This window comes from Culex quinquefasciatus, chromosome 1, assembly GCF_015732765.1.
Source record: "Culex quinquefasciatus strain JHB chromosome 1, VPISU_Cqui_1.0_pri_paternal, whole genome shotgun sequence".
In the NCBI taxonomy this organism is placed as follows: Eukaryota; Metazoa; Arthropoda; class Insecta; order Diptera; family Culicidae; genus Culex; species Culex quinquefasciatus.
Genome location: NC_051861.1, coordinates 105,849,183 through 105,993,361, shown reverse-complemented (window position 1 = coordinate 105,993,361; position 144,179 = coordinate 105,849,183). Strand labels below are relative to the sequence as shown.

The 144,179-nt window shown below is 35.1% G+C and overlaps 1 protein-coding gene across 1 annotated transcript; it reads right to left on the bottom strand.

Moving 5' to 3' along the window:
• Window positions 1–40,609: 40,609 nt before the first annotated feature.
• Window positions 40,610–101,796, bottom strand: LOC6052944 (transmembrane protein fend). The gene is made up of 3 exons (XM_038266473.1): window positions 101,728–101,796; window positions 52,353–52,646; window positions 40,610–40,975 (listed from the first exon to the last, which is right to left on the bottom strand). Exons 1-3 carry the CDS (start codon window positions 101,794–101,796, stop codon window positions 40,610–40,612), a joined length of 729 nt encoding a protein of 242 aa, XP_038122401.1.
• Window positions 101,797–144,179: the final 42,383 nt, after the last annotated feature.

Genomic DNA, 144,179 nt, shown 5'->3' with positions numbered 1-144,179 from the left:
CACGGAGCCGGTATAACATAAACTGTTATTAAACCCTTATGCAAAAATATATTTTTTGCAATTCCGCTGTGAAACTGTCAACTTTTCCTGTCCTTCTGAAGAAATGGTGGTGGTGGTTAATTTATTTCAGGCAGCTTTAACAATATTTGTCATTCGCTGCCTTCTGAAGAAATGAAACGGCCTACTTTTTCCTACCAAACATAACAGAATCGAATAGCAACACTTTTCAAAATAAATGCTGAAAAGTTCTACTTTTCAGCACTGAAATGAGTGCTGAAAAGTTGAACTTTTCAGCACTTGTTTCGAAAAGTAAAACTTTTCAACATTTTTATTATTTAAATGATTTATTAGAAAAATACATGAAAATTTTACTTAAAATTTCACTCAATGGGTGTTTTTCGGAATTGCAAAAAATATTGTATGGAACTCGTTGCAAAACTTGATTTTTTCAACACTCGTCGTATTTATCCAACTCGGTGAACCTCGTTGGATAAATGTACGACTCGTGCTGTAAAAATCCTATTTTTGCACCTTGTTGCATAAACTACTTTTTCAAGAAGATTCCATAACACTTTCTGTTATTTTAACAGTAGTTTTTATTATAATGGCATGAATTTTGTTATAACCGTCTGCCCAGGTTTGTACAAACTTTATACACGAAAAACTTCAGAAAGAAGCACCGTCACCTTTCCTATACTGCCAGCGGCCTAACATGGAAAGTGAAATTAGTGCAACACTAGACACCAAACCACCACACCGGAGTACGGCGAATATCTTCGCTGGCCGATCGTTGAAGAGCTCACCCCTCCAGGGTCCACTGCACCTCACTCGCCAGAAGAACTATCATCATCATCAGAACCATATCAGAGCAGCGTCGTCGTCGAAGGTGCAGTCTGGTCTGAAAAGTTGAAAAAAAAACCGAAGCAAAAATCCGTCACATTGAAGCCCAAATAGAGGCAAAAGTGAGCCCCCTGAAATTAAATCATAATTTATAACTGACTCGGCGGAATTTCTGCGGAACGACACGACGACGACGGCCAGACTGTGATGGCCATCGGACGCGGATTGTTCTTGGGGCCAGGGTGGCAAAAAGTGATTATAAAATCGCTACGCCAATCGAAAATTGAGGATAATTGATGGCAGTTGCGAGCCCTCTCTCTCTCTCTCTCTCTCTCTCTCTCTCTCTCAAGGGTCGCTAGCCTTGGCGAATTATTGGAGCAGTTTGAAGGCTTAACCCTCAAGTGTCACTTTTTTTCAAAAGATTTTTGATTTTTTGTCGTTTTTATGTGAATAAATTGAATCTAGTTTTAATGTTTACTCAAGTTCTCTTGTTTAATTTTTTTTTCAAAATTTATTTTTCTTATGGAGACTAATACGTAACTATTTAACAGCGTTAATTTTAAAATTTTGTTTGACATGTTTCTTTACACAAAGGAAATCCTTAAACTTATAGGACCACAAAAAAACTAGAATTGAAAGCCTTCTTTAGATATGTTTTAATTTAGAGGGTTTATTAATAAAAACGTTTCTTAATCCACCATTAGGTGGGTGGTGCCTTCCTCTTATTTACAAAGTAATCATGAAAATAAGTTTATGAAAAAAATATAAACCTGATACAGACTTTTCCAGAAAACATGCAGGCAAAAATCACCCTTTTTGTATCCACAAAAATCTTTTTCTTGGCATCCCGAGCAGACGGAAATAACTTGGGAAGGTCAGTTTTTGATATTGTGAGAAGATCGAAATATGTTATTGGGATGATCGGATTAGTTGTTAAAATAACAAAAATCAATAACAAAGATTTGTTCGAAGAATAACTTAAACTGTTATTATGTTGTTATTGCAATAACAAACCAATAACACAAAAAAAATCATGAAGGAATAACAAGATTTGTTATTTTGTGCGGAGAGGTGGAGCAGCATAATAACCAAAAATGTTATTGAACTGGTATGTCTCCAATACAAAAAAAGTTATTGTTATGGTTTATTTGTAATTTGCAAATAAACCTGCAGTTGCCATAACTCCTCTGTACTAGTCAGGGCTGCAGAGTCGGGTACCTCCAAGCGACTTTGAATCCATACTTTGAAGACAACTCCGACTCTGGATGCAGGTTATGACGTCAACGACGACTTCAGCTCTCTAAAAATACCCCGAGCAGACGGAAATAACGTGGGAATAACATTTTTTGATATTTGAAAATACTAGGCCAATAACATTTCGTGTTATTTATAACATGATTTGTTATTCGCCGTTATGATTTTTTTGTTATTGGATTGTTATTGTAATAACAGACTTATAACATTTTTAGTTATTCTACGAGCAAATCATTGTTATTATTTTTTGTTATTTTAACAACTAATCCGATCATCCCAATAACAGTTGGAGGTATTCTTTTATAACAAAAAATGTTATTTCAAAGATGTTTTGGCTTTTAACCAATAACAAATTTTGTTATGATAACATAAACTGTTATTCAACTCTTATGCTAAAATGGATTTTGTAAGAAGATTTCATAACACTTTCTGTTATTTTAACAGTATTTGTTATTGAAATGGCATGAATTTAGTTATTACCGTCTGTTCGGGACCCGACTTCACGGATTCCGACTCAAAGTAAAAGTTGCTGAAAATTTGCTGAATCCGATGCAGTCTCCGAGGTCTCACTCCAACTTCAACGTCAGCTCCTTTCTGGCTCTGTGAAAATAATAACAGTTTTTGTTATTCACACATCAAAAATTCTCATTAAATAAATCAATTCCGTTAGGAAATAAAACAAAATTTAAAAAAAAAATGAACTCTAAAAAGTTAATTTAACGGATTAATTTTAGCTTGAAACCCCATTTCATGGTGAAATAAATGACCCCGATAAAATTGGTCAAAATTATTTCATAGTTCAGTAAAATCCCATAGGGGGTATATCAAATAATTAAAAAAATCAACTTTCAAAATTTCAACTTTTTAGATTAATTTTAGCTTAAGGACCCCATTTCATGGCCAAAATAATGACCCTGACGAAATTGGTCAAAACTATCCCATAGTTCTAACCATTTTAAACAAAGTCCTTTAGGGGGTATGTCAAATAATAAAAAAAAATCAACTTTCAAAATTTCAACTTTTTAGAATAATTTTAGCTTAAGGACCCCATTTCATGGCCAAAATAATGACCCTGACGAAATTGGTCAAAACTATCCCATAGTTCTAACCATTTTAAAGAAAGTCCTTTAGGGGGTTTATCAAATAATTAAAAAAAAAATCTACTTTCAAAATTTCAACTTTTTTGAATAATTTTAGCCTAAGGACCCCATTTTATGGCCAAAATAATGACCCCGACGAAATTGGTCAAAATTATCCCATAGTTCTAGCCAATTTTAGCAAAGTCCCTTAGGGGGTATATCAAATAATTAAAAAAAATCAACTTTCAAAATTTCAACTTTTTAGAATAATTTTAGCTTAAGTACCCCATTTCATGGCCAAAATAATGATCCCGACGAAATTGGTCAAAATTATTTCATAGTTCTAGCCAATTTTAGTAAAAAAAAAAAAAATCAACTTTTTAGAATAATTTTAGCTTAAGGACCCCATTTCATGGCCAAAATAATGACCCTGACGAAATTGGTCAAAACTATCCCATAGTTCTAACCATTTTAAACAAAGTCCTTTAGGGGGTATGTCAAATAATAAAAAAAAATCAACTTTCAAAATTTCAACTTTTTAGAATAATTTTAGCTTAAGGACTCCATTTCATGGCCAAAATAATGACCCTGACGAAATTGGTCAAATCTATCCCATAGTTCTAACCATTTTATAGAAAGTCCTTTAGGGGGTATATCAAATAATTAAAAAAATCTACTTTCAAAATTTCAACTTTTTAGAATAATTTTAGCTTAAGGACCCCATTTTATGGCCAAAATAATGACCCCAACGAAATTGGTCAAAATTATCCCATAGTTCAAACAATTTTAGCAAAGTCCCTTAGGGGGTATATCAAATAATTAAAAAAATCAACTTTCAAAATTTCAATTTTTCAGAATAATTTTAGCTTAAGGACCCCAGTTCATGGCCAAAATAATGATCCCGACGAAATTGGTCAAAATTATCCCATAGTTCTAGCCAATTTTAGCAAAGTCTCTTAGGGGGTATATCAAATAATTAAAAAAATCAACTTTCAAAATTTCAACTCTTTAGAATAATTTTAGCTTAAGGACTCCATTTCATGGCCAAAATAATGACCCTGACGAAATTGGTCAAAACTATCCCATAGTTCTAACCATTTTAAACAAAGTCCTTTAGGTGGTATATCAAATAATTTAAAAAAATCAATTTTCAAAATTTCAACTTTTTAGAATAATTTTAGCTTAAGGACCCCATTTCATGGCCAAAATAATGACCCCGACGAAGTTAGACAAAATTATCCCAAAGATCAAAACATATTTAACAAAAGAAAAAATAATAACAGATTGTGTTATGGACACTTAGAAACTTTCCCATTTGTGCGATTTATGGTAATTTTATTTCTAAGTCAGTATACCGAACGAATAACAAATTTTGTTATTAGGAGAGTTTTTGAAATGTATAACATTTCCTCTTATTAGCGTGTTATTAAACATTTTCAATATAATATCACTTCAATACCAAGTTTTGTTATTTTATCAGAAACTGTTATTATTTTTTCTTCTTGAAGTCGAACTTCAGGATAAAATAATAACACTTTTTGTTATTTTAACAGGATTTGTTATTGAAATATTATTAATTTTGTTATTACCGTCTGCCCGGGATAACTTTTTAAATACTTAACTAAACAGAATAAAATTTAATAGGGTCTTAGGGGACCCCAAAACGAACAGAATAAGGCGGATCCGGCCAAAATCGGTTCAGTCAGTTCTGAGATAATCGTGTGGAAAAAAATCATGTCTACACACATCCTCACAGACATTTGTTCAGAATTTGATTCTGAGTCGATAGGTATACGTGAAGGTATATATAGGAGTCGAATTTAAGAAGTTCATTTTTCGAGTGATTTTATAGCCTTGCCTCAGTGAGGTGAGGAAGGCAAAAACTTAGAAAATCTAACTTCAAACTGCTTCAAATTTTTCAAAAAAAAAAAGTCCCGCTTTGGACTTTTGGGCAGTTTTGTCCTCTCAAAAGTCCTTTTGTCTAAATCATTTGTATATTCGAGATGCTGAGGGTTAAAAGCTCAATCAGAACCCATAACGCACCGACCCACTTATAACTCATAATGTTCGTCAAATTCTTCGGACCGGCTGAGGAGAGTTTTTGATTCGGGTTGTTTTCGTCTCGGGGATTTTTTTTTTGTAAATCACCAGACATCATTAAAAGTGAAATTGGACACGGCCCCGGGATCGGACTGAATGCAACCGCTAACCTCGGCAGGAATTCATAATCGCATTGCGTCCTTTCGGGGTGTTCTGAGAATTTCGATTCTCGGTTTTTGATGTGCTTCTAATTACTTTTGAAAATATTCTGAAATCTGGCAACCCTTTTGCTTCAGTAAGCACATTCAAAGTTTAATGCAAATCAGACTTTTCTATAATTTCGCTGCCGGCCAGATTTCTATTTTTTTTAATTTAATGTTTTAGATAAAATTTTGAACATTGATTCCTTATGTCGATAACGGACGATAACTCATTTTTAAAATTTTCCTTAAATTGACTCAATCCATCATTATCATGTTAAATTTTTAATGCATTCGCATAGAACAGGCCTGCCCCACGTCCAGCCCGCGGGCCAGATCCGGCCCGTGAAGCAATTTCATCTGACCCACGACGTCTTTTCAAAATAGTTCTATGACTGGCCCTTAAAGTTGTTCATGAAATATTGAATAAACAAGTATAGTGTCCAAATAAAAAAAAGGTTGAGATCAAATTTCAATTGGAACATTAAGTTTTATTTAAGCTTTTGTAGTTTTAAAAATGTTTCTTTTTCCAACTCAAACATTCTTTATGAATCAACTAGTACACTGAAAAATGGCGCAAGAAAACATATATTAAATTGTGAAATATCTATATGAAACATTCAATTTAAATTTTAATCAGCTTCTACTGTTTTTACTTGAGGAACTTGATTAATATTGATTTTTTTGAAATAAATGAGTGAGCAAGCAATTTTGTATTTTTTCGAAACAATTTTTCAATTATATAGTTTCGTTTGAAAAAAAAGGTTAAAAAAGCAGATTGATCATACTTAAAAAAAGACTGTTGCAAATATTTTTTCAACATTAAAAATAATTCCAAAATGATTCAAAAAATTAGGGGGCAACACTGTATTTTTTCATAAACTTTGAAATTCACAGAATAACGAATTGAAAACTAAACAATACATATTTCTCTGCACTGTTTATAGTTTTTTTGTTTTCAAAATATCTTTAAAATATGTGTAAAATATCTGTTAAATAGATGCACAACAACGCAAAAGTGTTTTTTTTAAAGAAGATTTGCACCCAATTTTGGTTTCAATAATTTTTTTCATGACTCATTGATACAAATTTTTTAATTTCCTCTATAAAAAATTTGTAGAGGAAATTAAACTTTAAGAAACTTGCAACGCCCAATCATTTTTTTTATAAGGTTTATGATATCAGGATATTTAATTTAATTTTAAACAAATAAATAATAAATGAAAAATAATTAAATAATTTTATGAGAAAAAAATTGCTTACTTAAGAAATTCTCTACCAAAACCGGAAATGGATTTTATTTGTATTTTTTGATTTGGCTCAAACTTTGTGGGGCCTTCCCTATGACCAAATAAACTATTTTGCGTGATTGGTTCATCCATATAAGTCTCCATACAATTTTGGCTGCTGTCCATACAAAAATGGTATGTAAATATTCAAACAGCTGTAATTTTTGAGTGAATTTTCTTATCAATTTTGTGTCTTGGGCAAAGTTGTAGGTATTGTTGAGGACTTTTGAGAAAAAATAGGTACACGGAAAAAAATTGCAGATTTTTGAATCAACTTTTTTTTTCACTAAAACTCAGTTTCCCAAAATACATATTTTTTGATTTTCGAGACTTTTTGATATGCTTTAGGGAACAAAAATCCGCAACTTTTGAGCCATAGAGAAACATGGTCAAAAAATCTGCCGCCGAGTTATAAATTTTTGAAAAAATAGTGGTTTTTGGAAAAAATCGAAGTTTTATGCAAAAACAAGTTTAACATTACTTTTAATGCAAAATTGAATCTGCAATCGAAAAGTACTTTACAGATTTTTTGATAAAGGGCTCCGTTTTCAAGATACAGCCACCGAAAGTTTGATTTTAGCGAAATATTTGCAGTTTTTCAATTTTTAAAAATAGTGACCATGAGTGACCATTTCTAAAAATATTTTTTTTGAAAAGTTCAGAAAATTTGCTATAAAATTGTCTGAAAGACATTGAAGATTGGACCTCGGGTTGCTGAGATAGAGCCGCTTTAAGAAAAAGAAACACGAAAATTGAAGTTTTCCCACCATTTTCTAATGACCATATCTCAGCAAATAATGGTCCGATTATCAATGTTAACACATGAAAATTTCGTGAAATTTTTCGATCTTTTTAAAAAAAATATTTTGAAATTTTTTAAATTAAGCCTAGCATTTTAAATGGGCGTAATATTCAATGTTTGACCATTTTAAATTGTTGATAGTGTAGTATAACTTACTAAGCATAAATTTCAAAATAATTAGACATTACCGTATTTTTTCAAAGTACTCAAATTTACATAATTTGCAGAATGGCTATAAAACGCAGCGAAATTTTGTATGCTTTTTCACTATTCTAGTGTTTTTGGAATTAAATGCTCTTGCTATACAAAATACCGTATTTTCGAAAGTACTAAAATTTTCATAAAATACCGTTATTTTTCGAAAATACTTAGATTTTCATAATATGGGTATCAAACAGAGCGAAGTTTAGTAGATTTTTTTTGAAGAAAAACGTATTTTTTGAAAATACTCAAATTGGCATAGTTTCAAATATGGGTATCACACGATTTGAAATTTTGCATGCATTTTCACCGTCATTACTTAAAATTTTCATAAAATACCGTTTTATAAAGTACTATTTTTTTCATAATTTGCAATATAGGAATACAACAATTCTGGGAAAAGTGAAAAAGTATATCAAATTTTGTTTTGTTTGATATCTTGGTTACAAATTATAAAAATTAAATTACTTTAAAAAATACGATATTTTAAGAAAATTTTACTATTTTATTATAAAAAGCTTTAAAACCGTGAAAAATCACGCAAAATTTCTAATCATTGTGTTTCCATATTACAAATTAAGAAAATTGGATTTTTTTAAAATACGTTTTTTTTTTAATTTTTAGTATTTCATTGAAAAATCATCAAAATAGTATAAATGCATGCAAAATTCAAATCGTTTTGTAAATTATGAAAATTTGAGTATTTTCCAAAAAATGAGTATTTTGTGAAAATTTTAGTATGTCATTCAAAAAAATCTAAAACAATAAAAATCCAAACCAAATTTCGCTTTACTGCAAATTATAAAAATTTGAGTATTATCAAAAAGTTACGGTATTTTGTGACATTTTTTGTATTTTGTGAAACAAGAGCATTTCAAAAGTACTAAAACATTGATAAAGCAAACCAAATTCCGCTTCGTTTGATATCCATATTGCGAATTATGTAAATTTGAGTTCTTAAAAATAGGGTTCATTTTGATTTTTTAGAATTTATACCTTGAAACTAACCATATTATAACAGTAGTCTATGCAACAAGTTGCAAAAAGAGGATTTTTTCAGCACGAGTCGTGCATTTATCGAACGAGGTTCACCGAGTTTGATAAACACGACGAGTGATGAAAAAATCAAGTTTTGCAACGAGTTCCATACAACATTTTTTGCAATTCCGAAAAACACCATTTAAACAGAATTATATGACAAATTTCCATGCATTGAGTCAATGAATCGTTTGCATCAAAAAAAAAAAAAAAAAATGTTGAAAAGTACAACTTTTTCTAACAAGTGCTGAAAAGTTCTACTATTCAGCATTTATTTCAGTGCTGAAAAGTAGAAGTTTTCAGCATTTGTTTGGAAAAGGGTTACTATTCTATTCTGTTATTTTTGGTAGAGAAAAGTAGGCTGTTTCGTCTTTCGAGAATGACAGGAAAAGTAAATAGTTGCACGCAGAATTGCAAAAAATAAATAATGACACTCTAAAACAGTGAAAATGCATGCATAATTTCGAATCGTTTGATTCCCATATTGCGAATAAAAAAAAATTTCAGTATTGTCGATAAAATACGGTATTTTGTTGGGTTGGGTTAAGTCAATTTGAGAAATATATTTAAAATAAGTCATCGTCCGTTATTATCGATAAAATTATCGCCGATACAATAATAGGAATAACTATAACGATAAAATCACTGTTATCGTTATTGAACCTCGACAATTTTATCGTTAATAACCTTGCGCCATACAATTTTAGGGGTGTCCTTACAAAAGTGCAATGAAAAAAAAATAGAATATCTATTTCTTTAAAAGGAATTTTCAAATTTGACCAATTTCTCTACAGCCAGCAAAAGGCAGGTGTGCAGCCCGCAAAACCCGAAAGAACATGCACGTTGTGTGTGCAATCCATCCTCGTAGATTTATTCCCTCGTGGTGTGTGTTTTTTTTTATTTCGAAAGAACGAACGAATGCCAGCAAAGATGATGCATCTCCGGATTGCATTTGCGAAATTAGTTTTCCACCGTTGCAAGAAAACACGAGGGAAAACAAACCCCAAAAAATGTGCATTTTCCGAGCCCTCGCGAAAAAACAACGAAAAAAAAAACCGGGGAGTAACTCAAACAAACGGGATCTCATCCCGTACTCAGGAAAAACAATATGGCGGATTCATTCGTTTTGTTTATTTTTTTTTTTGCAAGACGGTTTTATGATTATTGTTTTGTTGAGTTTCCCCTGCCCTGTCGATGGTTTCAAATAAAACCCTTCTGTCACTCACTGGAAATGAAATCATTTTTTTTCGGGGATATTTTTTAAAGCAGGATTCTTTGAAATAAAAACAGATGTCACAGCGTTGATGAATTTCAGTTCAAAATTTGAGAAACTATTATTAACTGTCTTGATGTAGGTTTTGCTCAAGACGTAATTACCCAAATTCGTTTCTATCCAATTAAACCCTCGACTTTAACCCGTTACTCTCAAATTTTGATGACAAACGACCAAAAAATATAATTAAAGCTGCGTGTTGTGTGACGTTTCGTTTCATTGCCCTCATTAGCTCAGGAATCACGAGCCCTATAGCTATCTCGTGATCTTGGCCCAGATCTTGATTGCTCCTATCCGGCTGTAAACCTATGTTTGCGGAAGTTTTAATTGAACAGCGGTTGGAGACAAACTGGAACGGTCTGTTTGTATCTTTTTTATTTGACATGTTTTGAAACGTTTGAACAAATAGCACGAGAGGTGATACAAATATTTGTTTAGGGTTGAAAGAACACCTTCCTTTTTACTTTTCATTTGTACTCACATGCAATGTATAAGCAGTTGATAAATTTTTGGCATAGCTTGTTGACGGAAATTTAATTAAAGAAAGATCTTTGATGGTGTAGCAACCCTGTCAAAAGTTATGAGCCCTCAGTTAGAATATATTACAATTTCACTAGATCCCTTTGTACTTTCGAACAAACCCGACGCCCACGCCTCAACCGCTTTAACCTGACCTTAAAATTTCCACAATCAGTTCACAGTCCTTCCTCTTTCAGCTTCTACCAACTACCTGTTCCAGCCCTTAACCAACGATATAAAAACATTTCGGCACCGTTTCATCTTATCTCGATGTTTGATGGATTAGTTTCATTTTTTCGTCTGCTGTCTTGGGCCTGGTCCGACCCATCCCGTCCCAACCTGGAACTACACACCCATTCATTAATTACCTGTTTTTTTTCTCCTTCCTCAGCGCTGTCGACCAACCGTCGTCGGTTATTGCGGGAGTTCTACATGGATGAGTCGCTTCTGGTGCCGCCGCCACCGCAGCCACTGGTCGCCGTCGGTCGTCAGGCTTCTGGTTTGGGTCACTTGGGAATTTAATGTCCCGATTCCTCGATCCCCGTACCGCGTCCCTTGGATAGTTGGGACAATCTCTGGGAATTCTTAAAAATAAAATCTTGGTGAAATCTTTTATGCAACTGGATGAAAATGCACTGGATTTTTTAAATTTTTAGGATTTTTTTTAAATAATTTAAGAAATTTTATTTTTTAATGTTGAAATTCAAATTGTATAAATTTTAAGAATTTTAAAAAATTCTAGAATTTTGGGATTTTAAATTTTTTTAAAAAATTTAAAAACCTCAAGAATTTCAAGAATTTCAAGAATTTCAAAAAATTCAAAAATTTGAAGAATTTTAAGAATTTCAAGAATTTCAAGAATTTCAAGAATTTCAAGAATTTCAAGAATTTCAAGAATTTCAAGAATTTCAAAAAAATTAAGAATTTCAAGAATTTCAAGAATTTCAAGAATTTCAAAAAATTCAAAAATTTGAAGAATTTTAAGAATTTCAAGAATTTCAAGAATTTCAAGAATTTCAAAAAAATTAAGAATTTCAAGAATTTCAAGAATTTCAAGAATTTGAAGTATTTTAAGAATTTCAAGAATTTCAAGAATTTCAAGAATTTTAAGAATTTTAAGAATTTCAAGAATTTCAAGAATTTCAAGAATTTCAAGAATTTCAAGAATTTCAAGAATTTCAAGAATTTCAAGAATTTCAAGAATTTCAAGAATTTCAAGAATTTCAAGAATTTCAAGAATTTCAAGAATTTCAAGAATTTCAAGAATTTTAAGAGTTTCAAGAATTACAAGAATTTTAAAATTTTAAGAATTTCAAGAATTTTAAGAATTTCAAGAATTTCAAGAATTTCAAGAATTTCAAGAATTTCAAGAATTTCAAGAATTTCAAGAATTTCAAGAAGTTCAAGAATTTCATAAATTTCAAGAATTTCAAGAATTTCAAAAAATTCAAAAATTTCAAAGATTTCAAGAATTTTAAGAATTTCAAGAATTTCAAGCATTTCGAGAATTTCAAGAATTTCAAGAATTTCAAGAATTTCAAGAATTTCAAGAATTTCAAGAATTTCAAGAATTTCAAGAATTTCAAGAAGTTTAAGAGTTTCAAGAATTACAAGAATTTTAAAATTTTAAGAATTTCAAGAATTTCAAGAATTTCAAGAATTTCAAGAATTTCAAGAATTTCAAGAATTTCAAGAATTTCAAGAATTTCAAGAATTTCAAGAATTTCAAGAATTTCAAGAATTTCAAGAATTTCAAGAATTTCAAGAATTTCAAGAATTTCAAGAATTTCAAGAATTTCAAGAATTTCAAGAATTTCAAGAATTTCATGGATTTCATGGATTTTATGAATTTAAAGAATTTCAAGAATTTCAAGAATTTCAAGAATTTCAAGGATTTCAAGAATTTCAAGAATTTCAAGAATTTCAAGAATTTCAAGAATTTTAAGAGTTTCAAGAATTACAAGAATTTTAAAATTTTAAGAATTTCAAGAATTTTAAGAATTTCAAGAATTTCAAGAATTTCAAGAATTTCAAGAATTTCAAGAATTTCATAAATTTCAAGAAGTTCAAGAAGTTCAAGAATTTCATAAATTTCAAGAATTTCAAGAATTTCAAAAAATTCAAAAATTTCAAAGATTTCAAGAATTTTAAGAATTTCAAGAATTTCAAGCATTTTGAGAATTTCAAGAATTTCAAGAATTTCAAGAATTTCAAGAATTTCAAGAATTTCAAGAATTTCAAGAATTTTAAGAGTTTCAAGAATTACAAGAATTTTAAAATTTTAAGAATTTCAAGAATTTCAAGAATTTCAAGAATTTCAAGAATTTCAAGAATTTCAAGAATTTCAAGAATTTCAAGAATTTCAAGAATTTCAAGAATTTCAAGAATTTCAAGAATTTAGTGAATTTCAAGAATTTCAAGAATTTCAAGAATTTCAAGAATTTCAAGAATTTCAAGAAGTTCAAGAATTTCAAGAATTTCAAGAATTTCAGGAATTTCAAAAATTTCAAAAATTTCAAGGATTTCAAGAATTTTAAGAATTTCAAGAATTTCAAGCATTTCGAGAACTTCAAGAATTTCAAGAATTTCAAGAATTTCAAGAATTTCAAGAATTTCAAGAATTTCAAGAATTTTAAGAATTTCAAGAATTTCAAGAATTTCAAGAATTTCAAGAATTTCATGGATTTCATGGATTTTATGAATTTAAAGAATTTCAAGAATTTGAAGAATTTGAAGAATTTCAAGAATTTCAATAATTTCAAGAATTTCAAGAATTTAAAGAATTTCAAGAATTTCAAGAATTTCAAGAATTTCAAGAATTTCAAAAATTTCAAGAATTTCAAGAATTTCAAGAATTTCAAGAATTTCAAGAATTTCAAGAATTTCAAGAATTTCAAGAATTTCAAGAATTTCAAGAATTTCAAGAATTTCAAGAATTTCAAGAATTTCAAGAATTTCAAGAATTTCAAGAATTTCAAGAATTTCAAGAATTTCAAGAATTTCAAGAATTTCAAGAATTCCAAGAATTTCAAGAATTTCAAGAATTTCAAGAATTTCAAGAATTTCAAGAATTTAGTGAATTTCAAGAATTTGAAGAATTTGAAGAATTTCAAGAATTTCAAGAATTTCAAGAATTTCAAGAATTTCAAGAATTTCAAGAATTTCAAGGATTTCAAGAATTTCAAAAATTTCAAGAATTTCAAGAATTTAGTGAATTTCAAGAATTTCAAGAATTTCAAGAATTTTAAGAATTTCAAGAATTTCAAGAATTTCAAGAATTTTAAGAATTTTAAGAATTTCAAGAATTTCAAGAATTTCAAGAATTTCAAGAATTTCAAGAATTTCAAGAATTTCAAGAATTTCAAGAATTTCATGGATTTCAAGAATTTCAAGAATTTCAAGGATTTCAAAAATTTCAAAAATTTCAAGGATTTCAAGAATTTCAAGAATTTCAAGAATTTCAAGAATTTCAAGAATTTCAAGAATTTCAAGAATTTCAAGAATTTCAAGAATTTCAAGAATTTCAAGAATTTCAAGAATTTCAAGAATTTCAAGAATTTCAAGAATTTCAAGAATTTCAAGAATTTCAAGAATTTCAAGAATTTAAAGAATTTAAAGAATTTAAAGAATTTCAATAATTTTAAGAATTTCATGAATTTAAAGTGGTTCAAAAAATTCAAGAATGTATGAATTTTTGTATTTTTGTTTTTTTTTGTTTATTTTTGGTTTTTTATGTATTTTTGTTTTTTTATGTATTTTTGTATATTTGTATTTTTGTATTTTTGTATTTTTGTATATTTGTATTTTTGTATTTTTGTATTTTTGTATTTTTGTATTTTTGTATTTTTGTATTTTTGTATTTTTGTATTTTTGTATTTTTGTATTTTTGTATTTTTGTATTTTTGTATTTTTGTATTTTTGTATTTTTGTATTTTTGTATTTTTGTATTTTTGTATTTTTGTATTTTTGTATTTTTGAATTTTGTATTTTTGTATTTTGTATTTTTTTTTTGTATTTTTGTATTTTTGTTTTTTTATTTTTGTATTTTGTATTTTTGTATTTTTGTATTTTTGTATTTTTGTATTTTTGTATTTTTGTATTTGTATTTTGTATTTTTGTATTTTTGTATTTTTGTATTTTTGTATTTTTGTATTTTTGTATTTTTGTATTTTTGTATTTTTGTTTTGTATTTTTGTATTTTTGTATTTTGTATTTTTGTATTTTTGTATTTTTGTATTTTTGTATTTTTGTATTTTTGTATTTTGTATTTTGTATTTTTGTATTTTTGTATTTTTATTTTTGTATTTTGTATTTTTGTATTTTTGTATTTTTGTATTTTTGTATTTTTGTATTTTTGTATTTTGTATTTTTGTATTTTTGTTTTTGTATTTTGTATTTTTGTATTTTTGTATTTTTGTATTTTTGTATTTTTGTATTTTTGTATTTTTGTATTTTGTATTTTGTATTTTTGTATTTTTGTATTTTGTATTTTTATTTTTGTATTTTTGTATTTTTGTATTTTTGTATTTTTGTATTTTTGTATTTTTGTATTTTTGTATTTTTGTATTTTTGTATTTTTGTATTTTAGTATTTCAGTATTTTTGTATTTTTGTATTTTTGTATTTTTGTATTTTTTTTGGAGGTGTGTGTGCGCATTTTGGCATCGGTTGCGTCTATTTGTTGCCGCTAATAAATCGTTCGTTTTTGTAGTGATGTTCATTGTTTTTAATATTGAAATGTGTTAAATATCGTGGATAATTTGGTGGTCCATTGAGAGACAGTGAAATATTACGGGAATTTTCGGTTTTAGGGTGTTTTTGGGCAATTTTACTTCGGCCACGCAGTACAGAATTTCCAAGAGGCGTCGTGTTTTCTCTTTTATTTCGATGCGGGCGTTTGTGTGTGTTGGTGCCCGGCAGTGAATTTGGTCGAATAGGAGAAAGAGAGCTGAGAACAAATTTGGCAGCATCCGTCGTTGTGTATATTTCTATCGGTGTGTTAGTGTCGTTGGACGGTCTGTGCTTTCAGACACACACTAGTTGGGTGTGTAGATGATGCCACATGAGAGGGGGCGGCTGGACGGAGGCCGGATGTTGGACACACGGACGTCTACAAACCGTGAGGTCGGCGACAGGTGGGGTGGTGTGGTCGGTTACACCCCACTTTGGTGCTGCGGAGGCGGATGCGGAGCCACGAGCGGTCCTAGGAGTCTTCAAGAACCCGGGTGAGCGCGTTTCTTGTTAGCTTCTCAAGTATGTTGGTGTGTGTGAGGAGGAATGAATGATGAGTGAGAGCCACTTGCGGGTGAAGACTGTTTAAACATGTGAGTTCCATCCACTGAGTGGTGAACGAGGTGGTGAATTTTGACGATATGCACGCTTGTCCTGAATTATAAATTTGCTAATATTACTGAAAATTTAACCTAATTTTGGGTACGCAATTGTTTTGGAGTTTTGATTTGTTGAAGTTTGGGCTCATTTCAATTTTGATCTGGCTGCATTAGGGGTTCGTGCATAAACCACGCGGCCTTCAAATTTGAAATTTTCAACATCCCCCACGCCAACGTGGCTTTTTCTTCAAACAAAATTTCAACTTTTTGTATGGAGCGTGCTTTTTCGTCAGACCTCTCACCTACTTCCCCCATGTGGTGTATGCACCAGCCCTAGTGGTACAGTCTAAAATGTCTATGGTTTATGTATGTATGAGAGTGTGGCTGAGCTTATTTGTACTTTATTTTCATAATTAAGCCGCGTAAAATCTAAAAATCGGTCTACAAATCATACCAAATAGACACATAATCGTCGGTTATATGGTGCATTGTTCAATAATTACTTAGGCATAATGCTTTGTTTTGATTTAGCGGATTCAGTTCGATTTGCAACATTCTTGATTATTTTTCTGTCGTTCGTTTGTTTGTCAACTGTGCCGGTAGATTGATTCATCGGATTTTTTCGTTAAAATTTGTTGATCGTAATAGTTTATTCCAACTAGCAGTTTTAGTATTAACTCATCAAACTATCCATTTTTTCAAGAGTAAAGCGTCTTTTATTACTGTTTTTGATATTTACTCGCGTTATCATATAAACATTAAAATATACTGATAAGTCCAGCCCATAGCACTTCTGCTCGGTTGGCACGCGTTCGATTAAAAAAACTTTTTAAATAATCAATTATTTATCTTTCCGCAGCCGGCTGCCTAAGATTTAAAATTTTCAACCGATAAACAAAATGCTCATGGTCACATCACTGCCACTCGTGAATCCTGACCTCATACCCATCTACTAACCCCCTCAAAACTCATGTGATACTTTGTCGGAGAAGCAGTCGATTGGGCGGTCTCTATCACTCAAGTATCGAACTAACATTCCCATCCACTTCCCCGTGACTCTACCACTGGTCGTGGCCGGCGCCGGTATTGATCAGCGTGATAGGGGCCTTTGAGAAGTTGCGAAGCGAGGAAAGATAGCTCCCACTTATCTTCCACGGCTCGTGGATGTAACTTCTGGAGGTCCTGGTCAATAACGGAGTAGCAACTGCGGGTGGGCACCTATGCTTATGCTTATGCTTATTTTTGTATTTTTGTATTTTTGTATTTTTGTATTTTTGTATTTTTGTATTTTTGTATTTTTGTATTTTTGTATTTTTGTATTTTTGTATTTTTGTATTTTTGTATTTCCGTATTTTTGTAAATTTTGACTTCCCAGAGAACTCCTCACCTTTTCCACGTGTTGAGACAAGGGTTTGCCCCGGCCAACCAGTATTAGGTAGGGGTTAATCAGAAGACGCAAACGACCCTCCTTGGCAGCGATTAAAAAAGTTTATGGGAACTTTTGTTCTTGCGCGGGGGTTATGTCTTCCGAGCTAGACACTAGACCCGGCGAGGTAGAAAAGGGGGTATTCTCACCGACCGAAAAAAAACACCGCTTCTGAATTGTCTGGGCTCGGAACCCGGAGGCAAATATCTTATCGGAGGTTTGGAATTCCCGCTCCTCGAAATGCCAACAACCACTTGGACGCCAAAGGCATGGGCGGTCACTATTTTCGGGGCCGTTTTCACCCAAAACGGTTCAACGGAAGCGCGCCCTGGGTCAAGCTGGGTGGGCCTCGGCGGACACGAAACGAGCGGGCATTTTTTAATTGATTTCCAGAAGCTCGCGACCTCCTGGCGCGTACAAATGTCCAGCGACGGGGAGTTGGACGGTCTCATGGGAGCGAGAGCGACATGACCCTGGTCGCGGGAATGAGCGATGTGACAGATGTTCTTTTTTTGGGATTGGGATTGGGTTGCAGGATCAGTGGCCGATAATAATCGAGGGGAATCTGTGGGAGAGCGCACCGGATGAATTTTATTGGCCGAATTAATTGCTATGGGAAATACAAGAAGATGCTGTGGGGAGAGAAAATTTGTCACACAGTAGCTGCAAACAGGTTGATTTTTTTTATCACTAACGATTACAGAGATAATTCACTGATTCGAATGAAAATGTTTTTAATTAATTTTTATTAAAATTATAACTAATTTTGTTTTACAACCTCACTATTTAATTCTGCCAATTTCGAATTTATAAAATTTGAATTATTATCTAAATTTTTTAAATATTATTTGGTCACATCAATAAAAACGATGGTAAAATATGACATTTCCGAACCACCTTTCCAACCCCCAATCAAATCCACACTGTCAGCCTGGTACCAGTCCCACAAGAAGATCTTCATTATTCAATTAATCACGATTAAGATCGGAACCGAAGCCGGTGTGTGGCTTTCCCCCTTTCCCTTCATGTTTGGTTCAATTGATGTGCTAGAAGCTCACCAATCCAACCCACCTTGCAATGAAGTAATCTCGAGCAATTGAGTAAAACGTTCGACGTTCGAAAAAAAAAGAAGCTGAAAAAATGAGCGGAAACCAGCCTCATTGACCGAAAAGTGCGCGTAACTCTTCTCGATCCCGAACCGGTCCAGTTGGAGATTGGAGATCGGGAGGGGTTCCAGGCCCGGGCAAGACGTGATAATTGAGTAATTAGATTATCATCTTGTTTTGCTTGTTTAAGTTAACTTCTTCCTCTCAACGGCAGCCGGAGCTAAGCTCTGGGTATGGAGCGTATAGTTAGTACCACCAGACACGAACGGTTCATCTCTCCCAAATCAGTGTCCAATCTGCACTTTTTCGGCAGAGGTGTCGGAGGGTTGAACATTAAATAAATAAATAAACATTGCCTTGGCGTTCTCGATTGCGAGATTCCTGCTCGAAACTAGGTGTCCGAAGGCTTGATTGTTGAGGCAATTGCAAACATCTTTTTACACCTTAGCTTCCATCCACCCCGGGATTCGAACTGACGACCTTTGGATAGTGAGTCCAACTGCCTACACGGAGAAAAAAGAGTTCCCAAAATCGTGATCATGCGTTCATGAAAATGGGAACCACGAACAAAGTGTTCAAATCCCATGCAATTTGAACACTTTGTTCGTGGTTTCCATTTTCATGAACGCATGTTCACGATTTTGGGAACTCTTTTTTCTCCGTGTACAAGCGACTCCACCGAGACAGGACCCAGGGAGACGACTCCTACAACTGGACTGGGTTAACGACCTAACCTCTAGGTTATACCGAGGCAAAACATCTACTTCCCCGTCCGACTGAGGGCGTGATTGGACAAAATCTCGGCCCGAAAAATGCCACCGGGACCTTCTGGGATCGAACCCAGGCCGACTGGGTGAGTGGCAACCCCCTACACCACCGGTCCCAGGGTTAAACATTGTTTTTGTTAAAATTTGACGATTAACAGTTTTTACACCACTTTGTTTGGCTTGTTGGAGGTCACGTTTTTTTTACCTCCCTTAAAAACATCATCTCTTCCGGGATAAGAAGCGCCGCCTGGAAGAGTTGGAGTTCCAGGATATGGAGCAGCTGTATCGCTCCAACGAAACGCGTAAGTTCTACAAGAAACTCAGTCAATCCCGGACTGGCTTCATGCCGCGAGCCGAAATGTGCCGGGATAAAGACGGAGGAATCTTGACGGACGAGCGTGAGGTGATCGAAAGGTGGAAGCAGCATTTCGACGAGCACCTGAACGGCCCAGAGGCGGAGTACCAGGACGACGGGGGAAACGACGTCAGCGGTATGGTGGACGGCGAGGACGAGCCAGCACCCACGATGAAGGAGGTTAAGGATGCCATCAAGAAGCTGAAGAACAACAAAGCAGCGGGTAAGGATGGTATCGGTGCTGAACTCATCAAGATGGGCCCGGACAAGCTGGCGGCCTGTCTACACCGGCTGATTGTCAAGGTCTGGGACACAGAACAGCTACCGGAGGAGTGGAAAGAGGGAGTAATATGCCCGATCTACAAGAAGGGGGACAAGTTGGAATGTGAGAACTATCGAGCCATCACTATTCTCAACGCGGCCTACAAAGTGCTGTCTCAGATCATCTTCTGTCGTCTGTCGGAGCGAGCAAAGGATTTCGTTGGGCCGTACCAAGCCGGTTTTGTGGAGGGAAATCGACGACGGACCAAATCTTTTGCTACGCCAAATCCTCCAAAAATGTCGCGAGTACCAGATCCCGACGCACCACCTGTTCATCGATTTCAAAGCCGCGTACGACTCGGTCGATCGCGAAGAGCTATGGAAGATCATGTACGAGAACGGCTTTCCGGGAAGCTGATCAGACTGGTGAAATCGACGATGGACGGGGCACGGTGCAGCGTGAAGATTTCGGGGCGATGTCCGACCCGATCGAATCGCGCAAGGGACTGCGACAAGGCGACGGTATCTCCGGCCTCTGTTTCAACATTGGGCTTGAAGGTGTAATGAGGCGGGCGGGCTTCAACATGCGGGGCACGATTATCAACCGATCCAGCCAATTCATCTGCTATGCCGACGACATGGACATTGTCGGCAGGACGTTCGAGGAGGTGGCCAGGCGGTACACCGAATTGAAGCGGGAAGCAGAAAAGGTTGGATTGAAGGTGAATGTGGCGAAGACGAAATATCTGCTGGCAGGAGGAACCGAGTCCCTTAGGGCTCGCATAGGACCGAGCGTGACGATCGACGGCGACGAGTTCGAGGTCGTGGAGGAGTTTGTGTACCTCGGTTCGTTGGTAACGTCTGACAACAACTGCAGCAGAGAAATTCGGAGGCGCATCATCACCGGTAGTCGTGCCTACTATGGACTCCACAAGACCCTACGGTCTGGTCATCTTTCCCGGCGTACAAAGTGCACCATGTACGAAACGCTGATAAGACCGGTCGTTCTCTACGGGCACGAGACGTGGACGATGCTCGAGGAGGACCTGCAAGCACTTGAAGTTTTCGAACGGCGAGTGCTTAGGACGATCTTTGGCGGCATGCGTGAGAACACTGTGTGGCGGAGAAGGATGAACCACGAGCTGGCGCAACTCTACGGCAAGCCAAGCATTCGGAAAGTCGCCAAGGCTGGCCGGATCAGGTGGGCCGGACACGTCGCGAGAATGCCGGACGCGCTGGATGCGCGCCAACCGAACCAGACTATCAATCCGGTGAAGTTGGTGTTCAATTCGGAGCCGTCTGGAACGCGGCGGAGGGGGGCGCAACGTGCAAGGTGGTTAGACCAAGTGGAGGAAGATCTTCGAAGTGTGGGAGTTCCGAGTCGGAATTGGAGAGTAGCAGCCCAAGACCGAGTTCAGTGGCAGCGCATCTGGAGACAGCTCATGACCCGGGGGTTGTCTGAGCAGTAAAAGTAAGTAAAGTAAAAGTAAGTAAAAACATCAGATTTCCTAAAAAAAACTCCAACTCTCGACACCCCTGAACTGCCCGTCTCATCCGGTTGGGGCCCAATGAATGAATGAGATAATCGAATCAATCAACAGACACACATTCGCCCAATTCATCTAGCCCCACTTGCCCCTAGCTCCTTCCAGGTTGCACCAAAAATCCCGGCGAAAAGTGAATGGTGGCCAATTTTTTCGAAAACAGAAGTGCCTGCCCATTACCTGCCGGGCTCTGTCTGGTTGAGGGGTAATTTCAACCCCGGAGGAGGGAAACTGGAAAATTAGGCTCGCCACGCTGTGACTCCACGAGCCGACGACATGGTTTGGCCACCACACACATTTTGTGAATTACTGTTATTTCCCTGCCCAATTGGTGGTCATTTTGGAGGGGGCCAGCAGCGCGCGCGAATTGGCCAAATCGCAAAACAGCCGTTTTGCGGGGGGCTCTGTAGGCCTGTCACCCGGACCTGGCTGTTACTTTCGGTTTGTAAACAGAACCATTTTCACACACAAACGGTTTCGCCACACCGGTGAACAGATTTGGCCTGGTGTGCTCCACGGTGATTGGTGATTTGGGCATTTGTGGGATTTTATCATTGATTAGTACCAGGTGCCAGGGGTAGTTGGATTTTTAACTACACGGAGAAAAAAGAGTTCCCAAAATTGTAAACAAGCGTTCATGAATTTGGGAACCACGTGGTTCCCATTTTCATGAACGGTTGTTCACGATTTTCGGAACTCTTTTTTCTCCGTGTAGACTCGTGGGATTGGTTTTGGAAAGTCTTATCGACTAGTTTTGAATGAACTTGTGAGTGTTAGTGGAAGAGGTGGACATGGTAGAGATATCCGGGTATCGATTCCTTTTGTGGATTTGTGTGTTGCTGATCTGCTGCATGTCCGAGAAGACGTCGCTTAGCTGAGTAAGAGCCTAAATCGCGCAGATGCCGAGGAAATCTTGGCTGATTTAATGCGGCCGTTGAAAAGGATAAGGATCTAGGAGCTGGCGATTGGGACACAATCTGGCTGTGTCTTTTGAAGACAGCAGATTCTTGGTGAGATCTTTCCATCATTATTTGCTACATGATTATATTCTCCTATATTATTATAAAATAAAATAAATAACCCTCCAACCCATTCCCCATTCTCCCGTTCCTCAATCCCAAATTGCCCTATTCCACTTCCACCCTAAAAATATAATATCTGCCAAATTTACACTAACACACCACACCTAACTGATTCGGAGCGTTTGGTACGGTATGTCCACGCATCCTTCCTCCCCTGCACGGAAAGGGGATCGATCGCCAAACCAGCGACCGATTTTTGCTGGGTTGGTTTTGCTGATATCAGCGAAATTTTTCTCTAAACCAGCGAAATTTTTCGCTGAAAAAGGTGGATGCGCGAAATCAAATCCAGCAACTTGGTTTCGCTAGTTTGTTATTTCCGAAACGGTTTCTTTTCCAGCGAAAGTTTTCGCTGGTTTGATACACATCCTTCCGACAGCCGTCATAAATGTTTGTTATTGTTCACGTTTGGAAGCGATTTGTGGCAATCGAATTGCTTTAGGGGTTTTTTCAAAACAAAAAAGCATGAAAAAGTTCTGCATCAAGTGTTCAGCATTAAAATACATACTCAACAGGTGATGGCTCTTTTCAATGAAAAGAAGCACGTTTCCATAAAGTTCTCGCAGCAGAAAAATACGGAAGCAGTTTACTGTAAAGTTATACATCTGAAGGGCATGTTTAGATGCAAATTAGTAACATTTTGAACATTGACAAATAAATCGCTATAATTAAAGGTAAGTTGTCAACTAAAAGTTGATTTGTTGCATAATAATATATTGTTAAATAGCTATTCGAAGGTGTGCCAGGTTTAACGTCCAAAAGTTTTTTGCTAGCTGATATCTGTGCTGGTGTTTTCCTTGGCCAGATTTTGAATCCTTTTTCCCGTTTCCGGCGGTTCTTGCAAAATTGCATCGAGTTGTTGGCATTAGGATGGAGAAAGATTCGTTTAACCGGAACCGACGAGGTCAACTTACCACAGCACGATTTGCTGAGAGAGGGATGAGGCGGCTAATTTTCGTCAAATCCTTCTCCGGGGACGTATTTGATTCGTCAGATCAACATCCATTTCCATAGTCGATGTAGAAGCGATTTACGTCAATTTCTCGAAATAAGATAGTTGCTGAATAAAAAAGTTTGAGGTCAAGTTTATGCGTTAAGGAATATTTTTCTTTTTGGTTCACTTTTTACATACTTTTTAAGCTCAAAAATGCGAAAAAGAAACACAAATTAAAATATACCTAGATTGCAGAAGGAACTTTTTTGTTTACAACGTTTCAAACGCAAAATTCGTAATCAGAACGTCAAATCATTAGGAGTGTTGTCACACGAATATCTTCAAATACTGAGAATTCGGGTTTATTACAACAGCGATAAGCAGAGTACTCTAATTTACGTTAACTATAGCTTTATGTAAAAGTGTGTATAAGGCTTTCTAGGCCCAGTGAAAAAAATATATTTTAACCCAAAAATGACGAACTTCTCGTCACAGTGTCCTGATGCAAACATTGATCGAGCTCGAGCTGTCACTGCCCTGTGAAGTATGTTTTCTGACATATCGGGCGGCCAGTCAAAAAACCAGCTAGAAGTCGCCTGACAAAAAACTTTTGCTAGAAAGAGATAGGAAACCTGATGCAAACAAACGTCCAGCTTATGGAACGGATAATTACCATTGTTATCATTACAGATTGTCAAGGGAAACAAATTGGTCGATGCAAAATAAATCGGCACTGGCAACGTATGTTTTTCGCTTGCAACACTGCCAGTTTTGCTGGACGTAAAAGGCGGTTGGTGACTAGCGCGTTTCAACTATCAATTATTGGTCAATCTGTTTCCCTTGACAATCTGGAGTTATCATTACTTTTAAAATTACACTGACGTCATCCGTAACCACGATTTTTTTTTTAATTTAAGGCTCACACAAAATCCAAAGTGTAGAACAGTAGCTGGGCTCCCCTTTCAAAATTTTCAGGTATTGTAAAATAGTTACCTATTGACTTTTAAAAGCACGATTGAAGTTTAAAACCATAAAGCAAAAAAAAGCAAAAATTAAAAAAAATCCATTAAGAAGAAACAAAACTGCATTTTGCACTTATTAAAGTGACCAGTCTGCATTTGATTATTTTGAAGTTTTCTTTAACTTCACGTCAATCAGCAGTTGGCATCGAATTGGGTCCTATAATTAAGCTTAAATTGCTGATATTATTGTTAATAAGGATAAAGTTTATTTTTATCATTTGAATGACATTTTGAAAGATGACATTATACCCTATGTGATTTAAGTGGAGCACCGGATTCGAGTGGCAGAAATGACTGTTCTCCCATAAGGAATAAATTGTAAAAAACAAAAAACTTTTCGAATGGAAGTGTTCCATAAGTAATTTTTTTTTTGCTTTTTGGGTGGTTGATAGTGCCTTGAGTCAGGGGTTTTTAAATACACCCGAGAAGCAAAATAAGTTAAATTTTGTTTATTTGATCTTAAAAAAGACTTTTGTTGTTTTATAATTTGTGCGTTTATTTATGACGAAAACCTGTTAGTTTACAACTTTTTTATCAAGTCAAGGAAAGTTGCTTTGACTTTTAGCGTTGATTAAAAAAAATTCATGGTTTTCAAATGAAGAAAACGTTTTGTTGATTCAAATATGCCTTAACTTTCTACGTGAACGAACTTTTGGACCATATTCAGCGTGTTAGGTTTTATACCATTTTCAATAAGGTAATATTGTTTAACAGTGTAAGATTTTAGCCGATTTTAGCTCAAACCCTCGCATCGTGTATATATTTATGTATTTGTTTTGATTTTGTTCGCCTGCTGCGATCGCGCAATTTTTTCGTCTTTCAACAACAAAATAGTTTGCCTGAAGTGAGCCACGTCTTTTTAGTTGCCAGCAAGATAATTTCATGCCGGATGTCGTCATCGGATGCAGATGCTGGTTAGCAAGAGAACCGGCTTTCACCTTGTCGGAATTATTGCCGTAGCTGGTGCTGTCGTTATTGGTAAGCAGAAATTAAATCGTATTAATTTCTTATTTAGCATTCATAACAGTTAGCTGAATTCAATTTCTAGGATTTAAAGCACCACGCGCTGTTCGGCTGGAGCCCTAATTCCATCTGTTTTATCGCACGCCACGGGCCATTCTGACCAGGCCTTGAGCCGCAACCAGCGAGAGTCCTAAGCTTAGCTTCAAGTACCGAAGCTGAAATGGCAGCCGGAAGAAAATACCATGAAACGAGGATTTCCGCTAGTGATAACCTGGATTGGGAAATTGACGTTGGTGCGAGGGAAATGTTATTGTTGCAGTTCTCTTGTGGGTTACGTTCGCTGTATTTCCCGGCAGTGTGTCCAGGAATAGCACCGCCAATTTGTCGCAAAAAAGTAAACGCCGCAAGCCAGAGTTTTTGTTCGACGGTTCTGCGCCTTCACCGTTGGTGACTAAAATTGGTACGATTTCGGAACATTTGTTTTGCCGTAATGCTTCAAAAATATAATTCCTTTACAGTTTGCTGCCAAGACCAACCGAATGCAGCAGAATCGACAAACAGCCAAGAAAAGACATCAAACAAACGGGACCTTCGACTGTGACCTGCAGCCTGCACGAAGCTGTAGCAGTTTAGCAGTTCGATAGCAAAGCGGACTTCATCTTGGTGACCACGAGCGAGTGCGTGATTCCCGAGATGATCAACGCGAGCGGTAGGTTCGCGTGAGGATGTTTTCAAGCAATCATAATTGACCATACAGGTGAGCTCCCAAAATGTAGGCAACTTCCTCTGGTCAGCGACAAGATCACCGTCAAGCTGATCTTCGCTCATTTTCACTCGGTCAGTCGATGACGTATTAAGTCAAAATGTTCAGCATTTTTGTATTACCCAATCTCACCCCAGACCTAATGTCACCCCTGATGACGGTATACAAAACCTATTCACAATTGACTCTATAAATATATTAAACAGGAAAGGTTTCGCGCTGTTTTCGCAAATTTGCAGTTACCAACTAGATTTCGAGTGGAAACATTCGCTGAACCAGCGGATTTTTCGCCGAAACCAGTAGAATAATCTCCTGGTTGATTTTGGTACGAGCTGCTGCCGCCGGAAAAAAACCCGGACGTCAGCGATAGAAAACGTTGATCCAGCGTAAAAGAACACTGGTCCAGTGAAGAAAACCGCAGGACCAGCGAATTGTTTCCCAAAACCAGTACAATAATCTCCTGGTTGATTTTGGTGCCCTGCCGCTTTTTCCAAACCAGCGAGAAAATTTTCTGATTCTAGCAAAACTGATCCCCCAAACAGCGACATTTTTCACCAAACCAGTGTTTTTTTTCACTGGTTTGGTAGAATTTCATCGGTTTCCAAACCAGCGAAAAAAATTAGCGATTCTAGGTAATTTTTGTGCAGGCTGAGAAATTAGCGACATTTTTCGCTAGTTTTAGCGAACTTTATCGCGATTTGGCGATGGATCCCCTTTCCGTGTGTAGATTCTGTGAAAAGTGATCCGTTCACAGAATCCTCTCTGCGGTAAACACAACGCAGTAGGGCTGGCCGCTTCGATTTTTGTATTACATTTTCGGGTATTCTCGGATGTACTGCAATTATTAATATTGACAAGAAAAGTGCTTGGGGCGTAATCTAATCACAAGACTTTCCAGCATGCTTTCATCGGACTGGCTGGGTTTGTGTTAGATTAGATTAGATTAGATTAGATTAGTGTAGACTCGTGGGATTGGTTTTGAGGGAGTTAGATTTTGAACTATTCAAATTGGAATACACATTGACGAGCTCGAGCTATTTTGTCGCACGTCGCGTTTTGACATTCCGAGATAAACGCATTTTAATGCTTGACCTTGAATAATGAAAAACAAAAGCACGTAATGTAAACAATAACGAACACGTTTTGCTTGGCTGACCATTCTGCGCATTGTCCCGAAGTTTGGTTGAATTTGGCTGCCGGAGTCCCGAGTTATAATTAAAAATGTTTACAGTAGTTGGGCATGTACGTGTGGCAAAAAGTTTTCTGACGTAATTCCCTTTGGTCAGCTGTCGTAATGTTAGTACGAGAAGATCGAAACTTCTTTCATTTAAAGAGCGTCAACAACAGGTTTTGTTGAATATCTGAGGATCTGAAAAGGTCAAAAGGTAAAGCCTTGAAAACTGCACAAAATGGCGACCTTAACTCAATTTAGCCCAAAACTAAAAAAAATTGGCGCTATTGCCGATTTCGAATGCTAATTCAATCCCGTCTTCAGAGCGCAAAAAGCAGCGAGGGCGTGTTCACCGAGCATAAAGATCACTCCTCCTTGCATTTCGACATCTGAAAGGGAAAGGAACTTGATGAATGGCAAACCTGTGAAAAACATCTCAACTTGACGGATGGAAGAACACTAGCGAGCGAGTGCAGCATGAACCAAAACAGTTGCGCACACAACATGGACGGCCTCACATGAATGAAAAGAGGAGTGTGCCATGCTGCACTGATGAATGCACCATTTTTTCTTCATTCGAGTGCACTTAGGGGACATCCATACCGAGTGCAACACGAGCAGAAGAAGAAAGGGTTGGGTGTAGAATTTCATGAAACGCACCCCGTGAAATATTGTGAACAGGAATTATGCATGTAAAGAGAAGAGCTCTTTTTCTCTATTTTTTTTTTTTGCAAAATGGGGGAAGAATCTTCACAAAAGGCGACAAAAAAAAATCATGGTTCCCCTTGTCATTAGCCTGATTGGCTTCCCCCCGTGCTCATTCACGCTCAAGTTGGGGTTGAGTCAAGAAGAAGAACACGAAGAAGGTGCTCTCTCTTCAAGATGCAAATGTGTGCAAGCTGCAACGGGGGTAAAAAGAGGGCCATTGTCTTAACCCTGGGTGTGTGCAATGTGCATCCGATCCGGCCGGGACAGTTTTTGCATGGCCTGCCATGATGTTTGCTCAAATGTCAAGTGGCTGTGTGCGCGCTTGTCATATTTGGGCTCGGATTAATGTCTCAAGAGTGTGGCATTACGATGCGCAACCATGCCCACGCAGATCCCCCATGATGATGATGACGCTCCACACCACACAGCAGGCGATTGCATCAGGTGTATGGAGGTATTTTTTTTTTTCGCTAATTTATTTTTATTAGGTCTTCTTCGGTACCGAGACCTGGTTAGGACCGGGGATCAAATACATAAAAAAAAATGAATACACTACGGCAGGAACTTGCGGGACATGGTGCCGACCACCCTTGCCTGGTCCGAGCGGGTCTTGCAACTCCTCAGCCGCGCGGTGAACTCGTAGAACATCTTCCACAGCTCCTCCGTGCTGTAAAGCACCTCGTCTCCTTTCGCCTTGTGTTGGCCACCGGCACCAGGGCCAGTGTTTCCTTGATTGGAACCGGCAGCGGAGGGAAATCCGCCGCGGAGAACGACGGTACCACCGGACTCTGTTTGTCCTTCTTCCATGCTGGCGGCTTCGGCTTGGACGCCTGCTGCCTCGACTGGATGAACTGCGCACGTTTGGGGCAACTACTGTCCAGACCCTCGTAAGATCCAGAGCAGTTAGCACACTTTTTGGGTTGAGTTACTTCGACTTTCCACTGTTCCGTTTTGTAAAATCGCCCACAGTTGTTGCATCAGCTTTTGAGATAACAATTCTTGGCTCCGTGTCCCAGGCGGAGGCAGTTCCTGCACTGGGTCACGATGGGTTGCTTATTCCGGTAGGCCTCCCATCGGACGATGACTGGTCCCATTTTCTTCATCGCACTCAGCTTCTTGGGGTTCGTGTGTCCCTTGGGAAAGAAGACAATGTAAGGGGTTTCACCCACGGTGGACTTTTCCTTCCGCTTGATGGCCTTCACATCCAAAACATCAAGGTTATGGTCCTCCTTCAGTTGATTCTTTATAATTTCCACATCCAGGCCGGGGCCAACATTTACTTCCCCGTCCTACGGAAGGCGTGGTCAGACAAATCTCGTCTCGAAAAATGCCACCGGGACCGTCTGGGATCGAACTCAAGCCTACTGGGTGAGAGGCAACCACGCTTACCCCTACACCACGGTCCCGGCTGTCAAATACACTTGAAGAAAATTAATAAAAGGTAAAAACTAAAGTTTCTATAAATGGATAGAGCAAAAAAAAAATGCTTAATTTTTGACGTCGCAAAAATATGTATGTTACAAAAACACGAGGAAAAAAAGATTGAGCAGAGAAAAGGTTGAGTTAGTTGGTTTGATAAAATACGATGAAGTTGCGAGTAAAAAATAAGTAAAATAAAATAAACCAAAGTAATTTTTGTGTCCTCGGCTTGGGTGAACGAGGTGGTGATGGTCGAGGCACAAAGACAATATTTACACATTAAAACTACATTTATTTCACTAATTACAAGACGAAACAACAAGTTAAAATGGGCCGAGCCAAACGCGCTGGCTGCGCGCGATGGCGGCTGAGCTAGTTCTCGTTGATGTTCAGCTCTAGTGACATCGACTGCGTGGTAGCTTCACTACCACCAGTGAGTCGAGCTGACGAGGGACGTCCATATCTTGCGTATGCAACATCTCCCCCCTTAAGTTCCTGTTCCGGCGTCACCATCCAGACGATCTGCGTTGAGACGTTGAGGGAGCCGAACAGCAGGAACTACTGTTGATGGTCGACTGCTTGGGCACGTTGGTTCTGCTTCACCGCCACTGTCCGAGTCAAACCGGTTCGCCTTTTTGTCTGAACTCGGCGGTCTTCCAGACATCCAACCGACTGGGTGCGATGCAGTCGACAAACAGTTGTTTTTGTTTATCACGCGGTGGTGACCGTTTTCTGTTGCCGTGACCCGTGAACGGCGCCGGGTCATCTTCTGGACCAAAATTCTGCGGATGGATGAACACTGGCCGTGCGACTCGGTCTGGTGCAGGTACAGGTGGTTCCAGCGGCTTGCCTTCAGGACGTTGATGCAGAGCTCTTCGTTGCTGAACCATGGCCTGTGTGCTGCAAGAACTGCGATCAGTGAGGAGTCGCAACGTGTGTTGGTGTGTGTGCGAGCTGATGCTGGACCCGTGATGACGGTCGTTGATGCTCGCGTTGTGCAGCAGGCGAGGTATGCTGCTGATAGCGTCGCTGGCCTGCTTATGCTGCTGCTGCCACCGGGACGTTGCTGCTGAGGAGGGATTGTGCTCCAGGCCGCGATCGACCTCTCCAAACCAGCCGTGATGGCCCACCTTGAACTGCTCCTGCTGACAGTCGTGGCGCCATTGCTGTTTGCTGAGCTCCTGCTGGCTCCCGGTGCAGATGGTGGAGGAACGAAAATCAGCTGCTACCGGCGACTCCATGCCGACGACAGGCAACCACAGCTGACGATCCGATGGTTCCTGACGACGATGTCCCGGTTTGTCAGTGATCTCTCTGCTTCCTCCCCGCGCAAGTTCCGGACGTCGGCGAAACATGCCATTCGGCAACGTCCGATAATCCTCGTCGCCACTTTTGTGTCCTCGGCTTGGGTGAACGAGGTGGTGATGGTCGAGGCACAAAGACAATATTTACACATTAAAACTACATTTATTTCACTAATTACAAGACGAAACAACAAGTTAAAATGGGCCGAGCCAAACGCGCTGGCTGCGCGCGATGGCGGCTGAGCTAGTTCTCGTTGATATTCAGCTCTAGTGACATCGACTGCGTGGTAGCTTCACTACCACCAGTGAGTCGAGCTGACGAGGGACGTCCATATCTTGCGTATGCAACAGTAATAATGCACCTCGTGTGCTATGAAAAGGGTCAGCAACGCATGTATGGATGTTTGAGTGCGAGTGATTCGTCTAGGTTGAGTATGTCTGCGCAACGTTAAGCGTTGGAAAAGAAAGAGAGAGAAATTGAAGAGAGCGATAACGACCGATGGTTGCAAAGCTGGTGAAAGTCGGTTCGGAAACGCGCGGCTCATGAGCGTGTGTGTGTGTGCTTGAACCGATCGTGTGGTATGACTTTCATCGGGGACGACAGGTCTTCAGTCTGGTTTGTAAATTTGCAGAGAATGGTCGTTTGACGACAATTCAAGTTTACCAGTTTTAGTTTACTACATGCAGTTGCTTGTCTGCTAGCTCTTTAACTAGCCAGAACTTCTCGATGGCGTTGTTCAGCTGATCCTCGGCGTGATGTTCGAGTGGACGACTTGGCAACTCAGCTGCTGGAACGGGTCGTACACGCCGGTCACGATCCAGCCCAGATCGGTTTCATGCAGAGTCACGGTGCCGTTCGCCAGTTTCACTCGATCCGTTCGCAGCAAGTCCCACACGTAGTTCGACGCCATGACCAGGTCAATCTCGTGCGGCTCGCTGAACTTCGGGTCTGCCAGGAACACGTCGCTCGGGATGTGCCAAGCAGCTGTCTCGATTCTTGCCCGAAATCAGGCACGAAATGTTGTCTTGGAACTGACAGTACCTCGACGAGAAGGTAAGGTTGACTCCCTTCTTTGCTTGCGTCTTAACTGCGTTGGCTCCAATGACCGTCACGTTGCATTTTTCGAAGGTTAGGCCGAGGGTTCGCGTGAGACCCGTCACACAGATCGCACTCCACCTCGTTGGAAGTCGCGGCTGCCGAGGTGATCTTCGCCGCTGGTTTCGAGGACTGCACTGCCTTGGGAACTGCCGACCGGACAGCAGACGACGCAGGAGCAGCTAGCTCGCACCGTTCCAAGATGGCGCACCGTTAATTCAGGTATTCGATCGTCTGCGCATACTTCGGGAGTTCACCCTTCTTGACGGTAGCTTCCCACAACTCATGTGTCTCATGATCCAAGGCAGACTTGCTCTCCGCGTGCCATTGCTTCGGAGTCAGCGGAAGTTGAACCACCACGGGCTTACGGTCTTCCGGTTCCGGTTTCTTCTGAACACATTCTTCCTGCCCAGTTTCCTCACCTTCTTCCGGTTCTACTTTTGGCTCGGTGTTCAACCCCAGGAAACTACGCCATATCCGCCGGGATGCAGCTCACTTTTCACTTTCACTTTTCGGGTTCCAAGATGGCGGCGCACGTTCTCTTCTCGCCGAACACTCTCTAGCTGGCGTTTTCAAGATGGCGGCCAACGCTCTCATCACCGAACACTTTTTTCACTTTTGCTCGGATGGTCTTTCCGGACCACCTTGCACGCACTTTTGTGCACGAGTAGCAACGCTACCGTCCACGCAATGTTCTGCTTCGGTGGCCAATCGCGACCACTGTTCACACTTCGCACTACCGGCGGCCAATCCGACCTCTTCCGGTGCTGGAACCTCCACACAACCGCGTCACTTTCACGCTGTTCTGGGCCACGTGAAACGCCCTCCGGGATTAGCGACTTCCGGACACTTCACTCCTCGCGACACTGCGGAATTTTCCGATTCCGACGAACTTACCGACCGGATCGTAAGGGCCAAATGTTGGAGCCAATCTCCCAACTAGATCTTCGGGTGGACTGTAGAAGGATGATTTTTCTCCGGGTGATCGAACACACTTTTGGAATTCACATTTTCTACCAAAAACTTTTTATTCCGATCAGAATTTACAAGAACACGTCTTTACTTGAACGCGTCGCGAACTGGAGTGAAAATCTCCACTTCTCTCTCTCTCTCTCCTTCTGCCTCGTTTTTGTGCGCATCCGTTGCGCGCCACTTCCCACCTTCTCGATCGTTCCTTGCGTCGTCGCAGGCGGCGACGAGGGGTGTCGTGTTGGGGTTGTCGATCGCAGCAACCAGCGCTGCCGACCGAGCTGGTTTTTTTCATTTCACGTCAAGATTTTGCGGAGGACGGAAGTTGGCCGACAGCTCCAAAACGACGAACCTCACCAGCGGCGGCTATTGACCCTGTCGAAGATTTCGAAGATTCCGAGACGCAGAACGAAGAAGGCGAAAGTTCCCGACGATTGTCACCCGCGTCGGACTTTGGCTTCGAGCGAAGTTCTCCGGCAAGCGGGCGAGCGTCCAGTACGTCAAACCGGAAGCACCGCCGCTGGCAGTCAAGATGGCCCGGCCGGCATCGACCGTCGGTCCCGCGGCAATGGAGATTCAAGTTACGCTCGCGTCGTCGTGCCCCTGCTGCCGGGACTATCAGCAGATCGTGGCCAGTCAGAAGCGGATCATCGACAGCCAGTGGAAGATTATGCAGAACCAGCAGCGCAAGCAGCTACTGCTGATGGAGACTGTGTCCCGGTCGGTTCCGGAAGCAGCGCGGGATGTAAGCGCGCCGTACCCGCCAGCCACGGCGAAGGTCGCGGCAAAGGAGGCCGTTGCGGTGCCGAGGTCGGCACCCGTAGAGGCGCCGCAGACGAAAGAAGCGACGTTGGTCATAGCAGGGACTCCTCCAAGCAACAGATTCTTCCAGCCGAGGCCGGATTTGTTCGAAAACGTTAACATTCTGGTAAGTTTATTGTCGTTTCTTGGACTTCAATAAACCAGCGTTATATTTTACTAGACCCACAGTTTGGAGGCACTTCTAGGCGGCCAGTTGTGCGGTGATTTGGCCAACGAAGAAGTCGTATTTGAAGAACTTTTGCCACGGGTTTTGTTCATCATTGAGAGCAAATTCGGGTAAGTCTCCAAACAACTCAATCCGCAATCTTACCCTAATTTCTCACCCTATCCTTTCAGCACCTTCCACCCCACACCGAAATAAGCAGCTTCGTTAAACGATTGGAGCAAGCTTATCCTTTCCTCGTGGAACACGAGCTCTATTGCTACAACAGAAAGCACAACAAGAAGCTTGGAATCCTGTTTCAAAAGCAATCCCGAGATCCCCCGATTTTATTTTGTGGTATTATTTTACCTTTGGAATAACATGGTATGGTATTGTTGTGCCCTTCCACATACAAGCTTTTGGTATGATTTCATGGTATTTTACCATCTATTACTGGGCAACCAAGGGCACATTTTGGTCGCTGTTATTTGCCCAAGTAATACCAAAATTTGGTATTCCCGTGTTATTTACCCCTGCTCGGGTCATGAGCCCGCACCGGAGGAGGTCATCGAGGCCCTGACCGGAAGTATGGGCAGCGGAAGCACCAGCAAGGAGAAGGTAGCTTAGCCACTGAAATGATCATGAGCTGAAGAAGCATTGTTGAGCAGAAGTATTTGAAACCTATAGAATTATCGACTAGGAGAAATGCTCGTATGTTTGGCAGGTTTGTCGAACATCTCACACATTTGTTCAAATAGAAAACATATTCTGTAAGATCGACGATACAAATTAGGATCAGTAGGTATAAACATTGACTCGCCTTTCAGCTGGCAACATTTGTGCCCGCTCTCTCACTCTCCAACATTCTTTTGTTTGACGGTATCTAATTTTGGCCTGCTGCGGTTAGGTTTGAAGTGTCAAAGTCATTTTTTTAAGTTTAGAAGTTGCCCTTGCTAAACTGAAGCAATTGTGGAACTTTTTGATGTAGTAAGTAGTTAACAGACCCTTTAAAGAAGATTGGAAGCTGACTTTAATTTAGTGGTCAATTGAGCACAGGAGACCGAAGCAAACCTGGTAAGAAAATTGCCGTTTTCGTTAGTGCAACTGAGCCGCCTGGGGTGCGTCGTTAGAAATCAATCAAGGTGGACAAACATCGTCGCGATTTTTTTAGATTTGGCATATTACTGCTTTAATTTACAAGTATTCGCTCCAAAAATGTTTTAAATCAGTGTGCTTACTAAAGATGTTAGACTTGGTGATAAGTTTGTAGTCGGAAAAACTATTCTGGAGCTGTAATTGAACGTCAAAGTGCTGATAAGGCAACATTAGAGGCACGCTGGAATTAGATGTTGTTCCCCTAACAACGTTGCAGATTTGTCTCCTAAAATGATTTAAAGTGATATGAGAATATGTAATCCAAGATGGCGGACAATACGACGGCGATGTTGAGAAATAGACAAAAAGAAATAGACACATTTTGGATCAATTAACTGAACGTGGAGACATTTGAAATTAAAAAATTAAGTACACAAAAAAATTAAAAACATCATCATTGTTCAAACTAAAAGGAGCGCGTTGACAATCGGTGTCAAACCATCATGTTTTTAGTGTACACAATCCCACCCATCTACACTTAGCCTAATTGAAATCTTTAATAAAACTTTGCCACAAAAGAAACCACAAGCTCCACGCATTCGACACGCACAAATACACTCACACACACCCATACAAGCACTCATTCTCACACCACTCCCGTTACGGAAATCACTGTTTGCGCAGTCGGCCTATTGTTCTTCGGCGTCAAATTTGGATCTTTACCACCGACGCCAGGCCCATAAAACTTCTAATTACCCTCAATCGTAGTAGGCCACGTTAGAACAACGACCGCTTGACGTGGATGGTGTGGGTGGCCAAGTGTGGGATCGTTAATGAATAAAACAACTTGCAACGCTTGTTGCCACGGTAGTTCCTTTTTTCGGGATTGAATTAACGACCCACACACACTTTTCTTTCGACGGCTTCTGGAAGGTGTTTGGTCGTGGAATTTGACGCGTTATGTTGCAGTCGATTTACATACAATAGTGCGTTTTGCCGAAATTTTTACTGGGTAGAATTCCGTCACGGAAGTTGTTTTTTTTTTGTATAGTGTGCTACTGGAAGAAGAATTTCATCCTTTTTGAACAAGGTTTTTGAAACACATTGCCACACTTTTGGCTCCTTCTTCTCATATTATTAAATACGCGCTGATCCCTGATTTGCCTGAGGGGATTGGAAGTCTAAATATAGATCGAGTTTCCTTCAGATGCTTGCTTCTATGTTTAGGCGGGGCCAAACAATGCCCAGCGACCTCGGAATTGGACCGCAAGGAGCTCTGTCATTCTGAAATGGGTCGTTGGAAGCAGCGCGAGGGCTATCACCACCTAATACCCGGGACTGAGATAAGTTGTATCAGCATTCGGCATATACAACGTCTGATACAAACTATACTTTCCCATAATTTCGCTACCGGTTAGCGGGTATTGGATTGGACCACACACACACACACACATTGCCACACTTTTGGCTCCCTAATGATTATAGTTACCTTAAGTCAAGTCACATTTGGAGGATAATTCAATCTGAAAAATGCCAGCCTGGAAAGTTCGGATGAACACAAAACACACTTTCTTTTTTTAATCTGTTTATTTGAAAGATAATTAAGTCAAAAGTTTCAGTCTTTATACAATGTACAACTAGAATTAGTTGGGACAGAACATTTAATTAATTTCAATGGAACTTGTTTGTTGCAGTAGTTTGAGTCTTAATTTAACTTATCTAATTTTAGAAGCATTCAAGCGTTTTTTTTATTACTATGTTGCAGATGAATGATTGATATTCAAAATTTACTGGAGCGTTTTATTGAAGCAGATTTGTAATGACAAACATGAATTTGGCTTCTTTTGTATTGAGAATATATCTGAAATTGATCATTGTTTCTCCTCTATCCTCTGCCTACCGTCAGACTTTAAAAAATATTAATCAATTGATTGTAATGTTTATACCTCCCCAAATTAAGGTACCAATAAGTTACAAATAAAACAAAAAAAAATATTAGAATTCTGAGCATTTATGGTAGTGTACTGCACCCAAGATGGTGTAGCGGTTTCGACAATTGAAATTTTTTTAATGGAAATTTCAACTGATAATTTGTTAATAAATAAACGCTTCATGTATGAGAAATATTTGAAACTAAATCGCCTTTAAGTAAATGACAGGTAACAATTCGTAAAAAAAAGGTTTTTACATTTTAATAAAAAAAAGTTCATTGAAATGGATTTAACAAGAGTCCAGTTGGGTCGTTACAAAGTTTTGCCCCCCCCCCCCCCGAAAAAATCTGGAGACAAATATATTAAAAAAAAATTAAATGAAAGTAAAAGTCTAATTAACCGAAAACTATTTGAAAAACATTTTCCTGCGTTTTCAATAATATTTAGCATGTTTGAGTTGGATTAAAAAATTAATTAAGTTTTTGTGAAATTTCACAGCCAGGCAAAAAACTAAACATCCGCGATTTTTTTTGTCATTTCTTAGATATTTTGAAATCTTTTGATTGTAATACAGCTGGTCAGGTATAAAATGCATTTTAAAACACTTTTTTCATGTAAATGTTAAAATCGTGGCTTTTAATTTTCATTTTTATTTTGCTTTTGTATTTTTTCAAACAATCCAAATAAGCTAAATTGGATTATCAATTCATTTTTCAAAATAAAAAAAACCTTAATTTTAAAAGTTAAAAAATAACATGTATTTTGCTGATGAAGTATGATTAAAAGAATAACTACTCATAAATGTTAATGAATGACTTTTTTTCTATAAATAGGTACTGCAATTATCATAAATTGGAATATGGGTATCAAATATCGTTTTGGTGTAGATATTAACTGTATTGCAACTTTTATACAAAATACTAAAATTTTCCCAATTACCGTATTTTTAATAAACATAAGGCCGATGCAAAATATAAAAAAATAAATAACAAGCCATTATCTTCACATTTAAATGAAAAAAGTGTTTTAAAATGCATTTTACACTAGTTCAGTTGTTTTGCAATCATTAGTTTTCAAAAAATCTAAGATCTGACAAAAACAAAAATTGTATCGAAAAAAAAGGTTTTGCATCGAAAATTTTCAAAAAACTTAAGATTTTTTGTGAATACAAAGCATTCTGCTAAAACGCTCAACCAAACCACAATTAAGATTTTTTAATTAACCCAAACATGCTAAAAATGATTTTAAACGCAGGAGAATGTATTTTAATTTGATTTCAGCTAGTTGCCCTTGAATTTTCATTGAAATTTTGAAGTTTATTGTAAAAATATATTTTTAGCCCCCTGATTTTTTGGGCCAATTTTGGGGGGGTGACAAAAACTTTAAAAAATATTTGTACCAGCCTAATCAAATTTTCATTATTTGCAATTGGGGTAGCAATCATAAGGTTCCAAAATACCTAAGTATTGATTATTTTTTATAAAATTTCGCGACGTACTACAAACTATGAAAACATTGGAAAAAAAATCAAATATCGCAATTTTGACATTTGCTTATATTTAGCATTTTTTTCAAATATATTTTCATTTCACTTTTACAATGTTAAACAAAATATCGTTTTTTCTGAAAATTATTGCATTTCATACAAAAAAAAAATATCTTGAAAAATTTCAAAACATACAAAAATGTTGTTTTTTAGAAAAAAAAAAGAAAAAATGCGATTTATTGTGCAAATTTGACTTTATTCCATCAAAATATATGATCACTGAAATTTTAAACTAAGTTTTGCGTGGTATAACAAATTATGAAAATGTTGGTATTTTTAATAAAACATTTGGTATTTTGTGTAAATTTTAGGAATGTTTAATAGGACCGTTGCAAATATTTTTCTGAAGATAGTGGCGAAAAAAATTGGTAAAATTCAGTGCCACAGTGGGCAAAAACGGATGAAAAAACGGATCTTTTAATGCCGTCAGTTTCTGCCTATCAAAAGTATCTTTTTTAATGTTAAAAATTACGAAAAATCGATTGGTGATACTCTTTTTGGCGGCAAATAGCGGGAAGCGGTCCATTTACCCTTTTTAGGGTGTTTTCTCGAATATCTTCAACTGTTATTTTAAATAAAAATATCACGAGAAATCGATTGGTGACAGTCTCAATGGCGGCATACATCAGCAAAGGCTCATTTTGCCCCATTTACCCATTTTTTATGTTATCATAAAAATTGGTGTAGTTTCCATAAGTTTTTAAAATAGGTTATTTTATATGGAAAATCGCGAGAAATCAATTTGTGACATTTCCATTGGCGGCAAAGGACAGCAAGGGCCAATTTTGCCCCAATTACCCCATTTGATGTGTTTTCCTTCAATATCTTTAACTGTCGTAGTTTTTACAACTTCAAAGTAGATATTTTATGCAAAAAATTACGAAAAATCTTTTGATGACATTTTCATTGGCAGCAAGGGCCCATTTCACCCAATTTACCCCTTTTTTGTGTTTTTCTTTAAAATCTTGGATTAAATCGATTCATTTTTAGTACCACTTTTAAAATATTTTGAAATTTTGTGAAATTTGAATCAACAGTACCGCAAGCAATTGTTAAGAACTAGGATTTTTTTTAAACTAGGAGAGAGAGCAGATGAAACATGGTGGAGAAAATCTCTCCTCGAACTCTCAAAAGAATATCGTTTTGTTGACAAATAATTCCTTTGCCTTTGTGCTCTCTTGTTCTGACTGTCATCAACATTGAGCCAGGCAACATTGACAATCATAAAATTTTTAAATCGAATTTCGTGCATTTAAGAGGAAAGACTACCTCTTTCTATTTTTTTTGTAATGGTGCAAATAACCAATTCCAAAAATGCTACTTAAATTGTAGTAAAATTTTCTGAGATAAAATTTAATGCTCAACAAATTCTGAAACAAAAAAAGGGTGCAAGACTAACCCACCATACTTGCTGAGAACTAACACAAAAACGATAGTTTAAATCTGGTCGAAAATTACCAATTTCATCCGAAACGCAATAATCGGAGAAAAATGTGTAAATTCCGATAATTGTGTTAAACCACAAGCAAACACACTGGAAAGCCCTTCGTTCTTTCGATTCTCTTCAATTAGAGGTCGAAATCACCAAATTATGATAAAATTATTCGTCTATAATAGGGCATAAGAAGCAGATCTCGGAAGACGAACCGTGGAGGAACCTGTACTGCTCCGGGGCAGCAGCAGCAGCAGTCCCCTGTCTGAAAGATGACCAAGGAGGAGCGGAGGAAGAAGACATCTTAATAGTGCACGCCAAGTCTTCGTCTTTGAAAGAATGAGAAAATGGGGGGGAGAAAACAAAAACAAAGAACGCACACACAAATCAAGTGTGAGAGAGAGAGAGATAGCGCGATGACGCTCGAAGAGAGCGAAAAAGAACGAGCAAAAAACAACGATCAAATCAGATAATAATTGAATAAAATTGTAATAAATTATGTAAATTATCGAATCTTGATTAGTTTTGCCCCTGCCTGCGTCCGTCCACTCTTCGGAGGCTTCTGTGTTGGGCAACCAAACTCCAGAGTCTGCCGATTCCCCGACCTTGAACGACGGCGGAGAAAACGACGTCGGGCATCAACTCCATAAATCAGACGCGAGATTCGAGGGAATCTTCTTCGGCCATCGAAGGATCCCATTTTTGATAGTAATCGTTTTTTTTTGTTAAGTTTAAAGTTTCTTTGAAGCTATCCCATATATTTAGTAAATTTGAGCATTATTTACATCTCTGTACTTATAATATATAAAATCTTCATCAACTTAAACTAATATTGCTTATCTTCTATTGACTTTGAACACTCTCCCATTTCTCCCCAATTTCAGAACACATTAAACGTGCAAAATCTCCACCATCGTGCCCTCGTCCCCGCTGCTGTCTCCTTCCACGAGAACTTCCTTGTCCGTCTCAACGCCAGCTCCGGTGAGTCGTTTCCGCTTGACAAAGATGACCACCGTGAGCAGGATCAGCAGGAAGGTCAGCGCGGCCACAAACACCCCCAGTAGAATGATGTCCTGCTGGCTTTGGCGCGTTATTGGCCACATTGTTGTCTGAGTCGGATTGCTGGATGCGGGGCCAGGTTCAAGTTGTGGAGTTGATGGTTCTGGTGACGAACTGGACGGTGTTGTTGTTGTTACGACTGTGGCACCCGAAGTGTTTAGGATGATGGGGGCCGACCGGATGAGGGAGTCGGTGTTCTGGAAGAGAGGGGTAGATGATTGAACATTTTTATTTTTTAGCATAACTTTCAAAACTGTAAAAAAAAACATTTTTGGAAGCATTAAAATTATCTACGCATATGTTTATTAGGTACCTCTTTCGTTCTTTAACTGATCTACTCAAAACATAGTTTGGGTAATTCTCCGCCAACTCACACAGCAGTTGCCCCGACTCCTCTTCGATTTGCGTGAAACTTTGTCCTAAGGGTTATCTTTTGTCCCTGATCTCGAATCCGAGGTCCGTTTTTAGATATCTCGTGACGGAGGGGCGATCCCGATTTCGTGTGAGTTGGTAGAGAATTACCCAATTATTAAAGACCTATTATAAAAATAAAGAGATATCATTTATAAAATTATCGGATACCATCATTAACTTTAAAAAAATTAAATTGATACGTTTATACCAAATGTAAAAAAAAGAAATATAAAAAAAACATTTATCAATTTAATATATTGACTCTATCCAATAAAAGTCAATACCATAAAAAAATAAAAAAATATTGTTCAACCCTTATCAACCCTGTTAACCCTGTTTAAAATCCATTTCCTATAACTTGATTGAAATACAAATTTTGAAGAGTTATAAAGGTTAGTTAACTATAATTTTGAAAATGTTCTAAGATAACAACACTGAAATATTCTAAAAGTTTTTATGATTTTCCTAATGAGAACGAATCAAAATTTCAAAAAATGATCTTTGTTTTCGTATTCTTTTAACTATAGTACATTTAGAGCCAAGTTCATTTTAGAACAATTCCAGCTCAAATCAGGAATTTTTCTGGTACTTTTGTACCCGACCCTCACCGATTTCAATGAAACTTTGTAGACATGTTATCCTGGGCCTATATACAGTATGTAAAAAAAGTATTTACACCCCTTGGGCACTATGCACATATTGTGATGAAACATCTAAACAATTTAATGTTGACAGAAACCTAGTACTACGTTTTGTTCAGAAACTCATGCCAAACATTTTGCTATAAAAGTTATATAACAAATACTATTACGAAAATAAAAAAGTGCAAAAAAAGTTTGTACACCTTTCGAAAAATTAACATAAATAATGTTATTTGTTGACAAATCACCACAAATCCAGTCTCCCAACTCCAAATAGGCATCCTTGACTGATTAAAAAAATAATTTGGATTGAATATAAAGTTTACTAACTACTTAGTATAAAAGTTTATATAACTCTGGAAATTCTATATAAAACTTATCTAAACTTAATTTTGCAAACTTTCAATTTAACTAAATGCCAATATATTACCACAGAATTGCTTAATAAACATTCTGGAGTGGGTATAATACCGTTTTTGGGGTCTTTGTATCGATAGAATAGATTTTTCGTTGAAATTTCGTACCAACCCGGAATTACGTCGTCGAAAAATCCGCCGGCATCCGAACCGGTCCACGATTCACATGTCAACCTGTATGGCATCGGAAAGGGCATAAAATTTCCGATCGTTTGATACCCATACATCCAGGTTTTCTATAAAACCCACGTTTTTAAATACCTAAGCAAAAACGTTGTTATGGTTTCGTTTGAGCAACCTGCCAAAAATGTATGGAATTTCGTAATTTTTGTTCTCGTGGATCAAACTTACTCTTTGCCCAGGTATTTAAAAACGTAGATTTTAAAGGAAACCTAGATGTTTGGGTATCAAAAGATCGGAAATTTTATGCCCTTTCCGATTCCACATAGGTTGACATGTGAATCGTGGACCGATCCGGATGCCGGCGGATTTTTCTACGACGTAATTCCGGGTTGGTACGAAATTCCAACGAAAAATTTATTCTATCGATACAAAGACCCCCAAAACGGTGTTATACCCACTCCAAAATGTTTATTTATCGTTTCTATGGTAATTTATTGACATTTAGTTAAATTGAAAGTTTGCAAAATTAAGTTTAGATATGTTTTATATAGAATAGATATATAGAATTTCCAGAGTTATATAAACTTTTCTACTAAGTAGTTAGTAAACTTTATATTCAATCCAAATTATTTTTTGAATCAGTCAAGGATGCCTATTTGGAGTTGGGAGACTGGATTTATGGTGATTTGTCAACAAATAATATTATTTATGTTAATTTTTCGAAAGGTGTACAAACTTTTTTTGCACTTTTTTTTAATTTCGTAATAGTATTTGGGTCATTCCATCTTAAGCGGAACAGCATTTGAAAATTACCCTCTCCGATTCTGCTCAAATTTGGCAGAGCTGTTGAGACTATCAAAACATGCAAAAATCCCAAATTTCATCCAAATCGGACCACCCCCTCCAGTTTTGTACCCTCTCAAAAAACGACTTTTTGGCGATTTTTTGAGCGAAACCCCTATCTTCAAACGACGATAACTCTGGAACCACAAATCTTAGAGGATCGGTCTTAGACTCAATTTTGAAGGAAATTGGACGTAGAATTCATTTCCGTGATCAAAATTTGGATTAACATATTTTTTCTACCTGTATTGCGCAATTGAAAACTTTAAATGGCCGTATCTCAAAACAGCCCTATTTATTTTTTTAATTTGACCTCACCATCGTATTCCCCGTCCAATTTTACATAAGAATCACTTATCGACAGAAAGGAATATGTTTCGTTCCAGAGATATCGAATTTTAAAGTTTTAAGTATTTGAGATTACCTAAATTAGCTACACTCGCCGCATATGCTAGAAGCACCTGGGCGCGCTGATCAATAACTGCTACCTGGTGTTCTGTAAGATGGATTATTTTTATAATTTTCTACGATTTTGAGATAATCAATACCTTGAACAATCTATTTTTTGTTTAAGGAATATTTATTGGGTAATTTTGAATGCACTGTTTTTCCTGATCTCAGTGACATTGAACCATATTAGGTAAAATTTGAACTTTTAATATTTCTCGCAAATGCTACAACGTTTTTACAACACAATTAAAAAAAATACATTTTTCTATTGTTTTCATATTTTTCCTAATTCCTCATTTATTCCCACTTTATCAAATTATTTCTTTTATTTGACGCAAGAGCTTGGATGTAGTAGATAAAATAATTCTCATGGGTTCTAGAGCTTTTGGCATGAAAGGTTGAGCATGATGATATTAAACCGATTTTTATATTGTGAGCCAGTTTCATCTGAATAATTGATGTTTTTTTCAATTCTGGTACATTTAATTTCAAAAACAAACCATATAATTCTGATACATGTGGACAGCAGCTGTATCGTCTTCCAAGATTTCAAAATGATTGACAAAAAAAGAAATATAATTGTTCGGACGGTGTCGAAATCAACACCACTTAATTTGATCTTAATCAGATAATAAATCAGATTAATCTTTGTGATTTTCTTACATTTTTCAGTTTTATACTTTCCAGAAATCCTCTTGCTTAATCATGCTTCACGAGAGTTTTATTCATGTTAATTCATAATTTTTAACACGATAATGTATCGTACAGTGTTACTTAGAACATCAACTGCAATTTCCTGCTAGCTCTGCGGAAATCCCATTCTGCCCTGTATTGCGTGTTGTTCTTGCTCGGTCCTGTGGGCTATCACATAAATTCACCGTATACTATTTTTTTTTAATTTAAGATTAATACAGCAGTTTCCTACAATGTTTGTGTGATTTGATAATGAGTAATTGGGATGAAATCTTATTTCAATAAATAACCAGGTAGCAGTTATTGATCAGCGCGCCCAGGTGCTTCTAGCATATGCGGCGAGTGTAGCTAATTTAGGTAATCTCAAATACTTAAAACTTTAAAATTCGATATCTCTGGAACGAAACATATTCCTTTCTGTCGATAAGTGATTCTTATGTAAAATTGGACGGGGAATACGATGGTGAGGTCAAATTCAAAAAATAAATAGGGCTGTTTTGAGATACGGCCATTTAAAGCTTTCAATTGCGCTATACAGGTAGAAAAAATATTTTAATCCAAATTTTGATCACGGAAATGGATTTTACGTCCAATTTTCTTCAAAATTGAGTCTACGACCGACCCTCTAAGATTTGTGGTTCCTGAGTTATCGTCGTTTGAAGATAGGGGTTTCGCTCAAAAATCGCCAAAAAGTCGATTTTTTGGGAGGGTACAAAACTGGAGGGGGTGGTTCGATTTGGATGAAATTCGGGATTTTTGCATGTTTTGATAGTCTCAACAGCTCTGCCAAATTTGAGCAGAATCGGAGATGGTAATTTTCAAATTTGCATTTTTTCTTGCACACTTCAGGTGGAATGACCCATTTGTTATATAACTTTTTATAGAAATCATCTTTTCATGAGCTTTTTGTAGCAAAATGTTTGGCGTGAGTTTCTGAACAAAACGCAGTACTAGGTTCCTGTCAAACTTTAATTTTTTTACATGTTTCATCACAAAATGTACATAGTGCCCCAGGGGTGTAAATACTTTTTTTACATACTGTAAGCCATTTTTGTGCATATGGAGCCAATAGTACTCGAAAATAACATTCGAGAAGGGCGTAAGACAGGCCTGCCCAACGTACGGCCCGCGGGCCGGATCCGGCCCGTAAAGCCATTTCATCCGGCCCGCGACGGCTTTTCAAAATAGTTCTATGACCGGCCCTCAACTCAAGGCTGTTCACGAAATATTCAACTAATAAAATGAGTGTATAAATAAAAAAAACTGTTTTAACTAAAATTAAATAAGAAACATTGTGTTTGTTTTTTTTTTTTGCTTTTGCAATAAAATGTTGCTGTTCCAACATTTATTTGAATTTTGTCTTTTGTTTTTCAAAATCTAACATTCTTTATAATTGAAATTAATTCTTATCATTTTTATATTAAACATTAAACTGAAAAATTCCACAGAAAACAAAATTATCCAATTCGTTGAAATATAGATTTTTTGTAAAAAAATGTATAAAAGACACTAAATCAGGGGTGCTCAAACTTTTTGGAGGCCGGGCCAAATTTAAATCTCAAATGAGCTTGCGGGCCAAATTTACAAAAAAGGTTGTTAAAAAAAATCGTTATTTTAATGTAAAAGATTACATTTCTGTTATTTAAAAAAAAGTGTATTCAAAATAAAAGAAACCACAAAATAACTGGTTTCTATCGGTATTGTTGATTTTGTTGTTTCTGGTATTTAAAAAAAGTTTTTAGCTTAATGTGTTTTCAAAAAAAAATTAAGTTTTGTTTTTATATTTCGAAAATGGTGGTGACATTACATGTTGAACAAAGTGTGGCTAATGAAAAATCGTTGAGATCCAGAATTTCAACATTTCAATGAAAAAAAATCAATGCAGTGTGATTTTTTGGCGATTTTTCCGATAAAAATTCATGCTGAATCGACATATTTACGAAGATGAAAATGACGTCCAGCCTTAAAGTAAAACCTATACCTTTCTTTAGTAAGAAAGGCAAAACTTTTGGAAAATGATTTAAGCTTCCGTATAGTTAACCTGCAATCATTATTTTCAACAAAAAAAAAAGCGAAACAACATTTATTTATTTCATCGAAAATTTACTAAAATTCAAATTATTTTTAATAAACCCAAACATGCTCAAATGATTTTTAATGCAAAGGAATGCATATTTAATTAATTTCAGCTAAATGCACTTAAATTTCATTTTGTTAAGATTCGTTATCTAACTCTAATGAGTTCGAATCCCTAAGGAAGTACAATGTAAGTTTGAGGGTCAGTTCTTAAAAGGGCTATTAATAAAGAAAACTTTTATTTTTGCAACTATTATAGAATTCTACCTAAGCCAAACTTGAACGTTTTTTTGATATTTCTAAAAATGTTTGATAAAAGTTTTGAAGATATTTACTAGTTTCACTCACATTGAAACGTGTGAAATTGTTTTAATTACAAAATATTTTGAACAAATTATTTCATAAATAATATAACTATAATCCTAAAGTGAGGATCAAAATATTGATAAATCATAAGTTATTTTTTATTAACAAAAAAATAAAAAAGATTAGCATAAAAAAGCTTAAAATAAACCTTAATTTTGAAAAAAGGATAAAATCACTTTACAAGTGGTCAACTGGCCATGATACATGATACATGATCATTCAAAATGGGTCCGCGGGCCACAAAATATCACCTCGCGGGCCACGTTTGGCCCGCGGGCCATACTTTGGGCACCCCTGCACTAAATTTAAACTTCTTTCAGTTTTTACTCTCTTTACTACAAATTGATGCTTTTCTGTTTTGAAGAACATGATTCAAATTGATTTTTTAATAAATGAGTAAGCAAGAAATATTGAAATTTTTAAGAACAAATGTTAAAAAGCAAATAATTTATTCTGAAAAGAAAGATCACTGCAAATATTTGTTTCATTTATGAACAAAAACATATCAAAATGAGTCAAGAAATCAGGGAACAAAACTTTATTTTTTCATAAATTTCAATAGTTTACTGAAATTTGAGAAGTAACGAATTTTAAACTATTCAATATACATTTTGCAACATTTTTAAAACCATTTTTAAATATTTTGTTATAAATTTGAACAACAACGTAAAAAGTGTTTTTTTTTGTAGGGTGATTTTGATCCAAATTTAGTTTTAATATAATAATACTATATAATAATGATAATACACATTTCAACAGATATTTTTTTCCTAAACCCAAGAATCTTTTTTGCAATACTAGTTTATTGATTTGTTTACTTTAAAAGAACCTTTTCAAAATTATATTATGAAAAAATATTGTCTTCTTTTTCAACTTTTGCCAAACATCAGTTCCGGCCCACTACTCCATCAGAAAAATCAGATCTGGCCCGCAGGGCCAAAAGGTTGGGCACCCCTGGCGTAAGATATTTAAATATTTTTGTATTTTGTAATTTAAAAATGATTGTATCTCGAAGCCGTTGCGTCGTATCAAAAAATGGTCAAAGACAAACTTGTAGGAAATGGGACGGGCTTTCTGAAAAAATACACTGAAACAAAAATACACGCCACATCTATGAGATTTTTTAATTTTTAAGTCTAAAACTTAAATTTAAAGGTGATGTCACGATTTTTTTTCGTTCAAAATTTTTGAGGAAATAGCCTAAAATGTTACCAAAAGACTGACGAAAAATGCAGGATGGTATGTCTCTCCTAAAAAAATACAAAAATCAGTTACTAAAACTGTTTTTTAAAAAGTGGTCTAAACGTGAAATTTTTTAAAAACCAGTAGTGGGGATCGATTTTCCAGACAATTTTACATAAAAGTCTCCATATTGACCTTGGACCTTGGGAAGATACAGTGGTTTTAAATATAAAAATGTTAAAAAACGGGTTTTTTGTGGTTTTTGGCAATTTCTATATGACAGACTTGGTTTTTCAGTCTCGTAAATATTTTTACCGGAAAGCTCGTCCAATTTCCCATAAGTTTGCCTTTGACAGCTTTTTGATTGGATGTAAGGGCTTACAGATATAAGCTTAATTGCATTGCTTATAACTGAAAATAGAATTATTTTTTCAGTGTGGTAGAAACCAGGACAGTAAATTTGCTTACGTAAATATAAAAACGATATAAATCAAAAAGCTGTCAAAGGCAAACTTATGGGAAATTGGACGAGTTTTCCGGTAAAAATATTTACGAGACTGAAAAACCAAGTCTGTCATATAGAAATTGCCAAAAACCACCAAAAAACCCGATTTTTCAACATTTTTATTTTTAAAACCGCTGTATCTTCCCAAGGATTGGACATAGGACAATGGTCAACATGGAGACTTTTATGTAAAATTGTCTGGAGAATCGATTTCCACTACCGGTTTTCAAAAATTTTGACGTTTAGACCACTTTTCAAAAAAACAGTATATGATTTTTGTATTTTTTTAGGAGAGACATACCATCCTGCATTTTACGTCAGTCTTTTGGTAACATTTTAGGATATTTCCTCAAAAATTTTGAACGAAAAAAAATCGTGACATCACCTTTAAATATAAGTTTTAGACTTATAAATCAAAAAATCTCATAGATGTGGCGTGTATTTTTGTTTCAGTGTATTTTTTCAGAAAGCCCGTCCAATTTCCTACATGTTTGTCTTTGACCACTTTTTGATACGACGCAACGGCTTCGAGATACAGTAATTTTTAAATTACAAAATACAAAAATATTTAAATACCTTATGCCCTTCTCAAATGTTATTTTCGAGTACTATTTGCTCCATATGCACAAAAATGGCTTATATAGGCCCAGGATAACATGTCTACGAAGTTTCATTGAAATCGGAGAGGGTCGGGTACAAACGTACCAGAAAAATTCCTGATTTGAGCTGGAATTGCTCTATAAATTAAGAAAATGTCAAATAGAAGGGTTATTTTAATACTTTCAAAGTGACATGGTTTTCTAAATAAAAATGGGATAGAATCGGAAAAGGGAATGCATTTTAGGATTTTGTGGACAATTTTGTACTAAGAGAAAATTAAATTAGGTTCTTAATAATGAGTTGTTTGAGTTTCTTAAGGCTGGTACAAATCTTATTTAAAGCTTTTGTCTACCACTTTCAATGTCAGCGCGAAAAATCAGGGGCAAAGAAATATTTTTTTTCAAATAAGTTGAATTTTTAATGGAAATTTCAGTTGATCATAGATGAAAAGTAAAGTAGAATCGTTTTTTGCATGTTTGGGTTTATTGAAAAATCTTTTAAATAAATTTTGTTGGATTTTCGGTGTACAAAACCACAGACATTTTTTTCCGTTAGATCTTGCATTTTTTGAAAACTTATGATTACATATAAACTGAACCGGTGAATAATGCATTTTCCAATGTTATTTTTCAAACGTTTTGAATAGAACAAATTTCATATAGAATATGAAAACTGATGATTTGTGCTTCAAATGTAGTTTTAAATGCAATATAAATCAATATTGTTGTAAATTGGACTTGTTTAAAAAAAAATTAGCCATCTTTCTTACTTTTAATCAAATTTACCTAAAAATTATCCATTTAATAAAACTACACATTGATTTAAATTCTTAAAAACTAAAGCAGTAATCTAAGTAAAACATTAAATTTGCACACTTTACAGTTTTAGGTAAATACAGTCGACTCTCTGGCTGTCTATTTCAATATTGCTCCATGTACCGATGAATTCTTTAGTCCCTTCAAATTGCATACTTCGATTGTCTTTATTCCTCGATATTTTCTCTTGCTTGAAGGATCTCTTCCTCGACGGTCCCTTGGATTCTACTTGCTTTAAACATCTATTCAGTTGGTCAATAATTTCGCTTTTTCATGCTTTGAAGGGTGTTTGACATTTCTTTGTTTTTGTTTGCTGAACGTTGTCATGATTCTCTCCAGGGCCCCGGCGCTGGCCTGATATGAGCTACCGAACAACATTGGCAATATGGCGTCTTTTGTTTACAAACATGAGATTGTTTGTGGACGAACCGAAAAATTTACTTTTTTTGTAAAAAAAATCTATAACCATTGTGTAATAACATTAAGTCTTACAAACAGACAAAATTTCGTTAAATTCTAGACCAGAATTTGTTTTATTATTAATTTTTAATTTAAACCTCTTTTATCGCGATTCTGATAAAGAATGCACATCAAATCATCGTGCCTTTAGTGTATCTTTAGTTTTCTCATCGATTCGCTGTAGATTCGTGTTTAAATTTTTAAATTTAGCATAAATTTGTGGGTCTCGTGGCGCAGGGGTAGCGGCTTCGGCTGCCGATCCCGATGATGCTATGAGACGCGGGTTCGATTCCCGCCTTATCCACTGAGCTTCTATCGGATGGTGAAGTAAAACGTCGGTCCCGGTTTCTCCTGTCTCGTCAGAGGCGCTGGAGCAGAAATCCCACGTTAGAGGAAGGCCATGCCCCGGGGGGCGTAGTGCCAATAGTTTAGTTTAGTTTATAAATTAAAATAAGTTGCAAAATTACCAACTTCAACCATGTGCAACAATTTCCACATCACCCATGCGGAAAACCGATAATGGGGTAATTCATGCGTTCCAAACTGTCAAAATTCCAAAACGTCATTGCCAATCTTCGGTTCGCTGCTTGTGTTCGTGTTTGAAGTTTCGGGCCGAGACTCTGATTCTCTCCCATAGCTGGTTAGCAAGAAAAAACAAATTTCAATCGAGTCTTCATTTTGCATCGTTCTGTAAATTGATGCTTCTCTTTCTCGACGGTCTCTTGGATATTGACAACCAGAGAGTCGACTGTATTATAAAAAAAAAATGTTTTAAGTTAAATGTTTTAAAATTATAGTAAAGTTTGTGAGTTGATTTGGGCCTTCGAGTTGGCCAGTCGATCGTCGAGTTCTCCCCGTCGCGCGCGTGTGTGAAAAAAATTGGATAAAATTATAGTAAAGTTTGGCAAACAAATTAATTAGTTATCAGGATTATTTTTTCTAATTGCAAAATTAGTTTTTGTTCTCATATTTGAAACGTGTTCTTAAATGACAGTAAATTTAATAATATATTTTTTATTACATCTAAACAGTTGTTTCGTAAGAATTCAAAAATATCCTTACTTGTTTTGTTACATGAACTTATTTTTAATAATTTTATATTGATTACAATTACCAACAAAAAATAACAAAAATTACTGCGCAGGATAAGCATAAAGTTTGGGTTCTTCAGAAACACGAGCACTTTTATTTTTTTCAAAAATATTTAGACAGGGTCGAGTGGATTTTCTCCGAAGTTTGTATGGAATATTAGGGCGATTTGTCGCTGATTCTTACAAGCAAAAATTTGCATTGAATAGCAGAGTTTTGTAGTTACTTTCAGCTATGAATTACATCTTAATCCATTTTGAAACATTTGTTTGCTTGTAATAAGGGATTGCAAAGAGTAAAAATTGAAAATAAATAAAAACTTGCTTGAATTGAATACGATTTTCAGTTTTAATCTGATTCTGTAACCGTGTACCAAATTCGTGTACGTAAATTCTACTTCAAATCTGAAAAGCAGATTTTATAGGTTCTTACATAGAGATTTTAATACAATTTTGAGGAGTTATGGAATTTGTATTGTAAATGTGAACAAGTTATAAAATGACACACCAAACAAGGTTTCTTAGCATAATTGATAAAGGCTAGAAAAAAAGTACAATGGTTTTGATATTTGAGAGGATTACTCAAATTTGGAAATTCTGAGTTCTTCTTATTAAAATTTGCTCTCGCATCAACCCCTGCGGGAGTTGAAGTGTCGATCTAAAATACGGCCGGTGACTGGCCCAATTTAAATAATGAACTAGCTATTAACCGTATACACCCGGGCGGTAAATCTACGCCATGATAAAGCAATAAAAAGTTAAAGACTCGTGTTTAGCCACGACGCGCGCGCCTGGTGACAAAGTTGTCGCGTTTCAGTCGTAGAAGAGTGTGTAATAAAATTTGCATAATTAGGTCCGATATTTTTGGGTCGAGGGTGACGGTCCGCCCAATCCATCACTCACCTTGTTCCGACAGGTGACCTGCACGCGGTAGTTGGTTTCCGGCCACAGGGACAGCTGCACGCTGGAGGATTCGGTCAGGAGGTTGCCCATCAGGCCACCACCGGAAACCTCCCACGTGACGAGGCATTGGTGTTGCTGCTGGGAGGGAGGAGATTTGGTGGTTGGGTTGGTCACGATCGAGACCCAGGCCACGTCTGCCGTTACGAGGGAGTCGTTCCGGATCATTTGGAGCAGGACTAGGGTGAGGGTGCCGGCGGTGTGTGGCGAGGAACTGGAGGAACATTTCGATTGGCACTGGAAGGAAGTGAGAAAAAAGAGGAAATTGATAAGTAAAATTTTTAATATTTTTAAAATATAGATTTTTTGAAAATTGACTTGGAATCATGCAATCATTCTCAACTCGAAGAAATCCTCCAAAAGGTTTAGTCAATAACAGATTAGCGTCACGTGGGCAGACATTTCTCAAGCAAGAGCTCGTTTCCTGTACACAATTGTAGAAACCCTCCAACTCTCACCATGCTGCACCTGAACAATCAAAGCCCATTGCGGTGTTTGCGTGTAGCACGAGCCTCGCTTGCAGCTCTCCTGCCGAGTTGGTGTGTCATCAATCATCAATTTTAACAAGATCAGGAGAAGCGTCACACACACACACACACAGCCCATACAGAACTGATTTCTTACATCGCACCTTTCCATTGAACCAAACCTGCCGAGAAAGAAGCTCTTTTCGTTTCCGGTTGATCTCTTCTCCTCACCCTACTTCCCACAAGGGACCATCCACAAACGCTGCTACACAATCTGTGTCGATGATTTATCGCTCGCCACGCGGGATGTTGCAACTTCCTTACTGGATTTTTCGTATTTATTTATTTATCCGTTTTGCTGCGCGGTCCCAAGATTCTCCACGCTCGGTAAACATTAAAAATTCAATTCATGACTTCAATTGTTTCCCCCCTTCCCTCAACCCTGCTTTGTGTGCTCCAAATATTGCCCAGCATCCGGATCGAAACAAACATACGCCGGCTGCTGTCAGGCCCTTTGGGAGCAAAGCAGGTTAGGTTTGGCCCCTTAATCCGGAAAACGGAAATTTCTTGATTTTTGTTGTACTGTTGTTGTTGCGCTTCCGCGGAAAAGAAATAACAAAGGGTTGGGTCTGTAAGTGTTTCCAATGTAGCTCTAAGCTTCTTTCGTGATGATTGTCATATGGCTTAATTTATTGATTTTGATGGAAGAGATGGGTGTTTTACACTTATTATATACATAGAACATTTTGAATTCTTTTTCAATTCATTGGAGTTTTTTTGAAAATACCAAAAAAATCACAAAATACCGTGTTTTTTTTCGAAAATACTTAAATTTTCAAAATTTGCTATATGGGTACCAAATGAATTGAATCTTCGTAAAATATCTAAATATGCAAATTGGGTATCAAACGAAGCGAAATTTTGCATGCTTCATATATACATTCAAAATTGTGTATGCTTCATATCATACAAAAATTTGCGTCGTTTGATACCCATATTGCATAACTTAAATAAGTTAGTACGAAAAAATACGGTAAATTGTAAAAAAATATATAAAAAAAACTCTCTTCATGTGAAAAAGCAAACCAAATACCAAATGAAAATTTTGAGTATTTTTGGAAAAATACGGTAATTTGTGATTTTTTTCTGTATTCTCCAAAAAAATCTAACAAAATGAAAAAGCATAGGTACACAATTTCGCTTCGTTTGATACCCATATTGCTTACTTAGAAAAAAAATATGAAAATTTTAATATATTCCAAACAAAATACTCTAATAAATTGAAAAAGCATGCAAAATTTCGCTTCGTTTAGTACTCATATTGCAGAAAATGAAAATTTGAGTACTTTCGAAAAATATGGTATTTTGTGAACAATTTTAAGTACATATTAAACTTACAAGATTTTCAAAAAAAATATTCTTATTAAGAGCATTGAATATTAACATGTTAAATTTGGTAGAATTAATTGATCTAAGAAATATTTTAGAAATGACTTAATTATCGAAATAACGATAACGACAAATTATCGTTATCGTCTTGACGGTTCTAGAAAAAACTCAAAAGGCAGATGAACAATTCTCTACGAGATTTAGAAAAATTTCGATCATTTTTTGATTTGGCTCATTTGGTTTACCCATATAGGACTATTTAGAAAAAAAGGTACACGGAAAAAAATCCTTATTCTTAAATTAATTTTTTTCACAGATTTTTATCCATATTTTTTGTTTTTATTTTTTTATATGGGCCCAAAAACAACATTTTTTAAATCAAGGAGAAAAATGAAGAAGTATGTTTTTTTTTTGGAAAAAATAGAAATTTGAATAAAAAAACGGTTTTTATTGTTAAATCGAATTGGCAATCTAATTTAAAGATTTTTTGATAAAGTGGACCGTTTTCAAAACATTTCAAATGGGCGTAATATTGAATGTTTGGCCCTTTTGAAAAGTTCAAAAATTTTAAAATATTTCTTTCGAAAAGCTCACATCATTTCATAAATGTTTGATATTTAAACATTGAAAATCGGACCATCAGTTGGACCATTTGCTGAGATTTTGGCATTAGAAAATATGGGAATGTTTGGATGAGACTTCAAATACTTATTTTTTTTTTTGTTTCTTTTTCTTTTACTTGCTGTAATTTAGAACCCAGAGGTCCAATCTTCAATGTCTTATAGGCAATATTATTGGAAATTTCGTATGAAGAATCAGGAACACTATTTTAAATATTGAAAAGCGGGAATTTTTCAGTTTAAATTAAATTTTAGGTGGCTTTATCTTTAAAACGATGCACTTTATCAAAAAATCTGTAAAAGACTTTTCGATTGCAAATTTTATTTTACAAAACACATATTACTATACTTTTCTACGGCTCAAAAGTTGCGGTTTTTTGTCCTCTAAAACTTATAAAAAAATGGATTTTGGGAAATTCATTTATCGCAAAAAAAAATTAAGTTAAGAATCGGCTATTTTTTCCGTGTACCTATTTATTTCTAAATAGCCCTCATCAATACCCACAACTTTGCCAAAAATCCCAAATTGATCAGAAATTGCTTCAAAAGTTAAAGAGTTTTGAATATTTTCGTTCAATTTTTGTTTGGACAGTAGGGTACCCAGAAAAAAATACCCCCTGCTCTTTAAACAAAGAACATTTTTCTGTGTTAAAAAAAAAGAAATATGTCTTTATTCAACTTTCTTATAATAATTACATTTCATTTACATTCTAAGTGGTATGGCTAAATGCTCTTCATCTTTGTTATATTTTTCGTTTTATTATAACCTGTTCACATTCATTTATTTACTTCAAATTGTTTTACATTTTTGCATTGAATCGAATACATTTGGCTAAAAAAATAAAAATCTTAAAACTGAAAAAAGTAAATACATTGAAATATTCAAAATCATTAGAACGAGTAAACTACGAACTGTATTTTAAGATAAATCCTCCAAGCGTTCTTACTTGTTCCTGGCGAGTTTTGCACCCACGCAGTGTTGTTGTCATCTCGATGAAAATGTTCAGAAGTTCTTGTGGTGAAAACAGGTCACTACTGCCTTCGTCCGTTGATGCTGGTTGGTTTTCCCTCGGCTGCTGACTGAAGCCTGGAGGTGTTGTATTCTCTGCAACTTTTTGCCGATGATTCAACGGCAATGGCTGCAGATTTGGAACCACTCGAACAGATCCTGCTCCAGGTGACGCCAAACCAAGAAAATCCACGTCCGTGAAAGTTGGTGGTGTTTTGCGGCAATTTGATTGGTGCCTCGTCTTCGTTTGCTGCCGAATTTTTACAAACTCAGCACGTTTTGGGCAGCTTCGATTCTTGGTCGAATGGTCGCCGCCGCAATTGAAGCATTTCGCTTCGATGTTCTCGTTGATTGTTTCGCAAGCTTGAGTTTTGTGCTCACCTCCGCAGGTTGCACAACGACTCTTGATGAAACAGTTCCTTCCACCATGCCCAAACTGCAAGCAGTTCGAACATTGTGTCACGTCAAGTTGCACAGGACGTTAACGTTCCCAAGTCAAAAAGATGTTGAAAATTGCCCGAACTGCTTTCAGCTCAGACGGCGTTGTCGATCCTCTCTCGAGATGAACCAGGTACAGTTGATCACGATACTTGATGTCCTTGTTGTGTCTCGTCATCTTGAAAACTTCGATCACGTTCAACTTAAGAGTTTTGAGCTCTTCTTTCAGCACACTCACATCCATGTCATACAGGCCTCGGAGGACCTGTTTCATGGGGCGTTTACCTGGATCGTCATGGCTGTAGTATTCAATCTTTGTGTTGTTCAGGAAATCCCGAACGTAGTTGTAATCCTTTCTGGTAGGTAGCAGAATTTTGAGTCCATCAGCACACAAGCGAATGGAAGCTCGTAAAGCACCAGATTTGATAAACCCGGTCAGCCACTTTCGCACCGAATCCGATGACGATGTTTTCACAAAAATGGGTGGCAACTTTTTCCTTCGTTCAAATTCTTCGTTCTCGCTCACGTCCACAGGGAGGGTAGCAAACTGGTTTCCAGACAATTTTTGAGCGTCCTTGCTCAAACTGCCTGGCTTTGCAGGTAGCGCATCGGCATTCCTGAGCTTCTTCAAATCTGCCGATCTTGCTGTTGAGGACTGCCTCTTTTTCTTGCCGTGAGGCATTTTTTGCACTTTTTAGCACTTTTTTTGGTGTGTGAGGGACGCACGTCTGACTCGCTTCTCTGCTAATCACAGACTCTTTTTTTGGGTTATTTTAAGCATCTGTGCCAATTTTGAGCGAATCTAAAAAAGATTAAGCCGTTTATACCCGAGCCTAAAGTTGGTGAATGAAAAAATGATTTGCATACAAAAATTACTTTTTTTTTATATCGTAAATAATTTTTAAGGATCGAGTTTTTCGTACATTTTTCCTATATTCCCCATACTAATTTAACCTTCGTGTATCAATGGGTAAATGTTGACCAATTTTGCTCATATTTGGCCCAGATTTTGGTGGAGAATTATACAGATGCCTGATTAACTAAGTTTTATTTTAAGAAAACTGAAAAACATAAAAATTTCAAGCAAAGCCGAATTTACATTTATTAATTTACCTCATTCTGCGTGTATCCTCCAGAGCAAGCAGCAGTTTAGTGCTCAGAGCTCTAGAAGTTTTTTCGAATTTTTCGCCGCAATCGACCGTGATTACCCGCGAGTTTGCTCCACCAGCATGCCGAAGGCCGGCCGTGGTCGCGGCAGTTCGAGTGCGGCCTCGAAAAACCCGCGAAGTTCGTCTACCGGCCGAGTGCAAAAAGGTAAACAAAACAACGCCGCCGCGTCGTCCGCCATCGCGCAGGGGAGCGTGTGCGCTGATGGTTTCAATCCGGAGTTATTGCACGCTAATTACCGTGTCCAGGATCGCAGCCCTATAAGAAGCAGACTCCGCTCAGGTACTTCCGGCAATCTGTCGACCGGTGGCGCATCAACATCCGCCAACATTCCCACCAGTAACAAGTTCGCGAGACTGAGTGACGAGGAAACCAACAATAACAACACCGACGGTAGCAGCACTACCGATGACGACGACGATGATCGACGTGCACGCAAAAAAGGTAGTACGACAAAAAAAGATAATTCTCCGAAGGAACGGCGACCACCTCCAATTTTTGTTTTGGATACGTTGGCGGACGATGTTGACGAGTTGCTGGAAGGCCTCCAATATAGTCTGAAAATTGGAAAATCGAAAGTACAAGTGATTACTTTCAACAAAAGAATTTCGACCTGGTGGTGAAAGAACTGAAGTGTAGCAACTTCAAGTTCTACACATTCGATCCAGTTGAGAAGACCGCGGTTAAGGTAGTCCTGCAGGGCTACCAAGACCGCCCAATCGCCGACCTGAAGGAACACCTCTCGGGTGCCGGAATAACGCCACGGGAGATTTAAGTGCTCTCGCGGAAGACAACAGTCACAGGTACGCACACTCTGTACCTGTTGTACTTCGACCGCGGCACCGTCAAAATTCAAGACCTGCGACGGACTAAGGCGTTGGATGGTTTTTGGGTAAACTGGCGGTTTTACTCCAAAAACCCAATGGACGTAGCGCAATGCCACCGTTGCCAGAAGTTCGGCCACGGCTCGCGGAACTGCAACCTCCCGCCCCGCTGCGTGAAGTGCGGTGAAACACACCTCTCGGAGAAGTGTGCACTGCCGTGCAAGGCGGACTTGGGGGACAAGGCAGAACAAAGCAAGCCACGCGTAAAGTGCGCGAACTGTGACGGCAACCATACCGGCAATTACCGCGGATGCGTCGCGCGCAAGGCCTACCTCGAGGAGCAGGAAAAGAGGAAGAAGAAAGCAGCAGCGTCCCACTATCCTCAGCGAAGTACGAGCGCAGCCGTTCCTGCAGCTGGACAGCGTACGGTTCCAGCGGACAACTCAGCGTTCCCTCCTGGATGGGGGCGATCGTTCGCCAGCGTGGTCGCTGCCGGTAGCGGCGATGCGGCCCAGCAAGAAGTAGCCGGAGAAGATCTTTTCACCTTGCCGGAGTTTTTTGCTCTAGCGGGTGAGATGATGACGCGGTTCCGGACCTGCCGTAACAAGGCAGAGCAATTTCTGGCCCTCGGGGAGCTAATGATTAAGCACATCTACAATAGATAAAAAAACTGTGATCTAGTTTAAGCTTTTTCTATTTCTATCCCCTTTCCTTTGCAATTTCAGTAAGTTTTTTCTAAATTTTTTCTTACTTTTGGTAATCTCTTAGTCATAAGCAATAATCGTTCCAAAATGGATTGAGATTTAACACACAGCTGAAAGGAACTCCAAAACTCTGTTATGTACTGCGAATGAACTGATTGTAACATGATTATTCACTAATAAAACCAAATTGAATTGAATTAATTTACCTAAATTTAATTGTCAAAAAACAATAACATCATATTAAATAGTTTGAAATTGAAATTGAAAACATGCATTTGATGGATCATTAAAATAAAAATGGTGGTGGTGGGTCCGTTTATGATAAACATCTCCAAAAACAAAGGTCCATCTTTCATCATCGTAGCAGATCAAAAACCCCACTGTATTTTCATATATTTCCACGAAAGGTAGCGATTACGAATAAATATGACAAGTTTATGACAGGAAAATGCCCACCTTGACGGGGTTTTGAGCAAAAGAAATTCTCAAAATTAAAGGATAATTCCCCCGGGGGGCTCTCAAAAGGCAGCTTCTGTGAACAGAGCGAACATTGTGTGGAGACAGAAGCCATCTGGTCCCGCCGCAGAAAGTCCCCGAGCAAAACATGCAAATCTGCCATTAGCCGGGGAATATTTCGTGGCACCGTGCGATCGGTAATGAAAGATAATTCCATCATCGCTGAGAGAGGATACCTTCTCACAGTGCACATATACTTTGTCGCACAACAACGTAACGCAACGCTGCTTAGTTTAGAGGTTTTGGGGATAATTTTCGGTTGCACCGGCAGCGACAGACAGAGGACCTTCAAAAGTTTCCAAATTTATCCCTTTTTCGCATCCCAGCCAGCAGTGCTGCTACTTCAGGATCAGAAGGACAAACAAGCCCTGGGGCGACAACAACGGCAACACCAAAGTGACGACCGACGACGAAAGTTGTTACAAGTACTTTGAAGTACTTAGCCACTTGAACATCAAACTATATGGTAATCCTGTTTGGTGCTCGGTTTTTCGAACCGTCAAGTGGGGTGGATTTGAGCTGAGAAGCGACAAAAATGACAAAAATGACAAAAAATGACAAAAAATGACAAAAATGACAAAAATGACAAAAATAACAAAAATGACAAAAGCTCACAAAAGAATTGTGTCACATTCCTCAGAAAACCATTCCCAGAAATCAATTCCCCAAATTTCCAAAATTTCCGAAATTTCCAAAATTTCCAAAATTTCCAAAATTTCCAAAATTTCCAAAATTTCCAAAATTTCCAAAATTTTCAAAATTTCAAAAATTTTCAAAATTTCCAAAATTTCCAAAATTTCCAAAATTTCCAAAATTTCCAAAATTTCCAAAATTTCCAAAATTTCCAACATTTTCAAAATTTTCAAAATTTCCAAAATCCAAAATTTTCAAAATTTCCAAAATTTCCAAATTCCAAAATTTTCCAAAATTTCCAAAATTCCATTTCCAAAATTCCAAAATTACAAAACCAAAATTCCAAAATTCCAAAATTTCCAAAATTTCCAAAATTTCCAAAATTTCCAAAAATTCCAAAATTTCCAAAATTCCAAAATCTCCATTCCAAAATTTCCAAAAATCCAAAATTTCCAAAATTTCCAATTCCAAAATTCCAAATTCCAAAATTTCCAAAATTCCAAATTCCAAAAAATTCCAAAAATTCCAAAATTTCCAAAATTTCCAAAATTTCCAAAATTCCAAAATTCCAAAATTCAATTTCCAAAATTCCAAAATTTCCAAAATTTCCAAAATTCCAAAATTCCAAAATTTAAAATTTCCAAAATTTCCAAAATTCCAAAATCCAAAATTTCCAAAATTTCCAAAATTCAAAATTCCAAAATTTCCAAAATTCCAAAATTTCCAAATTCCAAAATTTCCAAAATTTCCATAATTCCAAAATTTCCAAAATTTTCAAAATTTCCAAAATTTCCATTTCCAAAATTTCCAAAATTTCCAAAATTCCAAAATTTCCAAAATTTCAAAATTTCCAAAATTTCCAAAATTTCCAAAATTTCCAAAATTTCCAAAATTTCCAAAATTTCCAAAATTTCCAAAATTTCCAAAATTTCCAAAATTTCCAAAATTTCCAAAATTTCCAAAATTTCCAAAATTTTCAAAATTTTTAAGGTTTCTAAAATTTTCAAAAATTCCAAAAAAAAAAAACAAAATTTCCATAATTTCAAATTTTCAAAAAACTAAAAAAAAAAAATAAAATTCATAATCTTTGATATTTTTTTATTTTAAAATTTCTTTTCTCTTTAATTTTGATTTTTGAATTTCAAACCTTTTTATTTTTTTTGAGAATTTTGAAAATGTTTTTAATTTATGACATTTTTGAAGCTTTGGTTTTTTTGACTTACCGTTAACAAATTATGATCGTAATATTTAGATCGAAAAATCTCGATCGTGATGCGAGAAATAAAGATTGAAATATTACGCTCGAGTGCGTCAGCAGTTATTACAAGGCTAGAAAGTTTTCCCTTCTTTAAAGAAAGGAAAACTTAACTGACTGATACAAGTTGAATTTTACCTTTAAAGGGAGGAGGAGAGTTTTCCCTTCTGTAAGAAAGGGAAAAAATTGTAGCCTTGTTATTATAACTGCGACACGGGTTTAATTTTCCCTTGACCACTTACACAACTTTTTAAATTTGTTATCACTAGTCAAGAGAGTTTTTCCTTATGGAAACAAGAAAGAATACAAGAAAAAAAACTTTAAAGCAAAAATTCAACTTCTGTTAGCAGATATCACAAGTCAAGACAGTTTTCCCTTCTTTAAAGAAGGTGAAATTCAACTTGTTTCAGAAGACCTTCTTAAAAGAAGGAAAAATTAATCAGTTATTGTAAGTCAAGAGAGTTTTCTTCTTCCAAAAATGATAAATTAAATTTTGTCACCTTAAATCAAATTTAGAAAATTTAAATAATCATGCAAAATGAGCAATATGCCAAAGGTCCAATATGTCAAATGGAATTATACCAATGACACCCATAATCATATTTTGATTTTAACAAACATTTTTCTTCTTTGCAAAATAAAAATAGCATTCACGGAAAACAAGAAATAAAAAGAAACTTCAATTTATTCGGCATTTGTAAAACAAATTTAACATGACTGAAAAAGAAGAGAAAATTTCTTAGAATAATAGAACGAGTCATAAGCCGAATTAAGAGCGAGTTTTTCACCAATGTGTAACAGGTCGTATCGAGGTGCTCCGATTTGGATGAAACTTTCAGCGTTTGTTTGTATATACGTGAGATGAACTCATGCCAAATATGAGCCCTCTACGACAAAGGGAAGTGGGGTAAAACGGGCTTTGAAGTTTGAGGTCGAAAAAACATTAAAAATCTTAAAATTGCTCGCATTTCCGTAAAACTTCTTCAATTCCAACTCTCTTAGATGCATTCGAAAGGTCTTTTGAAGCACTTCAAAATGTGCCATAGACATCCAGGAGTGGTTTGATTTTTTCTCATAGCTTTTGCAAATTACTGTTAAAAATGTTTTTTTTTTAAACCTCAATATCTTTTTGCAACAGCCTCTAACACCCATACTTCCATAGGTCAAAAGATAGGTAATTATATGGACTATAAGCCTACGGTATTAACTTTTTGGCCAATCGCAGTTTTTCTCATAGTTTTTCGATTTTTCTACAACAAACATTTTACATCGTTAGTTTTTGCCCTGTGTGCCTCCATAGCGGCACTTTTTGGTCTCAATTTTGTCATATTTGGAATCCTCGGAAAATTTCACGTTAGTTATAAGTATTGGAGTTGTAAATTTGATTGGAAAAAATGCCATTTAAAATGAATTAAAATATTTTTTAACATTTTGTCGGATTAGGGGTAAAACAGATATTCGCCTACTTAATACGGCATTTGACGTATTGATCACAGGGTAAATAAGATCTATTTCTTTTTTCGAAAATGTTTTATTTAATTATTTTTGAAATCAAATTTACAACTCCAATACTTCTAACTTACGTGAAATTTTCCGAGGATTCCAAATATGACAAAATTGAGACCAAAAAGTGCCGCTATGACGGCCTACAGGGCAAAAACTAACGTTGTAAAATGTTTGTTATAGAAAAATCGAAAAACTATGAGAAAAACTGCGATTGGCCAAAGTTATTTCCGTAGGCTTATAGTCCATGAAATTACCTATCTTTTGACCTACGGGAGCATGGGTGTTGGAGGCTGTTGGAAAAAGATTAAGGTTTTAAAAATCCATTTTTAACAGTTATTTGCAAAAGCTATGAGAAAAATCAAACCAATCCTGGATGTCTATGGCACATTTTGAAGTGCTTCAAAAGACCTTTCGAATGCATCTAAGAGAGTTGGAATTGAAGAAGTTTTACGGAAATGCGAGCAATTTTAAGATTTTTAATGTTTTTTCGACCTCAAACTTCAAAGCCCGTTTTACCCCACTTCCCTTTGTCGTAGAGGGCTCATATTTGGCATGAGTTCATCTCACGTATATACAAACAAACGCTGAAAGTTTCATCCAAATCGGAGCACCTCGATACGACCTCTAGAACAAACCGAGCAATATTTACAAATACTGCCTCTTAACATTTTCTGTTATTTTCTCTAGAATTGTTGTCAAAAAAAAGAAAAATTTCTTGGCATGGGTAAAATAACCTTGTCCAATTTTTATATTTTCTAACAGCAATTCCATTTGAAAAGAGCCTAAACCAAAAAAAAAGTTCTCCGATCGGGCTCAAAATTTTTCTGGGGGTTCCTTGGCCAAAATAATTAGACCCGTATTTTTTTGTTTGGCCATTAGGGTGGCCTACATCGTGCTAGGGTGGTTAAAAAAATGGCAATTTTCGTCATTTTTCGCAATAACCACTTTTTTCTAAAAATCATATCTCCGCGCCATTTCATCCGATTTTAGCTGTCTTAGACGCAAAGAAAGGTGATGAGTTTGGCTATTTGGGAAAAATAGTAAAGTTCCAAAATCTAGCTTAACTATTGAAAAGTCGTATGAAAACTTAAAATGGCGTTTTGACCGTGTCTGGACCAAAGAGCCTATGTCTGAAAATATTTTTATCGGATTCCTCGGAAAATTTCACATAACATTTCAAAAAATTGGCGATGTCGAACCGTACGTTTCCGAGATATGATTTTTTGAAAAAAAAAACTGCGATAACTTTAAAATTTCAGCGATGACCTATAGATGTTATGGTACCAAAAGTTGCGTCTCTCAATTACGAAAATTTTGGTACCCAGACATGTATAGGTCATCGCTGAAATTTTAAAGTTATCGCAGTTTTAGTGAAAAAAGTTGATTTTTTGCCGATTTCGTAATTTTCCCGTTTTTGCGCGTGGCGCGTCGAAAAACGCAGTTTTTATTTTCAAAAAATCATATCTCCAAAACGTACGGTTCGACATCGCCAATTTTTTGATATGGTATGTGAAATTTTCCGAGGAATCCGATAAAAATATTTTCAGACATAGGCTCTTTGGTCCAGACACGGTCAAAACGCCATTTTAAGTTTTCATACGACTTTTTCAATAGTTAAGCTAGATTTTTGGAACTTTTTACTATTTTTCCCAAATAGCCAAACTCATCACCTTTCTTTTGCGTCTAAGACAGCTAAAATCGGATGAAATGGCGCGGAGATATGATTTTTAGAAAAAAGTGGTTTTTGCGAAAAATGACGAAAATTGCCATTTTTTGAACCACCCTAGCACGATGTAGGCCACCCTAATGGCCAAACAAAAAAATACGGGTCTAATTATTTTGACCAAGGAACCCCCAGAAAAATTTTGAGCCCGATCGGAGAACTTTTTTTTTGGTTTAGGCTCTTTTCAAATGGAATTGCTGCTAAGAAATTTCAAACAAACTAATATTTGAAACTACTTTGATTTTTCGAGAAAGAAACTTTTCTGGGGAATGGTTTTCGGGGGAATGGTTTTCTGGGGAACGTGACACAATCCACAAAAGCTCACAAAAACGCACAATAAGCAGAAGAATAATAAAATCTAAACCAACTCCCTTGCACGGTACTCCCTTCCTTCGTCACGGGGACTCTGTTATCTTACGCGAACATTGTACTCGCGTATTAAATATCTCTCCAAAGTCCTTCGGTTCCGCGCGTCCTCCTTTCCCCAGACAGTCTCAAGTGATTTCGAGTACTTTGCCCGCAGGACTAAACACTATTTCTACACTCTACACTTGCCGTAATTGTGTCTTTTGAGCAGCAGAAGCTGTCGTTGTTATTTGTGCATATTTGAAAAACATATGTGCGCTGGCTGCTGTCTGTAGAAGATGCCAGTTAAGGGATGACAACTGATTCCACTTAGCGCGCGTACTCTACAGGGGAATCCTGGTTTGAAGTTCAGTGAAGTGGTCTCACTTTAAAAGTTGAGGACTATTTCGTGTAATTTTTGGAGATAACTTTTGGTTGGAAAATTTCACTCCGAATTCCGTGCCAACTTGTCCAACCTCAAAACGAATAAAAACACTCGAAATTGCTCGGCAATTATTATCAAGTTTTACGTTATTTTTCTTGGAATTTATCATCCACACTTTGCAGAAAAAAAGGACACACAAACCCGGTAGTGGAAATTTATGCCTTCCTTGCACGATGTTTCATGCACTTTTTAGTTTCTCCCAACGCGAGTATCCGTGTGAGTGTGTGTTATTTATGTCCCTTATCCTGATAATGGTGTTGGGCACAAAAACAATCACACATATGGTGCAGCAGCAGCAGCCGTTTTAAGGGTCCGCGCCGCATTCCAACGGTTTAGCTTTATTTATTTGTCCCAGGCACGCCTCTGACATTATTCATTTCAAGTTCTGTGTGTTTGTCCTTCCCCTAAAGTGCCTCGGGAGGTCCCGAACAGACGGTAATAACTAAATTCATGCCATTTCAATAACAAATACTGTTAAAATAACAGAAAGTGTTATGAAATCTTCTTACAAAATCCATTTAAGCATAAGAGTTGAATAACAGTTTATGTTATCATAACAAAGTTTGTTATTGGTTAAAAGCCAAAACATCTTTGAAATAACATTTTTTGTTATAAAAGAATACCTCCAACTGTTATTGGGATGATCGGATTAGTTGTTAAAATAACAAAAAATAATAACAATGATTTGCTCGTAGAATAACTAAAAATGTTATTAGTCTGTTATTACAATAACAATCCAATAACAAAAAAATCATAACGGCGAATAACAAATCATGTTATAAATAACACGAAATGTTATTGGCCTAGTATTTTCAAATATCAAAAAATTTTATTCCCACGTTATTTCCGTCTGCTCGGGGTGCTGCTGCTGCTGCTGGATTGTCCTGTCTAGGCCAAGTGCAAAACAATGAGGAATTACTTTACAATTATGTTAAGTGGATGTTACAAGCAAATCGGGGTGAAGTTTTAGGGATGGGTCATAAAGCTAACAAGGATAACGTACAAGAATTTTGGAAAAAAGAACTAGCAACCACACTCATCATGATCAACCATCGGTTGTCTTCAATACTGTAGGATCATTTCTAAAAACTTCCTCTAAATGCTGTTTATCAAATTAAAGCCAAGAACTGATTACATATTTGTACAGAAGGCAAATGTGTGCCGCAAACAGAAACCCATCCATGTCCTTAAAGGCTCACTCCTTTCTTCGTTGTCTTTTTTATGAATGAAAATATAGAAGAAAAAAATCTACTCTACCTAGTCACGCCAACGCCTACAAACAAGGCAACGACGACTCGAGGACATTCACGCTGCCACCACCACGTAGTCTGTTCGAGCAGGACACACTCTTCGGATTGCTTGTTGTTGGCGGCGGAAAACAACACAACACAGACCGCAAGAAGGTGGACAAACACAAACAAACCCTGGTAAAAATACCTCGTTCTCTGGAGTGGTGTGGCTTTCCACTTCCACGCCCGACGGCTGTCCGCTTCGAAGAATGTGTAATATATCTTATTTGTTTACATGTGGATGTCGTGCTAACTTGTCGTACGTGCATTTTGGGCCAAATTGCGTTAAGAACGCCATTTTGTGCAGCTCACCTTTTGACCTTCACTTTTCATTTGAAAGAAGTTTCAAACTTGTCATGGTATCTTGACACACCCCGAAAATTGCTGTAAGTGCGAGAACTGGACAAAGGGATTTCAGGTCAGAACGCGTTTGACACATGTACATGCCCGACTATCGAAAACATTTGTAGTTATAACTCGGGACTCCGGCAACCAAATTCAACCAAACTTCAGGACAATGCATAATATGGTCAACCAAACAAAAAGTGTTTGTTATTGTTTACATTTCGTGCTCTCGTTTTTGTTTATTCAAGGTCAAACATTAAAGCGCGTTTTTCTCGGAACGTCAAAAAGCGACGTGCGACAAGCTAACACGACAACGTCGATGTGTGCCCGTGACGGCGGACGATGGCCATGGACGGGCCCATTCCTGGCCCATTGACGGGTCCACGGGAGGACATTCCAGCTGGTTTAGTATGGTGGTTGCTGGTGGTACAGCAAAACCATGATAATTTGAAATTGTTTGGGTATAAATTCCAAAACTGTCACTTTTAACTTTGCTGTCAATAATTTTACCATGCAAAACGTTAAGGAATGAATCAAAGGAATGTTTTCATCTTCGTTTATACAGACCTTTTCGAACGTAAACAATCGAAAAGGTTTGGAAATTTGACATCTATCAGTGGAGTTGGCTTGTCACTCTGTTAACAATGGCAGATGGCTTATGCATGTATTTTATTCACAGAATGAATGTTTTCTTTGTACTTTTCTTAATTCCTTTGTCTAATCATCGGGGTTTCACTGTAGTACAAATTGAAGCTCCTCTTGAAGTACCTTCACAGTTCAAGGTAAGTGAGTGCTCTGCAATTGGAGGACGGACATCACACTTTAGCACAACTGTCCAGTGGAAAAGGAACCTTGGGCAGTGTTGCAAGGGTTTTGTACAGACAATATGAGGTTTTGGAGGGGGTGCCGTAACCGATTCTGCAAGCAAGATGGCACACCTGAGGCACCAAGTGTCCAATTTGACAAGTCTTTTGCAGAGTTGCACCCAAAAGAATGAACTATAAAATCAGACGAACACTGATTGACAGCCATATTGAAAGCTTATTTAAAAATTAAAAAAAAGCTGAAATAACAAAATATTAACAAAAATGAGACAAAAATATGACAAAAATTAGACAAAACTGAGAAAAAAATGGAATAAAAAAAGATCTAAAAAAAAGAGAAAAATTAGCAAAAACTACACAAAAATGAGACAAAAATTGAAGAAAAATGTGACAAAATAGAAAAAATTAAACAAAAATTAAACAAAAATGAGACAAAAATAAAACAAAAATAAAACAAAAATAAGACAAAAATGAGCCAAAAATGAGATAAGAACGAACAAAAATAAACCAAAAATAAGACAAAAAAGAAACAAAAATAAGACGAAAATAAGTTAAAATAAGACAAAAATGAGACATAAATAAGACAAAAATTAGACAAAATAAGAAAAAAATAAGACAAAAATGAGTCAAAAATGCGTCAGAAATGAGACAAAATGAGAAAAAATGAGACAAAAACAAGACAGAAATGAGACAAAATGAGAAAAAAATAAGTCAAAAATGAGACAAAACTGAGACAAAAATAAAATAAAAATAAAGCAAAAATAAGACAAAAATGAGACAAAAACGAGACCAAAATGAGACAAAAATGAGACAAAAATAAGACAAAAATAAGACAATAATAAGACAAAAATAAGACAAAAATCAGACAAAAATGAGACAAAATAGAGATAAAAACGAACAAAAATAAACCAAAAATAAGACGGAAATAAGTTAAAATAAGACAAAAATGAGACAAAAATATGACAAAAATGCGTCAAAATGAGACAAAATGAGAAAAAAATAAGTCAAAAATGAGACAAAATGGGAAAAAATAAGACAAAAATGAAACAAAAATGAGAAAAAAATTAAACAAAAACAAGACGAAAACGAGAAAAAATTAGACAAAAATGAGACAAAAAAAAAGAAAAAAATGATACAAAAAAGGGACAAAAATGAGACAGAAATGTGACAAAAATACGACAAAATGAGACAAAAATGAGACAAACTGAGACAAAAATGGGACAAAAATGAGACAAAAATGTGAAAAAAACACGACAAAATGAGACAAAAATGAGGCAAACTGAGGCAAAAATGAGACAAAAATAAGGCACAAATGAGACAACAAAGAGACAAAAAAGAAACAAAAAACAAAAAAAACAAAAATGAGACAAACATGAGACCAAAACGATAAAAAAATGAAACGAAAATGATACAAGAATGGGACAAAAATGAAACAAAAATGAGACAAAAATTTAACAAAGATGAGACAAAAATAAGAAGAAAATGAGACCGAAATTCGACAAAAATGAAACGAGATGGGACAAAAATGAAACAAAAATGAGACAAAAATGAGACAAAAATGAGACAAAAATAAGGCAAAGATGAGACAAAAATAAGAAGCAAATGAGACCGAAATGAGACGAAAATGAAACGAAATGGGACTAAAATGAGACAAAAATGAGACAAAAATGAGACAAAAATAAGTCAAAAAGAACACAAAAACAAGACAAAAATGAGACAAAAAGAGATAAAAACGAACAACAATAAACCATATATAAGAGAAAAAAGAAACAAAAATAAGACGAAAATAAGTGAAAAATAAGATAAAAATGAGACAAAAATAAGACAAAAAAGCGTCAAAAATAAGACAAAAAAGCGTCAAAAATGAGACGAAATGAGAAAAAAATAAGACAAAAATGAGACAAAAATAAGAAAAAAGAGAAAAAAATGAGACAAAAAAGAGTCAAAATGAGACAAAAATTGGACAAAAATGTGACATAATTGAGAAAAAACTGAGACAAAAATGAGAAAAAAATTAGACAAAAATGAGACAAAAATGAGACAAAAATTAGACATAAACTAAACAAAACTTAGACAAAGGTTAGAAAAAAATGTCACAAAAATGATGCAAATTGAGACAAAAATGAGACAAAAATGAAACAAACATGAGACAAAACTGAGACAAAACTGAGACAAAACTGAGATAAAACTGAGACAAAACTGAGACAAAACTGAGACAAAAGTGAGACAAAAGTGAGACAAAAATGTGACTCAAATGAGGCAAATTGAGACGAAAATGAGGCAAAAATGAAATAAAAATGAGGCAAAAATAAATACGACAAAATGGGACAAAAATTACATAAAACTGAGAAAAAATGAGACAAAACTGAGACAAAAATTAGACAAATATGAGACAAAAAAGAAACAAAAATAAGACAAAAATGAGAAAAAATAAGACAAAAATAAGTCCAAAATAAGACAAAAAAGAGACAATAATTAGTCAAAATTGAAACCAAAATCAGACAATAATGAGGCAAAAATTAAATAAAAATGAGACAAGAATGACAAAATATTTGCATCAGCTTAAAATATGTTAAAAAAAACAAATAAAAACTAAATTTGAAATGATAAAAATAAATTAAACTCCAAAACGTTAAAAAAATCCAAAAAATTAAAAAAAAACTAAAATTGCAAAAATTTCAACAAAAAAAACACACACAAAAAATCTCAATATTTTAAAAATTAAAAAATACAATATGTAGTTTAGAGGGTTCAATAAAGCCGTGCAATTTTTTTTTAATCTTAGGGGAAAGTGGATTAAAAATACTCAAAATCCTAAATTTAAAATCAATTAAAAAAAAACAAAAATTAAAAATGTACCATAATTTACGAGTTAATAGAATTTGAAAAAAAAACAAAAATTAAAAATATAAAAATTTCAAAAAAAAAAAATTGCAAGAAATAAAATATCTCTTTATGTTCCAAAAACTCTAAAAAATCCACACTGTAATTCTTTAAAATTGGAATATTTAATGAGGCCGATGCAAACAATTTTTGAAACTTATGGGCATAAATACAAAAATACTTTTCCAGTAGTTATGCTATTTAAGTAGTTTTTTGCTACAATTTTTTTTGAAGCGGGTGCTGATATAAAGTTTGTAATTTTTCTCAACAGCCAAAAAATTAAATAAAAATTAAAAAAAGAAAATAAATGATTTTTTGTATAGTATCGTCTGAAGCCCAAAAAATTAGAAAACTTAAAAGCTGTTTTTAAAAAAAAAAAATGAGATAAATCCAGAAATTTTAATGAATTTTAAATTAAAAAAAACATTAAAGAGAGTTTCTAAAAAAATTCTTAAAACGCCAAAAATCTTCCAGTCTAAAAAATTCCAAATCATTAAAAAACTGTAAATTTCAAAGAAAGAAAAAATATGAAAATCTAAAAAAATGTAAACATACCAAAAATAACTATAAACAAATTTAAAAAAGGATCTTAATTAAAAAAATGTAGATTAAAAAATTTAAAACCTAAGCAATAAAACTATCATTTCAAAATTTTAAAATAAATTTTATGGATTAAAAGAAAACAATAATTAAAATAACTAAAAATTGTAAAATTTTAAAAATAAAAACTTTTTTTTTTAGAGTTAAGTCTCAAGTTGTTCTATGTCAAGAATTATTTTTCAAACTTATAAATTGAATTATAGCAAAAATCTGAATCCAAATCCCTTTCCAAGGTAAAAATTGTACGAAACAAAATAAAATTTAAAAACAAGTGAACCTCAACCAAGTGCACGAAGGAAAAAAACACATCCTCACGAAAAGCAACCAAACAACAGAGGGTGGCTTCTTCACCCAAAATGATGATGAACGGCTGCAAAACAACCTAACCTCAAAAAGTTTAAGACCGAGCCACGTAGCCCAGTGGTAACGCTTCCGCCTCGTAAGCGGTAGATCGGGGTTCAAATCCCGGCTCGGACCAACACAACTGGTGATCTTTTCCCTTCTGGAATCGATTGCTTAGTAAAGGGAAGGTAGTGTATCGTCACAAACTGGACCTTATCACGACACCTTAGGGAGGCGACCTATGGAATGTTAACATTAACCTTAACATGTTAACATTAAGTTGAGAATGAAACTGCCACTGAATCCGCTTTGTAAATGCCGGCCCCGATACTCTTCAAGGGTGTTCCCCTCAGGAACTGGGAAAGATTTACTTTACTTTACTCAAAAAGTTTGCTCTTCCTCGAACGAGTGAGCTGCTGGAATGCTGAAAATGCTGAAGGAATTTCGCTGCAAGGAGCCAAGGCCGGGAGTAACTAAAGTACAGTTGGAAAAGTTTTATTATTATTCATGCTTTTATAATTTTTTTAATATTCAAAAGAGAACGCGGGCACGCAGTAAAAACCAAGAAGAGGAAGGATATCTCGCGGAATCGCGATGCCGGTCTACGAACGTTACTCTGCAGGGTTGAGTGAAGTAGCGAAAAGTAGGGAAAAGAGGTCTATGAAAGCGAAATTATGCATTCATGAAGAGCGAGAGGGTTGGCCGACTTCTGGTGTAGAACCAGGCAGCATCGGAAGCTGATGAAGATGCAAAAGACGACTCTCTGGAAGAACGATATAACTGAAATTGCTCAACAGCTTTTAGCCGCAAAACGTCGTCGTCGATGGTGGTGGTGGCGGCGAAGGGCAGTAAAATCCTCAGGTTTTTATTTGATAAGTGTTCCCCCCAGAATGGGAGCGAAAATGCAATCCTCTTATGGAGAACTATTTAAAAAAGTGGGGGCTTGTAGAACAAAAAGAACCCTGAGGTCGGCAAGCGAAAATCGATTCATTTGCACAGTATTGCATTTAAAGTGAGCGCATTAAAATTCATTGCACCTCTTGGCACTGTGATTATAATTTATTTACATTTTTTAAAAGCTTTCAGTTACAGTTGTGGGCCAGCACGTGGTTCATATGTGGATGAGCTGGATTCACTGTTTTTTAAGGTTATTAAAGTATTAAACTTATGATTTGTATCTTGTTTCTTGTTTCTTGTTTCTTGTTTCTTGTTTCTTGTTTCTTGTTTCTTGTTTCTTGTTTCTTGTTTCTTGTTTCTTGTTTCTTGTTTCTTGTTTCTTGTTTCTTGTTTCTTGTTTCTTGTTTCTTGTTTCTTGTTTCTTGTTTCTTGTTTCTTGTTTCTTGTTTCTTGTTTCTTGTTTCTTGTTTCTTGTTTCTTGTTTCTTGTTTCTTGTTTCTTGTTTCTTGTTTCTTGTTTCTTGTTTCTTGTTTCTTGTTTCTTGTTTCTTGTTTCTTGTTTCTTGTTTCTTGTTTCTTGTTTCTTGTTTCTTGTTTCTTGTTTCTTGTTTCTTGTTTCTTGTTTCTTGTTTCTTGTTTCTTGTTTCTTGTTTCTTGTTTCTTGTTTCTTGTTTCTTGTTTCTTGTTTCTTGTTTCTTGTTTCTTGTTTCTTGTTTCTTGTTTCTTGTTTCTTGTTTCTTGTTTCTTGTTTCTTGTTTCTTGTTTCTTGTTTCTTGTTTCTTGTTTCTTGTTTCTTGTTTCTTGTTTCTTGTTTCTTGTTTCTTGTTTCTTGTTTCTTGTTTCTTGTTTCTTGTTTCTTGTTTCTTGTTTCTTGTTTCTTGTTTCTTGTTTCTTGTTTCTTGTTTCTTGTTTCTTGTTTCTTGTTTCTTGTTTCTTGTTTCTTGTTTCTTGTTTCTTGTTTCTTGTTTCTTGTTTCTTGTTTCTTGTTTCTTGTTTCTTGTTTCTTGTTTCTTGTTTCTTGTTTCTTGTTTCTTGTTTCTTGTTTCTTGTTTCTTGTTTCTTGTTTCTTGTTTCTTGTTTCTTGTTTCTTGTTTCTTGTTTCTTGTTTCTTGTTTCTTGTTTCTTGTTTCTTGTTTCTTGTTTCTTGTTTCTTGTTTCTTGTTTCTTGTTTCTTGTTTCTTGTTTCTTGTTTCTTGTTTCTTGTTTCTTGTTTCTTGTTTCTTGTTTCTTGTTTCTTGTTTCTTGTTTCTTGTTTCTTGTTTCTTGTTTCTTGTTTCTTGTTTCTTGTTTCTTGTTTCTTGTTTCTTGTTTCTTGTTTCTTGTTTCTTGTTTCTTGTTTCTTGTTTCTTGTTTCTTGTTTCTTGTTTCTTGTTTCTTGTTTCTTGTTTCTTGTTTCTTGTTTCTTGTTTCTTGTTTCTTGTTTCTTGTTTCTTGTTTCTTGTTTCTTGTTTCTTGTTTCTTGTTTCTTGTTTCTTGTTTCTTGTTTCTTGTTTCTTGTTTCTAGCAAAAAGCGAAAAGCAAAAAGCAAAAAGCAAAAAGCAAAAAGCAAAAAGCAAAAACCAAAAACCAAAAAGCAAAAAGCAAAAAGCAAAAAGCAAAAGCAAAAGCAAAAGCAAAAGCAAAAAGCAAAAAAAAAGCAAAAGCAAAAAATGCAAAAACCAAAACCAAAAAACAAAAAGCAAAAGCAAAAAAGCAAAAAAGAAAAAGCAAAAAGCAAAAGAAAGCAAAAAACAAAAGCAAAAAAACAAAAAAAAAAAGCAAAAAAAAAAGCAAAAGCAAAAAAGCAAAAAAAAAAAAAGCAAAAGCAAAAAGCAAAAGCAAAAAAAAAGCAAAAAAGCAAAAAAGCAAAAGCAAAAAAGCAAAAAAGCAAAAGCAAAAAGCAAAAAAGCAAAAAAGAAAAGCAAAAGCAAAAAAGCAAAAAAGCAAAAAGAAAAATCAAAAAAAGCAAAAAAGCAAAAGCAAAAAGAAAAAAAAAAAAAAGAAAAAGAAAAAGCAAAAGCAAAAGCAAAAAAGCAAAAAAGCAAAAAAGCAAAAAAAAGCAAAAAAGCAAAAAAGCAAAAAAGCAAAAAAGCAAAAAACCAAAAAAGCAAAAAAGCAAAAAAGCAAAAAAGCAAAAAAGCAAAAAAGCAAAAAAGCAAAAAAGCAAAAAAGCAAAAAAGCAAAAAAGCAAAAAGCAAAAAGTTTTTAGTTTTTAGTTTTTAGTTTTTAGTTTTTAGTTTTTAGTTTTTAGATTTTAGTTTTTAGTTTTTAGTTTTTAGTTTTTAGTTTTTAGTTTTTAGTTTTTAGTTTTTAGTTTTTAGTTTTTAGTTTTTAGTTTTTAGTTTTTAGTTTTTAGTTTTAGTTTTAGTTTTTAGTTTTTAGTTTTTAGTTTTTAGTTTTTAGTTTTTAGTTTTTAGTTTTTAGTTTTTAGTTTTTAGTTTTTAGTTTTTAGTTTTTAGTTTTTAGTTTTTAGTTTTTAGTTTTTAGTTTTTAGTTTTAGTTTTTAGTTTTTAGTTTTTAGTTTTTAGTTTTTAGTTTTTAGTTTTTAGTTTTTAGTTTTTAGTTTTTAGTTTTTAGTTTTTAGTTTTTAGTTTTTAGTTTTTAGTTTTTAGTTTTAGTTTTAGTTTTTAGTTTTTAGTTTTTAGTTTTTAGTTTTTAGTTTTTAGTTTTTAGTTTTTAGTTTTTATTTTTAGTTTTTAGTTTTTAGTTTTTAGTTTTTAGTTTTAGTTTTAGTTTTAGTTTTTAGTTTTTAGTTTTTAGTTTTTAGTTTTTAGTTTTTAGTTTTTAGTTTTTAGTTTTTAGTTTTTAGTTTTTAGTTTTTAGTTTTTAGTTTTTAGTTTTTAGTTTTTAGTTTTTAGTTTTTAGTTTTTAGTTTTTAGTTTTTAGTTTTTAGTTTTTAGTTTTTAGTTTTTAGTTTTTAGTTAACAAAGCGTTAAGATATCATGGATGAACTCATTCCGAATCGAATCCCTGCGTCACTCTCCCGGCCATAATTTATTGCACCGATTCACCATAATTGTCATGCAAATTACGATAAGAGAATGGGCATAAAGGGAGAAAGTATTGCCATTCGTGGTTTTCTTCTTGCCGGTTGTTTACGGGCAATTTTTACGATCATAACCTCAAACTCAACCGTCCGTCCGTCCGGCTTCGTTTCGTTCCGTTGCGGTCAAACCACAAGCCAGCAGGGGGGGTATGTGATACGATGTCTACGATGGCCAACATGGTCCCACTGGCGCGTGTGTAAATCCTTGGCAGAATGGACCACGCGAGGACCAAAATCCACGGAGCGATGCACCAGCTCCGGCATTATTATTCATGATTGAGGGCGTTCCACCTGCTGCGGTGGGAAAATGCCCTCAACGGCGACGTCGGAACATCTCCGGGTTGTGGACCGTGGGTCGCGTCGCGTTGTCGTGGCCAGTGCAGTGTCTCCCCCCCTGCCGAGTTGGGCACTTTTTCGCGCGTATTTACGACACCACGCAATTTAATGGATGAAATTCAAATGTTGCAACTTTGTTGCAATGCGCAAATCAACGACCGACCACCACCGGGGATTCCCGGAACACCGATGCGCGGACACCTTGGTCAGTTGTGCAGTTGAGTGGGACGATGGCATGCCAAAAATTGCACCAACGCCAGTTACTAATTAAAATGTTGCCAAGTTTTGAGTGATGGCGTGGCAAACTGGGCAGCGGTTTGGGGCAGGGAATTTATCAATTTTCTGCATAATTTAACTGATTTATTAATATCTGATCAAAATTGCAAACGTTTTGAAATATTCATGGTGTTTCATCATATATTTTAAAAGGCCTAATATAAGCAATTCTCTAAGAAATCAGCCGATTTGTGTATTTTTATTGTTTGGATATTTTGATTTGGCTCAATCTTTGTATGGGCCTTCCCTATGACCAAAGATGCCATTTTGTGACATCGGACAAGTCTCCATACAATTTTGACAGCTGTCCATACAATGATGGTAGGACCTATTCAGAAAAATAGGCACACGGAAGAAAAAAAGGCCGATTTTTAGATTAAAAAAAAAGCTATCTTCGTGAGTGTTCGCTTAAAATGTCGCACTGGGCAGACACAAAAGAGCGCTGAAAAAAGAGCTTAGCCGATAATAGAAATTGCGTGGGCTTCAGTGCATTTTCGGCTGACCAAATTACAATTGAGAAATATTTTTGTAAAATGATTGTAATAAGAATACGAATAGCTTGTTGTAAAAGTCAATTTAAACAGAAATGTTCACAATAAGCTGCTCTACTGGTTGTCGTACTTGGTTTTAGTAAATTTCTAGGAACACTTTAGCTAATCCTGCATCATTCAGACACGACAGCTTAGTAGGCTTGGGATGGGTGTATTTCTCTCAAGTTTATGTTTTACAATTAGAGGGTGACGAGCGGGAATTCCCGGGAAAAAATCCCGGGAAATCGACCATTTTTGGACCTCTCGATTCCCGGGAAACTCGGTCGAGACTCCCGGGAAATTTTAAACTTGTAAATATCGAAGCAAAATCATATAAACTAATCAGAAAATTATTTGAAAAATTCAAAAAATTTTCAAACGTTGAATGTTTAATGTTCAAGAACAAATAAACCAACGCTTCTCTTATCTTCTTATTCAGGAAGTGTAAAGCTTAACATGTGGAAAATTCCAATGACTTTAATTGTGAGAAGCCAAAAAAAAAAAAAAATTAGGACCCCAAAATTTACCTTAAAACATACTTAGTAGTTACACCCCAGAAATGAAATCTAAAGTTGTTTGATTTTTTTTTATTCCTTAGAGGGAAAAGCTTTTTCAAAATCATTTCAATTTTCATATCTTCTCTCGAGCAAAGCAATCCTCATAATCTGTTTTTTTTTATTTCCCTAAGATAATTTCGCTGTAACAAGGTTATTTCTTTTTTTATGTCAATACCTCATTTTGTGTTACACGTCAACCTTAATATTCAATCATATTTTGAAAAAAAAAAAAATAAAAAAAACTCTGGCAATCTTTGTAAAGTTAAGAACCACCAATTGTGAACATTTTGGTTGTCCTGATATCTGGAAAATATTCTTCAATAAATATTTACAGTTGGTCTTAAAAATGAAAAAAATAAATAAAACAAGTATGAATAAGTATGAATTAATTTAACTAAATTCATAGAAAAGAAGCAAAATTACTATCGTAATCTGGGGCGAATCGGGAATACAGTCTGAATAGGGACAGCAGTTTTTAGAGCACTTATAGCTTTTAAATTTGGAAATGGATGTACACATTTTGTTGGTCTAAGTCTGTTCTAACCGAAACCAACCAGAAAAGTCAAAATATTGTGCTCCAACATGGTTAAAACTGCAGCCCCAATTTGCCCCATGTGTCCCGATTGACCCCAGTTTACGGTACTCTTCCTTTTATATTATAGCCACTATTGGCATAGTAAAAAAAACTCCCGGGTCCCGGGAATTCCCGGGAAATGGCCAGATTCCACTCTCGATTCCCGGGAAATTGAAAATCTCGAGAATCGTCACCCTCTATTTACAATCATTAAATTTCCATTATTTGAAAAATATGTGTTTTAGGGGACTGAATACGGTTTAATATATGTCTTTAAATTATGATTTTTTTTTTGTAAAAAATTGGAAAAAATAGAAAAAAATGAAAAAAAATTATTATTTTAACATTGCAAATCAATCCAATTCTTTTCGAGATATCGTCAGTTGAATATTACAAAAACTGATTTTCATCTACTTGAATTTTTTATGAGGCTGAGGCTGTAACCTAATTTTTACAGTCAAATTTTCAAAGTCTCAGATTTTTTTTGCAATTTAGGCTGGTACAAATTTTATTTAAAGTTTTTGTCCCCCCCTCTTCAATGTTGGCCCGAAAAATCAGGGGGCAAAAAAATATTTTTTCAAAAACTTTCAATATTTTTATAATAATTTAAGTGCAATTAGTTAGAATCAATTTAAAATGAATTTCCCTGCGTTTGGAATCATTTTCAGCATGTTTGGGTTGATATAAAAATCTTTTGAATTTTTGAAAATTTTCGATGTCTACTACAGTCATCCCACATATTCGGAACACCCACAAATTCGGAACACTTTCGAGATAATTTGTCAATAGCATGCCAAATGCAGCTTTTCCGTCAACCCTACTCTTTTTAGGACCTTTATTTGGACATTCTCTTGCTATTTCATTAGTAAAAGTAGTACTTTTTAGACAAAAACTTCATTTCAAGACAATTTTATCCAGAGCAGCAAACACAGCCTCCAAATTGCCTGTTTCATAATTGTGGGATGTTATTGTGCCTCCCACAATTGTGGAACACCTGAATTTAACTGATTTTTTTTTTACAAAAAAGTTATCAAACCATGTATAAAACATCACTAAGCTTGAGTTTCATTGGATTCAGTGTGTGAATTCATTATTTGGTAATAAATATGTACTCCTGAAGAGATCCAAAGTTTGTTTACATTCGTAAGAAAAAAGTGTTCCGAATTTGTGGTTTTCATGGGTCAATGTTTTTCTTTAAAAAATGATATAAAACGTAAAAAAACTACAGCCGGTCTATACATCAATCGAAAGATCTCATGAAAAGCTTCCACTTGAAGGAAAAAGCAAAACATTATGTTCGACTATCGATTTTCTATGATTTTTCAACCATCGGCCGATCTGTAAACCGTTCCGAATATGTGGGATGACTGTATCGCTGAAGTTTTTTTTCGTAAAATTTTTTGTTTTCGTCAAATTTTACATTTTTTGAAAACTTGTTTTTGCAAGACAACTGAACTAGTGTAAAATACATTTTAAAACACTTTTTCCATGCAAATGTTGAAACTATGGCATGTTATTTTAATATTTATATTTTTTATTTTTTTGCCCCCCCCCCCCCTCGACTCCGGCCAGAGCCAGGACAAAAAACTTTTAAAAATATTTGCATCGGCCTTATTTAGTAAAAAAAAATTAAGAGATGGTTATCCTTCATAAAAGATTTTTAAGAAACGAAAAGTGTTAATATTTCGGAAAGTTATAACCTAAAAGTGACTTTATCTCCAAAACTGCATTTTATAAAAAAAAAATTGGTAAGATACTTTTGAATTGTAAATTTTATTAAGCAATTAAACCTATTTTTTTGACCGCTATTTAGAATTGAATTGAATTGAATTGTCTTCAAAAATTCATCTCTGGAAGATGTTTCTTTTGGTCACCTAAAATATTTCAAAACATTTCGCAAAATCTTATGTCAGAATCGTGATTCTTACAAAAAGAAAGCATTCTCGACACTTTGTAGATTGTAGATGCATTATTGAATTTGCAACCAAAAATTACTTTTTTTTGTTTAAAACTGTATTCAAGCTAGGGGAAATGCATAGGGGAAAGTGGGGCAAGTGTAACAAGCTATGGAAAATGAAATAAAAACGAGCAATTCCAGCTCAAATCAGGTTTTTTCTGGTACATTTGTACCCGACCCTCTCCGATTTCAGTGAAACTTTGTAGACATGTTATCCTAGGCCTATATAAGCCATTTTGTTTATATGGAGCCAATTGCACTCGAAAATGATATTTGAGAAGGGCGTAAATTTTTTAAATATTTTTGTATTCTGTAATTTAAAAATGACTGTATCTCGAAGCCTATGCATCGTAACAAAAAGTGGTCAAAGACAAACTTGTAGGAAATTGGAAGGGCTTTCTGAAAAAAATACACTGAAAGAAAAATACACGTCACTTCTGTGAGATTTTTAAATTTTTATGATTAAAAGTTAAGCTGAAGTCACGATTTTTTTTTATTAAATTTTTTTGAGAAAGTAGCCTAAAATGTTACAAAAAGACTCCCGAAAAATGCAGGATTGTATGTTTCTCCTAAAAAAATACAAAAATCATTTACGTCTCCATATTGACCATTGTCCTAAGTCCAATCCTTGCGAAGTTACAGCGGTTATAAAAATAAAAATGTCGAAAAAACAGCTTTTTTTTGGTTGTTTTTGGCATTTTCTATATAACAGACTTGATTTTTCAGTCTCGAAAATATTTTTACCGGAAAACTCGTCCAATTTCCCATAAGTTTGCCTTTGACAGCTTTTCAATTTGACTTGTTTTAATATTTACGTAAGATGATTTACTATCTAGATTTCTACCACACTGAAAAAAATATTCTGTTTTCAGTTATGAGCAGTTATGAGCTTATATCCGTAAGGCCATGGTCGCAAAAAATTTTCAACTTCATTTTTCGATGTAAAATCAAATTTGCAATCAAAAAGTACTTCAGTGAATTTTTGATAAAGTGCACCGTTTTCAAGTTATAACCATTTTTTTGTAAAAATAGTCGCAGTTTATCATTTTTTTTAAATTAGTGCACATGTTTGCCCACTTTTGAAAAAAATATTTTTGAAAAGCTGAGAAAATTTTCTATATTTTGCTTTTATTAACTTTGTTGATACGACCCATAGTTGCTGAGATATTGCTATGCAAAGTTTAAAAAACAGGAAAATTGATGTTTTCTAAGTTTCACCAAAACAACCAACCATTTTCTTATGTCGATATCTCAGACACTAATGGTCCGATTTACAATGTTATAACATGAAATATTCGTAAAATTATCCGATCTTTTCGAAAAAAATATCTTCAAAAATTTAAAATCAAGACTAACATTTCAAACGGGCCAAACATTCAATATTACGCCCATTTGAAATGTTAGATAACAAAAAATCAACTTTTTTCACTAAAACGGTAATTACTTTAATTTTTTTGCGATGACCTATAGATGATTTGGTACCAAAATTTTTGTAATTAAAAAAACGCAACTTTTGGTACCCAGACATGTGTAGGTCATCGCTGAAATTTTGAAGTTATCACAGTTTTAGTGAAAAAAGTTGATTTTTGCCGATTTCGTCATTTTCCGGGTTTTGCACGCGGCGCGTCGAAAAACACGGATTTTATTTTCAAAAAATCATATCTTGGAATCCTGTTAATGAACTCCTCCCAATTTTTAGTATGTTATGTCAAAATATCCGGGGAATCCGATAAAAATATTTCCAGGCCAACTTATCACTTTCCATTTGCGTATAAGACAATTGAAATCGGTTGAAATGACGAGGAGTTATGATTTTTCGAAAAAAGTGGTTTTTGTGAAAATCGACGAAAATGGCAATTTTCAGACCACCCTAACACGGCGTAGGTCACCCTAATGGTCAAACAAAAAATACGGGTCTAATTATTTCGGCCAGGGAACCCCCAGAAAATTTTGGAGCCCGATCCGAGCACTTTTGTTTTTTTCCATGCTGTTTTCGTGGGGAATTGCTGTATAATAACCACTCACCCCATGCACACGAACAGCAAAAACAAAAGAAATAGAAATTATCACGAAAAAAACAGGACTACGCGTCCCCACAGGCACCGCACTAATGATCGCATTGACTACATTTCCTACACAAATTTTAAAGTTTTGACAATTATTATGCGTAATTATGTCGGAATAATTGAGAGAACAAGATGAGGTGTATGGATTTGGAATTTTTGTTTTCGATTCAATGTTTAACGATTTGAAAAATTTACTGAAAGTACAAGTGGTTGCATCTAACTTCTGGCGCGTCTTTCCTCGTCCAAATCGGACCCGATGAAAGTGAGATCTGACGACATCCTGCTCCTCCTCCTTCTTTCCCTTAAAGAGCGCACCACTTGTAGAAACAAACGAAAGCCGCGGAAAAACACAAACACACACACACACAGCTCGTAAGGCCATTATCTCCGTGAAAATAGTTTTGTTCAAAGCGGGCACAAGAAACGACGAAATCTTTGAAACAATTTTCAAAGCAACACTTGCCACGAGAAGGGGGAAAAAAACCAGAGCAGCAGACGAAAGTCGAGATTAATAAATTTAAATTCCGCTTTTAACGGCCACTTGCATTATAATTTAAGTCAATTTAGATAGGTTATGGGTGGTAGCTATATCTAAAATATTCTCTCAACGCGGCGAGTGTGCTCGAGAGAGTCGTGGTGGCGGTGCACTTTGAATTCGATTGTAAATGGGGAGCCAAAGGGGGAGGTGGGGAATTTAAAAAGGGCTTTGGAGTTTATAGCTTAAAACTGGGCAGCTTCCCTTAAAAAGGGAGAGTATATTATTACCTTTTGTCTTCTGCTTCTGGTCATTGTTTTGCTAAGGTAGGTTTAACGAAATAGTTTCTCTTAATGGAACATAGTTTACTCAACTAATGGTAACTGTTTGTGTGGAAAGTAAGTTTGTATTTAAGTAAACCAAAAATGAAGAAACTAAACAAACAGTTAACACAATTCTACTTGCATAATTCTAAGGAAGTAGTTGAAAATCTTTTTTTTTTTCGCCAAAAAATATTTCAATTTGACCCAGTCGAGTCAGATTCAGGTCTTCAAAGAAACGAAAAACAACGAAACTGGTAGAGACCCACAAGCGTTTTCATTAATTATTTAAATTTAAGCATACATTTTAACGTAATAAACGATCGCATGAGTGTATAATCGTGAATTCATTAGCGACCACGATTGCTTCCAACCAAGTATAAAAAAAATAAAACAGTTTCGTTTCGTTGGCCGGGATGACCCGGAGGGTTTGAACAACAACTAAAAAAATGCATTTCCAAGTGTGCGGTGGCAAATGTTTTGCATGTTTTTTTCTGTGCTGCAGGAGTTCATAATTTTTCGCGTATCTGTTTTATTTTTTTTAATTCTGCTTCTGGTTCATCGTCACTTACATGGAAGGCCTTTGGGCGGTCGAATTTGTTGGAGTGCGTTTTGTTTTTACGGTATCGGAAGGTGCATCCGAATTCAACTTGAAAAATGACGTGCTGTCATGCTTTTATTGAATTTTGAAATCTAATTTAACCAAATAAACCTTATCGATGTGCGGACAACGATCATTTTTTGTTATAAAGGAAACAAATCATGAAAATCTCTATCAATACAAAATAAGCGTGTAAATAAAAAAATATCTATTTAGATTGATGTTGTTTGATTGAATTTGTTTTTTAATAGAATTTCTATGAATTCTGCCAAATTCTTGAAATTCAATGTTTATACTTTCCATACAAGTTTGTATACAATTTCGGATGTCTTTGGTACACAAATGGTGAATAAATTTCTTCAGTTTCACAAATCGACTTTTCTTGGTATATTTTAATTTGAATAACAATTTGTACAAGCTTTCCCTAAGCCAAATGAGGCCATTTGGCATATTTGTTATGCAAATGCCGAACAATTTGCAGTTTCTTTTTTTCCGCGAATGCTATTTTTATTTTGCAAAGAAGAAAAATGCTTGTTAAAACTAAAATTTGATTATGGGTGTCATTTGCTATACTTCCATTTGACATATTGGACCTTTGGCATGTTGTTAATTTTGAAAGATGATTTAAATTTTCAACAAAAAATATTATTAGAATCGCGTTAAAGAAGACTTTCAAAATTTGTTAAAAGGTGACAACAATCGTATTTTCCTTTTTTTTTGGAGAGAAAAACTCTCCTGACTTTAAATAACTGCTGACTTACAATAACTGATTAATTTTTCCTACTTTTAAGAAGGTCTTCTGACACAAGTTGAATGACAGAAGTTGAATTTTCGCTTTCAAGTGTTTTTTCTTGTTTTCTTTCTTGTTTCCATAAGGATAAACTCTCTTGACTAGTGATAACAAATTTAAAAAGTTGTGTAAGTAGTCAAAAAAATTTTACCTTGCTTAAAGGGGGGGAAATTAAACTCGTGTCAGCAGTTATTACTTCTCCTCCCTTTTAAAGGTACAATTTAACTTGTGTCAGTCAGTACAGTTTTTCCTTCTTTAAAGAATGGAAAACTTTCTAGCCTTGTAATGACTGCAGACATAAGTTAACATGTTGATTTTTGCACTCGGGCGTAATATTTCAATCTTTATTTCTCGCATCACGATGTAAATTTTGTAAATTTTGTAAATTTTGTAAATTTTGTAAATTTTGTAAATTTTGTAAATTTTGTAAATTTTGTAAATTTTGTAAATTTTGTTATGTTTGTAAATTTTAAAAATTATGGAAATTGAGGAAATTTCGGAAATTAAAATTAAAGAAAAATGAAATTATTCAAATTTAAAAATTGAAAAAAAAACAAAAATTATAAAATATATATTTTTAAATTTTTAATAATTTTGAAATTTTGGAATTTTTGAAAATATTGGTAAATTGAAAAATTAGAAAAAATTGAAAAATTTGGGAAATTTTGGAAATTTTGAATTTTTTTGGAAATTTTGGAAATTTTAGAAATTTTAGAAATTTTGAAAATTTTGGAAATTTTGGAAATTTTAAAAATTATGGAAATTTTGGAAATTAAAATTAACGAAAAATGAAATTATTAAAATTTAGGAAATTTTGAAAATTTTGGAATTTTCGTAAATTTTGGAAATTTTGGAAATTTTGGAAATTTTGGAAATTTTGGAAATTTTGGATATTTTGGAAATTTTGGAAATTTTGGAAATTTTGGAAATTTTGGAAATTTTGGAAATTTTGGAAATTTTGGAAATAATAAAACGAAGTCTCTGTGCTCTCTTATACTGAATAGATAGGAAACCCAGCAAGCTAAGAACAAGAGAGGCATCGAATAATCACCACGTGACACAATCATTTTTTTTCAATTTTTCATAAGGTTTGGGGGATTGAAAAAGCCAAAAAATTCTGACATTTTTCATTTTCAAACATGGAATACTGGTTGATGTTGTTGGTATTATAGTAGCCTCTTTAAGTTAAAACTTTGTCAAAAATGAGTTTGTTTTTATGATTCAATTTATTATTATGATTCAATTACAACAAATTCGAAATTTGGAACAAACTTTTCATTTAAAAATGTATGAAATAAATCGTTATTGCCCTTTAATTATATTAAGCTTTATTGCAAATATTTATTTTTTTTATTGAAACGGCAAAAATTTGTAGTTGAAAAATTGAGGCTAATTTGGTAGGATTGAGAACAAGTTTTTTGCAAAATTTCAACTGATAAACAATGTTTAAAAAAGAAAATTACATGATTTTGATTAATTTTTCGATAGTTTTGAGGTTTTGTCCTTCATCAAATATTTTTAACCCTAATATGCCATTGACGGAACATACTACTAAACAAAAGTAAAGTCAATTTGATTTGTAAACCATGCGTAATGAATTCCAAAATTTTGTATGACAATATTGGATTTTTGCCAGAATTCTTCATTTTTAAAATTGTTGTTTCGGTACAAGATTTTGCACAATCTTAAATTGCTCAACAAAAAATATGTCCAAAAATCAATAAAAAAAAAAAATCAGGATTTTTTCCGTGTACCTATTCCTTTTCTGATAAGTCTTAATCATAACCTATAACTTGCCGGGACCCGTGGAGTAGGGGTAAGCGTGGTTGCCTCTCACCCAGTCGGCATGGGTTCGATCCCAGAAAATCCCGGTGGCATTTTTCAAGACGAGATTTGTCTGATCACACCTTCTGTCGGACGGGGAAGTAAATGTTGGCCCCGGACCAAACAAAAGGTTAGGTCGTTAGCTCAGTCCAGGTGTAGGAGTCGTCTCCCTGGGTCCTGCCTCGGTGGAGTCGCTGGTAGGCAGTTGGACTTACAATCCTAAGGTCGTCAGTTCGAATCCCGGGGTGGATGTAAGCTAAGGTGTAAAAAGAGGTTTGCAATTGCCTCAATAATCAAGCCTTCGGACACATAGTAGTTTCAAGTAGGAATCTCGCAATCGAGAACGCCAAGGAAATGCTGTAGAGCGAATAATTTGTTTTGATTTTACACTTTCCCGGAAACAACAAAATATTAGGAAAATTCCTTTAAAAAGCAATTATTTAGTTAAAGCTATTGAAGAGTTAATTTGTGGTGAAAAGAAGTACAACTTCAATTTCAAAAAATGGCATATTTGTCAATTTCTGAATTATTTTTTTTTGAAAAAAGTAAAATTTTAGTTTTTAAAGGCAAAAAAATGGTTATTTGACTTTTTTTTAAACCTTCTTAAGTTTGCAATGTACTTCTTTTTCGAAAATATTAAATGAATATTATTGAGTCTAATACATTTTCAAACAACCAAACATGTTCAGAATAGCATAGGTGAATTCTCAAACAACCAACCAAGTTCGAACGTAAACCTAAGATTGAATTTCAAGAATGCACCGTCCGCACACCCTCATGTCTCAAAACCATTGCTCGCACTCAGATCGTTATCCACCATCATGAAATGCATCTCATCTCATCAAGAAACAAACAGAAAGGTAAACATCTAATCAGCACTCTTGTGTGTGTGTGTCTGTGTGGGCTCACATCTCCTTTGTTTGAGCTCAATTCGAAACTCCACCCAGCTTGAAAAAACAACAGAAATCCGAGACCGGCTGACCGGTTGGGCACAATCCAATCACACCTTCCAATTAGCGGACCCATCACAAAAGTGGCCAGACCGGCAGACCTGTGCCACTCGATTTAAGAGTATACGTGTGTGTAGAGAAAGAGAAGTATTTTTCTGGTTTTGTATGGGTGCTTGTTTGCCACTGCGACGAAGTCGTACGTGAGGCGACATCTTTTTCTATAATTATCAAGCAAACTCCAAAATAACAGGCCAACAATAACAATAACTGAAACGGCTAAACAGCGAACAGATCGGAGGATAGCTTGAAAATACAGCCAAAATTGGTTTCTGGATTTAATTTTGCAGTGCAAAATGAACTAGTACTAGCTTCAACAACTAGATGGCAGCACAAACTTGAAAGCTAATTGAATGCAAGTTTACGCTCAACTTTTACTTCAATTTGCATGCAAGTCAACTCCCTCACAAAAACCGTCCAATTTCTGGGTGTATCGTAACGAAATACGGCAATCTTTCCTCTGGAGTTTTGTTTGCGCCCTACGGTTGTTGTTTGCTCTCCTCAACGTCGTCGTCGTCATCCCAAAAACTCTTTCAAAGATCGTCTCCCGAAAAAGTTGACACACAGCAGCGTAATGTGATTGTCTAATTTTGGTCGCTGTACGTGTTCGGTGTGCTAGGGTGGTTCACTTTGTGACACGAATTACCAAGTGGGATGCCAGATCTCGGAATTGTGAACCACCCTAACCAACCAAGTTTTGCTGTTGCTTTCCTCATTCTCGAAAACCCCGTTGTTTGCCGACTCGACCTGATTCTAAAGGGCTCCGGACCTCTTGAAGCAAACCCCGTTCCTTCTTTCCTTAATCTCGAAAACTTCCCGGCTTTCTTGCGCGCTGTTACGAGAGCCAAGAAAAACAAAAACACTTCACTCTCGAGCCGTGATGTCCAAATATCTGTGACACTTGACTTGCATCGGGCGGGTTTTGTTTGCAAACTCAACTCTCAGTGTTTCTCCAAGATGGTTGCAGTCGTCTGGAAAGAACAAATATTGAACTTTTTACCCAGGAAAAACCCCACTGCCAAGGAGGACCAGGAATGGTGACTTCATCAGGGCGAGATTTGGGCTCGGTGCCAGGTGATGGTGTCACGAAATTCCTTGTTTTTTATGAGAATTGTTCAAAATGGTTGCTGGTGAGAAAATTGGTATTATGACGTCATTTTCATTACTGGTTTTCTTGACACTCGCCAAAACAGTCTTCATTCGCTAACCCGATTTTTTTCGGATTGAACTTCATTGATATGTCAAATATTAATTGTCAACCTAAACGGATAAATAACTAAACATCTAACATTTATAAAAAAATATGTATCGAATTGCTTTCCAATCCTCGAACAGAATACATCTCTCATAAAGAGAGAAATTGTTGTTAGGTGATATTTTTAACACTATTGTACAAAAAATATTGTCAAATACTCAACTACATAAACTCTATAAATTTAGTTTATATACAGAAAAACACTCCATGGGTTAAATCACATCATTTTTGAGCGCAAAAGTCACAGTTTTTTTTTCTAAAAACACAAAAAATGGGTCTGACGAGATTCAAACTCAACACTCACAGAGAGGCTAGAGCTCGGTCAAGTTGGTTTCCCATACTGATGGGCTACATAATTTGTCGTGTGATATTACATAAATGTTAATAAAACAGGCCACAGACCTTTTATCCGCAGTTGAATCACTACCTTTTTTTGTAAATATTTGAATCAAAATTTTTGATTTGATCGTCTGCTAAAATCTGTCAAAATAAGAGGTTTATCTTTGCCGTAACTATCAACCTAAATATCTGTCGTATTTAGGTTCATTTGCCAACTTTGCTTTGAAGAACCAAATTTGTTTGCTTTGGTTAATTATGTTCAATAAAATATGGAATATAGGCCATCGAAAATATTTTTCAAAGTGTATGATCCTTGGCTTAACACAGTAAAAAAAAATCTGTGTTTAAATGATTCAAAATGGCATCTTTGGGCATACCGAAGGCACTAAAAAAGTTTCAGCCGAATTAAAAAATACAAAAATTTAAATTGAAGAGAAAAGACCGTTTTCGTAGAGAAAAAAACAACAAAGATGAAGAGCATTTAGCCAAACCACTTAAAATGTAAATGAAATGTAATTATTATAAGAATGATCAATAAAGAATGTATCTTATATTTCATTTCAAAATTTCAAAAAAATTGAGCTCTTCAATCTATATTTGTCCCGATTAATATTAATAAGCAGGCTTTGAGTTTTGAATCTCGGCCCAAATTTTGAAATTTCTTGAAATTTATGTCTGGGACAGTTGCAAACTCGTGCACAAATTTTTAAAGATATCTGAGAAATTTTTTTTACCAAAAGCTACACAGTAAATCATTGTGTAAATATGGAAGTTGTAAAATTGGATGGTTTGATATTAGCTCTTATATGATGTAATATAACCTTATTGCAGATTGCAGCGATTTTTAGACAATTGTGCAAGTTGTGGAAAGCTCTATACAAAAGTGCACACCTCAAACTACATTAGAAAAAAAAAATTATCTAAGACACACCCCCTAGTTTGAAACTGTTCAAAATTGATCGAAAGCATCAAAAATCAGTCGAGACACGCACCACTATAGGCGAGCGGGAGGGAGAAGGGGTAGGACTACAAGTGTATATATTTGGTGTGCAGATATTTTTTGCAAGGATGGAGAATTTGGTGCAAAGTGTGCAATAATTCTAAAGGAAAAAATAAGGAAACTCATATAATAGGTAAAAATCAAGCATTTTATTTTTTATCATCTGAATTAGACGCAAAATATATTCATGAATGAATTGATATTGAAAGAATAAACTGACTTAATCTATGTGGTTGATGCCTTCCTCACTTTTTTCCAACAATTGGTAATATGAGTGGTTTGGACACATACTCAGCTACTTTTTAGACCCAGAAAAATAAGTACACAGATATAACTTAATCGGTAATAGCTCGATACAGGGTTGCCAGATATTCAATGTTGTGGACTCGTTTGAAAGATCTTTCAATTACCTAACCAACGATGGATCGGATGATGGATCAAGACATCGTTTACATACATTTAAGTGAGATCCAGCATAAAAAAGTACAAATATATCACTTAAGTGGTCATAACTCGAGACTGGGTTGCCAATTCTTCAATGTTTTGGGCTCGTTGGAAAGGTCTTTCAATTACCTAACTAAGGATGGGTCGGATGATGGATCCGGACATCGTTAACATGCATATAAATGAGATCCGGATATATGTGAAAACACATGTTTATACATAACTTTTGAACTAGTTATCGAAACTTCAAACAATTCAATAGCAATGTATGGGACCCTAAACCAAGTCGAATGCAAATTGTTTGGTCAAAACCGGTTCAGCCTGTTCTGAGAAAACTCAGTGAGAATTTTGATCACATACATACATTCACACACACATACACACACACAGACATTTGTTCAGTTTTCGATTCTGAGTCGAAATGTACACATGAAGGTGGGTCTTTGAACTTTTAATAAAAAGTTCATTTTTAGAGCAGGATTATAGCCTTACCTCAGTGAGGAAGGCCAAAACTACACTGCCCATGTTCGTTTACATTTTTGGCTTAGTAGGATAAGGTATTGGCTTTTCGATGCCTCTCGAGCAACGGTGCTATGGATATGACTTTCATAATAGACCCATCGGCGAGCTTTCCGAGCAACGATGCTAAGAGATGGTCTTTCTGATTAACAACACTCGCGCAATGTTAGCGTGTCTTTCGATCAAAGATTAAATAGAAATGATTTTTCCACCGTGAAAATTGAACATCTTATTTGAAAAATTAATGCACGTTTTACACGACGCCGTGCCTTCCGATCAACGATGATATAGGAAGGACAAAAAACAATTAAATAAGATTCAAAAGCACAAAAAAACACAAATCTCTTTAAAAAATATCGCTTGAAACAATAATATTCCTGTAAGGCAATCGCTTAGCCTCACCGCCCTCATTCGACTTTCTCGAAAAACAGTTTTGTAAGAATTTACCACAAAGTCGATAAGTATATGATTTTTTGAAAGAAATAATTTGGCTCAATGATTTACTAATTTCTGCAAGACTTGCATATAAGTTGGAGTAGCTAAAAACTTGTTAAGCTTACACAAAATTCCGCCGGTTTTTTTTCAACTTTTTGGTTGGATTTGATCGTATTTCCATTCCAGCTTTGACCAAAAAATCTCTTCTAAGCCATTCAAAACTAACCTCCCAGTAGGCGGCATTGGTGATAGAAGCAGCAGCAACCCATCACAGACATTGTAAATATTTACAGCTTTCTTCCGGTTCCACTTTTTAATGGCATGTGAAGCTATTATAAAGATGCGCGATTTCGGCTGTGGCGGCGAACCGACAAACCCCCTCATACTCTTGAGAGTAGATTCCACTTGAGAAGTTAAAACGAAGTTAAAAAAAACTGTAGCAAAAGGTGGGATCCGGAGTGTCATCACCGCGCGCCATATCGAAAAAGCATTTAGCATAATAGGATCATAAAAATAAAACTTAAATACGGTTTTTGTCACTGCTTGTTTTCCTTCTTTTCGTCTGTCACCCATTCCATTTTCAAAAATCCAAACCCATAAATTACGAACCGCTTTGCGCCCTTCCGTTCCATACTCGGCTCCAGGCCCACCTGTGATGTTCTCCTCTTCCTTCCTGTCAGAGTGGCAGGAGATAAATGGTAAACAACAACACCACGTCAGCGTTGTGCTGGCTTGTCACTCGCGTGGGAGGCTTGCCATTTGTATGACGTGTGGCAATATGACTCTCTTTTATTGTTTCATTGAAGTAATCAAATTTTAAACTTGAGTTGAATATTTTGCAACTTGTGACAAGCTAGCACAACGCCGACTAAACAGCCTCGTTCGAAACTAAATCTTTTTTCTCTTTTTTGTTTAAATTCATTGAATGCATGCAACTCGCAAAAGGACACTTATTGGTGAGGGCGCGCACCCGCCATGCTGCTGTTAGGGGCAAAACGAGGACAGGATGTTTCCACTTGCAGCACATTTCAGACTAAATTCGACTTAAGGTCCCTTAAGGTCCCCGTGCGCGCACATGGAACGAGAGAGGAGCGGGTGTGTGTGTGGCATCAATTGTCGTGATTTATGGGCAATGTTTGTTTTAAAATGTTTTTCTTTTTTCCGTTTTAAAGCACGACATCGAGGGAGGAAGAAAGTAAGCTAGCTGGAAGGACACCCCGGGTGGATGTGTGTGAGAGTGTTTAAGGCGGCAGGGATTGGGAAATGAGAAACGGTTGGAGAGTAAAATTGAAACCGGAAGTAGACGTTAGATTATTCTATAATAAGAATGTTTACTGTGGCAAAAGAAGGGAGAAAATAATGAAAGATATTCAAAGTTAGCTACTTAAAATCACGTTACAAAATTGAAATGCATCGTTGCAAAAATGTAAATAAATCTACACATTTTTTTTATGGTTAAGCCATTTCTCAATTATAAGTTCAATAATTATAACACCAAAATGCACTGTGGCCTAGGGGTTATAAAGGTGACACATTGTGAATTTGAAAAAAAAAACATTTTTAGTCCGGAATATTTGTAGGAATCAAAAACTCCTGTGAAAAGCATAATGTTGTTTAATTTTTTTTAAACATAAAATGATTTATATTGATGCTTTTGTTGCTAATTAAGAACTTTCTTTAAATATACTGATTTAATGTACTAAGAAACTTTTTGAACATAAAGCTGAATTATGAAAATAATGAATTAATTTAAAATTCTGTAAGTTAGTAATGCATTTCTAGAGTTTTTTTTGAATAGGTCTTATAGTTATATAAAACACAATAGCTTATAGGGCTTTTTTTTTTAAAAAAACTCTGGATTTTATTTTTCTCAATACTATTGTAGGTCGACCTTCACACAGTCGGATGGATGGCAAACATTTCTGAATTTTTGAAGATTTTTCATGTAAGGCCGTTACTTATATTTTTCAAAGGTTATGTCACCCAAAAGTCGGCCCGAAAAATCAACTAAAAGTAGAGCGTCCAATTTCCCGGGGTTTCAAAATTCCCGGGAAACGGGAAATTTTTAACAAATTTCCCGGGAAATCCCGGGAATTCCCGGGAAATTTAAATTTTAAGGAATATTATTCTAAACCTGTTTCTTATTAATATTTCGCTACAGAATTGTGTAGAACAGCAACTTTAATGGCCAAAATGAGTGTGAGGATCAATTAATCAATTAATGTAAAAAATCATGCAACTTTGAGAAAATATGTAAATTTTCTTTTTTTTATATGCTGTCTATCAAATCATACCAAATCAAACATTTTTTTAGTATTTTTAGTATTTTTTCCTGGCAAATAACTTATTCCAGAACAAGTATTTTCAACTCGTGAATAAATATATCATTGAATTTGTCTTCAAAATCTAAAAAAATGCGCTATTCAACTCAATACTTCTTGAAATCACAACTCTAAGTTTTAAAATATTTGTAGCGATTTTTTTTCAAATATGGTTGCATTCTTTGGGTTAATTCCATACGATACGAAGTTTTTTTAACATTATTTTTCATTTATGGTATGATTTTAGTTATATGATTATATGGCCTAATAAATTAATCATATTAAAATCATTTTCATGGTGTAAAAGTGGTTGAAATTAAAAGATATTTTATTAATTTTTATCCCTCTTACGCTCTTGGTAGCTCACGTGCTTCATGAATTTATAACAAACAGTAAACAATTTTTTCTCGAACATCCTTTTTGAAAAATTTAATTACATAAATTCAAATTTCATCAAATTTGGTCAAGGTAAACAAAAATGTTAAACAAATCTCAATTTTGATCTTGGCCGGAAGAAGTGAAAATCTTATTTTCAAATGATACAAAAAAATTTCGTTAAAATTGAATGTCAAAAATAAATTAGTTGATATTCATTACATAGTAGCGTAATTTTTGTTGCCCAACATAGAAGCAAACAATATTCCTAGTTGTGAATGCTTCAGAAATTAAAATTATCTGAATTAAACCTTGACATGAAATTTACAGGCAAGATGATCAGTATATTAACAGTAGATTGAAATAAATTAATTCAAATCAGGTTCTCTAATTATTATTTTATGTATAATTTCAAATCATTGGTGCCAAAAAGGTAGGGAAATGTATACTTTCGTAATGTATTTCGGGAATTCCCGGGAAATTTACAAATTTCCCGGGAAACGGGAAATATTTTTTTCCGGGAAATCCCGGGAATTCCCGGGATTTTTTTTCCCGGGACGGGAAATTGGACGCTCTAACTAAAAGCAATCTAAAATGCATTTTTCTGCGTTGATAAAATATTTTTCATATTTCGGCATGTTTAAAAATATTTCATTTTTTTGTGAAATTACGATGCATAGTACCTCAAAATGTTTTTTATTTCTCAAAAAAACAATCGGTTATGCATAGAAATTTTGAACCCTAATTATTGCAAATCAACAGTTATGGCGCTTGTACACTTTACAACACATTTTATTATGCAAATATTGAAACCAAGATTGCTAACTATCAGGGTTGTTAAAATATCAAAATATCAGCTCTCAGCAACTACAATTATCTCGCCTGAATATTCATGCCCCAAATACAACTGCTCTTCTCTCTTCATTAAAACTCTCAGCGCCGAACATAGCCGAACACGTTTTCGTGTTTACCCACTCGCGAGTGACATTTTCCTTTTCTCTCTCATTCTCGCTTCCACGATCATCCTACCGCAACAGCGTTTAACCACAAAAGCTGCCACAAAACCAATTTTGCAAACGCAGTTTGAAGGGGCGTCATGCGTGGTCGGCTCCTAACCGCCATCTCGCGTTCTCTCATTGCAATTTTCGGAGAGATTGAGAGACTCAGCGGTGAGAGCGCATAGTCGAGGAAAAGGGAAGGAGTGATAGAGGGAGAATGACATCGCTGGGAATCACGAGACACAAGAAGAGATCTCACAAGCTATAGTGACGGCCGCTGTACTCTCGGATATTTTTGGTGCAGAGATAATCTATTGATAGCTTTTCTATCACTCTTTTGCAACACTGCTAACTATAAAATTATCAAGATTTGATTACGATTACGATAGTTCTTTTCTACAAATTTATATTTCATACTCAAATTTTCACAAAAAACGGGCTTTGTGAATGACTCCGATTTTCATAATTTGCAATATTGGTAATAAATGAAATACTCATATAACAAATCACGAAAATTTTTGTAGTTTGGGAAAAATACGGTATTTTGTGAAAATTTTAGTATTTCATTCAAAAAACTTGAAATTTCGAATCGTTTGATACCCATGTTGCAAATTTGAGTATTTTTAGAACAAATGGTATCTTGTGACAATTTTAGTATGTACTTTACAAAAAAAAAACTTTTAACTTTTATTTCAATAAGTGTAAAAAACAATTTCGAAAAATTTACGATATTTTTGGAAAATTCATATACTTTTTATTAAATTTCTGTGAAATCGGTATTTTATAAAAAATTTAGTATTTGAACAGTTCTCTCAGATTTCGGTCATTCGATTTTTTTTTGTTTTTTTTTTTTTTAAATCCGACTGACACTTTTTTGGTGCCTTCGGTATGCCCAAAGAAGCCATTTTGCATCATTAGTTTGTCCATATAATTTTCTATACAAATTGGGCAGCTGTCCATAAAAAAATGATGTTTGAAAATTCAAAAATCTGTATCTTTTGAAAGAATTTTTTGGTCGATTTGGTGTCTTCGGCAAAGTTGTAGGTATGGATAAAAAGGTACGCGGTAAAAAATATATGATGATTTTTTATTTAACTTTTTGTCACTAAAACTTGTTTGCAAAAAAACACTATATTTATTTTTTTTTCTATTTTATGATATGTTTTAGAGGACATCAAATGCCATTTTTTCAGAAGTTTCTAGGTTGTGCCAAAAATCTTTGACCGAGTTATGAATTTTTAATCAATACTGATTTCTTCGAAAAATCAAAATATTGGCCGCAACATTTTTCAATTTCATTTTTAGATGTAAAATCAAATTTGCAATCAAAAAATACTTGAATTTTGAAAAAGTGCACCGTTTTCAAGTTAAGGCCATTTTTAGGTAACTTTTTTTAAAATAGTCGCAGTTTTTCATTTTTTGAAATTAGTGCACATGTTTGCCCACCTTTGAAAAAAATATTTTTGAAATGGTGAGAAAATTCTCTATATTTTGTTTTTTCGAACTTTGTTGATAAGACCCTCAGTTGCTGAGATATTGCCATTCAAAGGTTTAAAAACATGAAAATTGATGATTTCCAAGTCTCACCTAAACAACCCACCATTTTGTAACGTCGATATCTCGGCAACTAATGGTCCGATTTACAATGTCAAAATATGAAACATTCGTGCAATTTTCCGATCTCTTCAAAAAGATTAACATTTCAAGAGGGCAAAATATTCAATATTAAGCCCTTTAAAATGTTAGTCTCGGTTTAAAAATTTCGAAGATATTTTTTTTCGAAAAGATCGGAAAATTTTACAAATGTTTCATATTTCAACATTGTAAATCGGACCATTAGTTGCCGAGATATCGACGTTACAAAATGGTGGGTTGTTTGGGTGAGACTTGGAAATCATCAATTTTCATGTTTTTAAACCTTTGAATGGCAATATCTCAGCAACTGAGGGTCTTATCAACCAAGTTCGAAAAAGCAAAATATAGAGAATTTTCTCACGATTTCAAAAATATTTTTTTCAAAAGTGGGCAAACATGTGCACTAATTTCAAAAAATGAAAAACTGCGACTATTTTAAAAAAAGTTACCTAAAAATGGCTTTAACTTGAAAACGGTGCACTTTTTCAAAATTTCTCTGTATTACTTTTGATTGCAAATTTGATTTTACATCGAAAAATGATGTTGAATAAATCAGTATTGATTCAAAAATTCATAACTCGCTCAAAGATTTTTTGCACAACCTGGAAATTTCTGAAATGTTGGCATTTTATGTCCTCTAAAACATATAAAAAAATAAAAAAAAAATTAAAAATAGTGTTTTTTTTTGCAAATCAAGTTTTAGTGACAAAAAGTTAAATAAAAAATCACCAATTTTTTTTACCGTGTATCATTTTTTTTCAGTGTAGTCCATATCCATACCTACATCTTTGCCGAAGACACCAAATCGATCAAAAAACTCCTTCAAAAGATACAGATTTTTGAATTTTCATACATCAATTTTGTATGGCCAGCTGTCAATTTTGTATGGAAAATTATATGGACAAACTAATGATGCAAATTGGCTTCTTTGGGCATACCGAAGGCACCAAAAAAGTTTCAGTCGTATTAAAAAAATACAAAAATTAAAATTTAAGAAAATAGACCGATTTCGTAGAGAATTGCTCAGCTCTTCTAAGTGAGGAAGGCAAAACTAATTTTTCACTAAATATAAACAATCAGATTCGAAATTTCGTGAATAAAAAAGTGAATAACTCCAAAATTATTTGATTGAACTAAGACACGTTTTGTTCTAGTTATACTCTAATATGTACAAGGCTTGTGTCTTATAAAACAATCAATTTTTTGAGAAGCAAAGCACTCAGTTAAAGCGTAAAAATAATATTTTGTTTCCATAAACACCTAACCTGAAAGATCTTTCACGACATTTTTAACGTAATATTTCTATCATCTTAAATGTTCTTCCAAAAAATCCAGCAAACCTGGACGACCCAAGCTCCAATACGGTTAGCATTTCTGATTCGTTCCGCTGTCTGTCAGACGAAAAACTACAGAAAAAAAACGTTGTTCTGGTTCTGGCAGGAGAAATGTGTGGCTGCACGGCCCGGTTCAAGGTGTCATACCTGGAACTCGTAAAAAAAATGAATCGAAACCTCTCCTCTGAGGCCGCGGACGAGGTGTTTGCGCGTTGATTTGCTTACGTGCGTTTATGGAGTTTGGTGAAAGAACGAAAAAAGAAAACTCGACACATTTTTAGCACCTCTGCTCACCTTCTTTTGTGGCTTCCAGGTACCGGAGAGTTTGTTTTTTTTTTTAACTTTTTTTTCTCAAGGGAGGAACATTCTCCGCGATCGGTATGGCCCGATAATGGGAAGTCTAAACAAACCGTGTGTGTGGTTCGGGGCAAGGTTCTACATCGACGAGCGAGCCTTCCAACGAAAAAGTCGTAAATATCGTTTTACGGCCTCGTTTTATGAACCGTTTTGTGAACGATTCCGGAACGTTATCAGCTTGGAATCGGTTCGCGCGAGTGCGGGATTGAGCCAGCAGCTTCCTGATGATCTCGGGACCACCTGCTGCCCGGCCATGCCGTGCCATGTGGTGTTCTGGGAGTGCTCTTTGTTTCCTGATGATTATCGCACTTTGATGGGTTTTCAATTACGTACTTTGTGCGGGAAAATATAATGTGATTGCTTTGAATTATCTATGATTGGGACTTTGTCATTTTACCGATTTTAAGATTTTAGTTTGGATTGTTAGATTTTTAGATTTTTAGATTTTTAGATTTTTAGATTTTCAGATTTTTAGATTTTTAGATTTTTAGATTTTTAGATTTTTAGATTTTTAGATTTTTAGATTTTTAGATTTTTAGATTTTTAGATTTTTAGATTTTTAGATTTTTAGATTTTTAGATTTTTAGATTTTTAGATTTTTAGAGTTTTAGATTTTTAGATTTTTAGATTTTTAGATTCTCCTTTGATGATGAAAAATAAAACAGAAATGGATTAGATCAAATTTTTACAAACATGTTTTGCCAGCCTCAATTCTGTTTACGATTGTCAGTAACCTTTAGCCAAAAGTACACAATAACCTTTCAAAGCGCGCTCTTATTTCCTCCGAATTTCACCTACCAGTTCAAAGCTAAATCATTTTCCGAATCTCGATTTCCTCAACGCTTGTTATCGTCGAAAGGAAAAAAAAAAACGTTAAAAAAGCAACATTGTTGTAATCCGTTTCCTCCGCCAAGCTTGAAAACATTTTCCTCGCAGAAAGAGAGGTGTTACAAACGTTAGTTCGGGGAACCATTTCGGAAGCATAAAATCCTGGGTTTGGGTTCGCGGAAAAAACAATGTTTACCTTTGGCACGCGTGTTTTTCCCCCCTCAAAGAACTTTGCGCGTGGGATCTCTCGACTCAGAGACGACGGCCGTGGCACAAGTGTTAAGATAAATAATACAACAGCTTAAAACTCGCGCTGTACTTTTCCTTTTGGCTTTGATCGTAAATCTCTCGAAACTGTTCAAAGCGAAACGGTTTGGTTGGTTTGAGTTTTGAGTTTGGGGCATTTCTTACCAGAGAGCAGTCCCTGCGTTGGGCGCAAAGTGATTCCTTTGTGGAGTGCTGAAAAGAGTGGGGAAAAACAATGGGGAAAATCAGTAAACATTGATGACGGTTGACGACTAGTTTGTGTGACTAAGTGAGTGGAGCGATGGTTGAATGCAAACAGGTTGAAAGAAAAAGATCAATGGATTGGAGATTGTTTGAAAAGTGACGAACCTTTCACTTGTTGATTGTTTTGTTTGAAAGTAGAGCAAAAATGCCTTTGTTCTACATATATTTTGTTAAGTGAAAAGTTTAATTGTTTATTTTTCCTGTAATAACCTCGAAATTTTCGATAAATTTGCCTTAATTGGCATCATTACAGCCCTCAACACGAAACATGTTCATTTTCAGAGCCCATGATTGCCCAACAAATCGTTGCCTAAAGCTAAGAGAACACTTTAACAACGACTAAATTAACGCTATTTCAGTGGCACACATACATGACGACACACAAACAACCAGGTCGCGTGTTTCCTGTCCATTAGTGGCGCAGAATTTGCATGCACTGCGAAACTGCATTCGACGTCGTCGTCAGCCCTCATTTCAGCGATGCTCTTTTATAGTTGCAAATGATTGCTCCCTTTGGAAGGATTTTGTGGTTTTCGAATGCAGTTCAAGATCCTTTTGAAAATGAGCTGTTTCGGTTGGAAAGTGTTGGTGATGAAATGAGCAAAAATTTAGATTTTTTGGGTGGGTTGATAATGGTAACTTGTCAATCTCATCTCTCATCTCTCATCTCTCATCTCTCATCTCTCATCTCTCATCTCTCATCTCTCATCTCTCATCTCTCATCTCTCATCTCTCATCTCTCATCTCTCATCTCTCATCTCTCATCTCTCATCTCTCATCTCTCATCTCTCATCTCTCATCTCTCATCTCTCATCTCTCATCTCTCATCTCTCATCTCTCATCTCTCATCTCTCATCTCTCATCTCTCATCTCTCATCACTCATCTCTCATCTCTCATCTCTCATCTCTCATTTTTGTCATTTTTGTCATTTTTGTCATTTTTGTCATTTTTGTCATTTTTGTCATTTTTGTCATTTTTGTCATTTTTGTCATTTTTGTAATTTTTGTAATTTTTGTAATTTTTGTAATTTTTGTAATTTTTGTAATTTTTGTAATTTTTGTCATTTTTGTCATTTTTGTCATTTTTGTCATTTTTGTCACTTTTGTCTTTTTTTTCTTTTTTGTCACTTTTGTCACTTGTGTCACTTTTGTCATTTTTGTCATTTTTGTCATTTTTGTCATTGTTGTAATTTTTGTAATTTTTGTAATTTTTGTCATTTTTGTCATTTTTGTCATTTTTGTCACTTTTGTCATTTTTGTCATTTTTGTCATTTTTGTCATTTTTGTCATTTTTGAACTTTTTGTCATTTTTGGCATTTTTGGCATTTTTGTATTGTAAATTATTATGAGATAAAATTCTATTGTCGGCACTGATTAAAGAAAAGTTCATTGAAATTTTTGTAAGTGCTTTACGAAAATCAAATCTCTTTATTTATTTTCATCACCTATAAAATATGCAGTCAGAATATTCAATCTCACTCACCATATTATTGTCTTTTCAAATCAGCTGCAATTGCTGCATCTTCATCCGATCTTCTTATTTTCCCCAACTTGAGATTTACTCGCATCCGATTTGCAAACGAATCCCCCCTCGCAAAACAAACCCCAAATAAGATGCAATCGAGAAATTCAATATTCCATAAAACCGCTTCTTCAGATTTCGAAGACCCCCTCCCCTGCTCTCCTCTCACGAGATGCTGGCAAGAATTTCCTCAGATCAATATCTCGAGCCGGCATGGAAACGACCTCGAGATTCTGCCTCCGAAAAGGGGGGAATTCCCCCCCTTGAACCTCGAAAGCGTGTCGTAAAAGTTCAAATATTTAACCTCCACCATCCCCCTCAAATCTCCAACGCCACAAGGACAACCCCTCTTCCCTCCTTAAAAGCTCGTACAAAATGTGCGAGCATTCGAAAATGAAATGGAAATCGGAAGCTCGCTCCTCACCATCATCGTCGTCTTCGTCGGTCGTTGAAAGTGTCTGCTGCTGGGGCGGTTGTGAGCCGGGGAAAATCGATTCCATTCCAAGTACCGAGCGGTACGGTACGGTACGACTAAGGAACCTGTGGAAGGGAGGTGAAAATTGTAATTTTATGTTTACTGCTTGACAATGCCGCTTGGAAGGCACGTCGGCGAGTTTTGACGTTTGTTTGTGAGTGCTTCTATAAGACATGAAGCTCAGTAAAAAAATAACAAACGATTATTCGTGAAATCGTCCACTACTTGACATCCCTGCTAGGATGGCACGTCGACGAGTTTATCATATTTTTGTTAGGACTTTTTCTGACCATCAAGTATGATTGAAATAATATTCAACGGTAAAATTGAAAATAGTTGTAACAAAATCAACCTTGAAAACAAGTCTACTTTAGCATCATTTAGTTTCACTTCCTCATCCCAAGGTTCCTCACCATGGTCTGGTGCTTCTCGCTATGAATCCCCAGGCAGCAGTTCTTCTTCATCATCCGTTGCGATTGCATTGTGAGGGAGCAAGAAAGGGAGGGGGGGCGTAGCAGAGCAACATAATTTGGCTCCTTCGAACAGCGCAAGTAGCACCAGGACCCAGGACTTTCGCCAAGTCAATGTACGCAGCAACAGCAGTTCAATAGCCGCTCCTCAGTCGGTGGCTGGCAGTAAGAAGATAAAGTTTTTTTTTCTTTTCGGTAAAAGTGTGGTGGTGAGCTGCTTTTTCGGAAAGAGGATTTTCAAGAAAATTTGCTGGGAGTTAATTTAATTTAAGTTTGACTGCTTTAAGTGCGTGATTTTGCTTTTTTTTATGAATTTTCATAAAATGAATCAAACGATCTATCTATCTACACGGATAGAAATCCTGTAAGCAAATCCGGTAACACTGGGTTGTTGAATTCGACAACATGGAAATGTGCCCAAAATCGTCAACATTTCTCTCGATTTCGCTGCAATTTAAAATACAAAAATCCAACTTCACTAATTAAGCTCAAAAGCTTTGAAACTGGTTCTACTTACCAGACTTTTAGCTTGTTTCGATTGTTTTTCCACTACTATTGCTGGGAATTATAGTTAACTAGTTTGTTGTTTATTTCAACAAACAATATTTTTTGTAAACAACTGATCCTGATCGTTTGTTACGGTATGACCACGCATTCTTCCTTTTCTGTACACCCACAGTTGGGCAGAGCCATCCGAGAGAATAAAGAACACAGTCTGGTAGTATAAAGGTACTGTGAACGGACACAGAGGATAAACCCCGAGATTGGCGAGAGCGTTATTCTCATGGGCTCAAAACATTTCATCAAACAAAACAAAGTGCCGATGTCGAGACTCGAATCAAAGACCTTTGACATATCGAACCGCGCTTTTGCCGTATCGGCCACCAAAGTTCGATGACTATGAGATGGTCATGGGGCAATCTAAAAATTCTAAGTGTAAATATTGGTATCTGCACCCAGAACTGGGCATCGGCATACGAGAGGATAAAGAGCACGATTCGGTAGTAAAATGGTACTGTGTGCGGACGGAGAGGATAAATCCCGAAATTACCGAGAGTACTTTACTCATGGTTCATTTTCCAAAAAAGTTCATCTATCAAAAAAAAAGTACCGGTACCTAGACTCGAACCCAAGACCTTCGGCATATTGAACCGTGCCTTTGCCGTATGGGCCACCATGGTTCGCTGACTAAGTGGCGGTCATTTGTCCATATAAGCCACTCAATAGGATGAACTGTACCAATGAACGAATGAACACGCGAGAGGACTATACTCTCTCAATATAGCACTTTTCTCACGTTTCTTTTCGTGAGGACTACCCCTCGTTCTTTAACTTTGGGTGTGTCGCCGTCGCTCCGTGCCGTACTCAAAAACTTAGGAGCCCAGGGCGGCGAAGTCCTTATAGTTAAAAGGAAGACACTAGTGGTTGGTGGTAGCAATGCATAGTGGTCCAGATCGTAAAGTTGAGTGGAAAATTGATTTTCCGAAAAATGGTGAAGTTTTGGACCTTTGGTGTCTTTAGAAGAGTTCTTGCAAATAGTAAGGGTCAACTTTTGGTTTGGTTGAAAACTAGGGTGGTTCACGATTAGGGTAATTTTGAAAATTTAACTTTTCAAGAATATTTTTGGGATTTTTTTTGTCTTCTAAAAAGTTGATGGACTTCCAAGCAACTTTCTCGAAGACACCAAAATTTTATGAATTATAATACTATACAAATGTTAAAACAACTAAAGTTTTTACCAGCCTAAACTCTTGTGCAAAAGGTGCCATTCTTAGCTCATTAAAATATTTAAAAATTATTTGTATGTAAATGTTCGCCGAATAACGTTAAGGTATTTTTATGTTTTTTTTTATTTCATAAGAGTACACAGCAACCACGGAAATTGTTGTCTTCTTATTCCAAAATTGTAAAACTTACGGACACAATCCTGCAAAAATCTGATAGTAAAAACAGACAAACTTAGTTGTAAATTATTTTGAAGATTTGAAGATACAAAATGTGTGTAACAAATGTCTGGGTGCAATAGTTCTGGTTGATGTGCATGGTTAAAGATTAACTGTTTAAAAAAAAACTTTACTTCAAAAATACAATCAACTTTTGGAACTACCAATATCTTTCCATGTCAAAACACTGTAAATCGGGTTGAAAGTTGCTGAGACCTTGATCATTTCAAAATTAAACAAAAAAAAAAACTCTTTTTGAAATTCCACTGTGAAACTGTCAACTTTTCCGGTCGTTCTGGAGAAACGAAACGGCCTACTTTCCCTACCAAAAATAACAGAATGGAAAATCAATACAATAGTGCTGAAAAGTTCTACTTTTCAGCACTGAAATGGGTGCTGAAAAGTTGAACTTTTGGTGCAAGTGTTACTGTTAATTGTCAATTTTATGAAAAAAATTAAGCTGCAGTTAGCTGTTTTTTGTTAAAAAGCCTAATTAAAAAATTAAAAAAATGGATAAACGGTTTTTTTGTTTTAAAACGTTTAAAAAAATAGATATTTTAAAATTAATTGTACGCTCTTTCATACAAGTGGCCTGCAGGTATAGTCAATAAAAAATTAAAAAATCCTTGGTTGTCTTTCGAGGAAAACAAATGCTCCAAACACAATAACCTCTAATGGATCTTACATAAATCTTCCTTGAACCTCTTTAAGGATAAACTCGCTTAACCCCTCCACTCACCCCCTGATTTCCCTCCGATAAAGCAATAAATCCACCTTTTGCCAAAGAATAAACAGAGTGTTAGGGCGCCTGGGTGCGAAAAAAAACTTCCTTCCTTCCGTTCGCTTTTCCACGCAACTCGTCGTGTTGGGGGAAAAAATCCAAAAGAAGGAGCGAGAAATGGAAGCAAGTTCAACCCAAGAAACGAACTAATTTTCACTCTATTAATTTGATTCACGTTTTCCCGCTTTGGCGTGGCGTCGATTTTTTTTTCTCTACTCGCCACCTGCCCACGAGAAAAAGAAGAAGGGAAAACGAAGAGTGGAAAACTCTTTTGCGCCAGCGACCAGCGAGTTTTCCATCATCATCGATACAGAGAGAGCTTTTCTTTAGTCTGGAATTCTTAGCTCCTGGGGGTGGGTGAAAAAGAAGCAGATTGGGATCGAGGCAATTTTCGTTCACTTTTCCACCCTCGACAGGGAGGACCCTTTTTTAAATAAGCGTGCTCGACCTTAACTTGTTGGTGCTCTGGCTTTAACACTTGCACGGATCACGACCAGGGAAATTGAGAATGAATGGAGATGGATTGCGAAGGGGGGCTCTGGTGGGATTGACCCGTGCAGGTAATTAAATTAAATTTATTTTCCTCTTTTTAACACCGGCGTTTCCACACCTTGAACTGGGGCGGTGAGATGAGAAGAGTGTTTGTTTGAATTGGAAGATTTTTAAATTAGTTTTGTATTCGCTTCAAAATTTATTCAGGATTATTTGAATGATTGATTTTTTATAATTTGGCAAGTAAAGTTGCTTGCAAAAAGTTTGCTCTGAATTATTAAAACGAACATTTTTCATTACTTGATTCCAGCCTCTCCTCTTGACACCTCGTTGACAAAAAAAAGCTAATTGGACGCACAGAGAAAATCTCATTGTTGTTATTTTTATCTTTGCTTGGCCATTAGTGTGTCCCAAAATTAGACGAAACCTTCAAGCCGGATTTTGATAGGTTTTTGCCCCAGGAACAATGTTTTCATATAATGAAAAATTCCCAAAAATCGTTTGGCGATTAAATGATCTTTTTTGTTTTCATTAAAAATATCATATTTTGTTCCATTAACTATGAAAAATGTGTTCAAATTGCCCCGCATTTTACTTCAAATCATAGTTAAAAGTCCTACCAATAATGCACTGTATTCATATTGTTCCAGGAAGTCGTCATTTTTTATTGGCAGCATGTTAAATTTGGAAAAATGCTCTTTTGCCTTATTTTTTTTACGAATTTCTCTAACATAATTCATCTACAAAAAATTGGGTATCAAAACCGATACCATCATCTAGTAGGTAACAACTTTTTGAACGATTTTGCCTTTTCAACAGTTAGTTTATAAGAATGGAGAATTTACAAAATTCCCTATGAAAACTCAATTTTATCTCTTGCACCACTGTTTCAGCTACTGCCAGCATTTGTTTCCAAACATTTTGCACTGTTTTATAACATCAATTTACAAGCGAAACATATAGTTTTAATTGATTTGAATATGTGACCTGAGCGCCATTACGAAGAAATGTATTTTGAACAATCAGCTTTTTGTACAAAATAATCGATTTTTTTCAAGATTTTGATGAATATTGGTTTTTTATTTTTAAATAAAAATGCAATTTTCATCAAAATCTTCCAAAAAATTTAATTATTTTGCATAAAAAGCTGATAATTCAAAATACATTTCTTCGTAATGGCACTATTCATTTGTATATTGATTTATTTATTTTTAAACTTCTCTTACTTTTTTTTTAATTTTAACATGACCAGATCTTTGAAAATAAAAATCTTTCGAAAAAATAATTTCGATACGCTTTTGCATTCTTAAAAAAAGTGCAGTACTTATCATTGTTTTTTTTCAAAGCGATATTTTTTAACGAGTTTTTGCATTGTTTCCACAAGTTTTTCTTTGAATAACTTTTAAAAATATTAAATATGTTGTGTGAGCATGAGCATGAGCAGTTCTTTGAAAAAATGAGTAGCAAAATAAAACGTTTTTGAAATGATTTTTCTTGATTTTTAGCAATCTTTTTAACATGAGCAATTCTTGAAAAACATTAAAAAATAATTACTGAAAATTCTTTTTTCTTGCATTTGTTGAATCCTGGCAGTTTTTTACATTTTTAAAAGCGTGAATTTAATTATATTTGTGAGGTTATGTTTGTTTCAAACATAATGTTTCCTTGCAATCAAAGTTAAAGATTTTTAAGAAAAAAATACTAATATTTTTTAAAACATTTATGGAAGATACTAAAGAATTGATCAGCAGCCCTTTGCAAAATGATTTGGATTTCGAAATAAAACTGTTGAGTCAGCTCTTTGTTTATTTTAAATATTTTTGTGTTTTTTTTTTTGCATTCTATTAAAAGTGAACAAATTTAAATAAAAACAAGCTTAATTTTTTATGAAATCACAATGTTGATATTAGTTAATCATAACTTTACAATTCAATAGAGCGTCCAATTTTCCCTGGTTTGAAATTTCCCGGGAAACGGGAAAAATATTTTTTGAATCCCGGGAATTCCCGGGATTTTTTTGAAATTGTCAGAAAATTAATATTTTTGTTTTATTTGTTGTTGTTTTTATGTTTAAAGTCAAAGAATTAGCTCAATACTATCAGTTGGTGATAATCTACCATCAATCTTAAAAAGGACAGCAGTTTTGAGACAGCTTAAAAGACATATAAAATTGATTTTATGTTCATTCTTTGTTTTGCTTTGGATTTTAAATGAAACATATCAAATAAATCAAGGTGATTTAAATTAAATAAGTCTCTTTTAAATATATTTTATTTATTTTAATTTATTTGACATCACTTGAAAAAGCTTAATTTTATTCAAAATTCAGAAAAACTGCAGCAACACCAATTAAGTGATACCACCAAATGTTAAATTTTAGATAAATTAAGAATTTCATTTTTCATTTCAAACTTATATTACAAATATTTTTTTAATAACTACTGCCAACTGGGGAAAATCAAGACAAAAGTCTGGTATAGGAGAAAAATCGAAACATTTTCAAAAAAATAGCTTAAACAGCTGTATTACTCTGTTACCTTTGTCCTGATTTTTCCAAGGCGGCGGTGTTTGATGAAAAATAATTAAATATGATATTTTATCAAGTTTAGAATAATTATTACCCAGTCTTTGAATAGAATATAAAATTAAATATAAAATATTTGAAGCGCTAGGAAATTTTTGAATTTCTAAACTAAAATTTTAACAATTTCCATAATATGCCAAATTATTGCTGATGTAAGTCGAGTACAAATTTTGAATGCTTTATAATAATTATCGATTATTAATTAATCAAATATTCATCTATTTCTACATCCTAATCAGAATTTCCAAACCAAAATAAGTTTTTTCTCACTTTCGGGAATTCCCGGGATAAAATATGAAAAATCCCGGAATTCGGGAATTCCCGGTTTTGGAAAAATCCCGGGAATTTTATCCCGGAAATTCCCAGGATGGACGCACTACAATTCAATTTTACTTTTTAAATTTTTGCTTGTTTTTCGCAAGTTTTTCGCATTTTCTGGTACAGTCCAGACCCAATTATCCAAAGTTCAAATCGACGTCGTCGTGCTATCTTGTCGCACCCGCCATTTTGACGTTCCGAGAAAAACGCGTTTTAATGTTTGACCTTGAATAAACAAAAACAACAGCACGCAATGAAAACAATGACAGACACGTTTTGTTTGGCTGACCATTTTGTGCATTGTCCCGAAGTTTGGTTGAAGTTGGTTGCTGGAGTCCCGAGTTATAATTATTTTTTGGTTTTCATTGAATATCTTAGGATTGAAATCGAATTTTGGGGATCTGTGAAGATCAAAAGATGTGGCATTGTGAGATGCACAATATGGCGTTTTTAACTCAATTTGGCCCAAAATGCACCTACGACAAGTTAGCACGACGGTGACAAAATATCCGAATGTTTTGGACTTATTTTTTTCGTTTGTTTTTTATTTTCTTCTTTTAACATCAAATAATTTTAGGCAAAATTAGGCTTTTCAATTATAAAATACTTTTTTTTTCAATATTTCATATCCGCTATTTTGGCCGCAAATGTTAATAAAAATTCACAACATTGGCTGACTTCTGAAACAAATAGTTTTCGAATATTGGATAGGTATTATAATCTAATCTAATCTAATCTAATCTAACCCTAGCGCAGCCAGTCTTTCGAGGGCATCCTGGAAAATGCCTTAGGTTGATTAACGCCTAGCATCCTCTTGTCATTATTAACAATTGCAGTGCCCCAATGCAATAAATTGCTTTGAAACATCACAAAAGTTAAAGCGGCCAGGCCTACTGCGTAAAGTTAACCGCAAAGATGATTCGTTGAATTGGATTGAGTTTAACACGAATGTTCAAACAGCAATACAGTTCTGAATCTACAGGGGAGGAAGAAACGTGGGGATCCCCCGCTCACGTTCCTGTTTGTTTAGGCAATTGATCGTTGGGAGCACCATGCTAAGAAGTTTTGGTGCTCCGGGACCCTCTGGGATGAGACATTGTATTTCCACAAATGCCCTGGACATTTTTGCCATGGTTATAGCGCCACAACTCGCTCTCTGTGGGTGGAAAAATACAAATGAGTTTAACAAGAAAATGATAATATTGTGACAAAAACTCTTGGAAGAGTGTTTAGTAAGTCTTAGTAACTCCAGAGTTTCTCCCGATTACGTAATTCGCATTTTTCAGTGTTAGAACGGGCCTATCTTATGCAGTAGGTTCTCAAATAAATTCCCAAAAGATCCTCCCAAAGATCTCAGATGATCTTTATTTATCAATAAAATTTGGAAGAATATTAACCAAAAAAAACCTGATCTAATTTGAAAGCCAATTTTAATTCTCTTCCAAGAGAATTTGTGATTTTCTCTTTAAATTTAATCAAGATCCTCAATCCCGAAAACTGTTGAAAATAATATCAAACCAAAACTCACCTCTAGCAAAAGGTACTTCCATCCAGTACCAACACAAGTTCAGCTAAGAACAATCTTACCTTACGTAGACATTCCCTTGGCCAAACCTTTTCTCTGCTTCAGACAGCTGCTTCTCTCTCATTCTCCACGCTTGGGAATAGCCGACGATACAGTTGGCTCTCTCCACCCAAACAGTGAAGCGTCCCCGACTCTGCTGCTCGAAACACATGCTGCCACCCACCCGCCCACTTCTCACTAAAACGTGCTCTCTCATAGTTCGGCTCTCGCTCTTGCTTGTCCAAGCCACCAATACAGGGACACAGCACCACGACGGTTTGTGTCATCTTTAAACCACCACACACAAGCACGCTTGGTCGACTCTTCCCTTTCACACGCATCAACACAAAAGTCGACTTAAAAAATCTCTGTTTGGGTTCAGAAATTACGACTTTTCGCAATTAAATTAACCCCCAACAGCAAAACTCGACCACCACAATGATCCGCTGGTGAAACTGCATCTTACGAACCAAAATACTCCAGCAAGACCCACGAAAAACACTCGAAAATTCGCGCAACAAACCGCAAGTGAAAGCCACCGAACCGCACTCGGCCAACACCGCCGAATATTGGATAGGTATTATAAAACAAGAAAATCTTCCAAACATAAAATTTTCGAAAATTTTAACAGTTCATAAAAAGGAATGCTTTATGAAAATATTCAAAATATACGCTATTTGTTGAAGATTGTTCGGTTTTAATGTTTTATAATCAAATTTAAGGGTAAGTCCACGATTTTTTGATGCATTTATTTTTAAATTGACCTTTACACGACATTAAAAAAGTAGTTTAATAAGAGATGGCTCTTTCCAAATCTGAAAATGACCGATTCTTTCGTGACGGGACAACGTTTGTACGCATATGTTTTCAGTTTTTTGCTGATAACTTTAAAATCTGTGGGAAAATGTACCAATATTTATACAAATTTGGAAAGTACATGACATTTCCAATAAGATTCACTCCAGCAAACATTTTAAAACGCTTTGTTTGAGTCAAGTGAGATACAAATGTAGCGTGACGGGACAACATCGTATAATTGGATAATTTTGATTTTTACACACAAAAGTGAAGAACTCTATCCTCCTAGTAAACGAAGATTTTGCTTCCTGGGTCACCCAATTTCGTCAAATTTTGTCTTGAAAATCTCTACTGACTAGTCAACTTTAACTAATTTAGGGTCGCTGAGCTCGAATATGACTCCTAGAATACTCCAAAGTATTCAGGGAATGTGCAAATCAAGATGGCGGCTGTAATGCTATAATGCAGGCCTGCCCAACGTCCGGCCCGTGAGGCCATTTTATCCGGCCCGCGACGGCTTTTCAACAAAATATTACATTAATTAATTATTTTTTCAAAATAAAAACTAAGATTCACATAAAATTTTTGCACATTAAAAAAAATAAATAGGAACTTTTTGTTGTTTTTGCAATAAAATGTTGCTATTTCAACGTTTTTTTTTAAATTTTGCCTTTGTACTTTTTCAATTTTAGTTTGAAATTCATACATTTTTTATGTTGTAATTTAATTCTTTTTTTTATTGATATTTTCAAAATCAATTATCAAACTGATAAACTGAGCAAGAAAACCAAATTATCCATTTTGTAAAATATATGAAAAATTAGATTGTTGTCTAAAAATTTACAAAAAGACACTTAATATTTTTTCTGATCTTACTTCGAATTGAAATTTTAATTTTTTGAGGAACTTGATTATAATTTATTTTTGAATAAATGAATAAGCAAAAACTAGTGTATTTTTCAGAACAACTTTACATTGTTAAAGTTTTGGTTAAAATAAAAGCTTGACAACGCGAATTATTTATAGTGAAAATAAAAATCACTGCTCAAAAGGTATTTTTTTGTAAAGAAGATTTGGATACACATTTTAATTGAATAAATTTTATCATGTCTTATTGATTTTTTTATATATTGGTGTGTTGAGGAGTTGAACTTTAATTACAATACAATTTTAAACAAAAACAAATATAAAAAATATAATATATATATTTGTTTAAAGATATCTTTGTTTATCTTTCTTATAATCAAGATTTATGCATCTTATTTGCAATACCTGTTTATTTTTTTACTTTAAAATAACTTGATAAAAATCGTTTGATGAAAAAAGAATTGTTGATTTTTCCGACCCGCCACAGCTTCAGAAAAATCAAATCTGGCCCGCAGGGCCAAAAGGTTGGACACCCCTGCTATAATGGGTGCTGTGATATTCGATATTTTATAAAGAAATGTAACCGGCAATGAACAGGTCAAATTCAACAAAGGGTTGCTGAACTTGAATATGTGCCATATAATACTCCAAAGTACTCAGGGAATGTGCAATCCAATTTGCCAATATGCCGCACAGACTGTTCAAAGGACTTTAGAATATTGTAAGGATTATATTTGAATTCAGCATCAGCAAATTAATTAAATGTTACCTGTTGACTACCTGTTACATTTCTGTTTAAAAATTGTCCTTTTTCGTGACGGGACAACGCTTCCATATACCCCCATTTTTAAATGTCCTGTATAATATTATACCTACAGAATCTGCTTTTGTCAATAAGAGGGCTTATAAAAGAGTCATTTTACTATAAAATTCCGTTTAGAATGATTAAATATCTGTATTGCATCCGTTAATTTGAGCAATTATCTAAAAAAGTTGGGAAAATTAAAAATTTCCAGCGTTTATACATTTTACAACATTTGCCCACATCCTGACGCATTTATTTTCCTTATTGGCGCCAACCTAGCTTTTGCGAGCTCTATGCTCGACTAGAGTACGATCAACCCAGCTAAGCTAAGATGTGTTTAGAATAAGAATTCTGTTTTTTTTTGTTTATCTAAGGTATAATGACGACGAAGCAAAAAAAAAAAAATCTCACGGTTGCGTTTACAGAAAACTACTTATCATCTTCACTCCAGCCAATTCTGTAACTGATAACATTCTTTCCCACCACACGAGTCTTTTTTCGTCCTTGTTGCAAGCCACTTGAGCGGCCAGAGTGGCCCACATTACCAGTTTCCACTTTAGTTTTACTTGAACCACACTCAAAGCGAATGTTTTCGTCCCAAGCACAACGTTTGACCATTCACTGGGTGAAAAATAAATCAATCGCAACGAGCTCGAGCAGAAACATTCAAACTGACTTTCAACCCCGAAAATAAAAGCAGGACTCTCTCATGAAGAAATCGGGTTGAGCGATGCATTTTTCAAGGAAATACACTTACTTGTGGGGGGTTGGCCCTCAAGTGGTTTCGATTGCTCGATTGCTGCCCGGTGTGTATTTGTGAGCCAATCTTGTCGGAAGATTTCATTTTCTTTCATTTGCGGAAAGTGGTCCCTTTGGTGGACTGGACTGGGAAAAGGGAAAATTGAAATTGAAAACTGGAAATTCAGGCGGCTCTTGTGAGTGTTTTCCTTTCAGTGTGTAAGCTGAAATGGCAAAACTTTGATTGGCCTAGCAGCAAGGACTCGGGCTGGGAAATACTAGGATGGGGGAGATCACTTTCATAAATTGATTGGCCAGCGATTGGAAGGTTGTGATATCATGACCAGATGGAAGATCCTATCAAGGTAAACCGATGAGGAAGTGAAGAAGACATTTCTGTCGTTTATTTCAATGCTGTTGAAAGGATCTGTTAGAGATAAGTGAAGTTTATTGGAAAAGTTTTGTGTAAGAATTTATACCAGGACCAATATCTTATTGAATTTTGGGAAACCTGTGTTGTGAAATTTTATATTTATAATAGCTAAAATCTGAGTTAGACTCAGTATCTTGGATCAAACACGAAACAATCTACTAAAGCAAACTTATCAGAATCCAGTCATGCTAAGCTCTCCAAATCCAAATCGATTTAATCGGATCAAAGAAGGTCCCTGGTTGGAAATGTAACCAACCTCACACAGGGAAGTAAAAAATAAAAAATAAACAAAATGTCCACAAACATACAGAAAAAAGCATAAATCCACCACATTCCACACTGATCCGTTCTTTTTAATACCAACTAACTCTATTATACGATTCGTATAAGGTTTCCTTTTTCGAATCAGAGAAAAAACCCAGGTCGGAAAAAACGAAGCAAGAAAAACGGCCTCCCTTTTCCCGGCAAAATAGCACCAGCCCAACTTGAAATGTGAATTTTCCGGCTCGTTTAGACCGGTGAAGGGATTAAAAGTGTGAAAGCGGGAAAAACTGCGACGACTTTCATCCTCCACGATCTCCCCACACACATGTGTGTGTGTACGTGTTTGCATTTGGTTTGCCAGGTCGTCCTTTGGGGGGGATTTTCCACCGAGGAAGTTGGTTCCGCTGTTTGGCGTGTGGGGCTTTTTAAATAGCAAACCACTATTTTGCTCGTTTTCCACGTGTTTAGACTGCAAGCACACACACACACATACACACAAACGCGCGGGATTTTCCCCTGACGGGATGTCGTGCGGACATGGTGGCAACTTTGAGACGAAATAAGAAATTTATTCGATTTGAGATTTGTTCGTTGGTAGTTCACACAACCCATTTAACAGAATTTAGTTTCATTGAGAAGAACCTGAGAAAAGGTTAAATCCAGAGATGGGCAAAACCGCTCTTTTTTAGAAGCCGCTCATTTTCGTTAGCTCATTAAAAAAGAGCGGCTCTTTTGAACGGCTCTTCCGCTCTTTTTCAAAAATTTGATGAAAAGGTTATTTTTAAGTATGGTGTGATTTTTGAAGTTATTTCATTGGACTTTTTCGAATCATTTCAGGAAAATTTTGAAGAAATTGCAATTAATTTTAAAATTGGGTTTATTTCTGCCAAAGTTTAACAAATGCTAATCAAGGTTGTTAACGATAAAATTATCGAGATTCGATAACGATAACGATAATCTATTGTAATCAGTATTCCGATACCTAATTCTTATTTTTTAAATATTTCTGAAGTTGACAAAACCAACCAAATTATGTTGAAGTTTCTTCTTAGTATTTTTTTTTGATAATATGGTAAGTTTCAAAGTAAAAATACTTAACAAAATCACAAAATACCGTATTTTTATTGAAGTACTAAAAAAATTCAATTCGTATTATGATTCAAAAATTTTCATGAATTTTCACTGTTTTAGAGTTTTTTGAATGAAATACTTAAATTTTCACAAAATACAGTACTTTCTCGAAAATACTAAAAGAATTACAACTCGCAATATGGGTATTAAAAGATTTTAAATTTTGCATGTATTTTAACTGTTTAAGATATTTTTGAAAGAAATACTTAAATGATCGCAATATCGGTATTAAAAGATTCTTAATTTTGTGTGTATTTTAACTGATTTAGAGATGTTTGAATGTAATGCTCAAATTTTTCACAATATTTCGTATTTTCTCGAAAATTATTCGAAATTTCAAATATCTTTTAACTGTTTTTGAATTTTCTAAATGAAAAAAGCAGGTAAAATTTCGCTTCGTTTGAGACCCATAATAGCAAATCATGAAAATTTTAGTACTTTTTAAAAAATAGGGTATTTTGTGAAAATTTTAGTATTCCAATTAAAAAAATCGAAAACAGTGAAAATACATGCAAAATTTGGAATCGTTTGATACCCAGATTGCGAATTTTAATTTTTTTGAGTTTTTCGAGAAAATACGGTATTTTGTGAAAATTTGAATATTTCATCAAAAATAACTCTAAAACAGAGCAGTTCTCGACGAAATGGGTCTTTTTTTAGAATTTTAATTTTTGTATTTTTTAATCCGACTGAAACTTTTTTGGTGCCATCGATATGCCCAAAGAAGCCATTTTGCATCATTAGTTTGTCCATACAATATTCCATGCAAATTTGGTAGCTGTTCATACAAAAGTGATACATGAATATTCAAAAATCCGTATATTTTGAAAGATTTTTTTGATCGATTTGGTGTCTTCGGCAAAGTTGTAGGTATGGATATGGACTACACTGAAAAAAAAAATGATACACAGTAAAAAACAATTTGGTGATTTTTTATTTAACTTTTTGTTACTAAAACTTGATTTGCAAAAAAACACTATTTTTATTTTTTTAATTTTATCATATGTTTTAGAGAACATAAAATGCCAACTTTTCAGAAATTTCCAGGTTGTGCAAAAAATCTTTGACCGAGTTATGAATTTTTGAATCAATACTGATTGAATACTGACGGTTTTGATTTTGGTAAAAAAAGATTTCCTACCTTTTTAAATGATAAGTGAAATATTATATAATATATATATTGAAATATTATATAATATATAGCTATTCGAAATGTTTGGAAAAGTTGTAATTCATTGCAAACTGAGTGGAATTAGAAAAAAAACAGTTAAAAAATGGTTCGATTTAACACGAGTTTGGCTGTTCATGTCTTGAATTTATTTTTCTATTTCTTGTAGGCTAATAAGACTTACGAGCAATTCTTTGCGATATCGGCCGATTTCGACCTTTTTTGTATTTTTTTTTTAAATAGTACGTTAATATTCGAAAATTTGTAACATAACAGGGATTTTTTTGATTGATTTGGTGTCTTAGACAAAGTTGGAGGTATTGCTGAGGACTCTTCAGAAAAAAAGGTACACGGAAAAAATTTTGGTGATTTTTGAATTAACTTTTTTCACCAAAATTCAATTTCCCAAAATTCATTATTTTTGTTTTTTTTTAATTATGTTTTAGGGGACAAAACCTCGCATCTTTTAGGCCATTCAGAAGTATGGATCAAAGTTTTGGGGAAGAGTTATGATTTTTTTTAAATAGTGATTTTCGTGAAACAATCATGAACAAACAATGAACAAACAATGAACATAAAATTTTTTGACCTTATTTTTTCATGTAGAAATCGAATTTGCAATCGAAAAATACTTTAAACCTTTTTCAAAATAAAATATACTGCCCCTGATCGCATAAATGTCCCATATGCATTTTCATAGATTTCGAGTTATTGATGCAGTTTGGTTCAAAATTGTGTGCTCTTTCAAAAGAGCCTATAACATCCAGTACTTTGTTCCAGGAATCAGGAGGATATCCAGTTTTTTTCGCGAAAATTTAACACGTAGCCTTATGTATGGGACAAACTTCAAATGCGTTTTTCTCAGCTTGCTCTTTTTGCATATGGGACATTTATGCGAACATGGGCAGTATAGCCATTCTTAGTCAAATTTTGTCCGAAAAATTCCGGAGAAGCTTTTTTGGAAATAAGGTTTTTTAGGGGTCATGTGCAAATTTTGTTTAGATATTTTTTTAGTTCATTGAAAAATAATATATAATGAAGCATATAAAGGAATTATCTGTTATATTAACATAAGATTTTCAGATTTATCATAACATTTTTCAAGTTTGTGAAATTTGGTGTTTTGAAATTAAGGTCCTCGTGAAATTTGCAATTTTTGAGCCTGGAAAATCACTTAGCCTAATTTATTGTGATAGAATAGAAAGTTTACAGAAATATTACAGAAATTATATTAAATGAAGTCAAATGTCATTAACAAATCCAGAGTTATTTTTTGAACAGGTCCTTTAATTTATTGTCTTTTATATATTCATAGGACCTATAACAAAAATTCAAGAAATGTTCCCATTTTGACCGTTTCATAAAACTTTGAAAGCACGGAAAAACTCTTGGAAATTGAGACAGCTTATTCTGTTTAACCTTCTACTGCCCAATTTTTTTTCGAAGATTTTTATTTTTCCTGTGTTCTGGAGATCATTTTGAGCAAATTTTGTTCTTTGAAAAACTTTACTTCTCATGTTTTATATTTTTCTTGTTTAATTTTTTGAATTTTAATTTGCATTTATCTTGTTTAGTTTATGTTAGTTTTTGGTAGTATTTTGCCTAACTATTTTTTCACGTTTTTGCAGTCAGTTTTTCAATTAATAAAATGGAACCATTATCATTTAAGTTGTAAAAAATGCGTAGTGGCATAATCTGAGACACTAGAAAAATTACTGCATACTTCTTTTTAGAGAAATTCCAGCTCAAATCAGGAATTTTTCTGATACTTTTGTACCCGACCCTCCCCGATTTCAATGAAACTTTGTAGACATATTATCCTAGGCCTATATAAGCCATTTTTGTGTATATGGAGCCATTAGTACTCGAAAATATCTTTTGAGAATGGATATTTAAATATTTTTGTATTTTGTAATTTAAAAATTACTGTATCTCGAAGCCGTTGTGTCGTATCAAAAAGTGGTCAAAGGCAAACTTGTAGGAAATTGGACGGGCTTTCTGAAAAAAATACACTGAAACAAAAATACACGCCACATCTATGAGATTTTTTGATTTTTAAGTCTAAAACTTAAATTTAAAGGTGATGTCACGATTTTTTTTTCGTTCAAAATTTTTGAGAAAATAGCCTAAAATAACACTTAAAGACTGACGAAAAATGCAGGATGGTATGTCTCTCTTAAAAAAATACAAAAATCATTTACTAAAACTGTTTTTTTGAAAAGTGGTCTAAACGTCAAAATTTTTGAAAACCAGTAATGATAATCGATTCTCCAGACAATTTAACATAAAAGTCTCCATATTGACCATTGTCCTATGTCCAATCCTTGGGAAGATACAGCGGTTTTAAAAATGAAAATGTTGAAAAAACGTGTTTTTTGTGGTTTTTGGCAATTTCTATATGACAGACTTGGTTTTTCAGTCTCTTAAATATTTTTACCGGAAAGTTCGTCCAATTTCCCTCAAGTTTGCCTTTGACAGCATTTCAATTGGATGTAAGGGTTTACAGATATAAGCTTAATTGCATTGCTTATAACTGAAAATAGAATATTTTTTTCAGTGTGGTAGAAACTAGGATAGTAAATTTGCTTACGTAAATATAAAAACAATATAAATCAAAAAGCTGTCAAAGGCAAACTTATGGGAAATTGGATGAGCTTTTTTCTTTACTTAAAATATAGGAAATGTTAGTAAAAAACACAGCCAAAGTTGACCCCCCAAAAAAATTACTTTTTTAAAAGTATTGGAAAAGTCACATAAAACAAGTAAAACTTCCAACCCATAAATTATCTATAATTCTAAGAGTTCTTCTGTCCGATGCTTTTAAAGATCAAAAATTGGTTGAAAAATGGATTTTTGGCGATTTTTCAAATCGTCTACAGGGAGGGTTGGGTTGTAGAGGGTTAAAGAATCTAAAAATAAAAATTCAAATTTGTCGAAACTTGTCATGTGCAGTTCAAAAATTGAAAATTTGTGCTGATTACAAAGTCTTTATGTGATTATAAAATACATCAATAAGCATTAGGCAATAGTTTACAATCGATTTATGACATTTTTTCAGCCACTCTAACTTGGCAAATGTAAAAAGTGTGACGATTTGATATATTTTGAAGTTTTGTGAAATGTTGATGTCTGGTCCTGCATAACGTTTTTATTAGAAAAAATATATTATGTTTTATCAAAACTTTGATTTTTTGAAAACTAATGATTTTAAATTTCGTACTGATGTATGATATATTTTAAATCACTTTTGTTCAACTTTGGCCAGACTGTCTAGTAAACCTAAAAAAATTGTTAATTTTTGTTATTAAATGGAAAACTGACATCAGTCTTGGACACATTGTGACACATTGTCTATTAAAAACAATTTTTTTTTTACAAAATTTTCAAAAAATGTTTATATTTTTTTGAGATTAATAAAGGAAAATGAATCAAAGGACCATAGAAAGATATTGGTTGGATCAAACATCGGTGACATAAAATAATTCAATTGAATAAATTCATGTTTAAGTAGGCACCATGTAAGCTTAGTTTTTTTTTCTCCAAGTTCATTCATGCTCTTTCGCCTTTTGGGCATGCATGTGAATGTGTGTACGTGTGTGCTGCCGTGGTTTTTACTGGCTTTCGTTTCCGGTGCTGGTTACGGGGTTTGCGATTTGAAAAGCTTCCTGCGAATGGTTTCGCCTTATCCGGGAGTGATATATGGGGAGGACAACCCGGCGTGGTCCAACCGACGTACGACTAGTCAGAAGGACTTTTACTTTTTTTTGCCTTGTTTGCGTTTAACCAGTGGAAATGGATTTCGTTGTGTCCTTTAATTGCGTGAAAGTACTTGGTGAGAAGGAGTGAGTTTGTGTGTGACACTGTTAAGCCGAAATGAGTCACCAGAGCATGAGGGGAAAAGGAGTCATTTGCACCTTTGATTAAACGCGTCAAAATTCCAAAAGTAAACCAGGCCTTCAAAAAAGTGCCATCCTCGTCAATCACACTTTTTAAAATTGTAACGATGTCAAACCGAAATGCGAAAAACGGAAATGCACTCCCGATGAGCTGGGCCTGTCGCCGAAGAGTGACAGAATATTACCCCGGGATTGGCATATGTGTGCTGCTCTTCATTCAGTCGTGCCGTTTTAACACACATACACACACACACTCTATCGATTTGTGTCGGCGGCAACTGTCGACAAAACGCTTTTCCCTTCTAGCAATATTTGGTAGTTTTATAGAGTTAGCTATGTGGATCTGAAATTGCGTTTTTTTGGGGCACAGTTAAAAAATTGCAGGAACCCATTTGTTTCTTGTTTCTTGTTTCCTGTTTCTTGTTTCTTGTTTCTTGTTTCTTGTTTCTTGTTTCTTGTTTCTTGTTTCTTGTTTCTTGTTTCTTGTTTCTTGTTTCTTGTTTCTTGTTTCTTGTTTCTTGTTTCTTGTTTCTTGTTTCTTGTTTCTTGTTTCTTGTTTCTTGTTTCTTGTTTCTTGTTTCTTGTTTCTTGTTTCTTGTTTCTTGTTTCTTGTTTCTTGTTTCTTGTTTCTTGTTTCTTGTTTCTTGTTTCTTGTTTCTTGTTTCTTGTTTCTTGTTTCTTGTTTCTTGTTTCTTGTTTCTTGTTTCTTGTTTCTTGTTTCTTGTTTCTTGTTTCTTGTTTCTTGTTTCTTGTTTCTTGTTTCTTGTTTCTTGTTTCTTGTTTCTTGTTTCTTGTTTCTTGTTTCTTGTTTCTTGTTTCTTGTTTCTTGTTTCTTGTTTCTTGTTTCTTGTTTCTTGTTTCTTGTTTCTTGTTTCTTGTTTCTTGTTTCTTGTTTCTTGTTTCTTGTTTCTTGTTTCTTGTTTCTTGTTTCTTGTTTCTTGTTTCTTGTTTCTTGTTTCTTGTTTCTTGTTTCTTGTTTCTTGTTTCTTGTTTCTTGTTTCTTGTTTCTTGTTTCTTGTTTCTTGTTTCTTGTTTCTTGTTTCTTGTTTCTTGTTTCTTGTTTCTTGTTTCTTGTTTCTTGTTTCTTGTTTCTTGTTTCTTGTTTCTTGTTTCTTGTTTCTTGTTTCTTGTTTCTTGTTTCTTGTTTCTTGTTTCTTGTTTCTTGTTTCTTGTTTCTTGTTTCTTGTTTCTTGTTTCTTGTTTCTTGTTTCTTGTTTCTTGTTTCTTGTTTCTTGTTTCTTGTTTCTTGTTTCTTGTTTCTTGATTTTTGCCTAATTTTTGCGTGGTGTTTTTTCCAGTGCCTCATCGATTCCGGTAGTGTGAATCCATGTGTGGTGGCGCTGGCACTTTCCTGTCGATATTGGCGCTCGCGGATTTAGGTCACACGAGCTTTCCTCCCCCCTCCCAACCGCATCCGGGTTTTTCGTCCTCCAGGCTTTCCCGCCAGTTTCCGGGTGGGCTAGAAATGCAACTCACAGAGCTAAACAAATAATACAGTCCTCACGATTCCAATAGTGGGGGAAGAAGGGGGAATTGAGGCGATTATACAGCAAAATGCAAATGTGGGCCACTGGGTGGATTCACAACAAAGGCTTGTTAGAAACAAGAGGAAACGTGGGGAAGTGGTTAAGGGGAGGTTTCAGAGCAAAAAAAAAGTGCAACATTTGAAATCATCCTTGCGTTAGAATAAATATGGGTTCCAATTGGGTTGCGAAAAGGCACACGCACGAAATCGGGGCAAAACCAGAGCTGAAATTGATTTTAGTTGAAATGAATTGCGTTTAATACCCGGACCAATGGCGTATAAATCAATCAACGCCCAAGGGGAGGAAGGGTGAACCGATCCCGTTGAAACCAATAGCTTAATTGATAACTGTCGGTTTTTGATTTTTATTGGCACACTCACCCACTAACACACTAAATCGCTTACCTCGCAAATCACCGATTGAAAATTATTGATACCATCATCGGATTTGCCTCCTTTTCTGAGTAAGCTTTAAAAACTCTCACCCTTCGAGGCCAAAACACTTTAACCTGATTTCCGGTTGAACTCACACACTCGCCCAATTATGACGGCTCGACGGATTTCTTGCGCAAAAACACAAAAAAAAATGCCACGGTTATCTTGTTGTACAAAAAGATGGGCCAGCAGTTGTTTTTGTTGTTGCATTTCGAAATGGCCTTTAGGCATGGAAAAGTTCTTGGAGGTTGCACGTTCTTTTTCAGAACAGATTTTTTTTTGTCTAGCCGACAAGCAAATGAAGTTTGGTGTGTTAGGGTTATTAAAAAAGATTAAAACATTAAAACAAGATAGCTAAAATAAGTTGAAAATAATTATTTAACAACGTACTTCAAATTTAAAATAAAAAAAGCAACATTTATGGAATTATTCAGACCGTTGTAAATATTTTTGGAAGTTTATGTTAACCCTCACTCTCGACAAATCAGAAGGCATTTTTTTTTGTTTCAAAAATCTTCAACATTTTTCGTGCAGTTAACTAAAACTCTATAGCATGACATTTTGGCAATTTGACATTTTGACATTTTGACATTTTGACATTTTGACATTTTGACATTTTGACATTTTGACATTTTGACATTTTGACATTTAGATATTTTGACATTTTGACATTTTGACATTTTAACATTTTGACATTTTGACATTTTGACATTTTGACATTTTGACATTTTGACATTTTGACATTTTGACATTTTGACATTTTGACATTTTGACATTTTGACATTTTGATATTTTGACATTTTGACATTTTGACATTTTGACATTTTGACATTTTGACATTTTGACATTTTGACATTTTGACATTTTGACATTCTAACATTTTGACATTTTGAAAAATATTTGCATCGGTCCTATGAAACAAAATATAGGATTTTTTTTGTAAGTATGCTTTACCAACTTTAAAAACAATGTTGGAATAAAATAAAATTTCTCAAAACAATTAGGGGTCAAAATAAAATAATTATTACAAAAACGATTATGAATTATTTAGAATAAATTGTATATCGTTTATTAAGGCATTTTCAAATATTCAAAGACTTAATTTTTTTGCTATTTTTGGATGACGTGAAACTTTAGGAAAAAAAAGTATTTTCATGAATAAATTGATGTTTACGATTTGTTTTCCACAAGCATAACACCAATTTCTCATTACTGAATTCAGTTAAATTTACTGAAATCTGCACTACTGAAATTACTAGTAAACGAAAACTTGCTGAAATTTCACCAAACTTTGACAGCTCTATGAAAATTTTAACTGAAGTTCAGTGAAAAACTAACTGAAAATTTCAGTAAATATTAACTGAAAACGAACATCAGAATTTGCTGTGTACTGTTGTCAAATATAAAATTAGAAAATTAGGCTCAAAATTATGTTTTTGCTTTGTTCGACTTTGCAGCAATCCCCACGAAAACAGCATGATTCGAAAAAAATAGTTCTCCGATCGGGCTCAAATTTTTTTCTGGGGGTTCCTTAGCCCTCGCGCCATTTAATCCGATTTTGGCTGTGTCGTTTCTCAGAAAATTGAAAACATAACTTCACCATTTTTTGCTATATTATGTAAAATTTATATATTTTCAGACATAGGCTCTTTGGTCCCGAGACATTCAAAACAGCATTTTAAGTTTTCATACGACCTTTTCAAATGTTAAGCTAGAAACATCATACTTTTTTTTCCAAATAGCCAAACTAATCACCTTTATTTTGCGCAGAGATATGATTTTTTGAAAAAAGTGGTTTTTGACGAAATTGGCCATTTTATGGACCACCCTAACACGGCGCAGGCCAAATGGCCTAATGGCCAAACAAAAAAGTACGGGTCTAATTAATTTTTAATATATAATAAATATATTCCTTATGATGAAACATTTTGAAATTTAACGTGCTTATCAGGAAATTATTTTTTACATCTTTTTTCATATTTTTTAGGGGCAAATTTTTTTTTAAATTTTTTTTTTTTATTTTCAGTTTTAGGTTTCTTGTTCTATGGATTTTAAAATTGAAAAATAGTAGTTTATGCAACAAGTTGCAAAAAGAGGATTTTTTCAGCACGAGTCGTACATTTATCCAACGAGGTTCACCGAGTTGAATAAATACGACGAGTGCTGAAAAAATCAAGTTTTGCAACGAGTTCCATACAACATTTTTTGCAATTCCGAAAAACACCCATTGAGTGAAATTTTATGTCAAATTTTCATGTATTTTGTCAATAAATCGTTTGAATCAAAAAAATGTTGAAAAGTGTTACTTTTCGAAACAAGTGCTGAAAACTTCAACTTTTCAGCATCCATTTGAGTGCTGAAAAGTATAACTTTTCAGCATTTATTTTGAAAAGTGTTGCTATTCGATTCTGTTATTTTTGGTACAGAAAAGTAGGCTATTTTGTCGTTCCAGAATGACAGGAAAAGTAAGTAGTTTCACGACGGAATTGCAAAAAATATTGTTTTGGATCGTCTCATTAGAAAAATATTTTATCACCAAATTTATTTTGAAACTGATTAAAATAAGCTGTTTTAGCTTAGAACAGGGGTGCTCAAAGTTTTAGAGTGGCGGGCCAAATTTAAAGTTTACATAAGCTTGCAGGCCAAATGTGAAAAAAATGTTTATTTAAAAAAATGCGTTATTTCAAATTGTAAAACTGTAAAGTACATGTATTAGCTGCAGGTTTTTTTTTTAAATTGCAGGTATTTTCTGAACATTTTCACCGTTTCAATTCTGGAGAACAGAATATTAAATTTTTCCAACAGTTTTATTCGAAAAAAAACGAGGTTGATGGATGTTTGATAATTTTTTGTTTAAGTAAACTTTAAGAATTATTTTTGTTATTTCTAGTGGGCAGTAATGCTCCTGATTTCAAAATTATTCATTCATGAAGTGGAAATACATTCTCATTTTTTAAAAGAGTTATTGTGTACCTATTTAAAAAATATAAGAATAATATTATCCCATAAATTTGTACAAACAGTGTAAATATTAAATTGATTCAATTTCAACTGAAAATTAAGGTGTCAAATTAAGGGCCCAAAATAATCAGCGATGATACTTAAAAAAAATTCAAAAAACATTTTATATAAAAATAAAACGTAATGATCATTATTTTATAAAATTGCTCAAAGTAAATTTCTTAATTCCTTATTTTAAAAATTTACAGTAGGTACAGTTTTTATTTGATTTTTTCTAAGGTTTATTTTATAACTCAGTTCTTTATACATTATGCATTACTGTCATAATGTATAAAGAACTGAGTTATAAAATAAATATAATAAATAAATAAAATACAGACACAAATTTGCGAAATATTAATTAATTCATGAAATCATTTTTATTCCTTAAGTTTCACGTCTGCGGTAATCAAATGAATCATCCAAAATTCGTTAAAACTATAAACTGACTCAAAAAATCAAATAAATTGGTGATTTTTCGCCAACTCACACAGCAGTTGCCCCGACCTCTCTTCGATTTGCGTAACTTTTGTCCCTGATCACGAATTCCGAAAAAACGTATTTTTCATCGAAAAAAAACACTGAAAAACTTTTGAAAACTCTGCCATTTGCGTTACACAATTGTATAAATTTGTGTAACATGTCATTTTAAGGGAATTTAATGTACTTTACGAATCTACATTAACCCAGAAGGGCATTTTTTTCATTTAAAGCAAAATTTTGTGTTTTTGAACATCACGAGTTATCGTGATTTCACGAAAAAAATGTAATGTATGTTTTTTGTAATTGTCTGCTCTACAACTTTGTAGAACATTTTTACACTCTAAAAATAACCCTTATAATTATTTGCTTATACTGGCAATTTGCGGCGAGAAATATTAAGCTTAATATTTCTCGCCGCAAATTGCCAATATAAGCAAATAATTATAATTGACTTCCGGTGATCAAAACAATATTGTAAAGCAAAAATAACCCTTGCAGGGTTAGAAAAAACACGAAATTGAAAATGAAAATTTTTGTTCTAAATTAACGAATGACCCTTCTGGGTCAATGTAGATTCAGAAGGTACATTATGACATGTTCCAAATATTTATACAGTTGAATATTGGAAAATGGCGGAGCTTTTAAAGCTTGTTTGCTTTTTTTCAGAATTTTGTGTACGCCATCAAATCGGGCGTCCAATTTTACATAAAAGTCCCATCGACACCAAATTTCTATCTTATCACCGCTCCAGGCTGCAAATCATTGAAAAACATGTCTTTTTCGCATGTTTAAAAATGGGAGGGGTCGTACCGCCCCTCCGTCGAGAAATATAAAAAAACGGACCTTGGATTTGTGATCAGGGACAAAAGTTACCTGATTTCAAGTTTTGCGGAGAACTACCAAAGTATATTCTCAGTAAATTAATTGGCATTAAACATATTTTGAGATTATAGGATAAGTAAATCTTGAAATGAAAAAAATTAAAAAAGTAGTTATTCGGACAACCCTAGCTGAACCACAACTTTCTTCCCTCCCGAAGCATTCAGCACTCAGACTGCAAAAAAAAAACGAAAAAAACATTCTTCAAACAAAAGTAGGCAAATTACTTCCAGTTATCATTTTTAACTTGTTTTCGACTTTGGGGCCTTTTCATGCTGCTGCTGCTGCAGACTAAGATAGTGCAAGCAGAACGAAAAAAAAAATGCAAGCAAACTTTACAGGTCAACCTCTGTTTTTGCCGTTGGAAAATTGCTTCAGGCAGGGTTGACTTTTGCTTCTACGCTGAAGTTTATTACAAGTTGGTTAGTTATTTTGATAAGTTTTGACTGATTCTGCGGTGAAGTTGTAAAATTTCAGTTCCACCAGTCGAAATCCCGCACGATAATTCCGCCCAAATTGCTACATGTGCAAAGTGGAAATTAATAAACGTTCATTACGTCGATTGAGCCATTATAAAATAATTACAGCCATTTTCAGGCCCGGCTTCGCGTGTGCTGTGCGTTATTGTTGATGTTCTAGAACACCTAGCTCGCAGGTACAGGCCACTTTTGGCTTATCGGGGGACCCTTGGAATGAACACATTCCACCGTCAATCACGAACGCTGAATGGATGCGATGGCTCACACAACATTCGTCCTTTCCTCGCTCATTTCGCACGCAATCCTGAACTACAGTGAATCTCTTGTTATTTGATATCTTGTTTTATGACATTTTTTTCAATTCGAGCCACTGAATTTTGATTAAAGTCAAAATTTAATTCAATACATATTGTCAATTTAACGAAGTTCTACTGTTCAACCACCCCTCAATTTTCACTCAGTTTGGGGCTGATTGATGAAAAGCCTTTTTCACCTCCAACTAAAGTGGCTACCTTCCCTGCTGGTATAGTAAAATGTTTTCCCGACCTCACCCCGAAACACATTTTTCCGACACCACCAAAGAAAATGAAGTGGGGAGCTTAGCCCTAACCTGACTCTCTAAAATGGCGGGATAAAGGTTTTAGTTCTCTAATTGGTTACATTTTCCACCTCGCACCAATACACAAACAAATACACACATTAGTGGGGCTTTTCGCTGCTGTTTTTGTTCGCATTTTAAAACAACGCAAAACAACAATTTACACACAAACACTCTCACACCGAGCTACTGAAACGCAACGCAATGTAGGTCTAATACATTTGTTTCGAAAATATATGTTGATCCTGTTGAAATTGCCATAATTAGAAGGCTCCTCTGCAGCTTGTTTGGTTCAACCTAACACCACCACTCTCAGGAGCGCTGAAAAGCGGGGTTCGCTACTCTTCATGGTAATGGATTCGTGGTGTAAATTGCTTTTTGTGAAACATTTGCATTTGAATGGGTTTTCGAGTTGTTAAATTAAAGTGTTTTATTTTTCGAGAAAAACCAAATTAATTAATTTTAGTTTTACGTAAGACTTGATATCTGAATCTTTCCTGGTAAATAACACAACTTGACATTTTTTTAAGTTGAAGTCGGTAAACGATTTAATTAAGGCAAGGTATGATAGATTTCTACACCTTGAACACGCTCCAATGGATAGAATGAAATTTTAGTGAATCTCCAGCCAATGAAATTGTTAATTACGTGTACTGCCCCCATAGATCAACACGGTTAGTTAAGATGATACCATACCATTTATACTCGAAATTAAAAATTTTATTTTTTGACAGGAAATTAACAAAAAAAAACAATTTTGTTGATTGAGACGTGTTTAGAGAGCCTAAATCTGACATACCTTGACAAAATCGAAAAATCAAAAATGTCGTGTTATTTAATTTTATTTTTATTTAACGAATTACACAATGTGATTTTTGCAAGCTTTTGAATTTATTCATATCCTTCCTCACCTTCCTCATTTATAATTTTTCTTTCTGCACTTGGCCAGATTTGTTGCAGTTTTGAACTGGCAACCCTGATCACAACATACTGAACATACTAATTGTAGAGAGCCTATATGGAGAGGCGAAATGTTACTCTCAGGGTTCTAATGGAACTGTCTAATCTGGGTTCCAATCGAGCGACAAGACCCTGCAAGAATAAGGTTTCACTTAAAAATATTTTTTAAAGAAAAAAACAAATTTTAAGCATCACACAATTTATTAAATATTTCTGGATTACTTTTTTTCAAAACAAACAATGCGCCATGGGTTTCCTATGTTGATGGGACCTTTTGAAAATGTAAGCGAGATTTGTTTGCATTAATAGTTATTGTAAAAAAAAATCTAAAGCGATTCTAAGCTGTTTCTTGCACTTTCGTCGAAATCGGCCGATTTCAGCCATTTTTATTTTTTGTATTTTTTTATTTGGCTCAAACTTTGTGGGGGCCTTCCCTATGACCAAAGAAGCTATTTTGTGTCATTGGTTCACCAATACAAGTCTCCATACAATTTTGGCAGCTGTCCATACAAAAATGGTACGAATTCGAATATCTGTAATTTTTGAATGAATTTTCTGATCAATTTGTTGTCATCAGCAAAGTTGTAGGTATTGTTGAGGACTTTCGTGAAAAAAATAGGTACACGGAAAAAAAATTGCAGATTTTTTAATCAACTTTTTTTCACAAAAACTAAATTTCCCAAAATACGTATATTTTGATTTTCGAGATTTTTTAATATGGTTCAGGGGACAAAAACCCGCAACTTTTGAGCCATAGAGAAACATGGTCAAAAAATCTGCCGCCGAGTTATGAATTTTTGAAAAAATAGTGTTTTTTGGAAAAAATCGAAATTTCATGCAAAAACAAGTTTGACATTATTTTTTAATGCAAAATTGAATTTACAATCGAAAAGTACTTTACATATTTTTTGATAAAGGGCTCCGTTTTCTAGATATAGCCACCGAAAGTTTGATTTTAGCGAAATATTTGCAGTTTTTCAATTTTTAAAAATAGTGACCATGAGTGACCATTTCTAAAAATATATTTTTTGAAAAGTTCAGAAAATTTGCTATAAAATTGTCTAAGAGACATTGAGGATTGGACCTTTGGTTGCTGAGATACAGCGGCTTAAAGAAAAAGAAACACGAAAATTGAAGTTTTCTAAGTCTCACCCAAACAGCCCACCATTTTCTAATGACGATATCTCAACAACTAATGGTCCGATTTTCAATGTTTATACATGAAACATTCGTAAAATTTTCCGATCTTTTCGAAAAAAATATTAAAAAAAATTTTAAATCAAGACTAGCATTTTAAATGGGCGTAATATTCAATGTTTGGCCCTTTAAAATGTTAGTCTTGATTTTAAAAATTTTCAAAATATTTTTTTCGAAGAGATCGGAAAATTTCACGATTGTTTCATGTATTAACATTGAAAATCGGACCATTAATTGCTGAGATGTCGTCATTAGAAAATGGTGGGCTGTTTGGGTGAGACAGAAACTTCAATTTCGTGTTTCTTTCTTTAAGCTGTATCTCAGCAACCAGAGGTCCAATCTTCAATGTCTCTTAGACAATTTTATAGCAAATTTTCAGAACTTTAAAAAAATTTAGAAATGGTTACTCATGGTCACTATTAAAAATTGAACTGCTATTTCGCTAAAATCAAACTTTCGGTGGCTGAAAACGGAGCCCTATCAGTACTTTTCGATTGCAAATTCAATTTTGCATTAAAAATAATCAACTTGTTTTTTTGAATTTTCCCCATTTTAAAATTCATAACTCGGCGGCAGATTGTTCCATGTTTCTATATGGCTCAAAAGTTGCGGATTTTTGTCCTCTAAAACTAGCAAAAAATCTCGAAAATTAAAAAAAATACGTGTTTTGGGAAATTGAGTTTTAGTGAAAAAAAGTTGATAAAAAAAATTTGCAATTTTTTTCCGTGCACGGAGAGACTGTGCCCAGAAATTTTAACAATTAAAATTGTTGATTTTACTTTCGTAAATTTCACAAAAACGTACTTGTTACGGCCAATTTTCAGTTGAATCAACCAAAATTCAGTAATAATTTAATAACCTGTTTGTTGAAAATGCTAAAGGCAAAAAGCTAACAGATTTCCCGAACTCGAATGAACGTGCTCGACTGTTAGCTTTGGTTTTAGAAAAATCAAGATTTTTTTTGGTTAAATGTAAATATCAATTGGTTGATTATTAAAAAGATGAACTTGGGTTTGTTTACGTTTGTCATTTGAAGTCAGGATTCGAACAAGAGCGGTCGATTTGTTGAGTTTGTGTTGTTAATTGTGAAGTGAGAGAATGTGAAAGGTGAAAATCACACTATTTGGCTAATGTTGAAGTGCAAATCGAAGTGAACACTGTTGCAACTGTGGAGGTGCAATTGGTGAGTAAGTTTGTTGATGATTTCTTTGCAGGTGATAAACTATGAAGAACAAGACGAGGACATTCGCAATGAGGACCTCTGATGCGAGGGGACTTCATGACAATGTTTTAAGGAAAGGGAAGGGCAGTGAAAGGAAGAGGCGGGCGAACTCTTGCACGACAATACTTGCACGGGCAAATTTAACAAAAGGTTGGTTAATCTAAGTAAGTATGGATTTATTTTTACATAACAATTTATCTGTTGTGATTTTAATTAGAAAACTGAATAATCAAAAACCTTCGTGCTTACGATGGATACAATTTTAATGAACCATTTTTTTTCAGAATCATCAACCATAAAATATATGGAAATGAGTACACATAATATCAAAATAAAAATGAGATGATGGGAAATGTCTAAAAAATAAAATTTATAAAAGATATACAAAAGAAGATACAAATATTTTAAAAATGCTGTTAATAGAAGACTGCAAAATAAACTGGTAAAGGTCATTCCTTCCCAAGTGACCACGCGTCCAACATCGGCCTCCACCAAATCTGCTCATATTTGGCATGGGGGTTGTTTTTGCCCCAAAAACAAAGAATCCAAAGTTTGGTGACATTTGGTCCACCCCCGCGCCCGTGGCACCCCCCTCTTTTTCTGAGATTTTTGAAAAACCTCATTTTTAAAATGCATTTTGCTTAGAGAAAAGTTTACAAAAAGTGAACTTTTGGGTATGCATACTTGAAGATTTTTTGATGTAGAATCGAATGGCGTACTCAAAAATTACGTACAGTGTTGCCAGATATGAAAATTTTGCGCTTTAAGTTTTAAAATGCATTTTTAACCCTTTGGACGAGCACTTACGGGAAAACTGACAATTGCATTCGATTGCTGAGAGTTTTTTACATTAAATTCAATCAAAACCTCAGGGTAAAATGAATATTTCTTGAGATATCACATTTTTAAGTTGGAAAGCTCTGTATTGCAAGGCAAATCTTTTACTTAACCATCAATTTTCAACAGTACATTGCGTGAGAGCCTAGTAGGCCTTGAAATTTGAATATTCTTTTTTTCAATTTCTTAACGGAAGCAAGTGAATGTCCCAATTTTATGTATGTATGTATTGTATGTATGTATGTATTGTATGTATGTATGTAATGTATGTATGTATGTATTGTATGTATGTATTGTATGTATGCATTTGAACCTTCGTCTTGGCAGGACTTGGCGTGGTTCACGGATATAAGAAAATGACAAAATGTTTAATTTCGAGCGCATTAACCGGAATTTTCTAGTTTTATGGCCCCTGAAGCTAGCCTGAAAATATGAGCTTATTTAGTTAATGTTTAGTGGGTCCAGTTTTGACCTGAAGTTTGAATGGAACTTTAATTAATTTACTATGGGGAATTTTCACTTTTAACATCTTCTTCGACAAAGTGTCCCAGAACGCTATCAAATTTTCTTATTGTCAAAATTCTCAAAGATTTTAATCCGGGGAACAACTTTGTAGAACATCGCAAAGCGCTAGGAATTGATCCCGAAAATATATAGATTAATTTTTTGAGCATGTTTTTAAATTTTGCCAAAAAAAACTCCAAAATCCTTCAGGTAAAAATTGGACCAACCAACCCTAACCAAATAAGCTCATATTTTCCATTTAAATTCCATTTTGTCATTTTCTTATATACGTGAACCACGCCAAGTCCTGCCAAGACGGGGGTTCAAATTCATACATACAATACATACATACACAAATACATACATACATACATACAATACATACATACATAAATTCAATTTTGGGACATTCACATGCTTCCGTTAAGAAATTGAAAAAAAAAATATTCAAATTTCAAGGCCTACTATGCTCTCACGCAATGTACTGTTAAAAATTGATGGTTAAGTAAAACATTTGCTGTGCAATACTAAGCTTTCCAACTTAAAAATGTGATATCTCAAGAAATATTCATTTTACCCTGAGGTTTTGATTGAATTTAAAGGAAAAAACTCTCAGCAATCGAATGCAATTGTCAGTTTTCCCGTAAGTGCTCGTCCAAAGGGTTAAAAATGCATTTTAAAACTAAAAGCGCAAAATTTTCATATCTGGCAACACTGTACGTAAATTTTGAGTACGCCATTCGATTCTACATAAAAAAATCTTCAAATATACATATCCAAAAGTTCACTTTATGTAAACTTTTCTCTTAGCAAAATGCATTTTAAAAATGAGGTTTTTCAAAAATCTCAGTAAAAGAGGGGGGTGCCACGGGCGCGGGGGTGGACCAAATGTCACCAAACTTTGGATTCTTTGTTTTTGGGGCAAAAACAACCCCCATGCCAAATTTGAGCAGATTTGGTGAAGGTCGATGTTGGACGCGTGGTCACTTGGGAAGGAATGACCCGTAAGTAAAACTCAAAATATTGTTTTCAGGAAACGGAGCATTATTGATATTTCTTCTTTCCTCATTATAATTACATTTATTTACGATCCTTTTTTCAGTTTATAGACAAAATTAAGGATTTTGTATCAAATTACTAATAAATTTTATATGTCTATTTGCAGCAAATGGTTCGTTTTGGTGTAAATTCTGTGTGAAAAATAACTAAACCTGAGACCGTTGTAGATGATGATGACTTATCGGATGATTGCACAGTGATGGTAAGTGAATACAACACTTAATTTTATACAACATAATAACTTACTTGGTGAAATATCTTCAAGGAATTCACGAGAAATTAAACATCTTTTATAAATATGTTGAACAAAATTTGTAATATGTTTTATTATTATTTTTTTAGATTTATGCAAGGTATTTTTTTCAAACTTTAATCAAACTTTACATGTTTTATAATAACAGATAATAAAAAGTTTTGTTTTGATGCTTTTTAACAGTAATTTAATAACTTCATGCAAAAAAAAAAAAACAAATTAGTACAAAAAGTTAAAATTTTAGGCAGAATAAATGCGAATATAAAAACACCCAGCATTAATTTGTGAGGCATTATTATAAAATTTACTGCAAATTCAATAAGAATATTGCTAACAATAGCTAATTATTGACTACATGCACGAATGTTTTTCTGTATTTAAGTAAGACATTAGTTAAAATCATAGCTAGAAATTCAGCCCGGCCTGTATCGTTAGATAATTAAAGAAAATATATATCGACACTAACATAAATTATGTTTAATTAAGAAATGTTTTGTTATAATTCACTAATAATTTGCAGCATGCAAAAATATTTCAGTTAATAAAACGAAAAAAATTGTTGAAAAATAGTTGAAAAGTATGGCCCAGCCTGTTTTTTACAGAATATTCCACAATATTTCAGCTTAAAACAAAAAAAAAAAAAATAAGTTAATTTTCTGAAAAAAATATTCTAGCAGTCGACTGCTAGAATTTTTTTCGGCCATTTAACCAACGAAAATGGCAATTCCAACTATTTTTTTAGTTAATTTTAGTTACTGGTGGTCAGCAGTTTTGGGTTAACAAAATCAACAATCGATTGTTGAAAAAAAGCTGTGTAAAAAATTAACCCATACTTTTAGTTAAATTAACCAAGATTTTCTTAGATTTGCCCTGGCCGGTGTCTCCGTGTGTACCTATTTTTTTCTCAAAAGTCCTCAACAATACATACAACTTTGTTTTTTGTTTTACATGGAGCTTTCAAAATTTGCTGGGAATAAAAGAGTTTCTCCAATGAATTGTAACAAAAAACTTCTTCATCTCCAATGCAAAGCTAATTACATAAAATCACCATAGAGTCAGAAACCAAAGGCCGTAACAGTGTCAAACAGAAAAAAAGTCTTCCCATTAAATCTGTCCCAACCACCACAACCCACACCCACCTTTGCTAGTCAAATTTATCACCTCCGGGCACTGGGAAATGCATTACTTTGACACAGTTTTCAGTCCCTTTTTCCCTCGTCGTTTTTCGCGAACCTCACTCCCCAAGAAAAAAGGCTCCTGGAAAAATCTGATCCAACTCGCGAGCAAACTTTTTTTTTCTCGCTGTTTTGCATCCCTTTTTGCCTTCAGGGAATTTTTCCGGAGTTATGGGGAGACGGGATATGAAAAATGAAATTATGACACCAATCCCTTGAAAAAGTCCCATTTTTGACGCTGTTTGGACTGTGACTTTGCAACTTTCAGATCCCGAATCCTCCGCCGCCGCAACCTTACTCCCATGGAGTTTTTATTTTTTTGTGACGCTTTTTTTGTCAGGGTGGAGTTAAAATTAAAAGGACGAGTGTTAATCTAATGAGGAAGTGCGAGGGGTTGGAGATGAAAAGGGGTTACTGAAGGGAAAGGTTGGAATGTTGAATTTTTCATAGAATTATGAAAATGAACAGAGGTTCCCTTTTGAAAGCTGCGTCGACATAAGACTGAATTTGTGATCAGTTAGCAAACTCAAACTATTTTTTGTTTTCTTTTTTTTTTTTGTAATTGGCATTCCTATTGATTATTTGATTTAAGATGCTGATTTTTAAGTAAGTTTTGATAGAAAAATAATGTTGCATCTAAAACGATTTCTTTTTTTTTTTTGAACATGTCTTACAACTTGACCCACGTGTTATTTTCCATCTCTTTTGTGTCGCTGTTCGAGTGCATGGGGTGATTGATCATTATAATTATTATAATTAATTAAACATGTCTTACAACTTGACCCATGTGTGTGTGTGTGTGTGTGTGCAACCAACCAAACGGGACCACGCGGTCGCTTCTTACAAATTGAGTTGTTTCCATGTATTTTTTTTAGCTCTCATTCTATACATGCAAATAACTCGCATAGGCATTTGGAAGGTGTTAGCTCTGCCGAGCTTCGGTGACCCATTTCTACGCTGGCTAGCCGAGCGCGAGGTAGGGGAGATGGGGGTAAGACGGCCACCCTAAGGGAGAAGTCTAATAAAATTTACACAACAGATTATTTTGATCTCAAATTACGTACATATTGTTCTACTACTAGTCCATTATAGAAATGACATAAATTAGTTGGTCTAAAACCAATTTTCAAAACTTTTCAGCAATTTAAAAAAAAATAATTGAAATCGTATATTTATGAAATACGCGGGGTAAGACGGCCACCCATGTGGGGTAAGACGGCCAATGCTATAAATTAACTTAATAACTTTGCTAAATCCACCCAAACACCTACATGGTTTGTTCAACAGACTTCTCTGAACATCATAACTATTTTGGTTGAAAAAAATCAGATTTCAAATGTGAAGAAAAATGCTTTTTAAAAAATTTCATATTTTGGCTCAGTGAATTTCATATTATTGCGACCACATTTTATGAAAAACTATGAATTTTTACTACAAAACAAACACAATTTGATACAAAAAAATAGTTTGTGTATTTCGATTAGAATAAGTAAATCAAAATTATGTAAACAATATTAAATTAGCGATTTTTATGAAAAATTTGATAGGATTTCATACTATTCAATGAGTTTTGCTATATCACAGTAAAGAATGTTGTCGAAACGGTAGTTAACAGCATTTTGATTAAAAATGGATAGTTTTATTGAAAATGCTTTTCCTTTATCTACAAATATGTCTTAATAGTCAAAAACCGTCAAAAATATGACCTATATCAAATAAAATCTACAAATTACGGGTGGCCGTCTTACCCCCGGAGGAGGTGGCCGTCTTGCCCCCAAACAAATTATTTTTTTAAACATTTTTTGTAAACAGTTCATCGCATTTTTTTAACTTTTTCAAGGGACATAATCTAGGGAAAACTTCAATTTAACATGAAAAAATATTTGAAGACAGAAAAACATATTGTTATTTAACAAAAATGCCTAAGTTGTAATTCATGAAAATTATTTGTTTATTTTGAACTATTTTTATACTATTTCAAACAATATTTCTGGCAAAGGTGACTCCATATGCATTATTTAGCATGAGGAACAGTATTGCTGAACATTTTAGTAATATTTATTAGTATACTTATTAAAACAGTGGGGTGGCCGTCTTACCCCGCCTGGCCGTCTTACCCCCAGCTCCCCTACTTCAGCTTTGTCGACAAGCCCCGCCCTGAAGAACGTTTGGACCAATCGGATTCAAACGTTATTTAGAACTTCCGAACCCTTGTCAAATGGACAAGGACCCAGCGCGTATGTACACGGATAGAAATCCTGTCCGAAAAATCGTAAACAATTTGTTTTAAAATCGATAACATCGATTGTTTTCAATTTCGTTTACAATGTTTTCAAAAATGAAAACATTCTCCTCGATTTCGAAAACTTTTGTTTTCGAAAACGCAACTTTTTCCGTCATACTTTTACGAAGCGTAACAACTGTCAAAACGCAGCCTAAATCAAAACGTCAACCAAAACGTCGTGACAGTTTGTTTGTGTAAAGTTTTTTTTCTGGTTTCGGAAGAAAAAAATCGTTGCCGGTTTCCCGACAACGGGTTCCGGAGGGTGTTGGCCAAATTATGTGTAGTTCGTGTGTGTTAAGTAAAAGCAGCAACAATTGCTGCCCAAGTGTGCTGCAAACACCGCCAACAAAGTCGTTCCGGTCAACCGGGACGAGATTCAAAGTGCTTTCGGAAGTGCCGAAATCACCTGTCCGGTAAAAGTCAAAGTCGATCCGCAGCGCCAGCGTCGATTCTGACAAAAGTGATGGAAAGGATCAGTACAGGTTCAGTTCTGCAATGAAAGACGGCACCGTTGCCAACGACCACCCTCGAGAAGGCGGACATCGCCGGAACCTCCTCCTCATCCTGCTCCACGGCGCCGAGGAAGATGTTGTCCAGGAAAGGAGGAAATCATCAACGACCCGAACTTGGCTTCAAACAGAGGAGGAGAAGGAGGTTCCGGTGATGTAATCGCCACCGCTGTCCGCCTTCTCGAGGGTGGCCGTTGGCAACGGTGCCGTCTTTCATCCCAGAACTGAACCTGTACTGATCTTTTCGAGCACTCTTGTCATCGACGCTGGCGGTGCGGATCGACTTTGACTTCTCCCGGACAGATTATTTCGCCACTTCCGAAAGCACTTTGAATCTCGTCCCGGTTGATCGGGTTTAACGGCTCTCCTCCTCCTCCTCCTCCTCCTCCTCCTCCTCCTCATCCTCCTCCTCCTCTTCCTCCTCCTCCTCCTCCTCCTCCTCCTCCTCCTCCTCCTCCTAATCCTCCTTCTTCTCCTCCTCCTCCTCCTCCTCCTCTTCCTCCTCCTCCTCCTCCTCCTCCTCCTCCTCCTCCTCCTCCTCCTCAAATTTATATATTCCCAAATTCTTAAATTCCCAAATTCACAAATTCAAATATTCCCCAATTCCCAAATTCTTAAATTCCCAAATTCAAATATTCCCAAATTCTTAAATTCCCAAATTCTCAAAATTCCCCAATTCCCAAATTTCTAAATTCCTAAATTCCGAAATTCCTAAATTCCTAAATTCCTAAATTCCTTGATTCCAAAATTCTTAAATTCCTAAATTCTTAAATTCTTAAATTCCTAAATTCCAAATTCCTAAATTTCTTAATTCCCAAATTCGAAAATTCCCAAATTCCTAAATTTCTAAATTACAAAATTCCCAAATTTTTAAATTCCCAAATTTTTAAATTCCCAAATTTTTAAATTCCCAAATTCCTTAATTCCCAAATACCCAAATTTTTAAATTCCCAGATTCTTAAATTCCCAAATTCCCAAATTCTTAATTCCCAAATTCCCAAATTCACTAATTCCCAAATTCCCAATTCCCAAATTCCCAAACTATTAAATTCCCAAATTCCCAAGTTCTTGAATTCCCAAATTCACAAATTCCCAAATTCCGTAATTCTCAAATTCCCAAATTCCCAAATTCTTAAATTTCCAAATTAACAAATTCACCAATTCTCAAATTCCCTAATTCTCAAATTTCTTAATTCCCATATTTCCAAATTCCTAAATTCCTAAATTTCCAAATTCCCAAATTGTCAAATTCCCAAATTCTTAAATTCCCAAATTCCCGAATTCTCAAATTAACAAATTCACTAATTCCCAAATTCCCCAATTCTCAAATTTCCCAAATCCCCAATTCTCAAATTCCCAAACTCTTTAATTCCTAAATTCCTAAATTCCCGATTTCTTAAATTCCCAAATTCACAAATTCCCAAATTCCGTAATTCTCAAATTTCTAAAAACCCAAATTCCCAAATTCTTAAATTCCCAAATTCCCAAGTTCCCAAATTAACAAATTCACTAATTCTCAAATTCCCCAATTCCCAAATTCCCAAATTCCTTATTTCCCAAATTCCTTAATTCCCAAATTACCAAATTCACAAATTCCCAAATTGTTAAATTCCTAAATTCCTAAGTTCTTAAATTCCCAAATTCACAAATTCCCAAATTCCGTAATTCTCAAATTCCCAGATTCAGAAAATTCCAAATTCTCAAAAACTCCACATTCTTTAATCCCCAGATTCCCATATTTCCTGATTGTCAAAACACTTTCTTGTATTCCCATATTCCAAACAAACACACACACACACATCCACACTCAAAGATTAGTTTTTTAATTAATGATGTATTTTTTGCTTCAATAAAAAAAATAACGAATAAACTTGAATGCTTTTACTGAACCAAAAGAAATATCCAACGGTCAATTTAAAAACCAAATCCAACGGTCAATTCAAAATCCGATTTAACTGCAACCCGGATGGCTGCGTGCTTTTTGTTTTGTTTTGAGCCAGGCGTCACCAAACCGTAACCGCTCAAAATCGACAACATTGTTCTCGATTTTGTTGCAAATGTTACCGGACGACTGGTCGACAACATTCTGAAACGAATTTCAGAACGAATCGAGAACAATGTTGTCGATTTCCCGGACAGGATTTCTATCCGTGTAGTTGATGGTGGTAACAGTATTCCTAATTCCAGTCATAGCTCACCAAGTCGCGATGGCCTAGTGGTTAGCATTTTTGCTTACCAATCCAAAGGACGGGGGATTGAACCCCGACTCGAGCGACTTTGATTTTTCGTACATGTTCAGAGTTTCAAGATTTATATTTCCTATACTTTCTCGTTGGGAGCAGATGGGAATCGAACCCAGGACCATTCGCTTACAAAGCGAACACCGTAACCAGTCAGCCACGGCCGCTCCTAACATGTCTTACAACTTGACCCATCATACCAAATCCTATAATAAATTCTATTGAAGCAACGGATAGGCAAAACATAAAATAAAATTTGCAATATTCTTATAATACTGAACTAATACATATTTGTGTCTAAAAGTCTTTACATGCAATGCAATTTTAAATCATTAACTTAGCTAAATTAAAGGCAATCAAATTTTAACATAAAATTTCCAGATTAAAAGTTTGACGCATTTTGCTTATTTCTTCTATAGCAAAAATAAAAAAAAACAAATTTCCGGCATCACTGATTCATTACAAAAGAAAGAGTTTAATTTTTATGAACTAATTGAACGACAGAAAAATTGAAGAAAAAACACAATAGAAAAAATATTGTAATTTATTGCTAATCAAATCAAATTATTCGCTCTACAGCATTGCCTTGGCGTTCTCGATTGCGAGATTCCTACTCGAAACTAAGTTTCCGAATGCTTGATTGTTGAGGCAATTGCAAACCTCTTTTTATACCTTAGCTTCCATCCACCCCGGGATTCGAACTGAAGACCTTTGGATTGTTAATCCAACTGCCTACCAGTGACTCCACCAGGACAGGACCCAGGGAGACGACTCCTACATCTGGACAGAGCTAACGGCCTAACCTTTTTTAGGTTACTCCGGGGCCAACATTTACTTCCCGTCCGACGGAAGGCGTGATCAGACAAATCTCGTCTCAAAATTTGCCACCGAGACCTTCTGGGAACGAACCCAGGCCGACTGGGTGAGAGGCAATCACGCTAACCCCTACACCACGGTCCCGGCTAAATTCACGTTAAAAAACCCGTTTTTTTTAAATTAATCAAATTTCAATAAGAATTTTGGAATGGGCTGTAAAATGACCTCTAAGTGTGCCTAATTATTATCAATTAATTTAATTAAGTTTTTCTCGCTGTAGAGAAGTAGGGCCAAACAAATTTCACTTAATTATGACTTTTTTTTAAAAAAAGAAAAAAAGTAAATTTTAGTGGAAGTTAAATTTTTCTTCAGATTTTTTTTTTATATAAAATCAAATTTGCAGCTCCCTCCGTGTACGCACGAGAGCATGCAGCTAGTGCTCAGTGCTCCATCGTTTTTTCGATTTTTTTCGCCGTAATTGATTGTGGTTACCCGCGAGTTTGCTTCTCCAGTATGCCAAAGGCCGGCCGTGGCCGTGGCAGTTCGAGTGCGGCCTCGAAAAATCCGCGAAGTTCGTCTACCGGCCGTGTGCAAAAAGGTAAACAAACCAACGCCGTGTCGACCGCCATCGCGCAGGGGAGCGTCAGCGCTGAAGGCATCGACAAAAAGTTACTACATCCCGGATATGTCCCAAGATCACCAGTGCGAACCCGTTCCGGTACTTCCGGTGCCGCGACCAGTGGCACATCAACATCCGCCAACATCCCCATCAGGAACGAGTTCCAGATGCTGAGCGACGACGAAGAAAATAACAACTCTGACGGTAGCAGCACTACCGACGACGACGACGACGATGATGGTCGTGCACGGAAAAAAGTGCCGACGTCAAAAAAGAACAACTCTCCAGTGGAACGTAGGCCACCTCCAATTTTTGTTTTGGACACGTTAGCGGACGATGTTGACGAGTTGCTGGAAGGCCTCGGATATTGTCTGAAAATCGGTAAGTCGGCAGTGCACACTGACCAAAAAGAATTTCGACCTGGTGTTTGAAGAATTGAAGCGTAGCAACTTCAACTTCTACACATTCAACCCCGAGAAGCCCCCTGTTAAGGTCGTCTTGCAGGGTTATCAAGACCGTCCGATCTCCGATCTGAAGGGTCACCTTTCGGACGCCGGAATAAAGCCACGGGAGATAAAAGTGCTCTCGCGAAAGACAACAGTTACGGGTGTGCACACACTGTACCTGTTGTACTTCTACCGCGGCACCGTCAAGCTCCAAGACCTGCGGCGGACTAAGACTTTGGACGGTTTTTGGGTAAACTGGCGGTTTTACACCAAGAACCCGACGGACGTAGCGTAATGCCACCGTTGCCAGAAATTCGGCCACGGCTCGCGGAACTGCAACCTCCGGTCCCGCTGTGTGAAGTGCGGAGGCGTGCGCACTGCCACGAAAGGCGGACTTGGGGGACAAGGCAGAACAAACCAAGCCGCGCGTAAAGTGCGCGAACTGTGACGGCAACCATACCGGCAATTACCGCGGATGCGTCGCGCGCAAGGTCTACCTCGAGGAGCAGGAAAAGAGGAAGAAGAAAGCGTCCCACCCTCCTCAGCGAAGTACGAGCGCAGCCGTTCCTGCAGCTGGACAGCGTACGGTTCCAGCGGAAAACTCAGCGTTCCCTCCTGGTTGGGGGCGTTCGTTTGCCAGCGTGGTCGCTGCCGGTAGCGGCAGTACGGCCCAGCAAGAAGTCACCGGGGAAGATCTCTTCACCCTGCCGGAGTTCTTTGCTCTCGCGGGGGAGATGATGACGCGGTTTCGGAGCTGCCGGAACAAGGCAGAACAATTCCTGGCCCTTGGGGAATTGATGATCAAACACATCTACCTGTGATCTAGATATAAGCTTTCTCTTCCTCTATCCCCTTTCCTTTGCAATTTCTGTAAGTTTTTTTTATAGTTTTTTCTTACTCTTGCTATTGCCTTAGTTAAAGAAATAATTGTTCCTAAATGGATTATGATGCAACACACAGCTGTAAGGAACTCCAAAACTCTGTTATGCATTTCAAAATAACTCATTGTATCTTGATTATTCACCAATAAAACCGAATGGAATTGAAAAAAAAATCAAATTTGCGGTCGCAATGTACTCTGCAGATTTTTGATAAAGTGCATCGTGTCCATGATTGTCCATTCCTGAACAAAAATTCGAAAAGTTCAGAAAATTACCAATAAAATTACCTAAAATATATTAAAGATTGACCTCTGATTGGCGAAATACAGCGAATAAAAGAAAAAAGAAACAAGAAAGTTTTATTTTTTAAAGTCTCATCCAAACATTCTCAACATTGTAATGCCAATATCTCAGCAACTAATGGTTCATTTTAAAATGTCAAAATATGAAACATTGGTAAAATTTTATGAAAATGTCGGAATCAAGATCCTGAGGAGAACCCGTAAATTTTGATTAGTTTTTTTTTGTTTTATTTTAAAACAAAAAAAATGACTCCAACAGTCGGCGGTAAAATGTGTGTCCATACAGTCATGCCTCGGTTTAGCACCGCATATAGGGGATGCAAAACCGAGGCGCGCATAACTGAAGCACAAAGCTTATGGGATTTCAGCTATATGGGAGACATTTTTTTATAAACGTGTGAAAAATCATGCAAATATCAAAAAATTACAATTGCAATCATAATTACATGAAAATTTTCACAAAAATACGTGTTTTTCCTGTATGTTAAAAACACAGTTTTTTACTTAAAATTACCTCAAGATAATTGTTATTGCAATATGGGAATCAAATGATCGGATTTTTTTTCATGCATTACGAATGTCATACCATTTTTTTTAAATACTAAAAAAATCCCATAACTACGTATCACAATTTGAATTTTTTCTACATATTCAATTTAATAACATATTATTTTTAAAACATTAAAAAAAATCACAAAACTAGGCATTTTTGAAAAAAATCTCAAAATTTGAGTTTTTCACAATATGGGTATCCAATGATCGGGATTTTTTTTTAAACATTTTGAAAGTTTTAATATATTTTTTCAATAACAAAAATCATAAAACCACGTATTTTCGAAAACAAATACTTAAAATTTCAGGTTTCACAATGAAAGTAACAAATGATCTGGATTTTTTCATGTATTTCAAAAGTTACAACATTTTTTGTACTCAAAATGTTTACAAAGCCACGTATTTAAAAAAAAACTCAGAATTTCATTTTTTACAATATATTTAGAATGTTATAACACTTACTTTAAGTTTTTACAAAACACCGTATTTTCAAAGAAATACTCAAAATGTCAAAACTTGTTACATTTACCTATATTTATAGCTATATTGTGAAAAACTGAAATTTTGAGTATCTTTTCGAAAAACACGTTTGTTTTGTGATTTTTGTTTGTAATTTAGAAAAAAAATTATAACTATCAAAATGTATGGAAAAAAAATCGCGATCGTTTGATACTCATATTTAGAAAAATGAGTTTTTTTTAAAGATATATAGTTTTGTGATTTTTTTAGTGTTTTCACAAAATATGTTATAACATTCGAAATGCATAAAAATCCTAATGATTTGATACTCATATTGTGAAAAAATAAAATTTTGAGATTTATTCATTTTGTAGTTTTGTGATTTTTGTTGTAATTTAGAAAAAATGTATTATAACTATCAAAATGTATGGAAAATTCCCGATTGTTGAATACCTATATTGTGAAAAACTGAAATTTTGAGTATTTTTTAGAATATTTTGAATATTTTCAACAAAAAAATGTTTTAACGTTCGAAATTTATTTAAAAAAAATTTGGTTTTGTGAATATTTTGAGCATTTTCCAAAAAATAAATATTGCATTCGAAATTCATTAAAAAATCGTACTTATTTTATTCTGAATAGTCCTCATCGATACCTACAACTTTGTCGAAGCCACCAAATCTATCAAAAAATCTTTAACAAGTTACAAGTAGGGACAGTTGACAAACTCAAATGGAGCCTTGTATTTATTTTTAATAAGTGTAGAATTTTGAAGAAAATTGCTGTTATAAAATTGGAAAGATTGATTCGATTTAACTTAACAATCGAAGCAATGTTTTCATGAAACGATAAAGAAAAAACAAACCAAACACTAAGGATTGTTGGTAAATCATGATTGC

Bases quoted from the DNA above. Each gene is read 5' to 3' on its own strand.
- LOC6052944 (XM_038266473.1), bottom strand. From the start codon at position 101,796: ATGCAATCGCAACGGATGATGAAGAAGAACTGCTGCCTGGGGATTCAT. The intron at 52,647-101,727 runs GTGAGGAACCTT...ACTTCCTTCCAG, and splicing joins GCGAGAAGCACCAGACCATG to TGCCAATCGAAATGTTCCTC. The intron at 40,976-52,352 runs GTGAGTGATGGA...CCTCTCTTCCAG, and splicing joins AGGTCACCTGTCGGAACAAG to AACACCGACTCCCTCATCCG.